This window comes from Aulonocara sp. 'chitande type north' Nkhata Bay, linkage group LG16, assembly GCF_057382095.1.
Source record: "Aulonocara sp. 'chitande type north' Nkhata Bay isolate Kocher_YH1m ecotype deep benthic linkage group LG16, A_spYH_male_GT1.1, whole genome shotgun sequence".
NCBI lineage: Eukaryota > Metazoa > Chordata > Actinopteri > Cichliformes > Cichlidae > Aulonocara > Aulonocara sp. 'chitande type north' Nkhata Bay.
This window is the reverse complement of record NC_141359.1, coordinates 39,456,013-39,600,191: the sequence shown is the minus strand read 5'-3', so window position 1 is coordinate 39,600,191 and position 144,179 is coordinate 39,456,013. Positions and strand designations below refer to the sequence as shown.

Sequence of the window (144,179 nt, the reverse complement as noted above, 5' to 3'; positions counted from 1 at the left end):
TAAAAAAAACGTGAAGTCCTTACTTCAGCTGGGGTTTATCTTTGTCCTGCACACGTCTCCAACTCAGCCGTCCTACACGTAACCAGAAGAAGAGAGGAGAGTGATAACACAACCGTTAGTAAAATGATGCCAAAGGCTGCTGCTGTAGCATGAACACGCAACGTGGTCTAGACAAAGTCTGTTGCAGTGCAGCTGTAGAGATCGGTCTTATTAATCTATCTTAGAGTTGTGCTGAATGATCCGTGTACAGGAATGAACAGAGACAAGCAGGCAGAACGTGATTTATTACACGTTATTGAAAATGCTTTACTGTCACATTTCGAGGTATGGAGAACTGACTTTTGGAGAATTTCATAAATAAAAATCATGCAGGAATCTGTTAAACAGGCAATCATATAATAAACGAACGAGGACTGAATCTTTAAATGTTTGTTGTTGATTCTAATCTGTCACACAAATGATTTCTCTGCTCCACCTGCTACACAGTCCTGCAAATAATCAAGAAAGCAGAAGAGCCCTGCCTGAAAGGCTTCGTGTTCTCCTGCTCAAGGATGGCATGAATTTTTCCGTAATCGTGAATATGCAGTTGGGTACATGGCCAACCATCTCCCACCTGAGGAAGCACAAGATCCAAGCCTGCGATCTGAAAGGTCAGTAAGACGTCGAGCCTGACAGGAGGACTCCACACACTGCATCAGCTCCACTTAGCTACTTAAGAGAGGTGGACTTAAACGAATGAGCGTTATTGTTTACCGAACCCTTTATTTTTTCCCAAACTCAGACCGTCGTTGACATGCCCAGTCGCCCAATTTTTTAAAAAAAGCATGAAAGCGTTTGTTTGCCTCTCTTTGCACAAATCCACGAGAAGCTATAGAACCCAAAGCTAACAATAACTATATTTCATATAATATTAGTCGTTCTTTATTCTTTGTTTCCGCTTCCTTTTGCATCTGTTCCAGACTAGCAAACATCTTTGGCCACCCAAAAACAAAAAGCACCTGAAATTATATTTTCCAGTGTTACAGTGCTGCTCTCCATGCTGACCACTGTTTCCAGCTACTTTCTGTCTTTACCTGCAGTCATGCAGCGTTCACCACATTAAAGGGAATCTCTGAGGCGCTCCACAAAATTAATTAGCACATAAGAAATTAGAACTGAGTTTATTACTATCATCATATTCACACTGATAATAACTTTTTACTGTAAGGAAGTGGTTTCTCTTTCCTTTGATCGTTATATTGCTGGATGTTTATTTGGCAACAGGGAATTCTTTTAGAAGTGCAAAACCCATCATCAAACTATTGATTCTCACCTAGGATTGTTTTCTATGTGTAGAAGCAGGTTTCTGCCTAATTAGGGCAGACTAATTACCTCCAAACTTATTTAAGTGTTGCTGCTGAACGTATCGTCTTCTGCACAGGCTTCATTAAAAGCTGTTTGTGTATGAAGAGACATGACAGCAGACTGTACTCCACATGAAATCTGTCAACAGTTTAACTTTCTAAAACTTTTGTCACGTTTGAGTTCAGAAAAGGTGAAACATTTTCTTTTTTCTGGTATATAAATCATCTGAGCTACATCTCAGCTGTTACTCTGCAGTTGTGCTCAGACGTTCATGTATATCCACTTAAATCAGGCAGCAATAATCAAGAGAACCTCCCACCAGCACTATTTGTATAATAGCAAATAATATAATAAGATATAAAATTATACTGTTCTTCTTATTATAATAAAGTAATAAGAGGGCATCACTATGTGTTAACAGACCTCTCTGCATTGAATCATACTTGTTATTAACCTCTGTCTCTCTTCCACAGCATATCTTTATCCTGTCTTCCTTCTCTCACCCCAACCAATCACAGCAGATGGCCCCGCCCCTCCCTGAGCCTGGTCCTGCTGGAGGTTTCTTCCTGTTAAAAGGGAGTTTTTCCTTCCCACTGTCGCCAAAGTGCTTGCTACTTTCCAAGATGGCGGCGCGTGAACAACGCGAGGCTCAGTGTCTCTCCAGAATCTGCTATTTAGCGATTTTTTATCTACTTTTAACCGGATTATTCGTCCAGAATTGCTGTGCGTTGCTGACCTACAGCAGACAAGAGCTTCTGGACATCTGGACTCACAATTCCAACAGTTTTATCGCCGATCTCCGACTCATCCCAGAGATCTCCAGAACACCGGAGGCTGCCCACTCTCCCCGGCCGGGCGGAAGTGCACGCAGACGGCGCCGAGATCGTAAACAAAGGCGAGGTAGGCGCGGAGGGCTACGGGCTAAGCTAAAGCTAACACCACACCGGCTGCCTTTACCCAGTATTTTCCTCGCCAATGTCCGTTCTCTGGCAAACAAAATGGATGAGATACGGCTCTCCATCACTAACAACAGACGGATTATGGACTCAAATGTCATGTTTTTCACCGAAACATGGTTGAACAACAGCTGCCCGGACAATGCTATCGAGTTAGCAGGACGCCACACACACCGAGCCGACAGGCTAGCAGATGACTCCGGCAAGACCAGAGGTGGAGGTTTGTGCATTTATATTAACAATGCTTGGTGCATGAACTCCACTACTACTGAGAGTCACTGCTCACCTAATGCGGAGTTTTTAATGGTCAAATGCAGACCTTATTATCTCCCCAGAGAACTCACTTCGATCATACTCACTGCTGTGTATATCCCCCCCCGACGCTAATGCTAGGTTGGCCATGAAAGAACTTTCTGCAGCCATTAACAAACACCAGAATAAACACCCCGAGGCTGCTTTTATTGTTGCTGGCGACTTCAACCACACCAACTTAAAGACAGTCCTCCCCAGATTCCACCAACATGTCTCCTGCCACACCAGAGGAGACAAGACTTTAGACCATGTGTATTCCAACCTGGCTGGAGCCTACAAAGCCACACCCCTCCCCCACATTGGACAATCGGACCATCTCTCCCTGTTCCTCACACCACGGTATTCACCACTCATCCAACGTGTGAAACCTGCTGTGAGGACAATTAAAGTGTGGCCAGAGGGGACAGACGCAGTGCTCCAGGACAGATTTAAAAACACAGACTGGAATATGTTCACCCACACAGACGTGGACCAGTACGCCTCATCTGTACTGGATTACATCTCCGAAACCACAGACAGTGTCACCACCCAGAAACGGATCACCATGTACCCCAACCAGAAGCCTTGGATGAACCGGGATGGTCGTCTCCTCCTGAAGGCCCGCAACACCGCCTTTAGGTCAGGAGATGCACACGCCTACAGCACAGCCAGGGCTAATCTAAAGAAGGGCATCAAAAAAGCCAAACACCATTACAAAAAGAAGGTAGAAGAACACTTCTCCAACTCCAACCCCCGACGCATGTGGCAAGGACTCCAGACCATTACAGACTACAGGACCACCAAACCCTCCCCCGCATCCTCTGATGTCTCCTTCCTCAACGAGCTCAACAACTTTTATGCTCGTTTTGAGCGAGGGAACCCCACAACCACAACCAAAGCAGACATGACGCCAGACCACCAACCTCTGACTCTCTCCCCCACCGATGTAGGAGCGGTGCTGAGCAGGATCAATGTCCACAAGGCTGCAGGCCCTGATGGCATCCCCGGGCGTGTTCTCAGAGCGTGTTCTGGGGAGCTTGCAGGAGTGCTCACAGACATATTCAATCTGTCCTTGGCCCACGCTGTGGTACCGGCCTGCTTCAAATCCACCTCCATCGTCCCGATACCCAAAAACTCCAACCCATCTTGCCTCAATGACTACCGCCCAGTAGCACTCACCCCCATCATCACTAAGTGCTTAGAGCAGCTGGTCCTAGCACACTTCAAATCCTGTCTCCCCCCCACCCTGGACCCCCACCAATTCGCATACCGCCAGAACAGGAGCACAGAGGATGCAGTCTCCATCGCAATGCACTCTGTCCTCTCACACCTGGACAACAACAACACCTACGCCAGAATGCTGTTTATAGACTTCAGTTCAGCATTCAACACAATCCACCCCTCACAACTCATCAGGAAACTGACAGACCTGGGCATCAGCTCCCTCATCTGCAAATGGTTACTGGACTTCCTGACCAACCGCCCCCAACATGTCCGGCTGGATAACCGCTGCTCATCTACCATCACAATGAACACCGGTGTACCACAAGGCTGTGTGATGAGCCCTTTCCTCTACTCCCTCTTCACCCACGACTGCAGACCTGCTGATGGTTCCAACACCATCATTAAGTTTGCAGATGACACCACGGTGATTGGCCTCATCAGTGACAACGATGAGGCCGCCTACAGGGAGGAGGTGGATCGTCTGGCTGAGTGGTGCGACACAAACAACCTGCTGCTTAACACCGAGAAGACCAAGGAGCTCATCGTGGACTACAGGAGGAATGCTGACCCACATCCACCCATCCACATTAAGGGGACGGCTGTGGAGCGTGTGAGCAGCTTCAAGTTCCTGGGAGTCCACATCTCCGAGGATCTCACCTGGACGACCAACTGCTCCAAGCTGGTCAAGAAGGCTCACCAGCGCCTCTTCTTCTTGAGGACCCTGAGGAAGAACCACCTGTCCTCAGACATCCTGGTGAACTTCTATCGTTGCACCATTGAGAGCATCCTGACCAACTGTATAACAGTCTGGTACGGGAACTGCTCTGCCTCGGACCGGAAGGCGTTGCAGAGGGTCGTGAAAACTGCCCAGCGCATCGCCGGAGCACCACTTCCTGCCATAAAAGACATCTACAGTGTTGGGGGAAAACTCTGTAAAAGACCCAGGAGAAATAAAGACACAATGAGACAAAGTTACTTTCTTTATCAAACGTGTACACGGGTGAGCTGCTAAGAACAACTCACCCCATGCACAGTGGCTTGGTAATTTTTATAGGCACAGAGCACAGAGACAGTGAGAACAGGATAACAAATAATAAACAGATAAAATAAAACAACTCCATATATGGTGCTAGTCTCGTCAGCAGAGAGCTAGGGAAGATAAAACAATCTAAAACAATATGTCCCAGAAACAAGATGTGTTTGCTGGGAAAGTCTAAAAAGATAATTCTAAACTAATCTAACCATAGGCAGAGGGCAGACAAAAGGCATCTTTGTACATTTAAAAGAAGGTAAAGAAACATAGAATCATTTTTCCTGTAACATTCCCTCCTGTTTTAACTTATTTTAAATGTATACAACAATTGTCTGTGAAGGTTATTTATTAAGTATCTTAAGCAATTTTTTAATTTTCAAAATGTCAGCATAGCAGAAATGGAAATCATCTGGTCTAAAGAATAAAACAAAAGAAAATAATAAAAAGAAAAACATAGTAAATGAAAATCATAGTAATTGAAATAACAAGTGGAATAAACAAGAAAAAATAATAAAACTAAAACTACAAAAAATAAAAGATAAAAACCTTATATTTTAAAACGAAAACTACAAAAAATAAAAGGATGAAAACTAAAATGAAAACTTTGTATTTAAAAATGATGAAAACTTCATATGTAAAATGAAAACTTGCTGTTCTTCTTTAGGCACGGCAACATAAGCAGTCATTGTAGTTGTTATCATCTTTGAAATCATTACTCTTAGACATGGCGGTGTAGCTGCTCCAGATGTGTGGTCAGTGACATATTTTTGCAGAATGGACAAATTCTGCAAAGTTTCATAAATGTCTCCTCCAGTTTCGTATCCATCAGGGATAAAAGTGCAACATGTTTCCCCGATCAGCTTGCAAACTCCTCCTTGTGATGCTGTTAGCAGGTCTAGTGTCAGTGTGTTCTTCAACACCATCGTTCTGATGGCCTGCTGTTCTCCTGCTAAGGCGGTTCCCAGGGTCTTAGTCAAGTTGATGTGTCGTAGCAGAGCATATCGGTTGATTTCCACATGATCCCGCACCTCGGCAACTCCAATGCCGGGGATCAAGCTCTGTAAGAATTTCACTCCTCCTCAGATGCGAAACTCTGGTTCCTTTACTGCTTGGTGCCGTCCGTGCACATCCTGTCTGGTAATGAGTCTTTGTTTGTAGTATCATCCGGTAGCTGTAGTTGGAGCGACAGTTGAGGCTCATCAGTGTCGCGTTACTGGCACAGGTTTCGTTGAGTGAACAGTCCATACACTTCCTCTCGTTCCTTGGTGGGCAGAAAGTGTATATGTATTTGCATAGCAGTCAGTTTTATTATTCAAGTAAGCTGTAGTGTTCATAAACTGCCACCAGAAGTTAGTGGCGTAGCCATGGGGAAACTTGGTGTACTGTCCTTTGTCATACAGTGTCTGCCTTTTCTCCATATAACGTGACTTGTTGTCCCTCACGGAAGCAAAGGTGAGGAGCCCGGCCATGGTCAGGGCCGCTGCAGTTGTTAAGAGCCACCACCTCATGACGACGGAACACACCCTCCTGTCGCGAGTAGACCCCCCGGCCAGGAAAGCTGACCCCTCCACCGGGCGAGATCACAACAAGTGGGCAAGCCTGCCGTCAGCTGTGTTTAGATGGCTTCACTTACTGGCTCTGATGGATCCAGGATGGTCGTTCCGCTATTTTGCAAGCTCCAGTTTTTCCTTTGGAGCACTTTGATCAGAACCCAGTCACCGGGCTGTGATCTGCAAGACACTTGATAGACATCATTACATTCTTCGTCATTTACAATCATCTCTTTATTTTCCTACAACTTAGACATACATTTTGCTACTGAAATTGTATCTGCCTTTTTCACTGGGTAGATTTCTGGCCACTTTGAGAATACATCTATAACCACTAGGGTGTATTTTTACCCTTGGCATTCATTTAGCTCAATAAAGTCCATATGGATTGTGTGGTCTCAGGTTTCCCTGAGCATTACATTTTTGACACGTCATGCATGTTCTGACAAATTGTTTTGCTGAGGTTTCAAAATTTACAGTGTAGAATTCACAGTGTAGAAATGAGAGTTGACAATACTGGTCAGTCCCCCCGTTGACAAATGCGTACAGCCATGAGTCACTAATGCCGCCATTTTGTGGAGGAATTTTTTGGCAACACTGGCTTGCCATAACACATCATTAAGTCGTTTGTCAGAACTGCACCGTGTTTTAGCCATTTTGCCTGCTCTGCTGTGCTTGCTGCTTTTTGTTCATTTTTCAACACATCCAGTGGAATCTGATGTGTGTTTACTGCCATCAATGTGATGTTTGCCTGTTGTGCCGCCTATTTTGCTGCTCTGTCAGCAAAATTGTTGCCTGTAGTAATGAAAGAGTCAGTAGGCGTTGTAAGAGGTTGGCATGGTGAACCGGTTTTCCAGTTGGTGTAATCATTCCTCTGGTTTTCCAGATTTTTTGCAAAATGATGCACAGCAGAGAAAACATACTGGCTGTCTATATAAATGGTTATTTGTTTATCTTTGTGTATTTCACATGCGCAACAATCTCGTGTGAAGTGACCTTCCTCTCCACGGTTCTAGCAGGCGTTGTCTCTATGTTATCTGCTGTTTCTGCGTGGCTGTCTGCGGCCTTGGTGTTTGTGACTTTGCTCGCCTCTCTGTTCCTGATAGCCACCTGCGAATTAGTGTTTTAGTCTGTTGTCAACAGTCAGCCTTATTTTTAAGTTACAGAATGCTTCTCCCTTTTTTTGTTTTTTGTTTTTTTGTTTGGGAGAATAGATGCAACTCTACATTTTCACTTAAGGCATTTTTAGGTAATTTCTAGTTCTTCAAACAATTCATGGATCTCACACATTTCAAACTTTCAAGTTAGGGTTGTTTCCCATTTATACAAATATATATATTTAACTTTGCATAGCTCACAGCTCTAAACCTAGGCATTTTTCAATCATATGCCTAATCACTATGTGTCACTGTGATTCTCAAGTATGGTCACAAGTTTGTTTAAATTCGTTTCCAAAACCAACAAAATAATCAAACAAAACCAAAAAACATAAACGTGTCAGGACACAAAAGAAAAAAGAAAAATGCTGCCACCCGAACAAGGCAGAAGTCTGCATATGTTGGCTTGTAATAGCATGCAGCTTGTAACATGGTAGACTAATGTGCCTGTGTTAATTCAGCTCCATATTATTGTGTGAAGTTGCACTGGGTTGGGAGTGGTTTTGTGTGTGTCACATTTTTGGTGAGCCAATGGCTGGAATGGGGTTGGACTAATTAGAGGCAGGTGTACTTGATTGCACTGATACACTGGTCTTCTTATAGCCCACACTACAACCACTGCTGTGTTGTTTTGTCTCTCTGTGCAGTCCAGGGCCTATTATATGCCACAGCCTAAAGGCAGCAGAGTTGCAGAGGCTTGAGTGACCACTGACTATATGCTTGCAGGGTGGTGGGTCTCCAAGGACAACTTCTAACCCTGTTAAACTTGGCCGTGTGGCATAGCTGGCTCTGGCCTTGGGACTGTGTGTTTTTATACAATTCATAAGTGGGACACTGGACTGTTTTATCTTTTATCTCTTGATATATTTTTTGTCAACAAATTATCTTTTAGAATTTTATTGACTGACATCTTTTTGCCCACGACTGAGACGGTTGGTCAGACCTAGAGTCTTTCTTTGGGTGTGTTACAGCAGCTTCTGCTCTAAAAGAAACAAATAAATAAAAAGAAAAGAAAATGTGTAACATGCTCATCAGCTTAGCAGTGTCTACATATTTAATTCAGCTTCTCAATCCTGTAGTTGTAGCTGTTGTCTACAGGGTTTTGCTTATTGGTTGTTATTATAGGTGTGCTCTATATCTCAGCAATGTGTCATTCTAGGATGATAGGTTTCAAGCTGGTCAAGTGCCTCTATGCACTTCATTAGTTTAGTTATTCTCTGTATTGTCTTCATCTCACATGTCATTACACTGAGTTTCAGCAAACCTTAAGCTTGATGCAGACTACTGCTTAACAATTATCCACCTCACATCATAACCGATTAAGGTGCCTCTTCATATTAATATTATGTCATTGTTAATATTATCCTTTGTCTTATATAACAGCAATAGCATATTATAATATTTTATCAGTGTGTACCACTATACTACTCCTGAGCCAATTTGTTAGTTAGGATCATCTTATTCAGCAAACAGATAATTTAGAATTCATCCAATCTGCGGTCACATTTGTTCTCTCTGTTGCATGGCGGACCAGGCAGTTCTATTATAATATATTATTTATATTTTATTTTGTATCCATCAAGGGCTTCAGATGACCTGCAGAATCATCCTTTTCCCAGGGTGGAGACAGTTACCTTTTCACACACTGTCCTTGGCTGAACAGTGACACAGCCTTAATATACCTTATTTATTTTATTAAAATATTTTCGTGTGAATTATTTGCTTTATATTCATTTTATACATGCTGGGCATGATCATCATGCCAACTGTGTTTCAATGTTAATATCACTTTACAGGTTGTTATCCTTGCTATTATTAATTTCAAATACTCTAAAGATCATTTCTACTGTAATTTTCCCTTTGTTTATCTTTATTTCGTACTTTTTATATTTATATCTACTCAGTGGGGTCTGTTTTCAACCCTTTTAAACTACTTCAAACTACTGTGATCTCTAGTTTTCACTTAATAAGGGATTATTAAGTTCTTCCTGATATGGGTGGTGCTGCAGATGCGGCTGCAGGAGTGAGTGATGGTTTACTAAAAGGATTGTGGGAACTGCACAGTGTCTCGTCTTCTGGTTTTACTAAACTGGCAGTTGAGTTCTGTTCTTCTGACTGTTTATATTTTGTTTTCTTAAATCTCTCAGTTTACAGACACTGTTTTTGTCCGGCGTCTGGACTTTTCTTTTCTCACCACTGCTCGTCAGCAGGAGTGAGTTTTAATTTCACTTGCTTGATTACCCATCTTATTTATGTATTTACTTATTTTTGTTTATTAAGTAATATATACACGATACAGCTGCTATCACCTTCGCTGGTATTAGAGACGAGAGTGGTTGCTCACACGCCCTTCTACTTTCGGACTATTTCCAAAAGCGGTGTGAACTTTACGAGACGGAACTCGACCGTTCTCTCAACTCACCAGCACGTCAGTGAATAGCAGTAAAAGAAAAACACAGTAGGAGCAGCTCAGTCTCTTATCGGACCGTGAAAATTCAGCTTGCTCCGTTAGTTACAACAATACACACGCATACATTCACATTCACACTTATTCGCGCGATCGGAACCCTTATAATAAAGGGGAGCTGCCAGTCTTTCTGTAGACGAGCTACTTATTCCCTTGACCCAGCTGGGGGAGCTACCCAGAGCTCCAAACCTAACCCACAAGAGTGGGGAGCTTCCAGTCGACGAGCTCCAAGCTACCAGCCGACGAGCTACTTTAAACCCACAGAAGTGGGGAGCTTCCAGTCGCGACGAGCTACTTTCGCTATTTTAAATTCCCTGAATTTAAAATACGTTTTTACGCAAGATTGTGTCAGTGTGTCTGTATCTACCTGGTCGGTGTCGCCGGGTCTGGTCCACCTCGATCGGGCCCCACCACCGTGGGTCGCTTTCTAAGAACGTTGGCCAAGACTCGAATTTAACGCCCTTGGTCTTTGACCACACACCTAGTGTGTGGGCTGTCGACAGACGAACAACGTGGACTGGTCACGGAGATGGGACACGATGGAGGCGCTCCGGCTCCGAAGGACCAAGAAATGTTGGGGGAAAACTCTGTAAAAGACCCAGGAGAAATAAAGACACAATGAGACAAAGTTACTTTCTTTATCAAACGTGTACACGGGTGAGCTGCTAAGAACAACTCACACCATGCACAGTGGCTTGGTAATTTTTATAGGCACAGAGCACAGAGACAGTGAGAACAGGATAACAAATAATAAACAGATAAAATAAAACAACTCCATATATGGTGCTAGTCTCGTCAGCAGAGAGCTAGGGAAGATAAAACAATCTAAAACAATATGTCCCAGAAACAAGATGTGTTTGCTGGGAAAGTCTAAAAAGATAATTCTAAACTAATCTAACCATAGGGAGAGGGCAGACAAAAGGCATCTTTGTACATTTAAAAGAAGGTAAAGAAACATAGAATCATTTTTCCTGTAACATACAGGAAGCGGTGTCTGAAAAGGGCTGGGAAAATCATCAAAGACCCCAGTCACCCATCACATGGACTCTTCACCCTCCTGCCCTCTGGGAGGCGCTACAGGAGCCTCCGGACTAAGACCACCAGGTACCGGAACAGCTTCTTCCCCACAGCTGTCAGACTCCTGAACTCTGCCTCCTGACATCTGACCCACGTTAAACTCATGGACTGAACATACACACACCCACAATGGACAACTGTACCCTCAAACACACAATAATAACATGGACTGAACCACCACTCACAACCACTAGCACTTTATATAGCCTCTGTAGAAACTATCTACACCCTCACTTATCTTAACTGCACTACTGTATAGCTCTGTGTAAATAATCATTCTGTACATTCAATAATCTTTAATCCTACAACTGTTTACAACTTGCATAGTTCCCATTTCTGTATAGCTGTATATCCCAGATTTCTGTAAAGTTATTTATTTCATATTCTGTATAGTTTTTCATATTTATATCCTGTTCATAGCCTGTACATAGCTTGTACTCACTACAGCCTTTACATACTTAGTTATAGAATATTCACAACATACTTCATACCGTGTACATTATAACATACCATAATAGACCCATTTCTGTAATATACTTACATATCTATATTATTGCTAATATATATTGTAATATATCTATATCACTAAAGCACTTCTGGATGGATGCAAACTGCATTTCGTTGCCCTGTACCTGTGCATGTGCAATGACAATAAAGTTGAATTCTATTCTATTCTAATAGGGGGTCATATGATTGTTGGGTTTTCTCTGTATGTGTTATTGTAGGGTCTACCTTACAATATAAAGCGTCTTGAGGTGACTGTTGTTGTGATTTGATGCTGTATAAATAACATTGAATTGAGTTCAATTGAATTTTGGTAAACCACCAATCATCTGCCTGGTTCTTAGCTAGGATGCCGTCACTGTTCATCGCCTGCCGACGACAGACGAATGTTTGGCAATAGACGGTGAACTTATGAACACAGGCTGCAAGTTTTGGGTTTTTTGTGTTTATATTTTTTTTTTGAGAATGAGACTTTTTTTCTGCTAAAGTGCTTTCTGTCTAACATTCACACACGTTCATACGTTCATACAGCGTTGAACACTTCTGTGAACCAATGAAATGTCTTTTTGGGGGGTTTTCAGGTGAGATCAAAAGTTATATTTAACATCACTGCAAAGATAGTTGCAGATGTTTTAAAGAATGCAGTCATTAATAATTATTTAAGAAGCAGATTCATCTTTCCAGATATTCAGCAGTAGATCATGCAATTTGGGCTGTACTGACATAAATTTTGGGATGCCTGATGAAATACCTGTTTCTCCCTGTTTTCCAAATTTTTAGTATTTTATTTATTCCCAGCCTTCAGCGCTCACAGCTGCGCAGCTTTGTTGACTCTGTGAATAACCGTGTAGGGCTTTCTTAGCATGGCTGCAGTTTTTTCTGTGTTTACCTTCTCACTTATTTATTATCTCATTTTAGCAGCGGTAATTATTCAGCAACACTGTTAATTTATTAAAGGTTTACCAGGTAAGTGCTTAATAATTAGGGGAGTGAACAATAAAGCTTTGTCTGTTATCATTCCATGAATAACAATTTGGCAAATATAATGAATATCTTGCAGGGAAGATGGGTCCTTCATGCACACGCTGGGTATTTGTCATTGGCAAAAAGTATTTAAAAAATAAACTTGATATTGTTCAAAGAAGAAGAAGAGCAACCTTGAGGGGAGAGTCAGTCTTGTTAAGCCCCAAGGCTTGTGTGTTTTCTACTTTATTTTCAGTTTGTAATATTTTTACTGACATTTTCAGTCTCCTGTTTTTTGGTGCCTCTGAAGGACACGCTGTTCATGATGTACAGCCAGAGATGGAAAAGCCAGGCGCATTAACAACGCCAATACCCCTGAAGGTTTGAACCTGAAGATTTTATTTTTATTTATTTGTCAAATCAACACAGACTTCATCTGTTGCCATGTTCACAAACATTTCTTCTTATAGTGCTTGTTTTTATTTTGTAGGAGGAAACGGTTTTGGGAAGAATCACTCATTCATTTATTTACATTCCCAGTATGTGGAACATCTGTAGTAACTATTACGGGAGTAAAGCTTTAAAACACAGCACGTAGCCACTTCCTGTGTGAGCCAAAGAGACAGACGCAGCACAGGACATAAACACAGCAATTCCAGGTTACACTGGATAAGGATAAGACAGATCAGTTATGCAGATAATATGAAATACACAGTGAATACTAGTATTTGTCAACACTCTGTAGTTGGTGAAACAGCCGGACAACAAGGAAAAGTAGACCCACAGGCTCTATTTTGCTCCGTCTAATGATGATGAGATGGAAGAGTGCTTCAAAGCGCCCACATGCAAATTGATGGATGAGCTCCAAACCCCAGAGAGATGATCCAGTCTTCCACAATAATTCCCCAGTGAAACAATTAATTGATTGTTTTGTTTTGTTTTTTTGCTTGTTTTTAATTAATGGTTGTCACCAAGTGTGTTTTTTTCTAACCATGCAACACAACAAGAACAACAAAATGTAGCTCTGTCAAAATCACATCTATAAAACCGCTGTGATGAGATAAACTGTCCTAATGGCAGATGGTGTTTTTCTTTACTCATGTGGTTCTATCATAGAAATACATTTTTCATTTATTTTTTATTATTCCAGTTTCTGATTAGTGAAGCTGTTTGGTTAGAATAAAAAAGCAACTAAAGGTTTGACTTAAAACACACACAGATCAGAAATGTTGAACTTTTGACATGACACGTGGAGTTATAAGAATATGGCCTTTAGATGGGTAAGATGCCTGTGTAAACATCATTTAACCCCGCCCCTCAAGCTCAGAGTGTGACACACGGCACAGTAGGATTTGACAGGGGCTCATAAAGGATCCTGCATTTCCAGGCAGGAGAATGACTAATCCTACACAGAGCACAAAGCAGTAATTATGATGGCAGATTGTACTTTTCGACCAGTCACAATTTTACTGTTCAAACAATAGTAACATTCAAAATGCAAAAAAAGAAGCATGACAACTTTGACACATCATCCATTATGCAGTTGACTCAGCCCATTGTCACAGAGGAAGCTCACTGTATGCATTACCTGGTGCAGTGTGCATGAACACAATCATATTGATGGCTGCAAACGCTGGCTGTGAATAGAGATCGTGCACTCTCTTCTGTATCCAGAGACTCTACCCTCAACCCATTATTTTTTCCTGCTTTTTCCAAAAAATATCTTTGTTTGGGTTTTTGTGTTTGTTTCATTTTTTCTGAGTGTCATCTGCTGGCAGCTCTTAACTGGCTGAAATCCTTTTACATAAAATAATGGACAGGAGAGGACAGTAATATACTAAATCAAAATGAGCAGCTTTATTTGTGACACAAACGCTCACCTGTGTGATGCAAAATGATTTCTGTAAAGCTACTTTAATTAAGTCTGGAAGGAACTGGAAGGATGGATAATCCTGTGTTACTGTAATTCAAGTTCATCCAAGGATTAAAACAACAACATGATCACATACATTAGAAACAAAAACAACAAAACAAAACTCTGGTGAAAATTACTCTTTACTGTACCCTATTATCCAGTCTTTAAGCGATGACATATGAGCCCTGCTTCTGAGTCCAAACTACTCTGTGTTTTTAACATGTTTTGTATTTTGTTCTATTTGATCTTAACAAGCCCCTAAAAACAGTCAGTGATCCCTGTCGGCCTCTCTCGGTTTTTACCACCACTGTTCATTTTAAAGCTCAGTGTTTAAACCCTTACAATGTAGCTACAGCCCAGCCCATGCAGCAGTATATGAATGACTAACCTCGTATTGTGGATGGATTATCTCAGTTGTTCTCCTGTCTGAAGTTTGGTCCGTTTACAGCATCCTGCCATGCGATTGTATTTGTCCCTAACCATCGGGAACCCTCATGTTAACTTTTATAGAGTGGAAAAACGTTAGCGTTCATCCTCCAGCTTCAGTGTTTATGCTATGCTAACATAGCTGTGTCGCTAGTGATCACGTAGCACATCATTATATACCAGCTAGCCTAGGGTGACCATATTTTGATTTCCAAAAAAGAGGACATTTGGCCCAGTCATGAAGAACTTTAATGATACTGTTTGCTTAACCCTTTAAAACCGGTCAGAGAGTGGGCACGCTCTGTTTTGCGCAACTACTTTTAAATCCTTGTAGCTCTGCAACCACGTAAGCTAGCGCAATAATATTTTTTGCATATGAAACTGGAGGAGTTGTACTTACATCTTATGCCATCAGCTTGTCCTCGGTCACGGTTTCCTTCCACATAAAGCTTTGCAAAAACTGCATAAAAAGCGCTTGCAGCAACAAAAACATAATATTCCAGAAACAGCTTTGCCAATCCGATCAGCTGTTCATAACACTTCCTACGTTGGAATAGACGTCAGCGTGAGCTATCGCATGTCCGCCATTACCTGCCCGAAACCGGAAGTGACGTCATTTTCGCAGAAATGTAGTTTTTTGCCATCAGGGCCTCATGAGCCTATACTGGTGTTTTTAAAAGTTATGTTTGACTTTATGACTTCCTGTGTCGTTTCTGGGATGCTGAGGACTCATATTGCACTGCTGGAAATAGTTTATTTTGATGCACATGCTGCTTTTTTATAATATTTATTTTCGTTTTTCCTGCAGTATATAAAAATTGGTGTATTTCAAAAATAAAACTATGAAGTCACTCAAAATAAATTTCCTGTGGTAGGAAACTATTTTGTGAAACTTTTTTGTATTTACAGTTTTGAGGGATAAGCCTCTTAAATTTCTCTAACTAGAAATATATGTTTAAAAAACAAAAACTATTTTCAATTTTTTTGTAGTTTATTGCACTTTCTTGCAATTTATATAATTTCTAGGCACTTAATGCAGACATATTATTAAAATCTGGGCTATAATGGTTGTATTGATGTATAGCAACTTGAAATGCTCCCAAAAATGGCACTACAGCATGTAAAAATATAATATAAGCTCTGGCGGACTTGGTTCTATGGTAGGTCTTAAAGGGTTAAAGAAGATTTTAACATATTTAATTCTTCTCTGTGCGGTTAATGAATGGTGAAACAAAAATATCATATAGGCTTTTACAAGTCAACAAGGGCAAAAAAAATAACTTAAAAACCTCTGGAGGAGGTTCCGGTGAATATGGTAGGCTAGAAGACGTGCTTTCACTGTGCTCCCGCTCCCACCTGTACTTATCACAGTGTAATGCGCACTACTGTCTATATTTTTACCTAAACTAGTGACTGAGAGCTTTGGGAATACTCAGCAGTCCTAAATACGCTTTTTGGAAGTTAAATAATGTCGAAGCAGACGAAGATACAATCTCGAAAGACCACGGCCGTCGTGATGAACAATGCTAGCCAAACTGACATGCTAGTAGCAATGGGCGACCAGCCCTCGCCCCCGGTGGACACCGCAACTCTCGTCCGTGAGGTGACCGATAGCATCAGTGAGGTAATTGACCAAAAACTGTCTGCACTGTCGGGGACACTGGAGAAAATTTCGTCCTCGCTGGAAAACGTCTCCAAACGCGTCACGGAGGCAGAGCAGAGAATCTCAGATATGGAAGATGGGGTGACTGACCTCGCGGGGAGGCTGGCTGAAGCGGAGGGGAGGATTAAGGTTATGGCAAAAGGTTTGGACGACTTAGAGAACCGCAGCAGGCGCGACAATATTCGCATCATTAACCTGAAAGAAGGTGCGGAGGGTGAGAGCCCTACTCAGTTTTTCGAGGCTTGGCTGCCTGCCACACTCGGGCTGAGACACAGCTCTGCGGGTAAAGCCCGCATTAAAGTTGACCGCGCACACCGGGGCCTCGGCCCGCGGGGTGCTCACCCCAGGCCGGTGATCATCAAGCTCCACAACTCCGGAGATAAACAGCGGATTATGGCTGCAGTGAAAGCGGCCCCCGAACTCCACCACGACGGGCAGCGGATCTTCATACATCAGGATTTCTCCTACGCGATCCGTGAGAAACGACGGGGATTTAATGCTTCTTGCCGTGCCTTAATCGACAAGGGCATCCGCTTTAGGATGCGCTATCCAGCGACGCTTGTGCTGACTTACAATGGCAATGAGCACAAGTTTGAATCGCCTAAAGATGCACAAAGTTTCATCAATGCGCTGGATTAATAGATGCTTGCCCCGTACAAACTGTGGCACTGCCGGACTTAACTGGGACCGTGTCATTGGACGCCTGAGTCCGCAGCGTTTAACGCAGTTTGAGGAGGCAGAGACGGTTTAACGGGGAAAATAGCCTAATTGTTTACTCAGTCTCTAATTTTGATTCACAACTGACAGTAACCCGATTCCATTCAGTTTTGGGGAGCGGGGGCGGGGTTTTGCTTTGTTTTGTTTTTTTCTCTTTTTCTTGTCTTCTCTCTCCTTCTCTCCCGTGGAGTGAAACTTCTTTTGGCTGCACTGGGCTTGTGACACCACCCGGTGGGTGGCATTTTCATTTTTGTTTGTTTCTTGTTTGTCTGTTTTTAGTCCGTGATACCTTGACGTTTATCTTAATTCTGTTATTGTATGCAATTTGTTGTGTGGGTGAAGGTTCCTTTGCCATCTTTTTGTGATGGTTTTGTTCATGTCAGCACGGCCGGTTCAGGCCATGGGTTAAGTCTTTCACATGTCTTTTATTATGATGGCTCTTTCTGTTTGCCTTGGGTTGACGATTCTTGTCCAATGACAGATTACTTTTGCAATGAGTAACACTAAAATTATTACTCTTAATGTCAAGGGAATTAACCACGTCATTAAGAGGCGCAAGATAATTTCCTTACTCAAAAAAGATAGAGTGCAGATTGCATTACTGCAAGAGACTCACCTCACAGATTCCGAACACCTAAAACTCAAACGTGATTGGGTGGGACAAATTTATTATTCCTCCTTTAACTCTAAAAGTAGAGGCGTCGCAATATTGGTCCATAAAAATCTACCATTCACGCTACATACTATTGTAAGGGATACGGACGGACGATTTATTTTGATTACTGGGCTTCTATATGGGGAATTAATTCTATTGGGAAGTGTTTATGCACCAAATACTTTTGATAGATCGTTCTATTCAAATTTTCTGGCAAAAACCTCCCCTGTGTGTCCGAACCACGTAATAATTGGTGGGGATTTTAACTGTGGCTTGAATCCTGAAACTGATTATAATCCACCAAAATCTCAACCATCTTCAAAAATGGCAAAGGCTACAACGGACCTCTGTTCAGATCTTGGTCTCTTTGATGCTTGGAGAGTTTGTAATCCACATGTGAAGGACTTCACATTTTTCTCACGCCCCCATTTTTCCTTTTCCAGAATTGACTACATGTTTGTTTCTGGATCTGTCCTTGACAGAACTCGGGGCTGTTTGATCCGCACATGTGCGCTTTCGGACCACTCATCAGTTTCAATGGAGCTATCACCACCTTATTATGACCCTTCGTCTAGACATTGGCGGCTAAACCCAGCTCTCCTTAGTGACCCTAAATTTGTAAAGTATTTAGAAGATCAGTGGGAACTCTATCTTTCTACAAATGACTTACCGGGGGTTAGTGCTTCTACTCTATGGGAGGCGGGTAAGGCATTTCTCAGGGGCTCCGTTATCTCTTTTACCTCGGCAAAAAAGAGGAGCAACTTAGCCAAACAATTAGTGCTTGAACGCGATATCACTGACTTGGAGAGGGAGTTTAAGAAATCCTCGTCTATTTCTGTGCTTCGGAAGTTGGATGCAGCTAGATCGGCCCTGGACCAACTGTTAACTCAGAAAGCGGAAACTGCAATATTCTATGCGAAGCATAGATTATTTGAATCAGGCAACAAACCTGGACGCTTGCTCGCCCGACTTGCCCAAGGGAAACGGGGCTCTTATGCAATACCCTCTCTAAAAGATAAGGCAGGTGTCTTACAGTTTGAGGCTAAACTTATCAGCAAAATAATGAAAGAGTTCTATCAAGACTTATATTCCCCTGAGTGTCAAAATACTGTAGACGCCAGGAAACTGTTTCTTGACACTGTTAACCTCCCTATACTGTCAGAGGAAAGTCGATTGGATCTTTGCAGCCCTATCAGGGTGCAGGAGGTCTTGGATGCAATTAAATCCTTACAGAGCGGGAAGGCTCCGGGACCTGATGGGTTTGGGCCAGAGTTTTATAAAAAAAATGGCCAAACATGTGGCGGGTCCTTTGTTGGGAATGTATACAGAATCTCTTGAGAGGGGCGTGCTTCCACCCACCCTAAACCTTGCCCATATATCCCTGATCTTAAAGAAGGATAAACCCGCGGATCTGTGTACATCCTACAGACCTATAAGTCTACTTAGTGTGGATTGTAAGATTCTGTCCAAAATTTTATCCAGACGTTTAGAGGAGGTTCTGCCGGTTCTGATAAAGCCTGACCAGACGGGATTCGTCAAGAATAGATACTCCCGCTCCAATGTCCACCGACTCATAAATGTTGCGCAGTTCTCTCAGAACACCAATTATAGGGCTCTTGCGATCTCTTTGGATGCTGAGAAAGCATTTGATCGGGTGGAGTGGGAATATCTATTTGATGTTTTGGACAGGTTTGGTTTGGGATCTGAATTTGTCAAGTGGGTCAAACTGCTGTATGGGGCCCCAGCTGCAAGGGTCTTGGTTAATGGCTCGGTCTCGGATGTCTTCCCACTGGGTAGGGGAACGCGGCAAGGATGCCCCCTCTCTCCCCTGTTGTTTGCACTTGCTTTGGAGCCACTGGCAGAGGCTATAAGAACTGATCCTGAGATCTGTGGGGTGACCTTGTCGAATACTGAATACAGGATTTCCCTTTATGCAGATGACGTGTTGCTCTTTCTCACTAAGCCAGAAACTTCTATTCCTGCACTGACACATATCATCAACCAATTTGGCCTCTTCTCAGGGTATAAGATAAATTATGATAAATCTGAAGCTTTGCCACTGGGTGACGGGGGGAGGTGGGACGCTCCTCCTAATTTCCCTTTCAGGTGGTCGACCACGGGTTTCACATATTTAGGTATCAGGGTGTCCGCAGACACAGCGGAGTTGTACAAGTTGAACTTCAAGCCGATTGTGGCCTCAATCAAGAATGACCTCAATAGGTGGTTTGACCTCCCCCTGTCTTGGACGGGTAGAATAAGTTTAATCAAGATGAATGTGCTACCCAGAATATTATACCCCATTCAAATGTTGCCTCTCAGGATCAACAGAAAAACATTCATAGAGATTGAGGGATGTCTTTCTAAATTCATATGGCGTGGGAAGAAATCTAGACTAAAGATACAGATTTTACAACTGCCCACGGATGAGGGGGGTCAGGCACTGCCTAACTTTTTATATTACTACTGGGCTTGCCATGCACAAATAATCTCAGGGTGGTTACATTCCTTCCTTCACCGGGGCGAACCATCGGTAGATGCCTGGTGCTGTGACCCTCTCTCACCTCTTAGTCTCTTATCCACTGACCTGGCGGACCTCCCTCTTGGTGTCAGAACTAACTCCGTCTTGATGCCCACTTTAAAGGTTTGGCGTGATATTACTGCCCACGTCGGAAGAAGAGGTTTCTCTAGTGCACTGCAGCCTCTAACTAGGAATAAAGCTTTCCCCCCGGGTATTGGCATTAATATATTTGATGATTGGTATTCCAAAGGTATAAGATTTATTTGTGATCTGTTCGAAAGGGGTAGTTTTATGGCCTTTAATCAAGTTCAAGTTAAGTATAATTTACCACAGAAACACTTCTTTGGATTCCTGCAAGTAAGGCATTATGTGAACTCCCTTAAATTTCCAGCCAATCAACCAGTTTTGAACCCTGTTGAAAGCTTTCTTCTCAAAGTTAACGAGGAAATGACTACAAAAAAGAAATTTATTTCTCTTTGTTATGGGAAATTGTTGTCTTTGAACTTTATAACCACTGATAAGGCCAGGGTTCGGTGGGAAACCGACCTCGAAGCTCAGGTTGGTGCGGAAGCATGGTCCAAAACTTTCAGATCTGCCATGAAATTGTTTCCCTGTAACAGACTAAAGGAAAGCCAGTACAGAATCTTACATAGACTACAGCGTACGCCGGAGTTCCTAAATAAAATTCACCCTCAGATTTCTGCTCTTTGTGTGAAGTGCAATACGGCTGTAGGGACCTATTACCACTGCATATGGCAATGTCCTTTAATTACTAGATTTTGGAAGAATATTGCTATAGAGCTTTGCTCTATTTTCCACCGAACGATCCCACTGAACCCTATGCTGTTCGTTCTGGGTCTATCTATAGAAGGGCTCTCTCTGTCTTCTGTACAGATGCTTTTGTTAAGTAAACTTTTACATTTGGCGAGGCGATGTGTACTGTTTCAATGGATTCAGAGACGGCCTCCTACTGTTACACAGTGGTACAGAGAACTGCTCAGGGTGCTGCCGATGGAGCGCCTCAGTGCCATCATAAAGGGCAATTGTAATGCATTCTGTAGCATATGGCAGCCTCTGCTTGATCACCTACCTCATGACCTTACTGTGCTATTACATAAAGGGGACTCGCAGTTTGTTTTTAAACACACTGATTAATGTCTGTGTTTCCCCCCCCTTTTTTTTTTTTTTTTTTTTTTTTTATTTATTGTTTCCCTTGACTTCGAATGTGAAACGCTTTACATATTTTGTCCCAGGCGTGTGTACTGGTAACTCATATACCTGCATTTGCTTTGTTATCTTTTTTTTTTTTTTTTTTTTGTGCTTGGCTGTGCTGACTTGTTGCTGTTCGTGTTGTTCTGACAAAATCAATAAATCATCGTTTCAAAAAAAAAAAAAAACCTCTGGAATTAAATAATGGCACAGAAATAAGGCCTCATCTGTATAAGAAAAATTACCAGCACGGGGATGGTACGAGGGAAATTTCTTTTGCAGTTCGTCTGAAAAGCTGCAGTTGCGCTTTAGCATCTTTAAACATCACCAGGCGTGCTGCTGTGCGCTGTCTGTCCCGTCTATGAGTGCAGAACAACCACTCACAAAGCCACAGCTCGGGGATGACGTCACACATATGGGTCCTGTTTAGGAAAACCCGGACATTTTTATCGATCTCGAAAATCCCCCCCGGACAGAATGTGAAAAGTGTACATGTCCGGGGAAAAGAGGACGGTTGGTCACCCTAAGCTAACCCAACTTCAGTTACCCTACAAACATCACTGCTGTTTAGGTTTCTGTTTTTGTTTATGTTGGAAGTGACAGCAGAGCTGTACGTTTGAATTTTTCAATCTCTCAGTCAGAACATGCTATATCATGTTTAGGTGGAAACTAGCAAGCTAACTTCCTGCTAACTTCTAACTCTGTTAAACATAATAAATCCTGTTTTCATGGATGTTAAACTTAATTGTTACACCTGGTAAAGCAGCAACGCTGATCATTTTATTAAAGGCGAAAGAATTTAGACAGTTTGTAACTCTCAGTGATGCTTCAGTGTTCGTTTGACTTTGGGACCTGAAGCGGAGTTTGGACCTGGAAACGGCTAATGACATCAGACTTAAAGACCAGATACCATAAATGACTGTGTTCTTATGTCTTGATGCTTGCTCAGTCATCCAGGTAAGTAAACCCCAGAATCAGCCTTTCGAGCTGTGTTCTTCATTCATTTTCAGACAGGAAGTTGTTAAAAAAAACTGTCATTCTTTACATACCACATACATATTATATGCAGTTCTCTTTCATAGCATTCGTTTCGTGTCTCACTATGGGAACGCGTCCTGCGTGACCTCATCAGAAGCTCAAATACCATTACGCCAGCCCTTACAGGCTGGCTAAGTGACGCCCATGTCAGGAGGGGCTAGTGCCTCCCTATATAATAGGCTGACAGAGCGTCAGATGTCATTCAAAAACCTCTTCTCGCTTCTCACAGAAGCCTGTAGCCTGTAGTTTTATATGTAAATATTAATCAGTCTTTTTAAAAGAAGATCCTTTTGACAATAAGGTCAGTGTTGTAATGAGGTTCCAAACCATTATAGCTTCAACAAAGCTTTGCTAAGAATTTGAAAACCATCTGAACTGCCTGTGCGTTCTCTTTCTCTAAGCAGCCCTAGACTGAATTAATTGCCGTATTTAGTCTTGCTTCCGTTTTGCGTCATTTCACTTACATTCCTCACTCTGGCAACTGCATTGTCTTTATGAAGCCTAAAGGAATTCTACATGTAAAGTCAGACGGTTGTCTTGTTTTAACCAGGAATTAAAGTGTGTTCTTGTCTCCACTGAGGAGTACTTTATACGTCTGTAAGTGAGCAGTTCTTTGCTTCACCACAGTCTGAAAAAGCATCCAGGTATGACAGTGTCTCACTCTAATGTGCATGACCTCTGAAGCACAGTCCTTCCCTTTTCCTTTTGTCTTTTGCATAATAAAAGTGTCCACAAAAGAGTATCATTTATTTCAGTAGCTGCTCAGGTGTGTTATTATCTAACAATTTATAAAGCTGAGGAATGATTCCAAAAATAGAGTCAATTAAATGTAAAGTACTTGGAAAAGCAGCCCATGCTTTCACCTTCTCTTGATTGGACAGCTACAATTGATTTCACTGAATTAGTCAAGAAGAACTATATTCATGTTATCCAAAGCCCGCTGCTCTGAGCACACGAGGGCATTGCTATTCTTCACAGCACTAGTCTTAGAATTAACTGCAATTTCGTAACTTTTCAGTCTGTTCATGCCTGATTTCCCTGCTGATCGCTTTGTTTTTGACACATATATGATGACTGATGACAAATGCAAGAGTAGTCAACATTATTTACATCAATGTTTTATATATTTCCCGATATAATACAAATTAAGCAGACTGATACCACAATGAGTCCACTTTCTTTTCTTCTTTTGTCCCTAGCTGGCGGTCAGCAGGGGAGGTCGTTCAAAAAGCCAGTACGTCGCTGTGGCTGCCGTAGGGTTTCCATCTTGGTCAACGATACACTTCCAGGCTTTGCGACCTCTGGCCTTAACCTTTGCTTGCTCGAGGGTTAGACATCGTTGTTTCAGATGGTCTTCAATTTGCTTGATCCAAGTCTTGGGTGCGTCACGCTACAGTAGAAGGCGATATGGCAGGCGATGGTTGCTCATGCGGCAGACTTGGCCAAACCACTGCAGTCGTCGCTTCTGGATCAGCTCTTCCATCGAGGGCTGCCGGTGTCATTGACTACGTATGCTGAGACAGGGGACACTCGGAGAATCTGACGCAAACAGCACATTTGGAAGAGCTGGAGCTTGTTGAGGTCGTGCTCGAGGATGACCCGGGTCTCTGATCTATAGAGAAGAATGGGCAACAGCAGTGTGCAATACAGGCAGATTTTGGTGATGAGGGTGACGTTTGTCTTCTTCCAGACGCACAATCAGAGGGAGGTGAAAGCCGCAGCCGCTTGACCGATTCTTGAGTGTATTTCTGCTGTTGATGCCACTTTCTTTTCTTGCACCAGAGGTATTTGAATTCCTGCACTTGTTTGATTTGCACGCCTTCGAGATGCACGGTCGGTGGTGCTCATCAGTACTGAGGACTTTGGTCTTCTTGGCACTGATCTTGAGTCCACAGATTCAGGATCACTTGAAGAAAAAGCAACAGAGATACAGTCGTTTAGAGCATCATGTAATTATTCCTCATGTTATTTTTGTCACTTTGTCATTTAAATGTCCTGGCAGTCAGTCGCTTCTCTGCTGCATGTGTAAGATGTGAAAGTGCCTCTGCTAACTTCAGCAGCACACGCAAAGAGTAATAAGAAATAGAAATGACATGAGAGATTCATGTAGCAGTGGCACAAAAAAAGTGAGATGAATTCAGGTCTTTATTGTCTAACAAAGACAGATATGGTTTAAAATATATTATTATTAAGAATTATCTTTCCAGTGAAGAGCTGATATTGTAATACTACAGCACCAAACTGAAGTGAACCTGCTTTCCACCGATGATCATTAACACACTGGGATCTTCTTTTGTTTCCACATCCATGTGTAGACGTATCGTCCTGCAGTCAGCATCACATATCAGACACTGTAAATGTGACGAAATATGTAAATATGAAGGTAGAACTAAGATAATTTCTAATAAGCTTTTACTTTCTCACCACTGCCGTTACTTTCTGCTTCCCATGTTGACACAGTGAGTCATAAATGCATTCAAATTTAAATTGGCCAGTAGCAGTTGTGCGCTACATTGCATTCCTGATGACCATTTAAAACTGTGAGGAATTGTGTGATGTTTATTCTAATCACATTCTTTTAAAAGACAACAGGATGTCTCAGTGTGCCCGTGGCTGTAAAATTAAGGTAGTGAGCAAGCACAGTAAGACTGCAGCATACATTGTGAGTGTTATTCTGATGAATAAGCTAAAACTGGGAGTAGTTCTGTGAGGGCAGTGCTATCTCCCCCCGGGCTGGTTGGCCCCACATTTGGTACACAAGTTGTTTGGTGCACCGTGCTCCCTCCTGCTCGGGAAAGTGACACATCGTGGCAGTATTGAGTTCACACCGCAGATTCCCTGAGCTACAAGCAAAGAACACATCAGACTAAACCTTTTTCAAGAAGGTCATTGTCTTTGTCGTTTCCGTTTTAATGACAAAGGTCTGTCTTCTTCTTTGTCTCTGGGTTTCGCTCTTTAGAGCCTCCATCTCACCCCGTTCCTCTCTTCATGAAGCTTCTGCACGTCCTCCTTCACTACAGCCACGAATCTTCCCCCTGCCGAGCAGCTTCATATTCAACATCCTTTTTGCAATATTTTCTCCACCCGTCCTCCGCACATGTCCAAACCAGCTCAGCCTCACCTCTCTAACTTTGTCTCCAAGCTGCTCGACCTGAGCCGTCTCTCTGATGTGCTCATTTCTAATCTTGTCCATTCTGGTCCATCCTCCACGCAGACACAGTTCATTACCTTCTGACCTTCTCTATACTCTTCCATCAACAATCTGAAAATCTTTAGAGCTCTTTCTCAGCATGAAGCCACACCGCTGCTCACCGATCATCATCTCTCTTCTTAACGTAGCTTCAATAACTCTTTCTCGTATCGTCGGGGTGAGGCTCATCAGCTTTATCCCTCTGTATTTACTGCAGCTCTGCACATCAGCCCTATTCTTGAAAATCAGTACGAGTACACTTCTCCTCAGGCATCCTGACTGTCCAAGAGTGTGTTAAGCAGTCTGGCCTAAAAGTCCACTCCTCTCTCTCCTACAAATCTCCATAACTTATGTGGACCTGCTGCCTTTCCACTCGTCATCCTTCTCCTAGCTGCCCTCATTTCCTCTTCACTATATTCCTCTAATTGTTCTCCTCTCTCATTTTCTTAATAACAAAGACTTGTTTTAATATATATTTCAGACTTTGAGTGTTTCTTCTAGTCACCTTCACTCATCATGTGTTTATCCACCTCTCTGCATTAGTTATTATTAATCTCTGGCTCTCTCGAGTCTTCATCCTCTCTTCCTGTTTAATCCCAATAAGTCGCAGCAGATGGCCCCGCCCCTCCCTGAGCCTGGTTGTGAGGTTTCTTCCAGGGAGGTTTCTTCCTGTTAAAAGGGAGTTTTTCCTTCCACTGTCACCAAAGTGCTGCTCATAGGGGGTCATATGACTGTTGGGTTTGTCTCTGTATGTGTTATTGTAGCGTCTACCTTACAATATAAATCACCTTGAGGTGACTGTTGTTGTGATTTGGAACTGTATAAATAAATTGAATTGACTTTCAAGCAATTCAATTCAAGCTTCTCTATACAAGTAAAACTAGAACGAACCGTATACCTGTCGTGGTTTTTAGTTTTGTGGCTTCACGGTTTGTGTTCGGGCTTCATAGTCTGCTGTTAGTGGTTGGATCTTGTTTCCTTCAGTCTTGTCTCTGTGTTTGTCTTTTGTCTCTATGTCAAGTTTGCGTGTGTGAGTCTGTCAGCAGTTACTTCCTGTTTTACTTTTATGGTCTTTTCTCTTTTGTGCTTTGTGTCTAATTTCACTTCCCTTGTCTCGTTTTTCCTGATTTGTTCCTGCTGTTTTCCCGCCTGTTTCCTGTCCCCTCGTTACCTGGTGTGTGTTTACCTGAGCCTCCTCTTGTCCGTGTTGTGTCTTCCCTCAGTGCTTTGTGCTCCCTTGTCCTGTGTGTTTCTCTAGATAGATAGCTTTCCTGGCTCCAGCCCTACTTGTATTTTGAAAGGAGTTTATTAGAACATATCAACATGGAAATAGTGTACAACAGTCAAAAACTGTTTATTTTTTAATTCTGAAAAGCTTGAAAGTCACTGATGGCTATGACTTCCTTTATCTCCAACCCAGCCTGAACTCTCTCAGGAAACTTTCTTTTACTTTCTTCATGAATCGTTCTGCGAGCTTCTTGAAGGACATTCAAAACTCTTTGTTGGATCTTTCTTCCTTTTGTTCTGTTCTTCATCAAGATGATTTAACACTGCTTCAGTAATGTTGAGGTCCAGGCTCAATCCATGACTGATAGTCTTTCATTGTGTGTTTCTGCCCAGGTGTGCTTTCACTGCACTGGCAGTGTGTTTAGATCACTGTCATGCTGAAAAATTAAGCCATTGCCAATCAGAAGTTTTCTGGATGGATCAAAACCTGACAGCACTTTTCTACATTCATAATTTCATCACTTTTGACAAGATTCCCAGCACCGCTGGCTGAAATATAGCCCCAAACCACGACAGAGCCCCCATTGTGTTTCACAGATGGCTATAGACACCCACTGTTTTACCTTTCTCCTGACCTCCTCCACACTTACTGACTTGTTAGTGCAGAAATATGATTTTCTGCCTGTCAAACTGCATTGTCCTCGGCATTTCTCGCAGATTCAAGTAAAAAATGTATCACACATATTACACATATTATGTGTTTTGCAGCAGGCTGACAGTAAAAAAGCCTAAAAATACAAGACAAAATTGGTTCTCTTTGCTAAGTTTTCTGTAAACACAACACTGACTCAGGTGCCTTTTTATCAGACTTGATTTACAGGTCAGTGTTAAGTAGCTCAACAAGCAAACAAAAGAAATCTTCAGAAAATGGCCATGTACAAGGACTAGCGTGAAAATGAGAGGAAAAAATAACAGCCAGCATCCAAAGAAAAACTTTAAAGACCTTCAAAATGTTGAAGAATTATCTCTTATGACCATTTAAAAAACTTTAACTCCTTGGAAGCAAAATATAAAGAAATCATGGTTGGCTGTAGACTTTTGCACAATGTGTTTGTATATTTTATAACAACTTTTGAAATGAATGAATGCCTGAAATATAATGGCTCTCAACTTTAGCTCTCACATGCACCCAAGCCTGCACAGCCTGCTATAAAAATAGCACATCACCAACGGCTTGCTCCAAACAGCATTTTGCCACCTTTCAAATCCCAATGCACAACCACAGCAGTTATGCATATAAGTGAAAAGAAAATAGAGCATTAAAAACCTGTTTTGGCTTAAGACTTTTTATTCTGTTTCAGCAAGTTGCTAGTTTGAAAGAACAGAAGATGAACAACAGAGGTTTTAAAGTTTTACAAACTGCCATAAGGTTTGAAATGAGATGCATACGCTTCACACAGACACATCCCACACACCATAAAGATCCCTCTCCATGTTGCCTTGTAGGTAGAGACTTTTAAACAAGTATCCATCCATCCATCCATTTTCTTCCGCTTATCCGGGGCCGGGTCACGGGGGCAGCAGCCCAAGCAGAGAAGAAGAGGCGCCCAGGGGGGGCATCCTTGTCAGATGCCCACACCACCCCAACTGGCTCCTTTCAATGTGGAGGAGCAGCGGCTCTCCGCTGAGCCCCTCCAAAATGGCCGAACCCCTCACCCTAAGGAAGAGGCCAGCCACCCTTCGGAGGAAGCCCATTTTAAACATCTAGTAGTAGAAAAAACAAATATCTTTACGTTGATATTGGGTCAGGTTTAAAAACTTTCGATTTCGGCAAACACTGGCTTTGAAGAATCCTAGTAAGAGTTCAGGATCTGAGCTCTCACAGGAGTGAGACTTGAGCGATGCAGACCTCACATCAGCACTGAGGCATGCAATGTGGCAGTTGACAAATGGTTTACATGCACTGAGTGGTAGCCCCCCTCTGGCCACATAGTGCTGAGGACACCAGAGAGTCTGCACTGGTGTCCTCAGAGCGCAGATTAAAATCTTTTGAATAGAAGGTTTACATCATTAAGTCCCCCACTGACCGACTCCTCTACCAAAACTTGCTCACATCCTTTCATAGCCCGAGATCCTTTTATCAGAGAACAGTAGTCATATTAGAGCGCAGCTCGAGAGTGAGCTGCATGCTAAATTAGAGAGCACAGTGACTCAGTGTTCCAGGTAGCTCCTTCTGTGTTGTGCTCATCCTTTTCATTTGCATTCACAGTGGAGCACATTCTTTGCCAAGCAGCTCACACCACGAGGCCAAGGTCAGGTATTGTCTTCCTCATACACAACAGACTTCCCAGGTCTATCCCCTCACGCCTGACTGCCACCGCAGCTAAATGCCTTTGAACGCAGCTGGTGCATCGGCCGTGACCGATCAACAAGTCTCGGCCGGGGCACAAAGACATTATCAGCGCGAGCGAACTCATTATGCACATGTGGGAACGTATGAATTTCGATAAATTGTCCACAGTCTGATTAAAGCACAATCAATCTGCAATTCCAACAAATACCTGCAAAGTGGAAAAGAAGTAGCCTGCATAAACAACAATAGAACCAGCCTGTTTAGCGTCCTGGCAGCAGGAGATAAGCACTTTGAAAAAACAAATAAAGCCATCATTTGGAAGTGTATTGCAATTCATCTTCCTCATTTTTTGGTCTTTTGTTCGAGTGCCTGATCAAATAGCATGATTCCTGACAAATAAATGAAACAAACGTCTTTTTCTAATGTCGAGCCTCATCACTGTAACCAAGTAATACTTCTAAAAGTTTCTAAAATTGTCAGAGAAACTTCCGATTGACCTTTGCACAAAGCTTTACAAGGCACATATTGTCAGGTAAGCTTCCCGTGGCATATAAATCGCACATTTAGAATGAATTAACGTCCTGAGCTGTTTTTAATGTCACATTTGCTTCGCTGTGACCTTGCATGAAACATTTCCTTCTCATCTCACTTCGATGATAGACTGCTGCATTTTGGTTTATGAGGATTTCATGCCCATCTCTTCCCTCATATGTTATAGCAGGTAGCAATCTGACAACTCAATGATTTTATCCCCATTTTTCAGTCCGCGATCGATTCGGCTTTCAGTTAATACTTGCCAACATCTTTTCCCGTCCTCCATAAAACTGTGATTGTTTTACCTTCCATTTTTCAGACCTTGAAAAATAACTGACCGATATGTACAGTCCTCAGGCTCATGATGTAGGAGACTGCACGGATGTGTCACTGTATAAATATGCTGCAGTGGTACTTTGCATATTTTAAGGGTTTTTTTTGGTTCTTGCATATGGCACATACTTTAGATGAAGAGAGAAAGTGATACAAACAAATTACAAAGTAAAACTGGAACATAGGCACTGTCGGAGAATGGGATGCATATATTTCTGGATGCAAAATGCCTCTTAGTTCCTTCGTACGCCATCTGGAATTGTTTTGGACAATGTGGCAAATCTCATTTTCTCAGCAGTAGGTGAAAATGAGAGGTTTTTTTGTACTTGTGTTGTGAGGAGCTCGTTTAAATGAATACTGCACAGCAACCAGAGCACTTCTGCATTCATGATCATTTACTGTTTTGGCAAACGGGTGCTGCTTCTTGATTATGTACATTTTTGTCATCCTAATTACATATACAAGTACAATCTGCACTTTTCTTGTTTGCACTGCCTATTATCAAAAATAGCAAATGGGTACGTGTATACTGGAAACTGAATACCAGAAGGCCGGTCATTCAATTCCAGCTTTTGTTCAACATTATATGAAAAGGCAGTATAAATGAATGACATATGCAACGTTGTGTAAGGAGGTTAGACGTGGCTTGTGAATATACCGGCCCTCTACACAACGCTGCACTAGGCACACACGCTGGACAGTTACACACAGACAAGCAAGCAATTAATTCATTAAAAGCGCTCACAAATGCTTTGTGATCAGAGACCTTATCAGATATTTTTTCAATCAACCATCGTGTCAGGGTTTGACCCACTGTTTTCAATTTGTTCATGTTTGCTGTTTTATTATGTTAGCCTTGGTGTGTGTGCATTTTGTCCTTTTCCAATTCCTGTGTGTGCATAATTAGGTTAAGTTCACCTGTGTACTCACCGGGCTCCTATCATCATCATTAGCCTGGTATTTGAGCCCACACTTAACGCGCACGTTTTGAGTGCTTCCTTTACATGTGTGTGTTCCTTCTTTTTTCCTTCAGGCTTAGAGGGATCATGTTCTGCCCGGTGGTGTAGGCAGAACATGTTCCCACTTAACGCCCACTCACATCCTGGGCCATCTGACCTCAGGAATTCGCATGATAAGGTGGGGCCAGGTTTCACAATGAACACACCCGAAACTCTGGCTGATTGGGACCCACGCCCAGTTTCACACCTTGGCTCAGGCGATTAGAGGATCATCAGGGGGTCCTTTTGTCCCTCTGTGGGGGGAAACTCCCACTAGGTTTATATCTGGGACTCTCCACCATTTGACCTTAGAACTGAAGAAGCTTCTCGGATGAGAGGTGAAACGTCTTCAAGTAACTTAAAGAAGTCCAGACGCTTTTCTTTGCAAGCTCCTTTGACAATGCATATTTATACATAAACATACATGTCTGATATACACACACGAAAAACTGAAAGGTTTGTGGTTTCTACAGAGAAGAGCAGGTGAGTCACATCGTCATTTTGCATTAGCAAAATTTTTAAGTGGGCCAAGTTGTTACTCAGTATTATTACATCAAATCAAATCAAATCACTTTTTATTGTCACATCACATGTGCAGGCACACTGGCACAGCACATGCGAGTGAAATTCTTGTGTGCGAGCCCCACAAGCAACAGAGATGTGCAAACACAACAACACAAACGAGCAAAATACAAGAATGGCCAACCTGAAACTAATAAATATATGTACAATATATAATAGTGTATGCATTTCTGGATGTGTATACTAAATATTTTCCTACGTGTGTGTGTGTGTGTGTGTGTGTGTGTGTGTGTGTGTGTGTGTGTGTGTATACACATTTTTACAAATTAAATAGTAAAAAAATAAAATAAAATAATAATAATAATAATAAAATATATAAAATATACAGAGTTGAATATGTGCAAAACAGTGGCATTTATATACAGTGTGGAGTGCATAATGTTGAAGTTCCAGTAGTGAAGCTGAGGTGTCTATGACGTGTTCAGCAGTCTGATGGCCTGGTGGAAGAAGCTGTCTCTCAGTCTGCTGGTACGGGACCGGATGCTGCAGAACCTCCTTCCTGATGGAAGCAGTCTGAACAGTTTATGGCTGGGGTGACTGGAGTCCTTGATGATCCTCCCCGCTTTCCTCAGGCAGCGCTTCCTGTAGATGTCTTGGAGGGAGGGAAGCTCACCTCCAATTATCCGTTCAGAGCACCGCACTACTCGCTGGAGAGCTTTGCAGTTGTAGGCGGTGCTGTTGCCATACCAGGTGGTGATGCATCCAGTGAGGATGCTCTCAATGGCACAGTGATAGAAGGTCCTGAGGATGCGGGGGCTCATGCCGAATCTTTTCAGTCTCCTGAGAAAGAAGAGGCGCTGCTCCGCCTTCTTCACTGTTTTGTTTGTGTGTACTGACCACGTAAGATCCTCAGCCAGGTGTACGCCAAGGAACCGGAAGCTGCTCACTCTCTCCACAGCAGCTCCGTTGATGGTGATGGGGGTGTGTACTTCTCTGCACCTCCGGAAGTCCACTATCAACTCCTTTGTCTTTGCGACGTTGAGGGTGAGATGGTTGTCTTGACACCAGTGGGTCAGGGCGCTGACCTCCTCCCTGTAAGCCGTCTCATCACCGTTGGTGATAAGACCGACCACTGTAGTGTCGTCCGCAAACTTCACAATGATGTTGGAGCTGTTAGTGGCTGTGCAGTCGTAGGTGTAGAGTGAGTACAGGAGAGGGCTCAGTACACACCCCTGTGGAGCACCAGTGTTCAGTGTGACGGGGGATGAGGTGATGCTGCCCAGTCTGACCACCTGGCGTCTGTCAGACAGGAAGCTAAGGATCCAGCTGCAGAGGGAGCTGCTCAGTCCTAGATCCTGCAGTTTCCTGTCCAGCTTCGAGGGAACGATGGTATTGAATGCTGAGCTGTAATCTACAAACAGCATCCTCACATACGTGTCTCTCTTCTCCAGGTGTGACAGGGCAGTGTGTAGTGTCAGGGCTATGGCATCATCAGTGGACCTGTTGTGGCGGTATGCAAACTGTAGAGGGTCCAGTGAGTCGGGTAGTGCAGAGCAGATGAAGTCCCTGACCAGCTTCTCGAAGCATTTGCTTACGATGGGGGTCAGGGCTACAGGTCGCCAGTCGTTCAATGAGGAGATGGTGGAGGATTTGGGTACAGGGACGATGGTGGCCATTTTGAAGCAGGCTGGGACTACAGACAGAGAGAGGGAAAGGTTGAAGATGTGCGTGAACATCTTAACATATTAACATGCCGTTCAATATATAATGAATAAACCTGTAATAAAGAATTAAAGAACAACTGTCATTTATTAATGAACAAACTCCAAACACCAAGCTTTCGCCCACTATCAAGTCTGGAAACTTCGCTGTACTGAATTTCAGTTGTTTTCTGTCGATGATTTTTGTTTTGCATTTGCATTTTCTAATTTTTCTCCCAAACTATCACACAGTTGAATTTGTTCACGCTTGGAGTTTGTTTAGAACTCGTTGACAGCTTAAACGTTTTCACGTGAAGTGACGTGACCTCCCCCCGGCTCCATACACGCTGTTCTCAGTCATTTTCCAAACATTATAAGCATATTTATTTTGTAATAATTATGTTTTCATTTCTAAATTGGGTTGTCATGAACAACATTGTCAAATTAAGAAAAAACCAACCTACAAATATCACGAGTGAAATTTTCCGATACCTGTGGTCTTTGTGTCAAAGTGTCCTTGATCAGGATACTGAAGCAGAAAAACTGCATCGCTGCTGTGTGATGGAGAAAGTGCAGCATGTATAAGATAATAGTCCTGTGTGGATGGGTGAATGCTGCTTGTGGTCTAAAGTGCTTTGAGTGGTTGAAAAGACCAGAAAAGTGCTATATAAAAATGCAGTCCATTTAATACAACAATATAAACACTGACAGGCAATTCCATCTAAATCGTATCTTTTTGTATATCAACCTGGAGCTGTTTTTATTGTCGGGCTGTAGTTTTGATTGAGGAAAATGTCAGTCCTGTACAGGTGTAGACAGATAATATTCCTGCCTGCAGTCTAAATCTTCTTCAAGTTATCCTAATGAAACACTAATCTGACACTAGTCTGGACTATAACCTGGAGTAAATCAGTCAGTGCATCATGGACTGCTGTTACTAGGCAAAGTTGGGTCTCCTGATTGGGATGATTTTAGAGGCCTGGTGGACAGAAGACAACAAACTAAGGTTTTAATATCCTGTAGGTTACAAGTTGAAGCTGCCAGAGAAATATCTGCAAACTACTGTCATTAAATACACATCACTCAAAGTATACTGTATCATTCCAGGAGTTTTACAAAGCACTTCATAATCTGTTTCTAGGCCCATTAGCTCACCAATAGCTGCAGTCTTGCCCAAGGACACATGGAGAGGCCAGAGATCAAACCACCGATTAGTTAAAAAACACTTGTCCACTATCTGATTGGTTCCTGGCTTGTCCCACGGCCGACAGATGTTGAATGATAACCAGCACAGAGAGTAATCTACAAGCTTTGCTGTGTCAGATATCTTTGGAGTCCTTCGCATGGCCATTACAATTTGGTTCATTTTTAAATTGTTTCTCTAAAATCCAGCAATTTGAGAGCCAACCAGCATCCTGCATGTGATAGCCCGACCCTGTGCAGCAAGGCTTTGTCAAATAATCAACCTTTCCTCTGTGAACGACCGTAATAATTTGAGTTATTGTTGCTGAAATGCTCAATTTCATCTTTGCCGTCCACAACTGGAGGCAAGCCTATCCAATTTTGCCAGTTTCACAATGAAAATGTCAAAAGTTCAGCTAATGATTTGGATTGTTACCAGCCCGAGCAGAGGTCGAGTACTTTTCTCACCCTTGCATCTAATAAGTATTTATACTGTAGGAATACTGTATACTGTATAAGATTAATCAGATGTACCTGTAGCTTTGACCTTGTTAAAAAACTGCAAAACAACAAACAGATAAATAAAACTGCCACCTTTACACAAGTTTGATTTCTATGACAAAGACGTGTTTTCATGATTAAAAGATAAAGAGACGAAGCATGTTTGACTGGTTCTAGATGGCTGTTTAAGATAATCTGGTTAATAGTGTAAACTACAGTAAGTATCAGTAATTATGAATCACTGCCTGGAAAAATTTGATTTTAAAAGAGTTACATTTGCTCGGTTGCCATGACCACCATTGTGCATACGGAGAATCAGTGGTCATGTTTTCTTTGTCTTATTCAGATTGTTTGCACTGCACTCCTGCTGACTTACCTTTATACCTTTGTGCAACTGATGTGGTACTTTATGCAGTCTGTGGACAGCTGGTGTTTTCATTATAGCCACTGTGTGAAATTCTTCAACCTCCGGTTAAATTTACACATAACAGAGTTGGAATCCTACATGCCTGCACAGTTTGAAGTAACTCTAGTTTCATAATGGCACGGCTTGCAGTATTTTTCACTGCATGTATAATGCATTCACAATTACATTTGTACCTGAGTAATCTGCTTGCCCTATTATTCAGTTATCTGCAGATTCTTTGTAGTTGCACCAACAGGAGGAATGATGTTAGTCACTGTAACCATTAGACGGCAGAGCTACTGTAGAGAGACGCAAACAAATCTCATCATATGCTTGGCAGCTCTAACTAGTGGATTGTGTCCAAGTTAACAACTTAATTACACAGCAGAGCTCCTTACAACTTCAGACCACATTATGTGGCATTACGTTAAATGGTTTAAATGCTTGAACGTGAAAAGATTTGCACTTATAGGCCAGCGAGCGGATCCATCAGAAAGTAATTTTTTCCCTCGAGTCCCAAAGCTGAAAGCATAACGGTGACACAGGAAGTCGTACACAGCAGAGAAGAGTAATCAATGGTTATTATCGGTTATTTCTTTAACAGTGTCACGTCAAAGATATTGCTTGGTGGTTCTTTTTCCAGTGTGACCCTGTTTTGAATCAAAGCATCTTCGTTTGAGATTATCAACAAGAGCTTCAACGGTACCTGCAAATAATTAATTTTACCGCCACGGGCACCGGACAGTGTAATGTGTGGCCGGCTTTAATTAAGAACTAATTCCCATCGTTCTCAAGGGCTTTCACATTCTTCCCTTTAAGAGCACAAGAAAAAAAATGGCTGCACAATGAAAGGTCAGCACGTCTGGCGGTTTTAAATTTTGTTCATGTGTAGCTCAGAGCCTTTATTAAAATGAGCGTCATGCAGCCTTCTGTGGGGCTCACTGCAATCAGCGCTTTGAAATTCAGCAGAATTCTCAATCATTTATTTCTTCGCATCCTCCGAAAAAGGCAAAAAACCACTAATTATCAGACAGGATGAGGTGCCTGAACAGGATAGAATAGACATTTATTGTCATTGTCCATGTGCAACAAAACTGTAGGTGCTCCACACCAACTGTGCTGGAATAAAACATAAATAGTAGACAGCAGAATAAATAACAGGACGAATACATTGAAACCAGAGGAAGGCAGACAACAAGCTCACCCGTACGATTAAACACAGAGAGCGCAGCGACGCGTTCAGTCGTCAGGCTGAGAAACAGTGCGCCTGCTTTTTAATAACTGCTGAATTATGTGTTTGGGGGAAATGGCCTCAGCATTGCTACAATTTATTTTAAGTAAACCTAAAAAAAAAAATCAAACGATTCACTCTAACAATCATCAATCTGAAATCACATTGCATTTAATGGTTCTTGCTACAAACATCACCGCGTATTCAAACATCGCATCAAACTGGAGAAGATTTAACTTGAGCATGAAGTCAAAGTTTCCCAGCAGAACTGAGCCTCCTTAAGATGCTGTCAGCAGTGCAGGTGTCAGCATACACCACTTTCATCTCCATTTACTGCCACCAAATGAAACCGAACAATAGATAACAGCCATCCCGGCAGATCAAACGCCAAGCTGAGCTCTTGGAAGTTTCCTGTATATTTCCCTCAAGTATCTCACCTTTGCTGTGCTGTCTCACACTGCAGCCAGAAGGGAAAGTCGTTACTAATTAACATGTGAGAGCAAGCTGCTGCCAAAGTGGCTCCGAGACACTGATTGACTCGTGGCTTCGGGCTCCTGGCATGAACAATTCAAATTGAATTCCAACATGTCTTCAGGCAGAGGCAACAACGCCACACAAAGGCTCATCTGCTAATTATACTTCTTAAGCTATCTGTGTGCGTGTTATTGGCCACAATAGCTGAATGAATGAGAGAGGCTGGGGTGCTGATTCCACTGGAAATGTGGCAAATCCTCCACCTGCAGACGTGTTTGCAGGGCTAATCTTCAGGTGATTCTGGAAAACATGCATAATCTCCACACAATCTCTTGCTATGTAAGGACACTTTGGTAACAAGCAGGTGGCACACGGCTTTAGGACGATGCTTAGAGACAGTACATATTGAATTTCTTAGCCAAGTATAAAATAACAAAAGTCCATTTTCTAATGCATTTTCTAATTTATAAGGTATGTGTTAGTGTCTCAGTACCTTCTGCAACATAAAGCTAAAGCATATTACTGAGAAAATGATCTCATCTGTTATATTTAAGTAATTAGTGATCAATACTGTACATAAATTCAGCATTATTGTGGAGTAACCCGGCAACAGTGGACGTTACAGCAGGCAGAAATCAATAAAATGGAAATCAATTCATGCCTATATTAAACTGGACACTTTCTACGTGCAACAGCAAAAAAAGCTAAAACTGATGAAGTGACCATCTCTGCAAGCACCACACTGTGTGCACTGTTCACTGTCAGTATTTATACCAATATGCATTCAGTATTTTTGTGCAGGCTTATTTAGGCTACATATGCTCCAACTATGCAGATGTGTTATATGTCATTTGATTTGCATACATAATGGATTTTGCTCTGTGACACAGTTTGTCACGATCTCCAGGTTAGAAATGTAGATCCTAGAAACTGTAACGCACTGCAGCATATTAATGAGAGAGCTTTAAATGTTGATTCAAGTATGTGTAACTTCAATCATTTGCCTCTAGTCATATATAATTGAAAACATTGTTCATTTAGCTTGACTTGTTTTTCCATCACCTAATTCTATGTTTTGACCCGTCTGTAACTGACTCGCTTGGCTAACAAACTCAGCAAGAGGCATGTAAAAGAAAAAGAAAAGCTGAGGCATCCAATACTATGATTTAACTCAGTGATGTACTGTCAAGTATTGATTTTTTTCTTTTTTTCTGCAAGGAAAGTTTTGCGATTTTATGTCAGGACCTCTTCAGATGCAGCAGGACTAATTGCATGTGTTCTGGCAAAGATTCTTTTCTCCTTCTTCTTTTTCATCTTCTCGTTTTCAACACATCTTATTCAATCTGCTGTAAATCCAACAGAGCCAGCAGGGATGGTGAAGGTCATTGGGAGCAGCTGCGCCCATGTTAATGAGCCACAGTCATCGCTAATGGAGCTACAGTAATAAATATTGACACTATTGAATCATTGCGATGAATCCCGAGTCTCACGGCAGCCCTGCACTTGGTCAAGTTCATTTTTCCTCATCTGTTACTTTTCATCTTCTGTGCTTTCACAGTCCATTACAGCATGTCTGCGTCGAGCACACCGTGTCCTCGCTATTGTTCCTCATCCTTCACACACTGTAATCAATCAACCTTAATAGCATTAATAGCTGCTTACCATCAGAAGCAGGATATCAGTAAAATATAGAAGATATCTCAAAAAGCATCGTTCGAATTCAAAAGGCAACATTTGTTACACTGCTGGCCCTGGAAGTTTGGTCTGTGTACATGTCCAACGTTTCCTGCTCCAGTTGCATGACACATGTAGACACTGCTGTTATTGTGCTACTTAGCAGCAACAACGAGAAACTCCTGAATCTGTGCAGCCGTACGTGTTTCCATTGTTACCGGAGAACAGCTGCAGAGTTAAAGCACTTTGAGATCAGATGATTCGTTTTGATACGCCCAACAAAATGTTGTACTGTGATACTAAGAACACATGCTGTTTTCAACCTGTTGTCTTTATGCTTAACCTCGGAGCATGCATAAGAGCTGTAAACATAGTAATAATTAATACCATGTTGGCAATTAATTGACAAATGCTGTATTTCACGACTAGTCTCTGTGTGGCTGACCCATATACTCTGGTAACATTTACAGCTCATAACATCAGTGAGGGGATTTCTTTGATTAAGACGGGGTAATGGACAAGACAGAAATGCATTGTAAAGCACTATCGTGCTGGCTCCTAATTGCCTGATGACTTTAATTAAACTTCAGGCTTTTATTCGTGACTAATCACACAGCATCGCCGTTCCCAGCCCTCCTTTAAATGGTACTTGCGTGACTTTTTGCAGATGTCAGCGTTCCATTAATAGCGAGTTGCTTCAAAACGTGGCTTTTAGCAGGACTGGTGCGCTGTACACAGACGAGTAGTCAAGTGAGACAGTTTGTCATTTCTACCATTGCAATTTGTCACCAAGCTGTTACCATGAAGTATAAATCAATAAGCTCTTAAACAGCCACCAAATTACATATCATCTCTCATATCAATTATCAATTTATTGCACATTACCGTCACTCCATTATATCTCCCATAATATGTGCAGAAGCAGTAAAAGCCCTCTGTGCTGCTCAACCTATGTTCTAGCACATCTACTAGTAAGACTATGAATGCACGCTCCATATTTTACTTTTATGATTCAAATAAATAGTTCTCCCTGCAGTAGGAGAGAAGGCACTCTGAGAAGAAGCTTTTATTTCAAGGGGTTCAGAAGTTAATGCCTTACTTATATATTTTCTAACCTTTAAAATGATGCCAGCTTTGTCACAATTCTGCACAGAAATGCCTCTGCTCCGCCCGTAACCTTTAGAAAATTGCAGACTATGGGCTGAAATAATAAAATTACTCATCAAGAACAGAGCGAATGTTATAATAAGTTAGTACTAAAATACACAAGGTTCAGCAGGCCGAAGGATTATATAGTGTAACAGCATGTGGACATTGTGCTGTATGGTCATTTGTACTATCATTTCTAGTTTCTGTGGTGTTGGTGCACATGCTGTACCCTTAGCAAACAAGAAGTGGGAGAAAATAAACCGCACTTTTGTCATCTTGTACAGTTTCATAATAATGAAAATGAATTTACCGGACAAATATAATAACTGTAGTACATTATAATCTGTCTGCACCCAACACCTCCATCACATGGTCTGAGCATCTAAACAGGATCTGTAAAATGTGGTTTTAAAGAAGGAGAAACAATGAAGTTTGCAGGTCAGTGCGTTTTGTTAGGAGGGAGGTAAATATGCTTTTTATCTGTAATTTTATAAGTAATTGGAGTTCATAAAGCTCGACTGTGCATTTCTGTAAATCTGAGTAAAATAGCATCATTGTGCAGAGGTGAGCTCCGACACCAGTTACCATATTTAATTGCTCAAATCTATGTGATGTGCTCATTTGCTGTGCATTCAGCTGCAGAGAGGGTATTCTGGCTCTCGCAGCTCAGCTCAAAATCTTACCAAGTATATTTGTCTTATTTCTAGTCAAAATTATCTCATTACACTTAAAATAAGACACAATCAGCTACAGGGCAACATTTCAGTAAGCTAAAGGAACTTGTTTCAAGACAGTGAATCTTGAAACTAGAGAAAAACTAGAGATTTTTCACTTGTTCCACTGGCAGATTTTTTCACTTAATACAAGATATTTTAGCTTAAAATAAGTGAAAAAATCTGCCAGTGGAACAAGTGAAAAATCTCTAGTTTTTCTCTAGTTTCAAGATTCACTGTCTTGAAACAAGTTCCTTTAGCTTACTGAAATGTTGCCCTGTAGCTGATTGTGTCTTATTTTAAGTGTAATGAGATAATTTTGACTAGAAATAAGACAAATATACTTGGTAAGATTTTGAGTTTTTGCAGTGAGGTGAAGGAAAATTCGTAAGACTCGCTCTTTCAGCTGGGAGTTCGGTGAAGATCTGCATGGCGATAGGAGAAGTGCAGGTTTATGCAAGACAGCTATGACATTTAAAGATCAATATCCACCAGCTGATTGGTTCATTGAACTCGGGAGGTTAACCGAGCGTCTGGAGCGTTGACAGCGTGGGAAAGCAGAAATGTCAGAGATGCCACATTTTTGAACTAAAAACTCGAAAGAGCAGAAAGTCAAATACAGAAGCTTATTTATTGAATTTTTACAAAAGCAACATGATAAGTCAAATTATTCTGATTTTCACAGAAACAGCAGAAGCTGTCTGTGACGCAGACGTCTCTGGCAGATGTGAGAACATAAATGTCTGACTTCACTTCAGCCTGACATTAAATGGTCTGTACCCTTTCTACCATGGTAACCGAGACATCTGATATCACGAGCACGGGGCATCGTGATGCCTTATCTCTTCAGTAAGAGGTGGACTCTTGCTGGAGAGAGGAACGAATTGGATGATTTATTTTAGGGCACGACTGACTGCTTTGTCTCTGTGGCAGAGCTTCAGGTCTAACAAAAGCGTGCACCTCTGCAGAAGCCATGGCTGATATCTTACTTAAAGTGCATGAATCGTTTGTGCCGCAGCAACCCAGTACAGTGTTATATTACTGCTGTGTTCAAAGGAAAAAGGGGAACGCAGGGAAATCAGGCTTTAAAATGCAAACTTGAACAACAACACTGAAGAGCATCTGTGGTTGTCTCACTGCTGCCTAACCCTTGATTTCATGATCAACTGACTCAGACTGTTTCCAATCAAAACTGACTTAATTTTACAAAATGCATTTTAATTTGCAGAATCCAAAATGCAGTATTTTCAAAAATACTGACACGGTGTGAGAAAAACCAAGACAAAAAAAGAAAATATAAAAATATAAAATATAATGCAAGCTCAAATCCAAAGCAGAGCAACGACCTCCTGTATTCCCTTCAAACTGGGTCGTTCCTTCAACTCTTCTGTGGACGTTTCTTTAACCTCCTAGGACCTGCCGTCCACATACGTGGACGTCACATTTTGGGTTATTTAGACCAAAATACTCAATTCTGCTCTACAAGGGCCTGATATCCACTTACGAGGACGTTATACTGCTACTGTTCTATCAACATTTTAAATGAATATCCTCATGTGGCTGTTTTTAATATTCATTGGGCCCCAATACGACCAAAAATAAAAACGAAATTAAAAATGCTGCCGTGGAAGAGTTCGGATTTTAGGAGGTTAATCTGGCATCAGGTGAGATGTGTTTCACAGGTATAAAAACCTCCTGTATTCTCTTCCTGTGCTAATGTCTCACTGATGCAGAAGGGTTTGGTTCACATCAGAAGCTTCTAGAGTGCTCTTTGGGGGCTGCAACCGAGAAATATTATTAATGAACTACAGGAGAAGTTAGAGAGTCGTGTTCAAATTGATGCAAAGAGAAAACCTTTCAACCTGCCTCAGCAGAAGGCTCTGTGATTTCATCGAGCCGGTGGGCCCCTGGAGGCTCACAGCGGCAGAAGAATGTGGAAGGAGGGGAAAAAAGGCATTTTCCAAACCTGAGTGATTATTCTCAGCGATTCAGTCATTACTCGGAAGGCTAAAGAAGAACGATGCATATTTATTATTTATGAAACGGCACACCTTTCAGCGTCTAGGAGCGACATATCACATGCAGAATATATACCCTGCAGCACTGGGCACACATTCAGTGAGTGAAGTCATCTGTCATGTTGAATCTGACACAAGGTTCAGGTTATTGATTTTCAGAGGCTAGGCTTGGTGGGAGGTATCTACAGGTGCCATCAGAGAAGCTCCCACTGCTCAACATTTATAGCTTCACTAACTTACTGAAACTTTTTTTGGACAGTTTGAAAAATCAATGAGGAGACTTCAGTTATTACCGAATGGCTTCGAAGCCACAAACCTAACGAGCTGTTTGCTAAATTCTAATTGGTGCTTCTCACTGTGCAACAAGGAGTTTAATATGAAAAAAATCCAATATTGCTGTAAATCCTCTGCAGCAGCAGGCAAAGGTTATAATACAGGGATAAAACATAATCATTCAAGTAATGAGGAGAGCTTAACAATAACACAAGCAACACAGTTTATTCACTCAGACTGAAGAAAAAACTTTGTTATGTTCTGATTAACGTCTTTGCTGTTATCTGACTGCCACACATCAAATATGATATTCATTACATTTAATGTTTGGATTTTCCTCTCCTGCCTCCGGCTGCTTCAGTCCATCCAAATCAGAACTATAAATAAGTGTGAGATCATGACTCTGCTGTCACGCTCCATAAGCTTGATGCCTGGTCTATTTTCCTGTCGAACTCAGGGGGGACTTTGCAGGTGGGAACGTCAGAGTGCCTTTAAGCTGTGTGCGCGTACGCAGTAGACACAGTGTATCAGCCCTTCTTTATATTTTCCTTTCCCCGACCCTCGAGTCACAAACCTGTTAATAATACAATATCACCCGTTGCATTTTTTAAAAGCCCTCTTTAAAAAAAAAAAACGTACTTTGATATTAAAATCAGTAGGGAATAATTTCCCGCTCCCCACGGTAAACAGCTACAACATAAATCAGTTAAGCTTTCTTTTTACGGGAACGCCACAGGATTCGCTGGACAAATTAGAGCACCATTAAAATGATGAAAATAGAACCTGACAAGCGAAGGGCTACCTCAAAATGTTTAATGAGCCTGCACACTGTCAATAATGGGTGTTGTTGACATTGTGTGTAACACACACACACACACACACACACACACACACACACACACACACACACACACACACACACACACACACACACACACACACACACGTCTCAAGACTGTTGCTGGTAATTATTTGACAAGGCAGCCATTCTCATCTGTTGTTGTATAAACAGTGAGCTTTAGCATAATAAGTCCTCAAGCCTGCTATCAATGAAGGCAGAGGGATTACAGTGGACTTAGTTTAAGCTTTGATTTCCATATACGGGACTTGAATGTACAGAAGCTCCCGTCTGCGGCGCTCTTTCTTTACCACATGTGAAAGAGGGATGAGCTCCCAGAGGACATTAGGATTTAGGTAAAGCAGTGCTTTCAGTTTGTTAACTTTAACAGTGATTCTGCAGCTAAAATGCTTATTAAAAGATTATTATTATTATTAGTAGTAGCAGCAACGTCTTAAGTCTTGCAGAACTCCTTTTGTCGAGGTATTTAAAGATGTCGTGCAGATATAACTTAGGAGCTGCAGTCATCAGTGATAGTTTAAGATACATTTAGCTTTTTCATGGCATTCATGCTTTTTGCAGCCACTCTAGAAGTTGATGTTGACGATGGTCAGCGTTTGTTATGTCTGCCTGCTGCTACAAACAATGACATGTTCGGCTGCACGGCGCGCTGTGGCGTCTTGGCTCGAGTGCCTGAATGTGTTCTGAAAGCACTGACAGAGTGATAGTTGGAAAACATGAATAGGACTTTAGAAGGCAGAGCATTTATCTGCATGGTGCCGGGAGATGCCCTGCCACTTACACTATTGGTAGTCACGCACTAAGAGGTTTAAAAATATAATTGAACTGAACCATTAGGCTGTCGGCTGAAGTGGACGAAATAAAACAAACATCTGGTGAAAAAAGGCTTTTTGCTTCACTCGTGCTTGTTAGTTTCAGCATGTGACCCCTGCTGCGTCCACTGTCACGCTGTCAGAGCCATTTAATAAACAGAAGGTGTTGGCAAACGTCCACAAGCTGTCTCAGTGTATATTAAATAAATACGTATTTTCTGCACTATAAGGCGCATTATAGTAATTTGGACAGAACCAGGTTAGGAAAGAAATGTTCTCTACTGGTAAAATACTTCATTTAGTACTTTTTAGACTAAACTGGAGGTCGATCAATAACCACTGAAACAGACGAGGAAATCATCAGGTATCCAAATTGGTCACTTAAATGGAAGATTCTCGTTCTCTTAGCTCAAGTGCTAGATCAGGTTGAGGATGCACTCAAAGCCAGCCCCCTTTCTTTGCATCACAGCATCACTCCAGACTGTCTTTCAGCTTCATGAATTCATTGTTTCATCACAGAGAAAGAAAGTTTCACCTCTCCTCTCTAATGGAAAAGTACAAAGAAATCTGAATCATACAAAGGGTAGTATAGATATATATATTTATTTAAACTGGCTGCCAAATCTCATGTATGCATTGCTGCTGGTCCACGTACACACTTTGGAAAGAGAATATATTGAAAGCAATGGGAGTTTCACCTCTGTAGTCGTAGAAGCTCGCTGATGAGGCCAAACACTACATGTTTTATGTTTTCATCATCTTTCATTCGATATTTCCTTTTCTATTCATACCACCCAGGTACTAGGCTCTAGGGAAAAACGCTGCTTTTCTTCGGAGCCACTGTCGACATTACCAGATATTGTGTATTGTATGTTTTTATAGCAGCCACAAAATTTGCTTGCTCTACTTTCCCAGGAAACAGTCTCAGTGTTGGAAAACAGAATTCGCTTTGGAGTTCATTATACGGTCAATGAGAGTAGATGTTTGAAGAGGCATTTCCGTCCAGCATATGAAAAAGCATAGAAACTAAGATGCACTGCCTCTGTTTTGTTTTAAAGCAAAATAAGCACTTAAATTTTAGCATCCAAACAAGACAGAAATATTATTAAGCAGAGGAGTTTTCAAAGTGTGGCTGCACACTTTGGGTATAATTCATTCAAAGTGTAGATTTAACATTTTTCCAAGATAAACAGTCCACTGTTGTGCCGATTCTGAAAATAAATGTCTTTGCTGTACTACGTTTGATTGTGTGTGCGCGCATGCGTTACACACAGTTCAGCAATTTTATGCAGTGGCTGCTTTAATACACACAATCTGCATGACTTGGACCCACTCGCTCCTATCAGCAAGAGAAGATAAAGCTGAAGTTGTTGGTGCTCGCTGAGGCGCCAACTCTGCCACTTACTCTGATTCTCAGTACATTCACCCAGCTCACAACCTGCACCAATTATTCTAACTCAACACGCTTCATTCTGTGGATGAGCAGAAGTGGGAAATATTTAGATTTCTGTGTTTTGTCTTTGTGGTGAAATATACAGGGTGGGTCATTTATATGGATACAGCGTAATAACATGGGAATGGTTGGTGATACTAAAGTCCTGTTTGTGGCACATTAGTATATGTGAGGGGGCAAACTCCTCAAGATGGGCGGTGACCATGGTGGCCAATTAAAGTCGGCCATCTTGGATAGAACTTTTGTTTTTTCCAATAGGAAGAGGGTCATGTGACACATCAAACTTATTGGTAATGTCACAAGAAAAATAATGGTGTGCTTGGTTTCAATTTTTAGTTGCTTTTTCCTCTCCTACGTCTCCCTGCCTTATGGCTGTGACTCTTTTGCATCACTGTGGAGGATTTTTGGACACTTTTCTTTGCAAAATTGGTTTAATTCAGCCACACTGGTTTTGGTTTTCAGTCCAAACACCCTTTTTAAGGTCGTGCCAAGGCAGTTTATCTGATTTGAGTCCAGACTTCAACTAGGTCACTCCAAAGCCTTTGAGGTCTTCGAGGTGGCCCTGCTGGTCTGTTTTCAACCATTGTCAAGCAGCAACGCAGCCCCAGACTGTTACACTACCACCACCATGCATGACTGTTGGAGAGGAATTTTCACTTACATCAGATATGCTCCAGTGCAGTCTCCCAAGATCCTGAATGGTGATTGGTTGACAAGTGGGAAACGATTAAACAGAATGCAGCATGAAAGCAGAGACAGTGGCTGCAGTGACACTTGCTTGGTTTTCTGAAGTGCTGTTAGTTTCACACCAAATGTAATGACTGTAATGTTTCAGACAGAGCTGGTGGACTCATGATGATCAGTTTTAAAAGTATTTTACAGGAACTGCAACAGTACGGGATGACTCTGAGGAGGCTCTGGGAAACCTGTCCGATCATGGAAGGAGATACTGTAGAACAGCGGTCCCCAACCCCCGGGCCTCGGACCGGTCCGTGAGTCGTTTGGTACCGGGCCGCGAGAGTTGAGGCTCAGGTGTGAAATGTATGGTTTTCAGGGTTTTCAGCGTTATTTTGTTATCGTTTTTATCGTTTACTCCGTTTTCCTGGGTCTTTTCACGTGTGTTATGAATAAATCTTCTTTTTTTCGGTACCGGTACTAGTTTTATTTTGTTGTATTTATCCGCGACACCTTAAAGGCCGGTCCGTGAAAATATTGTCGGGCATAAACCGGACCGTGGCAGAAAAAAAGGTTGGGGACCGCTGCTGTAGAAGACAGGAGACGGGGATTATTCCAAACACAGACACTCCGTGAGGAAAGTCCAGCTGGTGAGTGTGAATGTGAATATCGTTGCTCACTTGGAGCGCAGAGAGTTGCTTTCTGAGTGAGAGGTTTGTTTTTCCACAGGAGAGGAGATCGGAGGGCGAGCAGGCTGGTGAGTAAGCGAGGTGAGTGTACCAGGGAGAGCCTCCAGGCGAGGTGGACCAGCTTGACAGAGACAGGAGAGTGATTTGAGTGGGTATTCCACACCTCGGTCACAGGAGTTCACACACACTGTGGAGACAGACCGTCTGGCAGAGACTGGCAGCTGGAGCTGGTCCTTAAATTCAGGTTGGTCATGAGGCTGATGAAAACAAGGCGTGGGAAGTCTGTGCTCCACAAGAGCCTCTGCTCAGCTCCTCCTGGACTCAGGGACTGTTACAGACTCCAAAACAAACTGAGCAGAAGTGGGTTTGTTTCAAAGAAAGAAGAAATATACAATATAAATCATACCAAATTTTATTGTAAAAGTGAGATGTAAATGGGACTAGATATAAAGATATAAAGATTTCCACAGTCAAATTTCCATCTATTCCATTTTCCAAAGAAGAAAGAATTTGTGTGTTTAAACCATGAACATTTGCAGGTCCAGCCTGCGACCCTGGTGACCTCTGGGATTTCAAGCTTGAATTAGAGGCTTGAATAGGTCCGCTCAGCCTTTCAGTCTGTCTCCAGCCAACACTGTCAATTTAGGCCACGTCCACACTGTTGCATTTTCGACTAATGCGTCATCGTTTTCTCTCCGGTTTGGCCTCCCGTCCACGCTGAGACGGTGTTTTCAAAACGCTCTCGAAAACGCACACATTTGGAAATGGTGCGTTTGTGTCGCAGTGTGGACAGCAAAAACAGAGACTTTCTAAAACGATGACACATGTTAGTCATGTGATGCAGTCATGTGACTAATTAAACAAAGACAGCGGAGGGCGTTACACAGCAGCTGTTTTGTTTGACAGCTCTATTAAAGATTAATATCAGTCTGCACGCGCTCCTGAGAGCTTTTCTTCAAATTCTTTAATTCTCACTCGCTTTTGCAACTTTGTACTTTTGTGTTACTCGCAGCAACAACTCCACCTCATTGTGAGTCCATTTAAAAAACTCGCTGCTTTTCCTCCACATTTTGCTGCAACGTTTCAAAGAGCCGGAAAGTAAATAAGCGGCAGACGGAAATGAGGCAGGTCGAATCTTCTTGCCCTTCACGCATGCGCAGGACTGGAACGTAATGTTTTCAGCCGTTTCAAAGTGGACGCACAACTGTGTGAAAAAGACCGAAAACACTAGTGTGGACGCGGCGCGCTTTCGGAAGGAAACGCCGTTTTCAAATCTGTCCGGGCCGGTGTGGACGTAGCCTTAGCATGCGACTTTTTTCATTTTTCTTATGAAAATACAGTATTTCAAATTTCCTTTTGTTTTCTAAGCACACAATAATGTTAATGATGTAGCGTGACTACATTTACCGTTAGCCCTATGATGCCCTGTCCTGTCCGGGGTGTAACCCCTCCCCCTGTTTCCTCCTTTTGAGTGACGATTCCAAACTGTCCATTTATCCCAAACTGAGTCATTCATTGAAAACGTCGGCTAATAAATTGGTGTGTTTCAGTGATACTTTGAGCTACAATAAATGTACAAAGTGTCCACTTAAAGTGGCTCTCAGGTGTTATGGTGGACAGAGAGTCAGCTCAAGCTGAGATGCTCTTGCGAGCTCTGAGGTAACGTTATGACAGAGCAGTGAGGAGAGACACTCTTTAGAAAACACTTTACAATTCTAGGGGTGTCTGTGGGTGCTATCTATGCAACAACTGTCTTTTCTTGGATTCAGTGCAGCAACAGATGATGTGTGAACAGAGGCTGATCATTCCTCTGCAGCATCATCATGCTAAGTTTACCATTAACACAATACACGTCATCCAACAGTGCACACATTGTTAAAGCTTAGGCTGTGTTTATATTAGAGATGGCACGATACCACTTTTTTATGTCCGATACCGATATCATAAATTTGGATATCTGCCGATACCGATATGAATCCGATATAGTGTTTTTTAATCAACAAAACTGTTTTTTAAATATCTTGCTGCATTTTGTATAAGTTCATACTCAAGTTTAAAACAACAACTACACTAAAGCTATTCTGTTATACCTGTATGCAAAAAAAATATTTCATAGTTCAGCAATACTGATCAATCTAATAAACTTAAACCTACACCATCCTCCCTATTCTGGTATTTTAAAGAGTACTTAGCAGAAATATTAAGCAACCTAACTAATAGGGTTCCAACTCCCAGCAACAACAAAAATAAATAAATAAAAAATAGGGAACCACCCCTCACGCTCCACCTCATGATGCTTAATCGACGTAATCAACCTTAATTTGATGCAGTGTGAAAAAAATGCACAGAAATCAATTATTTTTCAAGAATAATTAAATAGATTCAACATCTTTCTTCAACAAAATTGCAGACTGCACAGATGGTACCTTCCCAAAGGAAAAAGTACTATAGCTTACTAGGGTATATATATTAGACTTAATAGTTACTATATACAGTAATTGACTTCTATTCATTTTACATCAAATTAAAACTTTGGGTGTCAGATAATTATTTATTAAAAGCTCGACATTTTAAATGAGAATAAGAAAGAAAAGTATGTCTTTGTGCCCCCTTTTCCCTGTTAATGCCCTATCGGCCCCCCTGGCTAAACTTTGCTAGATCCGCCCCTGCACAGTTACCAGCGTCAGCTACGTAGAAAAAGATCCTCGAGTAGAAAGTAATATTAAATACATTCTAACAACAGCTGATCAAGCTTAAACGTGCTGCTGTTGTTCAGCCGCTGGTTTCCTCTTTCTGGTGCAAAGTGGGCCAAAAGCAAACAAGAGACACGGACTCGCGACAGAAAAGCCGATCAGCTGATCGTTAAGCAGTTTCATGATTGAAGTAGCAGCAAGAAGAGGCAGTCGCTCCATATATCGTTTGTTAAGCTTAACGCAGGAATGCTTTACAAACATTCAGAGATGGACTTACACACTTGCTTTACTTCTCTCGGGGATAACTTTGTCGGAGATGAAATGCCGGGTTGCTAGCGAAGCTCCACATGCTATCCAGACCACCGACAGGTCCCGCATGCCACAGCCGCTCTATCACGTGATGCATACTGCTCCGACGTGCTAACGTTCTGAGGTGAGTTACGGCGTGTTGCAAGTTTTGTGAGGTGCTTTCGTGATATTTGATGGATCGGATTACATTTTTTATTTTTCTCCGATATCCGATCCAGTCATTTAGGTCAGTATCGGACCGATACCGATACGTAATATCGGATCGGTCCATCTCTAGTTTATATCACATTCATAACCTCGTACTCTCTGTATAACTGCAGAAACCACAGCAGTAACCAACAAGGTGTCACGGCTGCGTGGCCGACATGTGAGGAGTTTGAGACAGGATCCTGAAGCAGGCTCTGGCTTGGAAGTGAGCGAGCGTTTATTTACACAGGTGGTACAAACAGAAACACGGCGAGCAAAGCAAAACCTGAAGGTGACCTAAACTGGGGATGACTAACCAAACGAACCTGAAGGGAAGACTCCGGGAGAGAACGCAGGGAAGAAACACAGACGGACAAGCAACTAACACGAGTGAACACGCACTATAAATACACAGAAGGGAACGAGGAAACTACACACAGGAGGGAGGCAGGGGAAACGCAACCTGAACACACTGGCATAACCACAGACTTTCACAATAAAGCAGGAAACTCCAAACACACGCGAAGACACAGACTCGGAGACGCGTGCTTTACACAGAGACCTGATTACACTAGTCGGGATGATACAGAACAGAGGGAGCACAGAATTAACTCTGGGAGGTCAAATAACAAAACCTAAAAATCAGAACTCAGGATGTACCACGAAACTAGGGAGCTAGAAACACTAGGACAGAAAACCCAAACAGTCACAAACCATTATGAAATCAAAGGTAAAAGCACAAAAACCAAAACCACTGGGTCACTGCCCCAGGACCGTAACACAGGGGTTTTTAGGGTAAGTTAATGTTGTGGTGGTAATATATGACTCCATGGCCTGTTTTGTCTAACACACAGTCAGATCTCACTTTCAGTTTAAATGAGGTTGAAATAAGTCATAGCTGGACCCTCGACTACTGACATGACTCGTCTTTCCCATGTTGAACCTGTTAGAGGTGCACATCTCTGTGAGAGAGTGCGATAGCCAACGAGAGCCCTCGTTCCATATTGTAATATAGTTTCACTAAAATATGTCGGGAATCCTTCTACTCTAAACAGTTTGCAAAAATCAAGGAGATGACTTAGAATCCAGATTTTAAAATTCTGAACTTGAACTTAATACATGTCTTGTTTTTGAGTCATAATAATAATGTAATTGTTCACATCAGGAAGGCTGACGTATCTGTGGTGCGCTAGGCTGAAGAGCAGCTTTCAGTGAGGAAGCCTTGAAAAATTAAAAACACTCTTTTCACCTCATCAGGTTTCTTTTGTCTAACCGAATAATGTTTCTAAGTACTGCTCTGATATTTGAGGGCTTATTTGAACATACACTGTGCCAGCACAGCACAGCCCTACACTAGCAGGGGTTAAGGAGCAATCAGAGCGCGAATCCTGCACACATCAACTTTGACTCGGATGACGCTGGGATGAGAACAAAGCTAAAATGCATCACAATGTCAAGACCTGCAATTTGAAGCTGTCTTTTCTTCAGCGGCTCTGTGGAATTGGAAGCAGCAATAAAAGATAACTGACATTGTTCTCATTTCACTGCTGTATTCCCCCTGATTAATTATCATCAAAGCATGTCTAATCAGACATAACAAACATGCTTAATTGGAACAGTTCTGACCTGTTTGCCCAGTGGTGTGCAGAGTATACTGTGGGAAACGGCCTGTGCAAACGTGCTACAGTACCATTATTTTTAATTGAGTTGTGGCGCAAACGCCTCACACGAGCTTGCAGACATCAAACAGCAGCACAGCATATGCAAACACGATCTCTATAGACAGACTCTACACATGAATATGGATCATTTGTAAGCAAGGGGTAATATTTCTATACCCTCTGCTTTCTGATCTCTGTTTGTAGTCCCAAGTGCTATTGACCAATCACATACGAGCAGATTAAATGTAGCCAAACAGTCAGTAAAACAGACCAACAAAGAGTAAAAGAGCCGAAAAGCTGAAACGCGTCTGTCAGCTATTGCCTGACAATTATGTCACTTTTCGTCAGACTTTTTTAAAAGTGCATCTGAATTTGTAATCAGTGACTGGCAGATGGAAATCCTGGCCTGCTGGCTGACAAACTGGACGTGTCACTGAGAGGCTAATTTATGGACTGACTGAGTGACTGAATTACCAGACTGGTGCAGTCATGACACTATTGTGAAATCAAAACTGGGACATGTTCATATTTGTATTCAGAAAATAAAACTATTGGCCTCAAATAGTGTGCACGGTGCTAATTTGATAAAATACAATATTGTAGACACACACACACACACACACACACACACACACACACACACACACACACACACACACACACACACCTTTATTGTGGTGGACCTTTGTTGTGTGGGGAATTTTGTCCCTGGTAGATTCTCCCAAGGCAAACTGGTAGATTCTCCCAAGGCAAACTGGTAGCCCACACTGGGGGAGAGACTCATTTGAGACCGCCTATCGGCCGAGCCTTAACCCATGAGGTTCAACCAGGTTCAGGTTGAACAACGACGTGGGTCTTTCCTCCTGTGGGGACAGCCCCTGCATAAGGAAACATAACGGCCTGGTGCTTAATGTATTGGACAGCACTTGAAGGTGGAGACCTTGGTGCCCAATTTCTGGCTTTGGACATGGAGTGCCACCTCTTTAATGGGAAAGGAGCCCAAACCTGTGCAGGAGGCTAAGACGATACAGTTGAGCTAACCTCACCACACATATTTATATCCTGTATGTTAGAGGTTACAGTGGGGCAAAAAAGTATTTAGTCAGCCACCGATTGTGCAAGTTCCCCCACTTAAAATGATGACAGAGGTCAGTAATTTGCACCAGAGGTACACTTCAACTGTGAGAGACAGAATGTGAAAAAAAATTCCATGAATTCACATGGTAGGATTTGTAAAGAATTTATTCGTAAATCAGGGTGGAAAATAAGTATTTGGTCACCTCAAACAAGGAAAATCTCTGGCTCTCACAGACCTGTAACGTCTTCTGTAAGAAGCTTTTCTGTCCCCCACTCGTTACCTGTATGAATGGCACCTGTTTGAACTCATCATCTGTATAAAAGACACCTGTCCACAGCCTCAAACAGTCAGACTCCAAACTCCGCCATGGCCAAGACCAAAGAGCTTTGGAAGGACACCAGGAAAAGTATTGTAGACCTGCACCAGACTGGGAAGAGTGAATCTACAATAGGCAAGCAGCTTGGTGTGAAAAAATCAACTGTGGGAGCAATCATCAGAAAATGGAAGACATACAAGACCACTGATAATCTCCCTCCATCTGGGGCTCCACGCAAGATCTCATCCCGTGGGGTCAAAATGATCATGAGAACGGTGAGCAAAGATCCCAGAACCACACGGGGGGACCTGGTGAATGACCTGCAGAGAGCTGGGACCAAAGTAACAAAGGTCACCATCAGTAACACACTACAACGGCAGGGAATCAAATCCCGCAGTGCCAGACGTGTTCCGCTGCTGAAGCCAGTGCATGTCCAGGCCCGTCTGAAGTTTGCCAGAGAGCACATGGATGATACAGCAGAGGATTGGGAGAATGTCATGTGGTCAGATGAAACCAAAGTAGAACTTTTTGGTATAAACTCAACTCGTCGTGTTTGGAGGAAGAAGAATACTGAGTTGCATCCCAAGAACACCATACCTACTGTGAAGCATGGGGGTGGAAACATCATGCTATGGGGCTGTTTTTCTGCCAAGGGGACAGGACGACTGATCCGTGTTAAGGACAGAATGAATGGGGCCATGTATCGTGAGATTTTGAGCCAAAACCTCCTTCCATCAGTGAGAACTTTGAAGATGAAACGAGGCTGGGTCTTCCAACATGATCCAAAACACACCGCCCGGGCAACAAAGGAGTGGCTCCGTAAGAAGCATTTGAAAGTCCTGGAGTGGCCTAGCCAGTCTCCAGACCTCAACCCCATAGAAAATCTGTGGCGGGAGTTGAAAGTCCGTGTTGCTCGGCGACAGCCCCAAAACATCACTGCTCTCGAGAAGATCTGCATGGAGGAATGGGCCAAAATACCAGCTACTGTGTGTGCAAACCTGGTAAAGACCTATAGTAAACGTTTGACCTCTGTTATTGCCAACAAAGGTTATGTTACAAAGTATTGAGTTGTATTTTTGTTATTGACCAAATACTTATTTTCCACCCTGATTTACGAATAAATTCTTTACAAATCCTACCATGTGGATTCATGGATTTTTTTTCACATTCTGTCTCTCACAGTTGAAGTGTACCTCTGGTGCAAATTACTGACCTCTGTCATCATTTTAAGTGGGGGAACTTGCACAATCGGTGGCTGACTAAATACTTTTTTGCCCCACTGTATGTGAATCAGGACACAGGTGCTGAGTAATGTTAGGACTTGGTGGACCTTTGGTCTGCATTCCAACCATCGAATTCAGGCTCAAGCTGTGGGTAGTGGACAAGTTATAAGCTCAGTAAGCTTGGTTATGTGCTAGAACCTTACTCACCAAACCCAAACGTCTTGGACATGTACCAAAGCCAAATGTCCACTCCAGTCACTTAAATTAGCAAAGGGAAGTTAAGGCCAACCAGACAGTGATTTGCTATTCCTCGTCCTGTTGACACAGCCGTCACACCACTGACTTTAAGTCTGGCTAGGACTCAAAGGTATGTCAGAACGAAGTTGGTCAACCTCAAGTGTCCATTAGAGCAGGGGTGGGCAACTCCAGGCCCCGAGGGCCGGTGTCCTGCAGGTTTTAGATCTCACCTTGGGTCAACACACCTGAATCACATGATTAGTTCGTTACCAGGCCTCTGGAGAACTGCAGGAGCTAATTTAGCCATTTAAATCAGCTGTGATGGATCAAGGACACATCTAAAACCTGCAGGGACACCGGCCCTCGAGGCCTGGAGTTGCCCACCCCTGCATTAGAGGAAAGTTGCCGTTTGTCTAAGGCAGGGGTCCCCAATCCCAGTCCACGAGGGCCGGTGTCCCTGCAGGTTTCAGATGTGTCCTTGATCCATCACAGCTGATTTAAATGGATAAATTACCTTCTCAACATGTCTTGAAGTTCTCCAGAGGCCTGAACTAATCATGTGATTCAGGTGTGTTGACCCAAGGTGAGATCTAAAACCTGCAGGGACACTGGCGCTCGTGGACTGGGATTGCCCACCCCTGGTCTATCCCCTCATTTATCTCATCAGCGACACACAAAATGTTCCGTGCAGCATAACACTGAGGAAAGTGGTAATGCCTTGTTTTTAGCAGAGGGATAAAAAAGATATATTTAGTGTTCAGGATGTTTGTGACTTGGTTCATAAATCCATTTTGTGCAGCACTCTGCCTCCAAGCAGTTTTGCTGCTGTGGCTTGGACATGTGTTTTGGTCCAATGCCTTTATTTAAACAGGGTTACTACTGAAATTACTATATCAGTATTATCAGAGTATGTTTTATTTAATTATTATGAATGAATACAAACAAAATTATGGCACCAAATCTGTTTTTGACACTGAGTAGAAATGGAGGCTGAGAATTTGTGCAGAATAATCTTTTTTTTATAGAAGCGAGATGTTCTTCCAGTTTCATTATAATCGCCTTTCTCTCTGCTGCTCAGCTTCCTGTTGTTTCTGATTGTCACCACAGCTTGAAAGAGCAAGGCAGACAACCGATTCACTTCCTTCCATCTTCCAATCCTCAGTGATTTCTCCAAAACACTGAAATACTGCTAAACAGTTCATCATCACTGTGTTTCATTTGGATGCGCCTGCTATTTATGCTGTTTATGGTCTGGAGGTAATAAAAGCTCTGCTCGGTTCAAAATAAACTAAATCCACCTACCAGCACCCAGAGATGGTCAGTAATCTGATTACTTTTTTCAGGTAACGAGTAAAGTAAGGGATTACTATTGCAAAAACGGTAATTAGATTACCGTTACTTTCCCGTAGGAACGCTGCGTTACTGAAACCGTGATTTTTTTTGCAAGAATGTCTCACGACAGTGACGTAAGCGAGTGCGACGTTAGTGACAACAGCTGTGTGCAGATCAACAATGGATCATATATCGAGTGCAGAGAGAGTATGAGCGTGCAGCGTTTAAAGCGTGGAAGTACTGACCTTACTTTGAGTTTGATTCCATAAAAAGTGACAAAAACATTAGTGTCCGCTGTGCGTGGGAAGAAAACTTCTTTTTACAGCGAAAAAACCCCTAAACTTCCAACAAGCACCGAGTAGCTACGACGTAATGGGAAACTCACAGAGAAACTCGCAGATTCTTCCACTGACCGCGGCACACCTGCACCAGGGTAAACCTCCGCCTACCCCACTCCTGCTTTACAGGTGAAAATAGAGCAACAGGACCGCTGAGTCTTTGATTTTATTTATTTTCTGCTGTGTTTTACTTGCATCTATTTGAAAGACTGAGTGTAAACACAAAAAATATTTTATTTTATGTGCTGGAATGTGCAGAAAATAGGTTTACATGTTAAACTAATTTATTCCAGTCAGAGAATGTTGCAGATAATTTAATGTTTGCTTGATGCATAAAGTTAAAAGGTTAAAACTAATAAAACGAGTTTTAAAAAGAGACTTTTCCATTTGATCACATTTTGTATGATGGATTATGCAGAAAAAGTAGAATTGGGCTGAAAGATCTATCGCTTTATCACCTCTTCAGGTTGTAAATCGTGTTTTTAAAAAGTAACTAAGTAATTAATTACTTTTGAAAATAAGTAATCAGTAAAGTAACAGGATTACTTTTTTGGGGAGGTAATTGGTAATTAGTTACTGATTACTTTTTTCAAGTAACTTGACCAACACTGCCAGCACTACATGCTTTTAAAATATTGTTAAAAAATAGACTAATTAAAAAAACAGAAATAAAAAGTACTTCCTGCCTTACTGGTTTCTTAGTTGTTCTTTTTGTCACTCTTACACGTTTCAGATGATCAAATAAATTTTAGTATTTGAGAAAGTTAACCTGAGTAATAAATATAAAATGAGTCAGTACTGACTATTTACCTGCTTCCTGTCTCTGTCCAATTTTAATATTTGGCAAAGATAACCGGGGGAATTTAAAATGAAGTCTATAAATGAAGATTTCATTTATTAAGGGGAAAAACAAGCTTACCTGACCCTGTGTGGAAAAGTAATTGCCCCTTCTTGTTAAATTGCTCACTAACTGTGATTAACTGGACTTTTTAGAATAAATGACGCTGAGCTGAATAAAGAAATGACTTAAATAGAAGCTGTCTGACAAAATGAAGCAGGCTGAAAGATGTCAGAAAGCAGCACATCCAGCCACAGTGCTGAACTGTTGCCAAACACAGACTCGTCCACTTCTCTGGAGTCCGCTGGCAGCGTGCTGTACGCCACTGCATCCAAAGCTTTGCATTGTCCTGGTGAGGAAAGGCTTAGATGATAAAGATGTTCTTCAGCTAATCTGAAGGCCACGTGAAGGTTGGAGGTCTGTAGCGACCGCCTCTGCTCTATGAGCCTGACCCTGCTCTCAATGGTCAATGGTCAATGGTAACTTTGACTCTGTGATTTTACCGGCCACCACGTCACGGCTCGGGTGCTGTCATTGCCCATCGCTTCCACGTTGGTAGAAAACCTCTAACAGCTAAATGTGCAATATTTAGTAGTGAGGAAATTTCAGGACTGGACTTGCACAGGTTTCATCCTATCACGGTACCACGCCGACACTCCTCGTTCTTTCGTTTGTAGAAGCAGTCTGCAGCAGGTGCTTGATTTTCACACCTGAATTCAGTGACTTGGAGAGGTGACTGAATACTTTTTGGCTGCTATCTGGGAACGTTAGCCAGCTAATGATAGGATCTATAGTTTGTAGTAATCGACGTCTTAGCTGGGAAGCACAGAAAAAGGACAGGCACCCTAAAAGTATCAAAACACCAAGTTTATGTTAGGATACGTTAGCTAACCGAATGTATCCTTGATGACTGATCTTGCATCAAGACAGAAGCAATGTAGCATCATTTACTAAACTTAGCTTTTCTTCTGCATCCACAGGAAAAACTGTAACGTGAGAGCTGAGCTATTTTATTTGGAATCACTTAAAACAATGAGGATCGCAGCAGTGCAGAAGCAGCCTGAAACCAGAACACTGTTCACTCCTGTCCCAAGCTTAAAGATATATTTACATATTCATATGCAGATACCTGTTTTAGGATCATGTTTAATATTTTGGACAGTCGGTGTTTAGGTCAGCTTTGGTCTTCTTTGATTTCCTGCATTGACGACACCATTTGGAGGCAGAATTCGTTACAGTTAGCACCGTGTTTAGCCATTTTAAGAAAACTAGAGCTGGAAAAAGATTTTCTGTTGCTTTAGTCATCACAGATAATCAGCTACCTCTCTCTGTCGTACGTTATCCAATGTTAGGGTGCGATTTAATCATTTAGTTGAAGCATTTCTTTGTTTCGAGCGCTCTGCCTTTCATAACTCTGTACAATCTTTTGCTTTTCACAAGTCACTTAATCACTTAATCAAGTCACTTAAATCATTGACTTTGTTACTTTTGCATTTTTTCTGTTTCAAATTGTTTAAGGACATAAACTATAGTGAAAGTATAAAGTAAGGAAAATATGCAAAATGTGCCTCGAAACATAAGCTTACTTCACACTTCAAGGACAAAAGACACAGACCCTTAAAAATGCTCTTGATTAAAATCTGTTTTTGTATCTCATCAGTTAGAAAATGTCAGCATTCTTTATGTTTGTGTGAGTTTATCGATTTATATTTTCTATGTAACTTTTTACGAGTGATTTAACATTAAGTGGATTCCTCCTCCCGGCTCTGCCGTTCCTCACAAACAGTTTTGTAGTTTTTTATGCCTTTCTGCAGACAGTCTGAGTCCCTTGAGCTACTGGTGCATAAACGGGCAAAAGAAAGCAAAAAGCTGCATGCAGACCGAACACATGCACTCTCTCTGCTTTCTGGAGTCACAGTCATTACGCGACACTCCAGGGAGACTCGTTAAAAACATTCTGGAGACGCAAACTTTCATTCCATTTGCAAGTTATCTGTGTGGTTTGTCAGAGCCAAAGTGTTGTGATGTAGCTTTGGTGTTCCCACGGGAATTCTGTCAAAGCACCGGCCCCTTCCCTCTTAAGTTTGTGCAAAGCTCCAACCAAAATCAGTTACTGCAGCTGCAGAAGTGTCCTGATTAACCGTGACAATGGTTATATGTTGGACTATTTGGTGCAAACGCCTGTGTGAGCCACATCAGCTCTACAAGATGCCACAAGCTTTATTCTGTGGATACAGAGCCACAGACCAGCACTTACCCAGTAAATGGCAATCCTCGAGTCGATCATTCTTTATCAAACCAGGCCATCCCTCCCTTTGCTTCTAGTCGTTTGTACACAGCTATCAGACCGGGGCCAGCGAAGAGGGAAAAGGACAAGCCAGGAGAAAGTAATGATGTTTGTGATGAGCCTCAGAGTTGACTTAAGTCTAGCTGCTAAATCCCCGGACTCTCACAGCCAGGCCATTACGCACACTCCATGTTTCCCTCACAAGCTGTGTGAGGGGCTTTTGGGGAATGAAGATGCTCTCATTTGAGGCTGTGGTGAACACTACATCACTCAACCCTGCGTGCACCACGGGCACGTTTCACCGTTGCCATTATGACTCCTTTCTCTCGGCGATGTAGCTCCGTCCAGATCGCACGCTGCATTTAGCCGTCTCATTTTTGATTTTATAGAAGGACCACCTAAGCCTTTTTTTTTTACTGCGTACTCTTTATACTAAATGCTTCTTGGTTGATTGTGAGCTGTCTGAGTGTTCATTGTTTGTGCACAAAAGACCTCCCACTCAGAGATCATGACTGAGGATTGAATGTTGCCATAGAGTCTGAGGTGCATTTTATACCGTGGAGTGAAGAGGTGACCGTATAATATGGTAATATAATAAATCTGTGAAAAAAGGAAATGGCAAAGCATAAAAAGGTACTGAAAGAAGGTGAGCACAAAAAATATCCAAAGGCAGATTAATGATTAAAGGATCCAGATTTATCTGGTATGAGAAGAATCAAATATGCAAAGTGAAGAAAAAATCTCTGACTGTGATTCTATGAAATTCTAAGCTGTAGCTGTATCACTGCTTTTTCCCTTTTGCCAGCAGGAAACGGACACATTTCATTGCTCTGATATGACTTTGGTTGTTAATACAGAAAAGTGAAATGCGAACGGAAAACGAGAGCTACAGTCAGGCGTTAATAAAAAGTCTTTATAGTTTATGATGGCACACCTCCCCGCTTCCTTTACCCACAGCGCATCAGCTGTGAATGAGTTATGTTCATCCTCTGTGACATAAAGAACTATCTAATCTAATCTAATAACTTTAATCTCAGCCAAACCGATTTACTCACGAACAAACAAAACACTGAAAAAAGCCCAACAATAACATTTTTAGGTTGTCTAAGTGACTTATATATTACGTTTAACCCGAGTAGCGAAAGTCCGCGGTGATCTGAAAATGATGTGCCGGGAGTTGTGCCGTTCTCGGCCGCATCAGTGACCCTCGAGCTCCCGGCTAGCTGTCGAGCTGGTGGGTAGCAGACGTCTCCGAAAACGTGGAAGCACTTTTGCAAATATGCGATATCTTGATAAACCGAGCAGATATTTGATGTTTACACAGCTACTTTCTCGCCTGAAAATATGTTAAAAGTTTCTTTTGTGACCCAGAAAGATTAATAAGAGTAATTTTAAAACTTAGTAGCGGCCCACATTGTTGGAAACTGGAGTCTGGCTCGGCCGCGCTATGCATTCTGGGATATGGTGGGCCATGAAGGACACACCCGACCCATCCTTCAAATTCGGGGAAAAGGAGGACGCGTTTGTCGGCTGCATTCGGAGGAGTCTACGAATTTGGACAGCCTTCGGCGCGTCGCTGTGACGTAATCGGTCTACAAATGCGGCCTCAGGAGGATGCAGCCCAAACAAAAAAAAATGAAAAAGGATGCAGCCCATGAATTTGGACACGACCATTGACTGTGCAGCGTTCTCAGTTAAACAGCAACGGTGGCCTGAAAGGTTCAAACCGACGTCGCTGTCTTCTGTAATTAGCTGCCTCTACAATGGGATCGTTATACATGATGAATAACCTTGAGAATAAAAGTGTCAGGCCCAGACATTAAAAAGCAGCTATGTGTGCCTCAGTGAGACAAAGCACCGTTACATGCGGGTAACGGGACCAACAGCGCCACGATGACAAAAGCACGCCTGTAACCCAAAAACTCTTCAGCTGTCTTGGTTTCCCGACACAGACGCTCGCTCGTCTATGAATAAGAGCAGGCAGGATGGCCGCGTGCTTTAAAAGAGCAGAAAGCTGATGGGAGGACAAACAGTCAACATGTTGATCCTGGTTTCCATATTTCACCTGGTGACTTCCATAAAACGCAAAAAGCAACCAAACACAGGGTCATGTGACACAGCGCGGCCTCTTCAGGAGAGCGAGATGTAGTTTGTGACGAAAACTGAGTAATTATCTCAAGTCTGTCTCTTCTCATTCAAAATAACGGTTACTCTGTCTCCCCGTCTCTGTTGATTCAGATGAGTTCTGCACCGCGGTCCGAGTCATGTTTACCGACCAAAGCCACAGTGTGAAATCCGGAATAACTGCTCTCCAGAACTCCCCTGGCCTTCCCTGGCACATTGTTGCTCTGTTCACTTCAAGCAGGAAGTCCAACTGAGGCCGGTCTATTTTTCTCTCACTTATTTTTTTATGTGGCAGCAGAATCTTTTCTGTGTGTAACTGCTTCATGTACAAAGTCATGGAGGGAACGCAAACACGCCCAGCCTCGCTGTCACTGAGAGCCAGGATTTAAGCCCGTCTCAGCCAGTACGTTTAGCACCAGTCTTTGCACCCTGACATGCTGTGAGACACACCTGTGAAAAAAGAGCACGTGAGTACCTACTGTATATCCAGCAGCATACGTAATTGCTGAAAATGGCAGAGAAGCAAAACAAACAGATGTGTCAGGGTGTGCACAGCTCATTATGCTGCAGCATCCCTCAGTGTGCAGCAGTGCACATACTCAACGACACGCGGGGAGGAGCCCAGTGTGTGAGGCGTGAATAAATAAGATGATTACTATATGTATATGTATGTGTATATATATATATATATATATATATAACAGTACTGCACAGTTAGAGGTGGAGTTGGGAGGCATCATTGCCATTCAGTGCTGCACACGTGCAGATGTGCAAATCTGAAAAGCAGTCGCGTCTCCCCCCTGCAGCACGTCACTCTCCCAAACCGTCTCATGTTCTTTACAGTGACTAAATAAAACTAAAAGGCAAACAAATCCTCCTGGGACACGCAGGCAGAGAAAATACTTTGGAGTGGAGCTGTGTCTAATACTTTCTAGTCTGGTTTCTTCAAAATGGCATTTCTATTTGAGCTTCACTCCAAAACTCTGGGAGGCTTAAACAGGGGCGATAATGTCTCTTAAGGATTTACTGCCATCTGTTGGCACAGAGGGAAACTGATTATTGGTCGATTGTACACAGGCTGCTCTGCTGTACTTACAGTATGTACTGTAATTCTCTGTACTACACGCATTTGAATAAAACAGCGAACATTACTAGTTCATCCTATGCAGCTTTTTTGTAACTCAGCTGTGAGAGCCAGAGTGCTTGTTTGTGATGTGATGACACGATCACTCTGCTTCCAACAAATCCACATGTATAGAGCTAAAATAACTAACGATCGAACACAAAGAGCTGGACACAAACGCATCCTGACCTCTCCTCGTCTTGTGCTAACATTACAATAAGCGGTCTGCTTTCTAGACTTTGTGAGATGACTCTTATAATGAATGTGGACCATTTTCATAACATCTTGAATCACCATCTCACTTTCATTCCTACATGCTTGACTGAACCATAATTACCATTTAAAGTGGGACAGGAGTGAAGAGAGATCTTTGTTTGCAGCTCGGGTCACGCATGGCAGCCAGCCGTTCTTGATTGCATGATTAGATAAGGCCAGCCGAGATCAGTGAAAACTTTAGTGCGATCTCAAACACAAGAGCTCAGTTTCTACTTTTCCATGTTTATCTGTGTACGTACACATCTTCTAATTGCTCCTTTAATTCACCTTCAACTCCACATGAACGGATACGGCAGTAATGAAAACCATTTATTTGAAAATGTGCGATAAAGGGGAAAAACCCTACAAAGCTAGCGTGGTTGTTACACATGATGTATGGAAAAATCAAAGTTCTGTTTATGATGACGCGGCTCCATTAACAATAATGGATAAAGAATCTTAAAAACTGGCAACAAATTCAAAGTTGTCACATATCTGAGACGCAAATCAACAGTTTTCACTTCAGAGGACCGAATAAGAGCGATCAAACACAAAGACTGAAACACGCCTTCACATAGTCGAATTTTAAAGGGTCTCATGTTTAAAAAAACCAAAACGCTCTGCTTTGTCACATGACAGAGGTTTCAGTCTATCAGCTAAATGTGGCACTCTGATTGGCTCCTGAAGGAGTTTGAAGATGAATACGAGCATCAAAAAAAAAAACAAAAAACAACCCCATTAAAGCCCTTACATTGCAGTCGAACTAGATATGAAGAGGTAGAGAATAGAGAAAGAAAAGAACTAGAGAACAGGCGTCTGTTATAAATTCTTGTACTGCATCTGATTAAAAATACAAATTTCGATGGTTTTATAGGCAGAGGTCTTCAGTCTGCATCCTCCTCCTCCGACTCGGACTCTGAAGGAAAGGAAACATCCGTCACCAGACGCGTAAACTCGACGTGCATTTAGTTACTAACATTTGGAGACCATAAACACAAGGCGCGTTTTGGGGCGTCTCCCATCAGTGGCAGACAGAAACGAGGTGCTTACCTTCCTCTGCGTTCTTGAGCCATTCAACAAACTTTTTCATCTGCTCAAGGAAAACGCTTTTTCCTTTAGCTTGGTGGGCTTCATTGTACCACTTCAGAATCGCCTCCTCGCTCAAGACATCGGCTGGGAGAAAAACACACAAAGATAAAAACGAGAACATAAAACAGAAAAAGAAATCATTTCAACTCGACGCCAACAGCACAGATGCGTCCGCAGGTGCCGGGAAAACAAATGTCACCAGGCAGGTTGATGACATCAATCAAGGCAAAGTTTTGGCTATAATCTCTGGCCATCTGGCATCAGTCGCACAAGCCTGCGTCGCTTCCTGCCGCAAAGTAAACGTCTTTACTGGTGGGAACAGGAGCCTTATGGGCATAATTAACTCACCTTTGTAGAGCAGTACAACGATCTTCTGAAAGGCCTTCATGAAGTGGATGTTGTCATAGCAGTACTCCTGGATCTTCAGCAGCAGCGTGAGCTCTGAGAGGCCCTGGGAGGTGAAAGCCTTCAACAGCGGGCTGTATTGCTGAGGATGGAAACCAGGGAAAAGCTGGAGTAAGAGTTTTACCACTGTGAAAGTTTCACACACAGAGTGGGAGGGGGAGATGCTTCTGATTTCTCCCATTACTTCCACTTTGCCTTACTAAATCAATTATCTTCTCTGCAGAGTTCAAAGCCTACAGCAGCGCGGATTTTCTAACATCTCCGAGGCACGATTTAAGAGCGACACCCGTACGTTTCTTTAGATCTCTCGGATTGTGTCATAACTGCCGTGGGAGAGAAGAAGAACAGGAAGAGCAGAGCGACGCAGGTGTCACCTTTAAGTGTTTGATGGCTTGTTCCGTCACGAGCTCCTCCTTCTTGTTCCACTCCACCGAGCTCATCACGCTGGACCAAATTAGTCCGATCATCGTCTGCTCAGAGATGTTGTTCTTCTTGATTTCCTCTCGGACGTAAGCAATGATCTATAAGATCCAAGCCGAGAGACGGAACAAACGTTACTATCAACGCAGACCAACCACGGCAGACATTACCTACAAGCATCCTGGCAGGGTACAGAGGTTGGCAGGAGCAGATAATATGTTCAGGCTGAGTGGATTTCAGGAATTTGCCATTGATCCACTGCATCCGTTTCCTCACCATTCCTCAAGACAAAAGGGTGACAGGTCAAGCAGAAAGCAATCTTAAGTGCTACTACACAGCGGTGTGCTGCGAGGAGCGAGTCTGTGTAAAAGAAGATGGAAAACCACGAACACTTACGTCTTTGAGGGGCTCTCCACATGACATCAGATCCTCAAGCTCTTTCTGCAGCTCTTTGCGAGCACCTATGGACTGCTGGTTCCTGGCAAAGTCGGAAATCTCCTTGAGCCCGGCGTCTGTGAAGTACTTTGAGAAGTGCTCGCAACTCCGCTTGTTGGCCGGGAAAAGTTCCTGCAAATTTACATAATCAAACATTGAAGCAGACCGAACAAGCCTTCATCAGCAATTAGGAGGCCTTTGGTGCAGTAGCTGCTGTGACTGCCACAATAGTTTGAAACTATTCAATTTATGCAGAGCCGTAATTAAGCAGTCATATTTAGAATACGCAGACAGGCCGCTGAGCGGCATGGGGAAACGCCGCTTCGCCTAAGCCTCGTAGAGATGTTGTAGCGAAGATGTCGTTCTCACCATAAGCCTGTTGTCCATGCCAACCTTTCGAAGACTGGCAGCAACCGAGTTGATGTCCTTTTCAGAAAGCCAGGATTTGAAGAGTTTTACAGCAAAGCAAGGCGAAACACCTGAACAAATGCACAAAAATGTGAGTCAGCTGTTACTGACAGACCTGCCAGGATAAAGAAAGTCAAAGTAATCCGCCGGTAAACACAACACCGAGGCTCTTAACTGGAAAAATGCCACAAACAAGAAAACATTCAAGTGTGGACCAACGGGTAAATCAAATAAACATCTGCATCTACAAGCTAAATAAAAGTGTATGATGATCAAAAAGGTAAAACCATCAGCATCCGTCGGGTCCTTTCAAAGAGCGCAGCAGTGGATGCTGATGGATTAACTCATCACATCTATTAGCTGTTGTGTTTGTGGTTAATCTCTTCTTCTGGTACAACACAGACAACCGGCTGACAACGCCCACTCAAAGCAAAACTTCACAGCACCATCTGCACCTTTTACTGCATTACACATTAATAATACTAGCATGTAACAAGAGCACTTATTTGCACAGAAATTAGCATTACTCCATTACTCTGAAGCTTTTTTTAAAATTGCCTTTTCATTAGGGGGGCTGCGAATGGAAAATATTAAGCATTCCCTTCATGCACGTGTAAAATGTAGTAACGTAACGCAGGCGCATCTTTCTAGACTTTCACAGACTCGTGCAGTACTGTAAGACCTCAGGTTCTCTGTAGCCTGGCCATGCAGCTGCTATCAGCATGCACAAATATGCAAACTCTGTGTCAGAGGGACAGACGTTAGGCATCTCTGTGTGTAGCAGAGCAAGTCCACTGTGTGACCAATTACATTGACTTTGGTTACTCAGGGGTGGACAGCTTTTTTAGAATATATTTTATAATTTAACTATATTTGTAAACAAAGAGTGGAGCAGACAGTCCTGAAGCAGACGTTTGACACCAGCTGCTTTAATGGAGATTCCCCAAATGTTTTCTTTGTGCGTTCAGTTATTTTAAAGACTCGTCTTTGGAATCATAAAGGATACGACTTCCCATCGCTGACTTTCTTTCAGGGAAAAAAAGGGAGAAAATGGATTCAAATGTGACTGATGACAAGTAAATGACGAGAGAAAGAACAACTTCCACAACTCAAATGGGAGGATAACATTGCAGTGACAATGTTTAATATTGAAAGTTTAATAATTTAGTTCCACTCATTGAGTTTCGGCCCTGCTGAATGAGCAAAACGTGAGATTTCTGCAGCATTTTTTCCCCTGATTAATCCCAGCAGCTGAAAACAGACACGTCTGCAGGCATCAAAGGCTTTTCCATAGTCTCTGACTAAAATGAAAGCCTACATACTGTCAACACTCGTTTGCATGACTGCCCGTCCCTCTGCTACTTCTACATTAATACCTGCAAAGCATTCAGGCTGTCCAGATAAAGCAAACAGTGCGCTGTGTGTGTACAGGTCCTTAAAATGTCTGATAAATGGTGGCTCGGGAAGAGAAACCGTGAACATAATTCTGCACACAGACCGAGTATTAAAGCAGAGTACCTTCTTTGACCAAATTCTCATTGAAGAGGCTGCTGAGAATGGATGCAGAGATGTTCCCGTTGGCCAGCAGAATCCCTGTTAGCATGGCCAGCTTGTTGCGCTCAGACTCTGTGAAACCCTTGAGAAACAGCAGCAGCTGTAAAACAGTAAACATACAGGCTGAACCACAGCAGAGGCAAAGCTGTACTCTTTATATTTTAAACTGAAACAAACTGCTCAAGACCATGACCCGGTCAGGCAGGTCAGGCTACCTACGTGACCCGGCTATGCAGAGAAACAAACCTTTTTGATCTCCTCTTCAAATCCCTTCTCCAAGTATTTGTAGCGCCTAATGAGCTTGTTAAAGACCTAAAGGGGAAAAATTGCTTTACTATCCATAAAAACAAATGGATATTAAAACGTGAACTGAACACAGTGGTATTCACCTGTGCATATGCCTGCATGGTCTCCATGTCCTCTTGTGCTTTGAAGAGACAGAACTCTGTACAGGTCATGTCATCTGACAGCGTACCCCCGGGGGCTGAAATTAAACACATATTCATGTCTTAGGCGCATCACATGTTTCACCTCTGCTGATCACTGTATCGACATCAATTCAAAAACAGGGGGGACACTTGTGCACGCCAGTATTAACCTGAAGACCCAGAGAGCGCTCGACTGGGGGACACATTTTATTACCATGGTATAATGCAAAGAAAGAAATGCCTGCAACTCACCCAGCATTCCACCAGCCACCAGGATGTCGAACAAAGTCTCGGCATAGCGTCGGTAGTCAAGCTTTGCACCAGAGGCATCAAGGAACTTTGCGACAGCTTCCAAATCAGTGCCAGTTTGGTTCAGACCCTGCACAATGCTCTCCTGAAACTGGGAAGGGTCAAACCTCTCCTTTTCATCTGTGCAAAAAGAACAAAAAGACAAATTAGTTCAGTTCATTTTTTATTTCAAATGTATACATTCAGCATCATTTCGTGATATCATTCCATTATTTTGTTTGAAAGGGAGTAGGCAGAAGTATACACTTGTTTGGCTCTACCCCCACAAATTTTACATCTCATTCATTTAGTTTTCTTTTAGTCTTAAACAAACAAACAATGAAACAAAAGCAAAACAAAACAAAAATCATCACAATATAGTTACTTTCATATAATAAAAGACAGAATATGTAAATTAGCAGATTCACAAATACTGAAACAAATAAACCAAAACATCCCAATTACCGTCCTGGGTTGACCCCATTTTCTTCATTCTTAAATTTGTTTTTTATATTTTATTTTAAACTGGTATATTTTGTTGCTTTCTTTTATTTCTTATGTTAGACCAGGGGTGTCCAACTCAAATACACAGTGGGCCAAAATTCAAAACTGGAACAAGGTCGCGGGCTAACGTTAATATTTATTGAAAAAAAAAAAAAATCCCTCCAGATTTAAGAATGAATCTTTTCTTATTCTTATTTACAAAAAGTATTGCACAAGGTATTGCACAGTGAGGTGCAGAGGCACTACAGCTTAGTTGTTCCCCCCTCCTTTGTCCTCCTGTTTCCCCTCCCTCTCCCCACCAGAGAGGAGTTAAACAGTCTGATGGCGTGTGGGACAAAGGAGTTTTTAAGTCTGTTAGTTGTTGTCTTGGGGAGAAGCAACCTGTCACTGAACAGACTCTTCTGGTTGTTTATGGCCGTGTGCAGAGGATGCCCAGCATTGTTCATAATGTCCATCAGTTTCTTTAATGTCCTTTTCTCTGCCACTGTCACCAGAGTGTCCAGCTTCATGCCGACCACAGAGCTAGCCTTCCTGATCAGTTTCTCCAGCCTGGATGAGTCCTTCTTTGCTGTGCTGCTCCCCCAGCACACCACAGCATAGAAAAGTACTCCAGCAACCACTGACTGGTTAAACATCCTCAGGAGCTTCCTGCAGATGTTAAAAGACCTCAGCCTCCTGAGGAAGCACAGTCGGCTTTGGAGTTAACTTACTTTAAAAAGTAAGTTAACTTTAATCCACCAGAAATTTGGAGTCAATAAATAACAGACAGACATTTAAAAAAAATATTTCTCTCTCTAGCTGGAGGCTGTAAAAAAAACTTTTTTCGAGTCATTTGGACTTGTTGGTGCGTTTTCAATCATTGTCCTGGTGTATAACACAAATGTGCTTGAGGGCATGAAGTAGTGGCTGAATGTAATCGTTCAGGACTTTCTGGTAGAGAGCAGAAGTCGTGGTTCCATCAGTTGAGCAGGTCCTGAAGTAGCAAAGCAGCCCCATGCCATCACACTCCCACCACCATGCCTGACTGTTGGCATGACGTTGTTTTCATGAAATGCTGTGTTAGGCCGGTTTTATGTCTCCACCCGCGTACATGATTCTGAGAGGACAGAGGGGGAGAGGGGTTTTCACCCACCCCAGATGTGCGTCTGTGCGGTCACCCAAGATCCTGGAGGACTGGATGACGTAAGCAACTAAGTGACGTAAGTGTGATGGAACAGAGCAAGGAGCAAAACCAGAGTTCACCCAAAACGGGAGGGCCATGAAAAAACTTCAAAGGCCAAAAAATAAAGCATGAAAAGCAGAGATGGTGGCTGCAGTGACCTTTTCATTGTTTTTAACGCTGTTTCACTTCAACTCTTTGTTTGTTAGAACTTCGCTCTTATCTGCAGCTGCCTGATGGATCAACAACAGCACACAGACTGGTTTTACCACGTACTTTGTAAACTACCTCAGTCTCACAAGAGAGCTCTCTGCAGGCATCTGGGCAGTCCTCAGATCAGAGCAGACAGCGAACGCACCGTCTGCTCAGCCATAAAAACAGCTTCAGTTTTACATCAGATGTAACTGAGCCAAGTGAGGCCTGCAGTTCTTTAGATGTTGCTCTGGGTTTGTCTGTGACCTCCTGGATAAATCGCTCATGTGCTCTTGGAGCCGTTTTGGTAGGCCGGTTGCTCCTGTGAAGGTTCACCACGGTTCCAGGTTTTCTTCACGTCGCTGACGGCTCTCACTGTGATTCACTTGAGTCCCAGAGCCTTACAAACGTCTCTGTAACCTTTTCCAGCCTGATAGATGTTTTGTTTTTCAGCTGTTTCTTTAGCTCATGGCATGATGTGCTGTTCTTTTATTTAAACCTGCTTCACTTACCAGACAGCTTCTATTTAAATGAGTGGTGGGCGATCGTGGCTCAAGAGTTGGGAGTTTGTCTTGTAATCGGAAGGTTGCCGGTTCGAGCCCCGGCTCGGACAGTCTCGGTCCTTGGGCAAGACACTTCACCTACCGCCTACTGGTGACGGCCAGAGGGACTGATTGCCCAGGGCAGCTGTGGCTACAACTGTAGCTGCCTCCACCAGTGTGTGAATGTGAGAGTGAATGAATAGTGGCATTGTAAAGCGCTTTGAGGGTCTCGAAATGAAAAGTTATTTAAAACTATATAAATGCAATCCATGAAATGATTTCTTGGTTCAGCAGAACTCATTTCATGGATTGAAATGATGTGTGGGTGTGGCTAGTGAAGCTGAACTTAGATTTCGTTTAAAAAAAAGAAAAAAGGGGGACTCAGATAGTTCAGATTTTTGGCATGATGAAGAGCCAAAAGTCTTTTAAATACTACATATATTTTTTTCATATTAAGTATTTGTTCCCAGTTACAAAACGTTGGCAGAGAATGTAAAAGATTAAAAACAGGCAAATTTTGGTACTGCCGGCCTGCATTATTGTAGGGTCTTTGACAATAGTTGTAAGTCAAAGACTAAGTGGTTGAGATTTGGTGCTATATAAATAAAATAGAATAGAATTGAATCAGAACTGAAAATTGGCATTGGTTATCTGCAAGATTTTTTTGTTTTAATTATGGCATCAAGGTTGGAGTCAATCCAGGATTTCACAATCTGTGCTTTTCCATTGCTGGTAGCATGAAAAGCTACAGGGAGGACAGGCGGGCGTGATCTGTATATCCTGATGAAACCACCTGTGTTTAATGTGACCAAAACAAAGTGATGCTCGGCGGTTTCTCACCTCTTTTCCGAGTTTTGAAACGCTGGCCTGTTAGCGTAGGCTTCTGCTGCCTTTGATTACTCATAAAAACACTCTGCAAGAAAAACATAAATGAGCTCAGGGTGAGGAAACAACAATGGGATCCGTCCGCACAGTTCCACCCATGCATAATCAAATCTGCATGAATCATACAAATGTTGTGTGCATGTGGGAGCGCAACGTGAAACAAGCCAGATGTTAGCCACCCCCATTATTTGTTTGGGAGGGAAGGGCAGAAGCTGGTATGAGCCTTCACCCCTGGGGATGTATACACACACATATACTCATACAGGTATAAACAACAATGCTATTTACCATAAATGTTAGCGGTAACCACAGTTATTAGCATCGTCCACGTCACCACGCGTGCTAAATGTACGAGCAGCAGTGCATGCACAGCACCATACGAGGACATTTGTCTACCTTCGTTCATTGTCATGATACGAATCTATAAAAACAGCACTTTACTCTGTACATATTATAAATATCACACCAAAAAAGGCCAGCTGTGACAGTCTATATTTATCAAAGCCGAGCGAGCCAACTCTGGATATCTGACTTCAGATAACACAATAACACTGGGGCAGTGCTAGCTTGCTGCTAACTATAATCCATTTTCCTGGAATTTCCATCCGCAGTGTCGCAGTAAACTGAACTAGTGCGAGCAGCGCTCGGCTCCACAAAGAGAAAAAATTAGTCAGAAACTCACCGAAATCCTCTTTAAGAACAAAAACAGTCCGTGACAAAGAAACTAGTATAACTGGACTCCAGTACAACCAGTTCTAGGGAAGAGGAAGCTGTAGACGTAACCGCGCGTGCGCACTAACGCAGTCTATTTGGGTCGCCACACTTGACTGAAGAGCGAAATTTAAGCGGTTAAAACCAAATAAATAACATGCAGTGATACTGCAGGTCTTCTCTGGATGCAACGCAGGAGTGAGTGATATTTAAAAGAAAATCTGGTTTAAACCCCAAATACCGTAAAGTCCGAATCTGTAAATCAGTACAAGAAGAGACAAACACCCCCCAACAAAATCACAAATATGAGTTTCCTGTGCACAGAGAGCGACTTTAACTATTAAACTTGGCCCAGAGTTTCATTAAAAGCTCGTCAAATCGTCGTTGCTATGTAGTATTAAGACACAGGAGGGGGGTATTGTGCTGTCGGGTGGATGGAGTGTCTGTCTATATATAACGATGAAGGAAAACTTTAATGTTGCTTCACACTCACCTCGTAAATCTTGGTTTTATTCCCTAAAGTCGTGTGGGAACTTCTTCAAACAAGTTTGGCCAACTATAACCTAACCAGTTCGCCTTTTTACAGTTACTTATGTGAGAATAATTTAACAGATCATAATACCGCATAATGAAAGTTCACTTTTAAACAATCAAAGTCCAGTTTACGTTTTCAGGTGCTGCTGTCACCAAACGCTCAGCTCTGTGTGTGAAATGGCAGATTTAATGACCCATGCAGAGGACGATGAAACTCTGGAATCATTTAAAGTTTTTTTCCATTAAAATATCCTTGCATTGCCCCACTCTATGATTCTTCCAAGGCTCAATGTCTCTGCAGCAAACCGCCTCTTTCCTCCGCACAGGAGCCATGGAGCAGTTAAAACAGCTCACGTTGCCTGAATGTTTAGTTAGTAAATATGAGGAGGAAGCAGCTCGCTGTTTGCTTTCTGACTTGGATGTTTCGTTAAACTATTATGTGTGGGGACAAAAGATGAAGTGGCATTGTTTCCGACGACACCTGAAGGCACCACCTCCCCAGCGCTGGAGGTGATTAGGGGACTCACTGGACGAGCTGACTAGCCCAGAGCCGCCTCTCCAGCCACTCCCTACGCCCGGCAGTTTCTGCGCTCTCAAGTCCATCAGAGCTCCATTCAAAGTGCTGAGATTCGGATGAGAGCCTCTTCCAGCCTCATCCAACACAGGCAGACACTAGTTAACCCAAAGACAGCAGGAAGGGCTTCAGGAGCCTCTCCTGACTTGGAGAATCATCCCGGGATCTTTTTTTTTCTTGTCCGTGGAGTGGATTTAGGACAAGAGGGAGCAACTTCCACAGAGCTAAAGCGGTAAGTTGTTCTGGAAGTGTAAAGCTTTTTTCTTCTCCGTTGGCTCTGGTTTATCGCTGTTACATTTTCGGAAACTCTTCAAAAGTTAACTTTCCATTTCTTTAGATCGCCTGCTTCCCAACTCATTCATTCCTCCCCTCTCCGTACAGGAGGGGGTTGGGGGATAAATATATACGTTTTTATTTTTTGTGTCTGTTTCTCTCTTTCTCTCTGTGTGTTTCTTACTTTTCTATGACTTGGGGAGAAAGCGCAGGAGGGATTTCGTTTAATGTCTCTTTCTTGCTGCAAACCGCGGCTCATTCAGCAGTATTCCTGAAAACCGTTGTCGCTAATTGCATACATCTGCGGGCAAGAACCGTCTTTGTGGCTGAGCGGAGCCAGAAACCCACTGCAGACCCTGAACCAGAGGACAGCAAGCGCCAAACGAGCGTTTTCAGGTGCTGCTGTCACCAAACGCTCAGCTCTGTGTGTGAAATGGCAGATTTAATGACCCATGCAGAGGACGATGAAACTCTGGAATCATTTAAAGTTTTTTTCCATTAAAATATCCTTGCATTGCCCCACTCTATGATCTGTGGAAATACCTGGATTAAAGGTATACAGAGACGGATCAATGCGAGATTAAATCCTGGATAAAGTGGGTGAAGGTGGGCTTAGCCCTCAGTGCGCCCCCGGTTTCAAGAGATCATAATGTTGCTGACTGGAAAACATTTCTGCTCAGCATGGATAAAAGTCGTCTCTGAGGAACATCCCAAAGTTCCTCCTGGACAAAGTGTTTGTTTTGTGCTGGAGTCTGCTGTGGGTTGGGAACCAGCCTGGAACTCGTAGAAGAAGCGAAATACCTCATAGGAAGGAAAAAACAGTTGCTTTAGGGGGAAAGCTGCTTGGGGTGCTGCTTCCCTTAGCACATCTGTAAATATAGTGTTCAGTGCCGCAGAAGCTGGAAATGAGTGTTAATGGAACAGTCAAGTCCAAACAATGAGCAACTGTTGCTTCACTGCCTTTGATGCAAAGTTGTTTTTAATTCCCGTCTTTTCTTTTTTTCCCCAACTCCTAATTCCACTGGTGAACTTGGTGTCCCAAGAGGATCAGATAAGACCTTTTAAAAGAAGAAGAAGGAAAAAAAAGTTGGTATCTTTCCCTTTGTGGGTTGCCACAAATATGTCCCACCTCTTTTGGCCAGATTCTCAGTTGGGAAACCAGATGGGAACTTTATTACCCGCACTGATCAAACAAACAGTGATGTAAGCTGAGTGTGAGAGGTAGTGTGTGGTAAGCCTTCAGAGCTGCAAGAAAGACTCCTGGAAAGAAAAGTAACAACCGTTTAGCTCAGCTGGAAGAGGGCTGCGTGTCGGCCATTGGAGTAGCTCTGCTCAGCGTGAGCTTGTTGGGCAGCTTGCATCAAGTTGCCACAGTTTTGTAACATGTGCCAAAAGCCTCTTCATGAACACTGTGGGGCGGGATGCTGTGGCCTAATGCAGAATGGATGGCAGTTCAAAGTCCCCCAGCCAGCGCCATGGTAATGAATGGTGTTTACACTTCCCTGCCTGTGTAACCCGGTGTAGTGTGGCGTGTGCTTGTGTTAACCATGCATCAGCTGTGATAGAGGGAGGCCTGCATGCTCCGCTGCCTTCAGCAGCCTCTCGTGCAGGGTGGGGATCTGAACGCTTGAAGCATTAAAAGTTCCACATCCACGTCACAGCCTCATCAGCATGGTGACAAATTGGAAGCCCATTATTGTGATTTTTCTCCCAGTTTTGCTTTAGGTGGGGAGGTTTTTTCTTTCACACTTCATCTTGAGTTTACTGTCCTAACAAAGAACTATTCTCAGTGCCGTGCAACTCTGAGAACTTTCCACCCATTTGACTTCGCAGCTCAAACTTCACTTCCTCAGTTTCCCAGAGGAGCCAGAGTAATAATGCCATACGTTTTTATTTCTCACCGCTTCATCAAGTCCGCTGCAGCTGCTTTCCCCATTCTCTTATTATAAAGGGAGGCAGACAACACTAAAGCAGCTAACTCAGAGCAGCCTGCAGGACGGTATATGAAAGTGCTGCCGTTCTCCTGTGCGCTTTTATTTAATGCCCAGAAGCGCTTATTTCAATACTGATTGAGTGCTCGCGCTGCGGTTTAACCCTGATGACAAAGTAACAGTAGTTGATCACAATAAATGCAAAAAGTAGAAAATCTTAAATCTGCTCCATCATAAGATAACTTTTTATTGTCCTTGCACAGTCACGTTGGCACTAAGCACAACTAAACACAGTAAACATTAGAGTGGATAAAGTTAGATAAGAGATAAGATAAGACTTTATTGATCCCACAACGGGGAAATTTTTGCGTCACCTCAGCTCAGGTACAGATATCAGAAGGAAATACAAAAATACAATAAGTACAATCAATGAAAGAAAGTAAGATAATAGGATGCCAGTGCTCTGTGTTGTTTAGTTCGGTTGTAACTGCCATTTTTCTTGTGATGAAATTTGAAATGGTCTGTAAAGGCTGGTCCGCTTCACCTGGTCAGTGCACTGTGTGTGAGTCACACCGAGCTCTTGCAGCGCTGACCTTTTTGAAGGAGCAGAAACTACTGAATAAAGTCCTCTATCGGAGCTTATTATCTGCACCGTTTACTTTTATCTTAGCTTCTCTGTTGGAATAAAAATGAATAATGATTTCCAGACACTCCGACCTCTCGGAGAATGTTGCAGATACTTCTGTTTAAGCTGTGTGAGCGTATTGTCTCATTAATAAACGAGCTGAGCTTCCAAGCTTACAGATGGTTCGTTGGGAAGTTTGGAAGCTGTGCAAGCTGCACAGACTTATTTAAATAACTTTAAGTACAACAGAAAGAAAATTTCAGTGGGGCTGAGATCACAGCAAATGAACAAATGGAGTAAACATTGTGTAATACTTTGTCATCTTGATTTCCAGATACTGCCTGCTTCTTGCCTGACTGAACGTCCTCATGTCTGCCTGCACTTTGGGCTGTATTGTAAATAAAGAACAGCATTTGTGTGTGTGCTGCAGGTTCATGTTGGACCTGGATTGTGCGTTCGGAGCTAATGGGGTCACATTTGTGTGAGATCTCCTGTTTATCATCTAGTGTAAGGTTCAGTTTCAGCGTCTGTGCTGTCACAGCGGCTCTGGGCCGTCGGCGTGCCGAGCTTTCCTCACACAGATCTGCACCTGGAGTGTTGGGGACCCAGGAATTCCAGTTCAGTTTCCAGGCAGCTGCTTGTGTTGAGCTCCTGTAACCCTCGCTGCGTTGTCCTGCCCTGCTCTCTGGCACGGCCCCATGCCACGCTGCTGCTCCATTAGGGAGGGCTTTAATCTGCATCAGCGGCAGCAGCGTGCCATGTTGTGACTTTTCTGTGACAAAGCTGGACTGATCTGCGGGAAATTTTACAGAGTATTATGCTGCATAATGGATGTTTATTATCATCTGTTCAATGCCACTATATTCCCAAACAACTGCTCCAAAGGCAGCGTCACGAGACCCGTGTCTGCGATTATATCAGAGGCCACAATGCAGAGCCTAATTGGTCGACTGTCCTGGAAATACTGACATTTTCAAAACCGTTACAGGTTTCTCAGCAGCGAGTTCACTGGCTCCGCTGTGTCTCCAGCGTTGTCACTATTTGTGTTGTGCATGCCTGTGAGTGCCTGCACGGCTGTTGACCTTTGTTTGGACTCGTTTTTCTCTCTGAAGGGCAGAAAGAACATCAGGACCTGTAAATATTAAATGTACTTCTAATGGTGATTTTTGTATTCGTGTTTCCCCCATAGCGTGATCTGACTGAGAAATCTAGGTCAATGTCAGAGGCACAAAGTAGAGCACATCTCATATTATTGCTGCGACATGCATCCATTACTATCAGATCTCAGATGATAAAATCTCTCACGTGTTTTATTTTTCTGTACAGACACTTTGCTCCTTCTTAATGCAGCACTTTAATCTGATGGACTCGTAGATGAAATTCTGATTTAGAAATTAATTCTGAGAGTTGTGTCAGAGGCGGCCCGGAGTCGTGGGTGTGCTCTATCTGCTCCGCACATCAAACTTCATGCTGCGTTAACAAGCAGGGGTTAAGGCAGTGCCGCTGGATGGCTTTGAGTCTGCAGCACGTCACCGACAGCTGATGATGAGTCATGAAACATCGCCGCCCCGAGAAGTTTTAGTAAAAAGTGGTTATTAGGCTTCAATTAGCAAATCACTCAAAGTCCTCGTGTTACATCTGCAGTAACGTCCTCGCTGAGCTCCAGCCGTGGGAGACTTTAAGTTTTGATGTTTTTGGTGTAATACGCCAAATTTGAAATGATGTGTAATCACAGCCACGTGCTGCACACAGGCGCTGTGCCAGTGTGAGCGCGCTCAGTAAAGGTGACTGTGAGATGCAGCCTTGCATCGCTGATCTAGATTTGAGATGAATGACAGCTAAACCATACCGGGGCATTTGATGCTTAAACATGCAAAATTCAAAAAGCACCAGAGAGAGAGTGACAAAGCCGGGCACTACTAATCTGGTTACTCCGAGGAAATTGGCAGAGGTTAATACGAGGTCATTCAGGTTTAGGCTGATTAAATCAGTGTGTTTATATCAACCACAATTTTAAAAAACTTCTTTTCTTTTTTGCCCTTTATCTGTGACAAACCACAAAAGTCAGTGTTTTTCGTGTTTATCAGTATAGATGATATAAGTTTTATCCCCCATTTCTCTCCCACACAGCAGTAAGGATAATCCCAGGAGTTTAATCAAAGCCGTCAGGTTTTCTCTCATTCTCCCTCTCTTGGATGTAGTACAACATTTAGCAGCAGGCAGCAATTCCCATTAATGGGATTTTTGTCACAGGCTGCCTGGAAGCTACTTCTAAATGTGGGGTAGTGGGTTATCAGCCGAGGATGTCCAAGATGCAGACAGATGCCACATTTTTGGCACTCGGGCAGCTTTATCTCCCAGGTCAACACGAGGCGTCAGAATCTGCTTTTGCTCAGAACGAATAAGCTCCCTGCTTTAAACACTCGTGTTTAGTAGCAGACTTTCAGTGTGGCGTGGCTTTGCACTCGCTGCCATGACCGACCGGGCAATCAGTTTGCAGTAGATGAGTATTTAACTGGTTTGGTGTAATTGGTTTGACTAATATTGATTGTTGCAGGCTAGTACAAAATCCCCGATGCTCTGGATGCTCAGTAATTACAGAGGAGCTATTAGGTGTTTTGTAAACTTTGGTTTATTTACACGTGCAGGCTTTAGGAAGTCTGCTCCTCTCTGAAATGTGGAAATGATCCAAAATGATATTTATTGATTTGCAGCAGAGCGGCTGCATTATAAAGTCCTACACATAAGCAGCATATGGGCTGAGATCACAGAACAACTGACTGCTGTTTTTCATGCCTCCAAAGAATTTTGCAACTGTTTCAAATGTAAGTAATTATATTTTTAAAGTGCGCTGCAAACCACTCGAGCAGCTGGTCGACTCGAGCCATCACTGGGGCTGCTTTGGCACGAGGCCATCAGGCCAAGAGGAAGTAACCTACTTATGAAATATATATACTTAAGTAATCACATATTTCTCCCCTTACTGGAGCCTGCTAAACCGAGATGGGGTTGATGACATCATTAGAGGCATTTCAAATGTCTTGGTTTCCTAAATAATTTTTCATCCATCATCGTTTTTTTTCTTTTCAGTCTTTAAAAGTTGTCTCCGTGCTGAGTGTGAGAGCGAGTGCTGCTGGAAACAGACTCCTGCCTGCTGCTAAGAACTGGGCAGCTTCTTTATGGGCCAATAATAGTGTGCCCTGCGGGGGAACACAAGCCAGGGAAAAAGTGAAATAGAAGTCTCCAGTTTTTTCCAGAAAGTCGTGCTGTTCTTGCGCTGCAGCTAAAAGTCGGTTTGACAGCTGAAAAATCTTTTTTTCCTTTTTTGGTGAAATATCCGCCCCTTCCTTTTCCGCACCTCCAACAGTTTCCAGTCACGTATCGGATCCACGGTTGAAGATGCGTCTGTGTCCGTGAGGCACGACGATATTGTTTCTGTGTTTTGAGTGTCAGACATCGCCTCGTTTTCGGGCTGCTTCTGATTGCCACCCACGACGGTTCATTCATTCCCAATGCTGTCTAAAACATCACAGTGCATTATGCCCCTGTCATATTTTCATTTGCTTCAGAGCACGATCCGTTCTGACTATTCAGAAAGAGACGTCTGTCCTACCGCCGAACAATAGACGACTGCATGGCCTCATCTATTGGTCTTGTGTGGGCAGTCTGTCACAACAGCAGACATTAGGTTTTTGGTGCAGCAAAGCCCTGAATGCATCCCAGGCCCCTCTTTTATCTCCAGCCCTATGGCGTTGGGATTACTCTCCCAAAGGAGACTGGACTGAAAACTGCCAGCCGCAGCACAGTCTTTGTCACAGCCGGGACTCTTTTCCAGCCGAATATTATATCACAGCAAGCAAAGCAGCACAGGAGAAAAGTACAATTCTCCAGTGGAGTTCATGGGACTCGTACGAAACCCCGAAACAGGAGGAGACTCCAGCTGAGCAGACACCCACAAGTCAGGGGCAAAGTTGCTTAGTTATGTAAGTTTCTATGGGACATTCTCGCATGCCACAGGGGAGAAGGAGACCTATTAGCCAATCAAAAGGCCCCGCTCCGCCTCTGGAGGCAAACTCTTGCCTTCCACACATGTGTACCCCTGCACTGAGTTTATTTACATTGGCTAAGTTTAGGACTGTTTGTTTTCTAACGAGAGGACGCCTCTGACGAGTTTGCTGGAACGTGATGCACACAAAGACAAAAAAAGGATCTGATAGGAGACACAAGGCTGATGCATTCTGTGCTTTTTCTTCCATATAAAACATGCAGTTCTGTGCTTCATGCACACTTTGGCCCACCAGGATTCCTCCAGAGCCTTCCCCTTTTTCTAAATGAGTCTCTAATGTATGTTTCCTTCTTATATCCTTGCAGGGGGGGACGACTACAGCCAAGATGGAGGTGAAGACGTCACTTCTAGACAATATGATTGGGGTCGGCGACATGGTCCTCCTGGAGCCCCTCTCTGAGGACTCCTTCCTTGGCAACCTGAAGAAGCGCTTTGACCACAGTGAGATCTATGTAAGTCTGCTGCTTCCTACATTAACAAGGCTTAATAACACTGACTTCAGATAACGTGGAGAAAAAGACGGGCTCGGTAGCAGAGCAACAACACTGCTTCACTCTCTCGCTCTGAACGCTACAGAAGGCTTCTCCTAGGAAATGCACAGATACTTTTCATAACTCTATTGTTCCTCCCATGCTTCACTTATTTCAGTGTTGGCTATACAATCAATAAATCAAATCACGGAGGAATGTAGTCGGTGCCCTCAAATGAGGCATGAAATCCAGAGCTTAGGAGGAAGGAAGGCCCGGCAGTCTAGCTGACGACTTATCTGTAGAAGAAGGGGATTGTTGAAGTGTATCCACCGTATCAGACAATTGGTTCTGGGCTTTATGTTGTGGCAGCGATTCTTCTGCTTTGTAGGATGGCGGCCATGTTCAGTGTGAAGAATATGTCTGGTTATTCTCAATGCTCTTCTTCAGCTCTGTCAGTGGTGAAGAAGTTGGAAGTTCCCTGTTTTGTTTGTTTGTTTGTTTGTTTTCTTCATATTCGTTCCCCTGCATACAAACACCAGAGTGTTACTGTGAACACGGAGCTGTGAGGACGTCCTGGGTAAATGCACGGTACTGCCTCACGCTGATAAGCTGAGGATCTGTTGCTGTTTCTTTGTTTTCTTCCCTCTGCTATTCATCATTAACATTGTATTCCCAGGAGACGTCGCTTAGTTCGACTTTGATTAGATGTTGTGCACTTTTTGAAAGTAAATGGGATTTTACTACCTGTGTGTAACACTGAGCTGTGACACCATGAGTGCAGTTAGCTCAGGGCTGGGCAACAAGGCCTCGAGGGCCGGTGTGCTGCAACTTTTAGATCTCACCCTGGGTCAGCACACCTGAATCACACGATTAGTTCGTTACCAGGCCTCTGGAGAACTTCAGGACATGTTGAGGAGGTCATTTAGCCATTTAAATCAGCTGTGTTGGATCAAGGACACATCTAAAACCTGCAGGACACCGGCCCTCGAGGCCTGGAGTTGGACATCCCTGAGTTGGCTGGCTGTAAAACTAAAGAGCCATGAAGAGAAACTCAAACCTGAGATGAATGAAGAAAGGAATGACCGGCTGTCATTAAGTTACTTAATGTGAAAAGTAGTGAGTTACATCTCGAGTTATGTATTCCTCTCACACTCCAAGGAAGAAAAAATAGAATTCAGCTAAAAGTGAAGATTGGAAACCGTTAAAGTTCAGTAGATATCGCTGCCACCCTAACCTTTAAATGCTTTGTCCGCTAATCGTCCTTCTTCTGCAAAATAATTAGATTCAAAAAGTTACTGTGATTTTTGTGATCTGAAGATGAAACCTTTGTGGTGACATTTTGAAACCATAAACTCAGGTTTTCCCTGTGTGGTGCTCAGAGATGGGCAGTAACGCGTTACTGTAATCTGATTACTTTTTAAAGTAACGAGTAAAGTAAGGGATTACTATTGCAAAAACGGTAATTAGATTACCGTTACTTTCCCGTAGGAACGCTGCGTTACTGCGTTACTAAAACCGTGATTTTTTTTTTTGACAGAATGTCTCACGACAGTGACGTAAGCGAGTGCGACGTTCGTGACAACAGCTGTGTGCAGATCAACAATGGATCATATATCGAGTGCAGAGAGAGTATGAGCGTGCAGCGTTTAAAGCGTGGAAGTACTGACCTTACTTTGAGTTTGATTCCATAAAAAGTGACAAAAACATTAGTGTCCGCTGTGCGTGGGAAGAAAACTTCTTTTTACAGCGAAAAAACCCCTAAACTTCCAACAAGCACCGAGTAGCTACGACGTAATGGGAAACTCACAGAGAAACTCGCGGATTCTTCCACTGACCGCGGCACACCTGCACCAGGGTAAACCTCCGCCTGCCCCACTCCTGCTTTACAGGTGAAAATAGAGCAACAGGACCGCTGAGTCTTTGACTTTATTTATTTTCTGCTGTGTTTTACTTGCATCTATTTGAAAGACTGAGTGTAAACACAAAAAATATTTTATTTTATGTGCTGGAATGTGCAGAAAATAGGTTTAAATGTTAAACTAATTTCTTCCAGTCAGAGAATGTTGCAGATAATTAAATGTTTGCTTGATGCATAAAGTTAAAAGATTAAAACTAATAAAACAAGTTTTAAAAAGAGACTTTTCCATTTGATTACATTTTGTATGATGATGATGCAGAAAAAGTAGAATTGGGCTGAAAGATCTATCGCTTTATCACCTACTCAGGGTGTAAATCGTGTTTTTAAAAAGTAACTAAGTAATTAATTACTTTTGAAAATAAGTAATCAGTAAAGTAATGGGATTACTTTTTTGGGGAAGTAATCAGTAATTAGTTACTGATTACTTTTTTCAAGTAACTTGACCAACACTGGTGGTGCTTACCTAAATGATGTGGCTACAGTAGTTAAACCCACTTCATATATGCAATATTAGATGCAAATAAAAATAGACTGTTTATGGAAAGGTAAATCACATAGCCCTAAATCTGCTAAAGCTGCACCTCAAGAGCGATGACCAGGAGAAGCACTAAAACCTGTACTTACCCAATAAATCTGCGGTGTGCAGTCCTTGCTTGCAAATGTATTTTCCCTCATGTGGCATCATTCCTTACAAACGGGCCCATCCCCCACACCAAACTATCATATGACAGCTCATAGCAGAAGAAACATGGCTTTGTCTTTCAGAGGGACAGCACATCATGCGTCTGTAACTGGAAAAATGTCCCTGTTATTGTGTGGCTCAGAGGAACCATGAAGACTTTCATACACAATAACTTGATTAGATGTGATGGCGTCTTTTCCTTGCGTGTGGATTTATTGATAAAGAAATTCATACAGTGTCTTGACTGTGCACACATCCTACTTTCTTCATCTCATGAACAACACCAAAGTATATAAATGTAAAAAATATGCAGGCATGCAGATTGGAGCAGGGATCGAACCACCAACCCTCCGATCGCCTCCTGAGCTACAGCCACGCCTAGAAAGTAGAAACCCCGTGATCGTTAAGACGAATCTGAAAAAGCCTGCGAGTTCCAGTTTACGTAATGGATCGATGTGGTTATAAACCTGACCTGCGAACGCCGGGCCTGCGTCGTTCTGCATTTCTGCATCGCAGCTCTGCTTTGAAAAGGATCGTCAGAGACATCAAAAGATGCAGGAAGATGTGCTACCAACTGAAAATCACCACGGGCTCAGGTACGACGGTAATCAGGAGGTACAGAGCAAACTGCTGTCCCACTAATCAGAGCTGCATTTTTCATCCTTCTGAAAAGACGCTACAGATGGTGAGCTACCCACACAATCGAGCTCTGAAAATCAGCCTCGGCACAGGCGTCGTTAGAGGAAATCACGGTTTCTGTGACAGCTCATGCAGTGTGAAGGACATTGCATAACATAAAAGAATCACATCTTGCTTGATCTTTGGCACAAACATACAAGATAAAACTTTTCCAAAAGCCCACAAAAAGAAACCGGATGTGCAGCATGCCGTGTTCAGTCAGATGTGAAAGAGATGGAGGTCCAGTATGTTGGCCAGTACTCCCACTTGTAGAAATGGAGGAGGGAGTGTTATGCTAAGGGGATATAGTTGGGGACATGACGACTCCCAGTCTCCAGAAGGCTGACTGAGGATTTCAGCGTGACGACGTTAAAGAAACAAACTGTTGCCTGAAAGTAAAAAAGCATCTCCAGCAAAGTGCAGCTGCAAAAAAAAGGTTTTCAGGTTTTCCAAAATAATGAAACAAAGCTTCATGTTGAGGAGCGTGAATGTCTTTGGCTTCATCGAGGTCTTAGTATTTATAAAAAGGAAACTACGTAGGAGCAGATGCCCTGCTGTTCATCCCGGGACAAACACAGCAGACACTGTGGGGTGATGGGAACTTTTAGTCCCATCAGTTCAAAGCTCTTCGTACATCTTCTGATGTGTGAGCTGAACCACGAGGAAGCATGAAGCTCCTCTCAAGTTGTGATTTATTTAATGACTTGAAAAGGCCGAGTGGGGGAAAAAGTTTCAGGTTTTTAATGCTTCTCTTTTTTGTGTGCGCGCGTGTTCTGCTTTTGCTCAGAACACGTGACTTTTTGTTTACATTTGCAGCTCTCGTTGCCTCTGTGCACATCCTCTGCACTCGTGCCGCCTCTGGTGTGTTATTGAACGAGAGGCAGTGGGAGGCTGCGGTGCTGCCACAGGGAAGGCCGTGCTCCGCTCTCGTCAGAGTGGCTTATGCAACAGCCATTACCATAGAGAGCAGAGAAAATGTTTCAGGTTGATGCTTGAAAGGTTCTGTTTGCCGTGTAGGAGGATGATGATGGAGATGATAGCCGGTTGCGTTCGCTTTGAGACATTTCTGATGAGTGTGATTTGTTGGACTTGTTTGGATGTTACATGAATTTGTTCCATTTGATATAAAACACTGATTTTCTTTGATTTAATAAAAATGACTGAGGTTGGATGTTCTTGCATTTTCCTTTGATATCAGCTGACTGATGTTTTTGTAATATCAGAGCAGGAAGTTTGTCTCATCTGGACTTTGTCCCGGCAGCTGTTCCAGGCTTGTCTTGTATGGCAGCGTTGGGCACTAAAGCTAAATGACTCTGCTCAGCCCACAAACGTGTTTTTCTCCTTGTTTTCACACGTCTTCAGCTTTACTTCACACATCACGAGCTTTCATTAAGAATACCTGTCTGAGAAACGCTGACATTAGCAGAATTCCCGTCCCTTTGATTCAGAGACTGCCCGTCTGCACGGCGGCGTTAAGCTGTGCAGACTGAGAAAGTAACCTGTGGATTGGTGCTAATGCTTTCTGTCTCTCCTTCTCCCTTCAGACATACATTGGCAGCGTGGTGATCTCCATGAACCCTTACAGGTCCCTGCCCATCTACACACCAGAGAAAGTAGAAGAGTATCGCAACAGGAACTTCTACGAATTAAGCCCACACATGTGAGTCCAGCTCTAAGGTCCTCTTCACACCCGGCGAGCGTATAAATGTAAATTAAAGAGAGTGAGGTTAGATTTGGTTTGGAAAAAGGACTTTTTTGAGGCTTTGTTAGCCTTGATGTGGTGAGAAGAAACTGTCATCTGTCTCTTGAAGATGGGGTATTGAGAAGCTCTTTGCAGATTATCGGTTTGGACCCAGTGACTAATGCATTGGGATGGATGGAGGAGGTGGGGGTGCTGAGATCAGAGGGACCCTAACTAGTGTATGGGGAGTGTTGGCCATTCAGTGCCGTGGCATGCCATCTGTCCGCTGGCAACATTAAGTCAGCACTGCTGCGACTGTGCCAAGACAAAACAAAGCTCGGCACTCGTCAATTAGCCCGCTGTGTCTCTGGGCTGCGGCAGAAGCCCTCAGAGACTCCGACTGGAGGAGCGAGAGTGCTCTCGTCCCAGAGCAGACATACTCCCTGCAGACAAAAGCAAACTCTTTGGCTTTACTTTACAGCCGGAGCCGACACGACACAGTTTCAAGCTGCTTTCCCCCCTCCTGTTCGCTGGTCAGTGCCTGTCACGTCTCTCTCCTCTCACCGCACACAAAGAGGCTCAAGAAATCCTGCTGTCGACTTTTGTCTTTAACATTTTCATCATTGAATTCCACTTTGACTGCCGTTCAACCCCTTTATGATAAACGTTCCCCTGTATCCTTCTGTCATTATTTTGAAGGATGTTAAAGATGGAAATCATCAGAGCTGCGAGTCTCACGGTCAAACTGTGAAAGTAGCCAGAAATGTAAATGGCCAGCATGATTATCAGAGCATTACAAACAACAACACTGATTTTTGGCAGCGTGCAAGATTTTCAAAATAATCTCTTAACTGCATTTCCACTGGATCATTTAGGTCGTCGCACAGGGCTGAACAGCAGACCGTTTGCACTGCTAATATGAACTGAAAGGGTTTATTGCTGTAAAAAGACAGCCGTGCATGTTTGAGAAAAATGCATGGTTTCAACTCATCTTCCTGAAACTTTGAAAACTGGAACAATGAATAGAAGCCTGCGACTCTGTACAGGTCAAAAGGTTCATGGTAAATTAAAAAATGTGCGATATGCAGCAGGCAGAAGCCCCAGAAACAGGCTCTGCTACAAGCTTTTCTTTTCATGCTCTGCAAAAAGCATCAAAGCGTGCATCCCTGCAGAGGGAGCAAGAATAATACAACGTATGGATAATTGCTCACTAAAGATCATGGCCTCTTTAATGGGACAGACTCTTTAAGAAGAGCTCAAAGGCAGGTTATGTCAACATGCTTCATAAATTGATGTTAATCCTCGAGTCGGACCATCTGGACTCGGCTTTGCAGCACAGCATCGATCTCCTGTAATATTAAACCCTCAGTGTGGTCACATGCGTCCGCCCGGGCGACCAGCACTTGACAGAAATTTTACAAAATGTATGTAAATGTACTAAAACCTCAGGAGGTCAGTTTGAGTCATGCGATGCGTGTGGCTTCGTTCACTTCTTTCCATCTTGCAGCTGAATGTTTCCCATACTGACATTAGTTTTTTCCCCTTTTACACACAGAAAAGATGAAAAACGTGCTCGCTGCAGCTGGATAGCTGTGGTTTACAAATTCATTTGAATGTTGTTATTTGAATAGATTTGACTTGACTGGTATTCAAAGCAGAGCAGTGTTTCACAAACACAAAGGAAATCATCCAAAGGAAGTCACAGGAGTCGCCTTTTTGTTTTTAAAGAGCTGACGACACACTCGGCACGCCGCGTCCACTCAGTCTGCTCCTGGGTTGTTTTTGTATTTATTGTTTTTAAGCGTCGATCGGGACTCTGCTGTGATGTAGCCGTGCAGGCGAGGCCAGAGCGGAGCAGGAGAAATCAGCCAGTATGAGCATGCATCATGATTTGCTTTGTTTCGTTTTTCCTTCTCGAATGCACAATATTTATGGACTCTAGAGAACCGAGTGTCCGGCTAATATTTTTAGATTAAAGATGACTCTCGGTTCTCTGCAGCGTTTCCAATTTTAAAACACAAGTTCCTGTTTTTGGTAACTCATTTAGCCTCTGCAGGAATATTAGCACACTGACTGGGCGGGTCTGACGTCCTTCAGTGTTGAGCTTTAATTAAGCTAACTACAGGGGGCTGTATAATCGTCCTCTTCTCATCTCTGATCCTCATTAGACACTTGATACGGTATAAAGTCAGAAGCTCAGAACAGGCTGCAGCAGACAAGGTCGCAGTTCTTTGGAGGCCCCAAAGATCCAGAAGCACGAAGCTGCATTAAACACAAATGGATGGCATCATGCCGTGGTCACTTCTGGCTCCTCGATGGCTGATGCTGAAGTAGTTGTTGCAGTTACACAATGATGCGTATAAATGGCAGTTCCCTCGATGCTGGTGCGTTTGGGCGATGGTGGAAGATGTGCGACTTCAGGTGATTTAGGACAATTACGGATTTTGTAAAACTCGATACTATTGGTTAGTGCTGTTGTGTTGTTGTTGCCTCACTGTGTGTATACCGGGTGTGTGTTTGCTGTAAGAGTAAGTTACATCGATGGCGTGCAGGTGGAAACGTATTTCGCACCTGCTCCTTTGGTCCCCAGACAAATTGTGATGTGTGTACATCAGCTGGAGGCAGACCTGCAGCTGGTCCCCTATCTGTAATGCTGTAAGTAGGCTAATTGACTGTTGAGCTCCCATCTTAATTATAATTATTACGAATAAACAGTGGCTGATGCCAGGCCAGAGAGCCGTGCAGTACATATTGATCAGTTTAGGAGAACCCGCGCAGCAGTTATCGAGCAGCCTGCAGTCTGATTCACGACCTGCACATTGCTCTGGAAGATTTTACAATATCCAGAGATGCTTTTGAATATGTATGCCTGTAAATTCTGCCCATGATGGCTCGTAACACCTTTTAATACTGAAGTTTAGGGGACTGTAAGTCTTTTTTGCTTTTTCCATTTTTCCTCTCTCTGTTCATAAAAATGGCTGAACGCAAGCCCGGATGGAGAGTTCGTTCGTAGTTCTGCGGAGCTGCATGGCCACACCCGTCTGCATGAATCTGTCCGCTCTTCTGTCTGCTGTCCAATTAAGTAAAATGCTCCCTGCCCAGATGAGGCACCTAATGATTAACTGGCAGGTGTTTTCCTCCTTTCAAAACACAGGCAGCCCATTAGAGATGAACTAATCAGTGGGCTTTCTTCACGCGCAGCAGCATGCAGATGGCCTGCAGTCCTGTATTGTCTGCCCCTTGCCACTTAGCCAGTCACAGATTGAGGCGTTTGCATGTGTGCATACGTTTCTGTGTATATGCACACACCTCTTTGGAAACTCTGAACAAACTCTGTCCTTGTCGTGTCCGGAAGTCCACATGTGGGCGCCGAGGTCGGGCGTAATGAGGTGAAACCTCGTGGATCAGCGTAGTCGGGTTACAGTTGTGTTTAAGCTTGGAGTTAACATTAAAGTCAGTGTCCTCTCTGAAGCCACCATTACTGTGTGCTGACAGTCAAGACAAGGATCACATTTTCCTAATGTTTAATAAAGTTTTGACTGAAGCGCTGACCACAGAGCTTCATCACCATGGTGTGCATCAGCACTTCCAGCTGTCACGTCTGTGTCTTGACGTCAGTATTAAGATCTGTCTCAGCATGAGGCGCTCAAAAGTTAATCAAAACAATAAAGGAATACAATTACACTTCAAGTAGAGTTGTTTGATTTGAGCTTTGCTCTTCATTATTATTATTTTCCCACTGGTCCAGGTCCAGTCATATTAAGCATAATGTGAAGGACCTGCAGCATCTGTTAGAAGCACTGGTGACATAAATCATTGTTATTACACTTTTAATAGAAAGACTTGTGCTCTCGAGGTCAAAGGTTGGGTATCACGTGTAAACTAACTGTACTGCCTGTCTGATAACAGTCATATATCAGATCTCTCAATGCGACCCTATGTAATGTTTAATTACACTACGTATAACGCGTTAACCCTTCTCCACGAGTTTACAACTGTTTCATCCTTCTCACAGATTTCAGCTTTCACTTCCTTTTTTCACTCTGATCCAGAAATTTTCAGCTTCTGCTAGTATTTTATTTATTTTGAACAAGATATGGTTGGAAAAAATAAAGTTTACTCACTGGATGTGGACTTCAGAGTCATTTACTGCAGGATGATATCACACCTGTGCTATCTAACACTAACCAAAAGGCAATATGTGGATTTATGCATGTTATAAATAATATGAAATAAGGACACAGTACATATTATTGGATATTTGCACAGCTCGAGCTGTTGGGTAACAAACGAGTCACATGGACTGTTCTGGTGTTATAATACTGTGTTCAAGGACGCCTTGGTAAGTTGCACCTCAGAACCTGCATGTAGGTGGATTTAAGTGGGCACTTGTTGAAATGGCACTTTGACTCAGGTGGGCAGCGTGAGTCCTCTCCAGCATGTGTGTTGGCGTAATGGTGAGACGATAGAAAACGTGTGTGTGTTCCTTTTTCCACCCACCTCATCAACCCAAGAATAAAATGCAAATGTGTTCAACTGGATAATGCAAGAATTTCTAATCAGTTGCTGCATTCGTGCATGCAGGCAGTACTCTGGCTGCTTATATCATTAGAAAAATGCAGTACAGTGTACACGCACTGATTAGGAGCCTGTAGAGCTTAAGCAGCCCATCAGGTTGAAACTGAAAAAATGGCTAATAAATGCAGAATAAACGAATTATTTTTCGGACGTCATGACGGTAATAACCTCCCGTTGCCCCTGAGGAGAGCAGTCCCTTACATCCTGCTTCTTGCTCACGTTGGGCCCCTGTTGCTTGTTACTGAACGTACAAACCGTGAGATGAAAAACGTGTCTGTGTTAAGTATGATCGTGCTGGTTTTGACTCTTGATTTGTGCTGTAATTCTACATGAGCAGTTTTCATCTTTTTGATGCCATGAGACTAAAAACCCTGCTGTCAGTGTTTAATTTAGAAAGCTTTAGATTTTCCCCGTCTTCAAAGACGATACGTTTACCTGCCAATAGTTTAACACGATACAGATTAAACACTGCTGCGGCTGATAGTTATTGCTTCGGCGAGCATATATTTTTTAAATGGATTTGCTCTGTGTGTCAGCGTCCAAATCCATTGTAAACTCTGCCTATTCATAGTCAGAACAATGGGTGCAGCTTTTATCTGTGTACACAGCTTGCATAACAAAATATGTGAGGCATACCGAAACGCAGGCAAATAGATAAGACTCGTATTAGCTGCGTGCAATATTGTTCCAGCGTCCAACCTTATATCTCCGACAATAATAAGATTTATTTATATTATTGTGTGCTGAAGAGCCTCAATAGAAGCGAGCACACACCGCATGCTTTAATTAATTTTTTGCAGGTGCTCAGTAAGTATTATCTGCCCCGAACAACACACAGACACACAAAGTAAACTCCCACAAACTGATGTCTTATTAACTGTCACACATAATAATCTCACTAAGACTGAGAGTAATAACAAACTGGTTTATGTGTTATTATGAGGCAGATCATTTATTTACATTTTGATATAACAACGACGTACATCATTATATAAACTCGTATTTCTAAGGCTACGTCCACACCGGCCCGGACAGATTTGAAAACGGCGTTTCCTTCCGAAAGCGCGCCGCGTCCACACTAGTGTTTTCGGTCTTTTTCACACAGTTGTGCGTCCACTTTGAAACGGCTGAAAACATTACGTTCCAGTCCTGCGCATGCGTGAAGCGCAAGAAGATTCGGCCTGCCTCATTTCCGTCTGCCGCTTATTTACTTTCCGGCTCTTTGAAACGTTGCAGCAAAATGTGGAGGAAAAGCAGCGAGTTTTTTAAATGGACTCACAATGAGGTGGAGTTGTTGCTGCGAGTAACACAAAAGTACAAAGTTGCAAAAGCGAGTGAGAATTAAAGAATTTGAAGAAAAGCTCTCAGGAGCGCGTGCAGGCTGATATTCATCTTTAATAGAGCTGTCAAACAAAACAGCTGCTGTGTAACGCCCTCCGCTGTCTTTGTTTAATTAGTCACATGACTGCATCACATGACTAACATGTGTCATCGTTTTAGAAAGTCTCCATTTTTGCTGTCCACACTGCGATGTATGTATGTATGTATGCGCTTTTGAGAGTGTTTTGAAAACGCCGTCTCAGCGTGGACGGGAGAAAAAGTTTTCAATCGAAAACGCATTAGTGTGGACGTGGCCCAAATCTGTCTGTGAGCTGTGAGTTATTACTGCCAGTCACACTTGACAGACCCAAAGAGCCTGACCCCAGGCCCCAAAGGTCGAGCTGATGGCGTTACATGGAGAGATGTAGGGATGATTATCAGGGCCAAGCTTGATTTTTGCATGGATTGTAGACCTTGGACATTGGAATTAATTTATTGAGAACAAAGGTTGCATATTAAGCAAATGACTATGAATAGGAACATTTTATTATTGAGATTGACACCAGTGTATTATGTAAGGTTTAATGAGGCGTCATAGCAAGTAACAAAGTAGACGTGTTATTAGAGCACACAGACTCAAGAGAAGCAATTTTGTCGTGTTGTGTCCAACAAATCGAGATTTGAAATGACTTTGGGAAACCATCAACAATGCAGCTTTTGGGTGAAGAAGAGAGGGAACATCTGGCCTGCTGTCAGCTCCCGGTTCAAAAGCCCGCGTCCATGATGGCACGACATTAGCGACTTGCACATATGGTGTATGATAAACAAGTTTTGCAGCATATGCTGCCGTCCAGATAATGTTGCTTTCAAAGCAGCCTTGCTTATCTTAGTATTCTACCTTTATTACAACAGCATGGCCAGGTAGCAAGAGTCTCTGTGATAAACCGGCCGACCTGCAGTCCTAGTCTGTCGCCCACTGAAACAAAATAAATGAACACGTTTATCTCAGTACCAGCAGCCACGTACTTAAATACTGAGATTTGTTTTGCATTTAAAGGCCTCTGAGCCTGTAGTGACCAGGAGCCCTGAAGAGAGGAAGTCCTCAAACCTGACTGGACGGCGCTTTCGAAGCTATAAAAAGCTGTTTCCATCATGCTGTCTGCAGCTCGGCACATGTGGCCATCTTTTACACAATTGTTACTTTCAAGGTTCTTTTGCTTTCCTTAAAATTTTCCTTTGCATAAATTCTCATGACACCATTCAAACCTTTTATTATAGATTTGAATATGTGTGTGTGCATGAAAAATATGTATTAAAGCATATTCACAAAAGCCTGATGCCAGAGATTGATAAAATTCTTTGCTTGAATGCGTCTTTGAGGATGTTTGCTACCTTGCTCAACCTGCTGATTTCCTGCTTTCTCACTGATCGCATACACAGCTCGGACTGGTGTTTTCCTCGGCTCTGGAACACTAAATTGCTGTGTGGTAAAATAAATTAAAGCTGTAGATCCTTTCAAAGTTTGATGTATGGGTGGATGGTATCAATGAGCAATTTAGCCAAGGTCTTAGACGACCTAGTGTTGAATAAATTATAGAGCTGTGGCAGCTGTACTTAACTATGAACTTTCAATTTAGTAAGTTATAGGTGTTCCTTATTGCACGCTGCACATTTCGAATCCTCCTTTGATTATGAGACAGTAGTCATATTCTTCTTCTTTGTTAGATGCTCGTCCTGTGAGCTGATCTTTTCCTTACCACCTGTTTTACAGAACAGCATTGTTTTACTTGGTGTGCAGATGGTGCACATCTGTTAGGATCAAGATCTTTTGTGTGCATGTGCGTATCCGCTCTCTTGCCCACCCACACCACAAGGTTAAACTCTCCAAGCATGTGCCACTGAATTTGCGCGTCCCTGTGTTTCTTGCAGCACTCACCCACTCTTCCACCTGGCCGTACAGCGTCAGGAAAGAGTTGTTTCCTTGGCTTCTTCTTTGGAGCGCGGCGGATTTCCTGTAGAGGAGCCAGGTCACGCTGAGATCACAGGCTACTGTGCTGCCCCCTCCTATGCATGGAAACGAGTAACAATAACTACCACTGCAGGGCAAGATATGAAACGATTTTTTGGAAAATGACTTCGCAAATGTGCAAAAGGCGGCACGATGACACGGCTAAGAGCCCCTGAGTAAGATGATCATTAATTGGGGACAGCCTTTTATCTTCCAGTAGCTGGGTGGGTTCCAGGCCATACATTACAGCTTCATCACCATCTATCCTGACATTAAAGTATGTTCAGTCTCTCCTCAAAGTACTCCACCCTTGAAATTCAGGTCACCAACCTCCTGTGCTACCAGAGGCTGGTGGTAAAAGAACTGAAGGCACTATTTTCTGCTGCTTACCTCATGCCAGTGTGGCTTTGTGTTCACCGCTGCCACGTGCACGTCCAAATTACAGCCTGCAGGCAGATGTCTAGGGGAGGTGCCAAGCAGCGCTTACAGCCCAAGGCCTGATCCCAGCCTAACCCCCATCTCCACACACTGATCAGGGAGGCCTCTGGGGGGTTTTTAGTCCTCACTCTCTGTTTTCTCTCTCAAGGTCTTGATGCTTCATCACTTCACAACTCTAATTGCTGTTTAGACTCATTTCCCAGCTTTATGTTGCTCTCTTATTTGTAAATATGCACATTTTTATTTATTTTTTGTCCATTTAATAAAAATACAGAATAATTATTATCACAAACTGTAAGTTGAGACAAATTACTGGTGATTAAATGTTTTATTTCTTCAATTTTAAGATGCAAATCTTGTGAAGGTTTGGGTGTGGCTTGTTTCTGCTGACCTCTATTCATATTATAATTACGAATATGAATAGCAAGTGTGTGTGTGTGTGTGTGTGTGTGTGTGTCTCTCACTGGGACAAGTCCGTGGCAAAAGACCCCCACTCTCCTATTTTACGCCCCCTGCCCTCTCCTGGTACACTCGCCCCTTCCCCCGGGCCCACAGGCTTCCTCTGGGGGGGATAATTGTGTGATGGTTTGCTCATTGTCAGGATCAGGTCAGGCAACAGGAGTGTTTTCACAAAGCAGACATCTGCTGTGCTCTGCTGCCGTTTTCAGCAGTGACGTAATGTCCTGTGGCAGGTCTCGTCCATGCAACCCCGTTGGATTGGTTGTACAGGAGAGGGCAGGGGGGTGGGCTGTGATCAGAGCTTGTGGGGGTGGGGATTGAATTAGAGGCTTATACTTGGGGACAGAAAAAAATAATGCTGCTAGCTGGAAGTTGGTTTCAGTTCCCTGCAAAAACGTAACATTCACGGTTAATTTCACACTCAGTGTTTCTGACCTGGAGGATGCGTGGAAATAAATCCACGGGACGACGAAGTGTAACCTTCAGATATGACTATATCTATAAACCTGTTTTGGCTTCCTGTTAAATCCAGAATTCAAAATCCTGCTCCTCACATACAAGGTCTTAAATAATCAGGCCCCATCTTATCTTAATGACCTTGTAGTACCATATCACCCTATTAGAGCACTTCGCTCTCGCTCTGCAGGCCTACTTGTTGTTCCTAGAGTATTTAAAGTAGAATGGGAGGCAGAGCCTTCAGTTTTCAGGCCCCTCTTCTGTGGAACCAGCTTCCAGTTTGGATTCAGGAGACAGACACTATCTCTACTTTCAAGATTAGGCTTCAAACTTTCCTTTTTGCTAAAGCATATAGTTAGGGCTGGACCAGGTGACCCTGAATCCTCCCTTAGTTATGCTGCAATAGGTGTAGGCTGCTGGGGGACTCCCATGATGCACTGGGTGTTTTTGTTATTAATCTCTGTCTCTCTTCCACAGCATGTCTTTATCCTGTCTTCCTTCTCTCTCCCCAACCAATCGCAGCAGATGGCCCCGCCCCTCCCTGAGCCTGGTTCTGCTGGAGGTTTCTTCCTGTTAAAAGGGAGTTTTTCCTTCCCACTGTCGCCAAAGTGCTGGGTATTTCTCTGTATGTGTTATTGTAGGGTCTACAGTAAAGCACTGTGAGGCGACTGTTGTTGTGATTTTACGCTGTATAAATGAAATTGAATTGGCAAACTGTTGTCCTGGATGCCTACAGCACATCTGGGTTATTATTTATTAGCCATATTTACAGGACTCCAGGGTAAATAAATGGACTGAATGGGAGTTTAACTGGAATCCTGTTCTTTGGTGTGGTATGGTTTCTCTGGGTTCCTTCATATTAGTTCACAATTATATTTACTACTCACACCAGCCTGTCAGTCGGAGAAATGCTGCCCTAGTATAGCCCATTACCTTATGGATTGTTTGCGGGCCTGCACTGGGGGCTGTTAAAGGAGAGGCCTGGCAGCAGGGCCGAATGAGGTCTGATCCAAATCAATGTGTGATGGTGCAGAACCTTGAGCTCCATTAGCCCGCCTGAGCTTTAACTTCATATTGTGGTCTGGAATACATTCACTAGGCTGTCTATCTCTGGCACTCTCTCTGTCATGGCTTCCTACTAGCAATCAACTTCTTTACAAATCAGGGGTCAGTGTTAGTTCAGTGTGTGATTGCACGCTTTAAAGTTCGGCTCCGTGCAGCCCCGGCCTCACTAATGCATTCGCTGCTTCACCCAAAATTAGATTTAGGCAGGAGTTTCATTTTCCACGTCTTGGTGGATTTCTGAAAGCTGGAGCAGGAATTACAGAATGATGCCGGACAGCCTTTGCACAAACTCGAATGATGACACTTCCTTTAGAAATCGCTTTGAACCTAATTTAACTGGTTTTAAAGCCAGATGGTTGGAGCTCATTTTGATGTGCAGAGTACTTGAATCTGACAACAGCATTGCCTCTACAAATAAATGTAACCTCAGCAAGCGTTCAGAGTTCAGACCCAGTGCCCAATGGTAGTGCTGCGTGTCAGCATCCGTGAATGTCACATTCCTCCCTGCGTTCACGTCGGGTGCACTTTGTGCATATAAATTCTTGATTTGGGATATTACCGAGACCTGGGACTTTTCGAGTGTTCCCACCCTCCAGGCAGGAATAAGAGCAAATTAGACGCTGGGGAGAGGCTGTTTCTGAAGCATTCCTCCAAAATGACCTAGAGCTATGTTTACCCTTTACTCAATGTGAAATGTAAAACTTAAAGATGTTGATCTTTGCTTGATACTCGAAAAGCTGGGAGATTAAGACCTTGATGCTTTCAATGTTATCAGAACTAAGAGAGTCTTGTTGTATCTGTAGAGATCTTGGGGACTCTCGGGGTCACGTGAGCAGCGAGGTCGTCTGTTTGAAATGAGCTTAAGACAAAATTTGTGTTATCCCAGTTTCTTTCCAGTGACACCCCCACAATACATCAGCCTTTACTTAATCCTGCCGGAGCTCATAATGGAGGTCTTAGATGATCCGATATTGCAAATCCACTCTATCTTTTCCTGCACACACACACACAGACACACACACACACACACACACACACACACAGACACACACTGCTTTGGACCAAATTCCTGAATCAAGCCAAAGTACGGGCCGGAACAGCTGATTTGCCGTCTCGTGTCCTGTTGGAGGAGAAAGTTGGACGCAGCTCTTGCCGCGCTGTGAACGACTGTTTGCCAAATGGAAGCTGTAAAAAGTTGTTGTCGCAGGCGTCTCCTTAGCGCTCTGTCTTTGTGGGAATATCGTGTCAGAATTATAGACCATTTTGCCACAAGAGATAAAAAGCTGTCACTGCGATATGGCCCTCGTACATCCACACCCTGATCTCAGACCATCACAGGGGATTTCCTGCATTAAGAGAACAAATAATGTATTGTTGTGGAACTGAGTGGGGGCGAAACTGTAGTTTCACTTTTCCTTTGTGTTGTTGTCCCAGAATGTAAGACGTAGGTTTTTTTTAACCTTTGTATCATTAATTATCCACCCAGGTCGGTTTCACGTAGACTGCTTTCATTATTCGGGGACCTCTCGAGGTTTTATTAAAGCAGGCAGATTCCTAAAAATGCATTTTATATGTAAAGGTTTCAATATGTGTATAAATATACAACAAATCAGAGTCGCTGTGACATCATTTTAATAATTAAGTTTTGTCAGAGCCAAATCCCGAGGACAGGCCAGCCAAATAAAGCTGCAGCTCACTGCACGTCTGTGCATGTCCAAGATGTCCCGATCCAAGCCAGTGATCCCACGTGCTGGTGATTAGTGTAGACGCCATGCAGCCTGGCACATAAGCGTGCAGCGTGTGTGAACGACCTCTAACTGCCCTCACCCACAAAATGTCAGAGAATATACGTGAACAGCAGTTAGCTGTGTGCAAATGTAACGTGGAGGCTTTCGGGTTTGTGCTTTTGCAGCTACACTTTGGCAGACGAGGCCTACCGCTCGCTGAGGGACCAGGACAAGGACCAGTGCATTCTCATCACAGGGGAGAGCGGAGCTGGGAAAACTGGTAAATGCTCAGTTTTTTTTGTTGTGTCATAACTTCAGAGCAGGTAACAGGATCACCTCACCACACTGAACAATCAGGCTCTAACAGAGTGTCTAACACTTCATGTGCTCAGCGGTTCTTTGTTTTAAATGTAGTCATAACTTGTAAAGAAGCCGATAAGGGCTGTGGGATGTAATCCTCCATAAAAGGAGCTGATGTCAGTTTTGTTTTGAGAACATCGTGTTGGGACATGAAACTAGATAATGACTCTGCTCACATAAAGTCATGGCGGTAGACATATTACAGCAGCAAACACACGGCTGTGGTTTCCTCATATTTGTGAAATTATGTATATTCAGAGCCAGTCAGTCACATTCACACTGTTATGAACACTTAAAGGCTGGACTTTCCATCAGACTGAAGCCTTTTTCCATATTGTGTGGTTTTTATGATGGTGTATCCATGTTCTGGAGCAGTTTCACATACTGTACAGAAACACACGAGGATGGTATTTCCTGTGCTGTGTCACAGGTAACAGCAGTATGCATCTGACTGTGGCTTCTATAAAGGGGATGTGACCAAAATTATTATCAGATTCCATCTCAGTGTGCAGGAGACACAACAGTTTTTATTGTCTGCAGACGGAGTACGTTTACTTTCCTAACCTGAGAGATAACAACGTGAGGATTAAAGTCCTCAGCTTGTAACTCAGAAAAGTTTTTTCCTACGTTTAGATAAAAGTACGTGTCCCGAGCTGTTTGCCAGACTAATCAGGAATCTGTACCGACGACTGCTCTGAAGGTCTTTCCTGTCCTTGCCTGGCACGCCGCACGCATCGCCGGTTCTGGGTCACCGTCCGCTCTCTGGTCAGGAGAGACGATCCTGATGCCAGCCGTCGTCCGACGAGGCTTGTCGCTTGTTCAGACAGGACATGTAGCTTTTTGAGCCAAGCAGAGAATTATTTTTGGGGAAACGTGTCTTAGTTGCAGCACGCTGTGCTGGAGCATTTTTAAATCACTTTCAGCTCCACAGAAAGTTTTATTCCCGTGCTTTCCCCTGGCTTTCAGTGTAATCATAGTATGAATGATGATAATGTGATGCAATTCTGGTCACCGTGTAATTTAACAAAGCAAGTCTTTATAACGGGACCTCCTCCTCTGCTCTGCACCCTAACGAACGGTCCACACCCTGCTCTGATGGCTGTCGGGGGGGATGATGTAAGGGGGATTTTTATAGGGGATGGTGAAACAGGTCGACATCTCTGCACTTGTCCCTCAGTCATGTGAATCACATTATATTTATCTGTGTGTGTGTTTCAGAGGCCAGTAAGCTGGTAATGTCGTATGTGGCAGCGGTGTGTGGGAAGGGCCACGAGGTGAATAAGGTCAAGGAACAGCTGCTGCAGTCCAATCCCGTGCTGGAGGGTGAGTGAAGATGCCCAAGCTGCGTCCCAATTCAGGAGCTGGGTTGTCTGAAGTTCACGTTTGGAGGGTGGATGTGTGTTGAGGGGTTGCCAGAGCTGCTCTAATTCAAGAGATCTTCAAAGTGCAGCTGAGAAAAGCAGCTTTCTTTACTCGGCGTTTAGGAAACGAGAAGACTGTGCAGGATATTTGCAGCCCGACTGTAAATGCACTGCAAACCGCTGCATGAGAGCGTTTAATGATGGTCTTTGATATTTTGGCTTGATTTCCAAATGCACAATACACCAAAACAAAAATGCAAATGCTCCTGGCAGTTAGTCACACAACCTACAAAACATTTCTTTTAGCTAGCTTAGCTAATCTGTAAACACAGATGATTATATAACCATGGAAATGTAATCACAGGCAAGTTAACTCATCCGCAAAATAACTTTAGGGATCTTATAAATACTGTATAATACACTTTTTTATTTTCTTAGCTAAACGGGACGCTACACACACACACACACTCATTCCCACAGCTCAGTTCTGGCACACAAACAGCTGTATTTTAATTGGGGGCAGTGGACAGGAAATGCCCATGAATGATGAAGCTGTATGCCCGGGTTGCTGCAGAAAACCCCGCACATCTGCAAGAGTTTAGCTCACGTCAGTCTAATTGCCCTAACACTGAGAAGGGGGAAAGGGAACAGAGTCACGCTTAACACGACGGATCCGTCACGCTCGCGCTCTGCGACACGATACGCGTTGGTTTCGTTCTTTGTCGCCCTCGGTTTCTTTTCATTTACGTCTCTTTATCTTCCTCCAGCCCTCTCCTTCCCCGTCCTCCTCTCCCTCTGGCTGCCATTGTGCCAGACTAGCAGCCCACACATTCACAGCAACCGCCGACTTAAATGCACATTAATCAGCTGTTATCAGCAATTAAGCAGTTATGCTAATAGCGCTGTGATGCGTGACACGTTAATGGCATCTTTAGCAGGGAGATGTTCTGAAAGGCCTGATTGTGCACGAAACACAAAGTTGTTTGTGTCAAAAATGAATATTTAATGAACCCTTTAGTTACGTTTATTTACAAGCAGGAGCCCGCATTGAAGCACTTTTTGAATGTTGCGTGACATCAAGGTTCAGCCCGCCCTAAGCCTGCAAAGCCCTGGTGCTTTGCTTAATCCACCCAGAATTATGGGGCCTCATCAGTACAAATGGCTTTGACATCCAGGCCATGTATGATTGACAGCTAGCTGGACTCGGGCACGAGGTTAGGGATCATTATGAAGGTTTTGAATATTCTTAATGGCCTCTCTGCAATGCATCGGCGGTAACTTTACTCTGAGGTTATTTGCACAAGCTTTGCATTATTTGTAAAGCTTTCTGAATCCATTAGTTTAATTATTTGTGTCTGATTTTTCTTTTTTTCCTCTCTTCAGCTTTTGGAAATGCCAAAACTGTAAGAAATGACAACTCTTCCAGATTTGTAAGTATGCAGGACGAGCTTCTGTGGTTTGGAAAAATGATCTCGTGACACACATTCTTTTTCAGAAAGCTTTTGTTTCTTGAATACTTGGTGTGCATGTCCTGTGTGCTTATACTGTTTGTGTTTATGGCAACATTACTCCAGAACGTGTTTTCATGCATGTGAGGTAGTTTGACTATCATGCATGTGAATATGTTTTTTCAAATACAGGTGATATTTCTTGGTGTCCTCCCTGTGTTCCCATGTAATCTGAGACCCTGGATCTTCCCAGTAGACGGGTCCACACGCCCCCTCAGTCTGAGCAGGCTTTGCACATTTGATATAGTACATGTGCACATGCCTCAGGAAATGCTCTTTACATAAAGCGAGCAGGACGAGGCCTTTCACCTACACTGCGCCGCCCGTTCCTCTGCGTCTCGTATCTCTCTGAATCTGATTGTTGGAAAAGCAGGAGAAATTTAATGCCTATCTCTAACATAGGTCTGGCGTCATAAGGGTGATTAAGTAGCTGCTTTGGTCACACACACACACACACACACACACACACTGCAATTTCAATGTTACAATGTTACAATGTAACAATGTAACTGCAGTTGTAACATTGCCTTTGTTTTCCTCAAACTGCCCAGTTCAGTATTTTGGGGACGTCTGATCTCCTGTGATTTCCATCGCTGTTCATTTCTAAATGTTTCTAACGTGAATGTTTAGTTAGCTGCAGTTTCTTCAAAGAGAAAAAGTCACTTCATCTTAGCAGCTGGCAGTCCATCCCAAAAAAGTCTATTTCAGTAACACCCCAGCCCCCCAGGACTGAACTTTGTTCTCCTTCTTGTGCCTGACGCTCGATTATTGTAAAAGAAAACGATTCTCCCAGCGTGTGCCAGCTCGCAGGCGAACTGCCAACCTACCTGTCGTGTCCCAGTTTTTGTGTCACCGTGCACACGGTTTTTAATCATCCGCCTACTTTTAGATGGCAGCACATGCCGGTGCACGGACATGCAGTTGTAGCGGTGAGCGTTATAACGGATTATGACCCTGATCTGTTTATATTTAGCTAACCTTCGCAGCAACCTCAGGCCCGCTCACCAGATATCAGCTCATCAGAGCACCATCGGTTGATCAGAAAACTATAAGTCAAGCTGGCTCTTCATTTTGCTGAGTGCAGCAGGCTTATTGAGTTTGGCTAAAACCCATTTACCAGCAGAGCTTGGCCTGTTCAGAGGAGCTGTCTGCTATTAATACATCAGAGGAGGGAAAAAGCCCAAACACAGGACTCTCTGTCTCAACTTCCAGGTTTCAGAGAGAGTCAGAAAAAAGGCCTGAATGTCATTTTTTAAAAAGAGGTCACGCCTCCCTGTTATCTTTAGGTGCTCGGAGTCCTTACACTTCTCCGACCGACTGAATCTATACGACGTTTTTAAAAATAGACAATGGCAATAAAATCTAACTGCTGCTCTTTGACCCTCAGGGAAAGTACATGGACATTGAGTTTGACTTCAAAGGAGATCCCCTGGGCGGAGTCATCAGTAACTGTGAGTAATAAAATGGAAAGAAAGCTTCTTTTTTTTCCCTGATTGATATTTTAAATATTTGTAAATCACATTCCTCCGAAAACGCCGTCATTCCAGCCTCGTCTTTCCCCCCTCGGCTCCTTGGCAGTGTTTTGGTTTGATCTCGCCTCTGTTCACATTGTTTTGTCTGAGCTGGTTTCCCCGGCAGAGGTCACAGAAACAAAGACGGAAGCTGACAGCCGAGGCACAAATGAACCTCTGTCTGCTCGCCTGAGTCAGTCAGACACAAAGATGGTCTGTGAGAAGCAGCTGCTGACATGTGACTTGGTCAGACCGAGCTGGCTAGCTACACGGCTGCTCTTCCAGGCCTGGATGGATTCCTGTCTGCTCATTATGTTTTAGACGAACCTCCTCTGAGCCTTCGCTGCTTCCTACGGCCGAGAATAGCTGGTTATGATTTATGAGAAGTTCTCAGTAGCGTTGGTAATGATAGTGGGGAGACATTTTTGGCATGCCTTTAGTCACAACATAACACAATATTGTTCCCGCACGGATGCTTGAATGTGTGTTTGCTTATCTGAGGCTGAGGGAACATTAAATAAACGCTGTTCAGGAGGCTTTGCAGCAGAAAGTGGAATCCTTCCTTCTCTTCAAAGTAAAGCTGAGTACTGAGTGTGGCTGGACATGGCTGTGCTCAGGTCACTTCGCTGCCCTGCCCCTGTGTCTGTCTGTGATGGAGGAACTGGTTTTCAGTGGCTTGTCTTGTCCTCTCTGTATCTTTAATCACAGCTCTGTATTGCTGCTGACAGCCACTCAGTTGTGGATGTTGTATTATTGATGTGCAAGCTCTCACGGAGCCACTAACGTGATTCGTGGCCGGTGGGTGTCACAATCCGCTGCTAACCCCGACAGCCCCGGGGCTGCAGCGACCTCTAGTTTGGTGCTTGCAGTGGAGCCACGACCACAGATCTGTGAGTCGGTGTTTAAACAGCCTTAAGTGCTGAAAATTGCCAAAAGCCGTTTTTATTTCCTTCTGATTTTTGGTCCCGGTCACTGTGGTCAGTTTGTTCCCCAGACTCTTCACTTGAGTACAACACCAACTCTTCAAGTTTCCTAAAATAAGCTGTTTTTTAAAAATAGACAAATTGAATGCTTATTCAGCCGGTGATGTTGCTGAGCAGCACAGTCGGGCTTTAATTAAATCGTACTCCTCCTGATGTGGTGAGAGGATGATGGTCCCTCTTTAATCAGGTGCACTCGGTTCCAGCCCCGGAGAAAGGGCTGACGTCTGATATCGTTCGTGGGGTTTCTTCCTGTGGTGTTTGCACACAGAGATAATTACCAATATTGGTTTGGTCACCTTGGAGACTGAAAAAACCATCGCTGGACGAGGATCCCAGTCGAGCTCTATAAATACAGACCGGGCAGCTTTAATTCCTGAGGCTCGGCTCGATATTTACTGCTGGGGGCACCTGAGAGTGGCAGCAGAAGGATTTCCTGTGCAGGCTTCTGGTTCGTCTTTGTGTGTCATTGTTTCCTTTTGTTTTTTCTTTCTTTCTTTTTTTAGATCTGCTCGAGAAGTCACGTGTGGTGAAGCAGCCGAGAGGCGAGAGGAACTTCCACGTCTTTTATCAGCTTCTGTCTGGAGCCTCAGACGACACGCTCAGTGAGTAAAACTGCTGGAAAAGCTGGTCGAATGGTGACCTGGACAGGAACGTAGAGCTGCCGGGATCAATGCCACTTTGAGAATCAGGAGAAAGACCTCAGAATGTGCACGTCTCTGGATGCTCGCAGTATGAATTAAAAAAATAGGCCTGATGTTCTGCTTACTGTTACGTTTACCGTGTGTATACTAAATGTGCCAATCCCCCCATGCAGCTGCATGAACACATGGCTAACGCATTAATAAGTCGCCCTTCCTGCCTAATAAACACCACGAGAACAAAGAGAGTGAAACCCACTCGCTCTGTTTGCGTTTCTGCTGCGAGGGGCCATTGTTTAATGTTCTTCACAAAGGAGAACAATATAATGGTCATTGACCCCAGAGCGCACACATCACTGAGGCTCTAGCTGTTGTTAATACTGCTATGAATGAAATCTGACACATGCACCCAGAAGAGGATTTCTCTACTAAATGACAGGGAGGCCTTTAAAGAGGGCAATCTGATCTTCCAGCATGATGTTCACAGCAGCAGCTCAGTGTTTGAATACACCGTGTCAGAACTGAAGGAGGGCAATACCCCAGGGCTTAGACACATTTTTCTAAAATTTCTAAGGCAACACCATCAGTTGTGTTTCTTTAAACGGGAATTGAATTCAGCATCTTCTATCGGCTCACAGAGCTGTGCTGGATTTTATGGGGCAGCTGGCAGGAGTGTAGTTACGCTGCATGAGTCTAAATGACAACCACATGGTTTGTGTGTCACAGGGAAGCTAAAGCTGGACCGGGACTTTAGCAAGTACAACTACCTGAGCCTGGACTCTGCTGCGGTCAGCGGACTGGACGATGCGGCTAACTTCAGGACAGTCAGAGTGAGTAGAGCGCATACGTGTGTCCGTATGACTGGTGGAGCCCGACGCTGCGCCTCACCCTCGTGACGTTTGGCACAGACTTTCCTCTCTGCGGGATTTCTGTTAACTCGGTGTGGCGCGGCAGAGCGAGGAGGCGGTCTGATTGCCCTGTTACAGCAGAACAAACGAACAAACGTGCTTTGGCGTCAGTATTGCTGGCTGTGTAAACACTTCACGCCAGCGGCCCTCCCACCTGTTGCAAAACCAGGTGAACTTTGATCTTGACGGTGGATTAAAGACTGGTTTGTATTGATTAAACACAGGAAAAACTCCAAAAACAGAGAAAGCCACGGGAGAAAAGAGTTTCCTCTTATTGAAGCTCTGCACAAATATGTGCTATTTTGTCTTTGTGCGTCTTCTCAGCCTTATTGATGGTAACACAGAGGATGTTGTGTCTGGGAGAAGCGCTCTGCTATCTCCTGTGCTGTGTCATTAGGCCTGTTTCAGCATGCTTTGCTCAGCTACTGTAGAAGCCCCTACAGCCTGCTCTGTCACTCTCTACTGTACTCATTCCCCCTCCTCACATCCTGCTTCTCATCGACTCCCACAGAGTTTTTAACGCTGTTCCTGCTGCAGCTGCGTTTCTCCACAGGAAGCACGAGACGACATTCCCTCCACACAATGACGCCGCCACACGGAGCTTTCTTTTCTTAAATGTTTATTTGTTGATGTTTGATTAAATGTTTGCGATTCATGAATTCTCCATCATCGGTCGTCACCGTTCACCGCTCTGTGTCTGTGATCCAGGAAGAGGACGTTTGACTGTAATATGATGGACCGGGATTCCGTTAAAGAGATTTAAATATTCAAATTCATGATTTCAGGTGTTATGATAGCTTGTGCTGTTATGTTTGATAGGATTTTGCTTTATATATATATACAGTGTGTACAAGTTTGAGTGGATTCCACAAACCAGTGAGAAGACTAGATGTGTCTTTTTAATAAACTCATTGTGAGAGCACTGATCACAGAGCAGTGATATACACAACATTATCAGCACCTATTGTGTTGGTCCTCCTGACTCATCGAGGTATGGACTCCGCCCCTGAAGGTGTGTTGTATCTGGACCCAGATGTAGGTCCTGTAAGTCCTGTATGCTGTGAGGTGGGGCCTCCACGTGTGGGTCCAGCACATGGCTCGACTGGATTGAGATCTGGGGAATTTGGAGGTCAAGTCAACTCCTCAAACTGGCTGTTGTGCTCAAACCATTCCTGAACCATTTCTGACTTGTGGCACATTATCCTGCTGAAGAGGCCACAGCCATCAGGGAGCACTGTTCCCACGAAAGGGTGTAGATGATGTGCAACAATGCTTAGGTAGATGGTACGTGTCAAAGTAACATCCACATGGACGCAGGACACAAGGTTTCCCAGCAGAACATTGCTCAAAGCGTTACACTGCCCCTGCTGGCTGGCCTTCTTCCCATAATGCATCCTGATGTACCAGATGTTCATCACTTACCTGGGGAACAACCACCCAGCCATCCACGTGCTTCATCAGACCAGCCCACCTTCTTCCATCGCTCTGTGGTCCAGATCTGATGGCCACATGTCCAGTGTTGGTGCTTTCAGCAGCAGACAGCATGGAGACCCTGTCAGGTCTGCAGCTCCACACACAGCAACCTGTGATGCTCTGTGTTTTCTCACCTTTCTATCAGAACCAGCATGAACGTTTTCTGCAATTTGAGCTCATCTGTTGGACTGAAGAGCTGCTGTGGGAGTAAAGGCTGACCATAAGGGAGTCTTGGCCACCCATGAGCCCATCACTGGTTCAGCTACCTTGGATCACTGACCCCTGCAGATCAGGAACACCCCACAGGAGCTGACCCAGTTCTATCAAACGCTCCCAAATCCTTACGCTTGAAAACGATTCCTGCTTCTAACATCAACTTTAAGGACAAAATGTTCCCCCTCTCTGACACCTCCCGCCTGCTAACAGAGGCCATGATGAAGATATAATCAGTGCGATTCACTTTACCTGTCAGCTGTCAGGATGTTCTGTGTGATGTTTGTAGGTGTTCCCCTCTGCACCAAGTTGCAGGAACGTCGGTGCCTTAGTGACGTTGTTTCTGTCTTTTCCCTCTTCTCGCCCTCTTCCAGAACGCCATGCAGATCGTGGGCTTCATGGAGGACGAGGTGCAGTCGGTGCTGGAGCTGGTGGCAGCTGTGCTGAAGCTTGGCAACATAGAGTTCAAGCCAGAGTCGCGCTGCAACGGCACCGACGAGAGCCGCGTCAAAGACAAAAATGGTGGGCTTGGTGCTGCTGCGCCTTCATCGGACATATTTTACACGGTTTTGTTTTTTTATTCACAGGAGTTATTGTGAATATTTTCTCCTTTCATTTAACCCTTTTGACCCACTGCTCACTGGGCCTGGTCCAGAGCCACCGTCCCCTGTTGGCAGCTTGTTGTCCTCAAACAATATTTGTGTTATGATTTGCGTGACAAGAGTTTCACCCTCACAGCTGCTGTTTTTAGGGAAATCATTCATTTGCATTTTTCCCTCAGTGAGTCTTGGACAACCGTGCTTTCCTCTTTTTTTCCCACATTTGAATCAAAGACTGCATTGTTAATAATCAGCTGCAACGTGTTATTCAGATGAGTCCTCTGTTTTTGCTTTTCCCTCGACTCTGCCGGTGGGAACACCTCATTGTCGGGAATAAAACCCAAACGCTGAGGAGGTTACGAGGGTTGATTCTTCCTCCTTACAGCTTCCTTATGACGTTACCCTCTGATTCGAATCAAATGTAGAATAAGAACCATCACAAGATGAGACCTGATGTCTGCAAAAGCATTTTCTGCGTGTCTTAATCCGTTTTCTGTGGCTACTTTGCAGATTTGAAGGAGATGTGTGAGCTGCTGGGGATCGAGCAGTCGGTGCTGGAGAGGGCGTTCAGCTACCGCACAGTGGAGGCTAAAATGGAGAAAGTCTCCACGACGCTGAATGTGGCCCAGGTCAGAGGCAGACTGGCATCTTTCACCTGCTTATTACACACACACACACACACACACACACACACACACACACACACACACACACACACACACACACACACACACACCCACACACACCAAAGGGCCATTTCTTCCCGTTGACTTGCTTTACTGGCTGCCGACTCTGTGCCACTTCTACATGACAACGTCTGCATTATACATGTGCAGTATTCCTCCTGGAAATTCAAATGTAGGTCATATTTTCGAGGTTAGTGGGTTCATTCAGACTCTTCATATAACATTAATGCTGCAAACATGGGCCCTGTGTGCCCAGAACAGACGAGGAAAGGGTTTATTAGCCTGACTTTATAATCCTCATATTTCTGCTCATGTATGGCCGCTGCTCTGTTTCCTTTGAATCAGTGTAGCCACGATAGCTTTTTTTTAAGGAACAAGTTTAGTTAAATTCTGCAGATATGTAATAAAATGAATCGTTGCCGATTCTGCTGGTTCGCTTTATTGTCGCTTCATCATTAACAGTGTCTTCATTCACAGGCCTACTATGCCCGAGATGCCCTTGCCAAAAATCTCTACAGTCGCTTGTTTAGCTGGCTGGTTACCAGAATCAATGAAAGCATACAAGTAAGCGATGTCAGGCATCTTTTTAATTTATTTATTTAGACTGACAAAACTCCACTGCTGTACTTTATTCCTAATGGTACCAATATTGTGTCCCTGCAGGCACAAACTAAAGCTCGGCACAAGGTCATGGGCGTCCTGGACATCTACGGCTTTGAGATATTTGAGGTGAGACAAATAGCAGCTCAGACCAGCCTTTTTTTATCCTGACAGGCCACAAGGACACAGTCGGACCATCCAAACATTTTTATTACAAGGAAAAGAATTTTGCCCTCGGCTGTTTGCGTGCATGTTTTGGTACCTGTGTGCAGCCTGTCGGCAGAAACGTAGAGCTGATAAAACCACACTGAGATCAGATTAGTTCAGTTTTTGTTGTTGCTCCTGGAGTTGAAATTATTTTTGTGGAAAAGTGGTTTCAATTCTCAAAGTCTGCATTTCACAGCAGGAAAATAGCCTTTGCACACTCTGCACGTCGTATTCATGCTGTTGTTACACAATCAAAGGTGATTCTGATTCTCAGCATTAACATCACATATTACAGCGAGACGTAGAACAGACGGCTCCATTTATGCTAACTGTATACAAAGTAATGCACCAAACGCCACATAGACAGCAGTGCATGTAAACATGTGACAGAGTTTGAACAGAATGACGGCTTTAAAAGTTTCTTTGTTGTGATGCACGATGCCCCCCGATCATGTCTTGCTCCTATCCCTGCTCGTTCACCCCACTCACTCTCGAGTCCTTCCTCTCCTCTCGTTGTTGTTGTGTCTGGGTCACCAGAATGGAGTAAGTAACACCTGCACCTGTTTGCTGTGGCCGCGAGCATGCTGTGATCTAAACTCCTTAATTCACCTCCCCGTTAAGGACGATTCAGGGCTCCTCGTGTGCAGCAGAGCCACGCGGCTGACAGGAGGCTGGACAAGCCAAAGTCACAGTCTGCTTAAGTCAGTTCAGTCAGTACACTTAACAGCAATGCACTCTAATGCAACAGGCCTGCAGTGAAGCCTACATGTATAACAGTTATGTGAAGAATGTGAAGCTCTCGGCCTTATTGCTTGTTGCACTAACAGGTGTTTCTATTATTAATATTAATGAGTGTAGAATTAAATGCTTTCTTAGAACGATCAGGTGTTTCAATAAGACTGAAAGCTGATTGCTGAGTCTTTATTTGGCTCCAGTTTTTAAACAGGATAACAGAAAGTGATTAGTTTAAAAATGGATCGTTATTTTGGAGAGATGAAAATGTATTTACTTTATTTATATCATGCTGATATTTGACACAGACCGTACCAACTTTAGCTCGCAGCATATTAAAAGCATCATAAAACGATCGTGTGTTAAATTTTAGTTTAAACAAAATAACATGGTCAACATGTCAGTTACTGAGCTTCAGAGGAACATTGTTCATCTTGGCTAAATGTTTATTATTCAAACGTGGAACCATTGATGAAAGTCTGTGAACATGAAGGCATTTTTATTATGTCCTTGAATGAATATTAACCACTTGTCATAAAAACATTGACTGTAGATAAAATAGTTTTGGTTTCTTTTACATGTTTCAGCCACGCATCTGCTGCCACTTTGGAGCCGACGTGTGTGTGTGTGTGTGTGTGTGTGTGTGTGTGTGTGTGTGTGTGTGTGTGTGTGTGGACAACCTTTTCGTTTCTCAGTAAAAGGAAATTGTTTTAAAAACTGCTCCACTTGTACGTGTGGATCCTATTTCCTGGTCACTGAGAACCTCGGTTTGTCCTCTTCTCCGAGCTGTTGGACTAAACTGTCTTTGAACCTCTAACCGTAGCAATAAATGTTAACCTAACCCAGTGTGCCAAGAAGCATGACTCACCACTAAACACCGTCATGATTGACGACAATAATAAGTGAATGCTGTGGGGATTAAAAGTGGTCGAGGCTGTTATATAGTCAACGCTCCATCAATGTTTAATGAAATCTAATCCAAGACAGTTCACAGGAACGTGTTCTGATAAGAATTTGTCATTATCTGGTATTATTACAACCTTCCTGGTATCCATTTTTCAACGTCCAGATTGATTAGGTGTGTGCTCAGTCGGAGAATGAGTTAGCAAATCCTCAGAAGGAGCGAGCTGCTGTTCAAACTTATTATCACTGGTGTCATTTCAGAGGTACGGTAAGTGTCAGTGCGTGCAGCGACATCAAGTGATGCTGGGTTACAGTCATGCTTTACTCTTCGTTTTCTAAAAGCAGCTGTGCAGCTGTTGAGGATATGAATTCACTTTCAGGATGCGCAGGTGCAACCGTACTTTTTAATAAAACACAACAGGAAATTATCTTGGAAAAGTGAATTGAACAGACAAATCCAGTGGAAATGGATATGAAGGATGAGTCTCAGTTAGCCAAGAGAAGAAGAAGCTGAAGCAGATTTGACAGATAAGCTTTTAATACAATGAAAGATGAGATGATCCTTCAGACGTAGATTCCTGAAGTGTAGTACTTACAAACAGCTGGATGTTGGATATCCGGATATGTCGATGGTCCACCTGTCCTACCTTCTTCTAACCTGTTATTAAGCCACTCAGCAGACCGTTAGTGGCAGGAATTCTCTGAAATGCAGATGAACCAACACATTAACAGAAGTCTGACTGTTTTTCTCCTCCTGGTGCTACACCCACAGGACAACAGCTTTGAGCAGTTCATCATCAACTACTGCAACGAGAAACTGCAGCAGATCTTCATCGAGCTGACCCTGCGTGAGGAGCAGGAAGAGTATGTCAGAGAGGTGAGCGTGTGAATGGTGAACTCTGGGATTCAATTCAATTTTATTTATATAGCGCCAAATCACAACAAAAGTCACCTCAAGGCGCTTCATAGATACAGAGAAAAACCCAACAATCATATGACCCCCTATGAGCAGCACTTTGGCGACAGTGGGAAGGAAAAACTCCCTTTTAACAGGAAGAAACCTCCAGCAGCACCAGGCTCAGGGAGGGGCGGGGCCATCTGCTGCGACCGGTTGGGGTGAGAGAAGGAAGACAGGATAAAGACATGCTGTGGAAGAGAAGAGAGACAGCCAAAGATTATTAATAACAAATAATTAAATGCAGAGAGGTCTGTGAACACATAGTGAGTGAGAAAGGTGACTGGAAAGGAAAACCTCAGTGCATCATGGGAATCCCCAGCAGCCTACGTCTATTGCAGCATAACTAAGGGAGGATTCAGGGTCACCTGGTCCAGCCCTAACTATATGCTTTAGCAAAAAGGAAAGTTTGAAGCCTAATCTTGAAAGTAGAGATAGTGTCTGTCTCCTGAATCCAAACTGGAAGCTGGTTCCACAGAAGAGGGGCCTGAAAACTGAAGGCTCTGCCTCCCATTCTACTTTTAAATACTCTAGGAACAACAAGTAGGCCTGCAGAGCGAGCTGTGCTGTGCAGGCCTACAGCTGTGCAGAATCTGCATCACTCTACGTGTTGGCGCTCTGCACACCTTTGTTGCGCTGGCGGCTTGGCGCTCGGCGCTCATCTGTTTAAGCTCTACAAGCCTCGCCCTTTGACCAGACGCATTATTACTTCACGTGTGTCTCTGTCATGAAAACCCTCTTCATTTATTCCCTTCACGTCTTCCCTCTGTGGATTCTTGGGGACGGAAATGGTCTTCCGCTCCGGCGAGAGTAAACACTCCCCGCTGCGGGCCTTTAGGCTCTGTTTGTTTTCCGAGCTCTGTGTATGAGTGCAGCGGTAGTGACCCCCACGCCACTTCCCTACTAACACCACCACCAATGATATTCCACTCCTGGCCTCTCTCCAGTATACTGCATGGGAAAATACCGCAGTGCTGGAGCAAGAAGGGAGGAATACCAATCAGGAATGCGGCCGGCCACCCGTCAGTTTAAGCTATGCCTCCTGTGCATCCGCCCCTCCCCCCTCCAAAATATCTGTCCAGTTGCTTACCCCGACCTAGGTTACCAAGCCGTTAGTAGCTATGAAGTTGATGGCTGCTAAAAAATTTTTTCAAGGCCCAGTGAACCTTTCTGAGAGGGCAAGATTGAAAGTGTTCCTCCTTTGAGTCTCCAAAGGGACTCTGGCCTCGACGTGAGGCAGACGGAGCCTGTAGGACATAACATCAAAGCACCGAGGACAATTATGTCTTCAGAACTGATGGAAACGCATCGGTTTATCCTGATTAAATCATTTTCAATAAACGCACTCGAGTTCAAGATGAAAGAAACAAGATCTGTGACCAACCCAAGTCTCTTTGTTTTTTCCTTCCCGGAGCATTTGTTCTCATTACGCCCATGTAAATATTAAGTGCTGCAACATGTGTCTCTGTAATTGCAGCACATGAATACTTGGTAAAGGCGATAGATGAGGTGCACGCTGAAAATGCACGTGCTGTGCTGAGCTCTCCCACATGCAGCGTACATCAGTCTCTAAAATGTACACAAATGTCTGTATACCTCTGCTTATGCATTTGTTACAGGGCATCGAGTGGACCAACATTGAATATTTCAACAATGCCATCATCTGTGACCTGATTGAGAACGTAAGTCCTGTGTCTGTTCTTGGCTTTTCATGTTCTCCACACTTGTTTCTCTGGAATAACTGAGAAACGCTAATTTTGGTTAAATCTGGATGATTTCTCCCGCTCTGTGACTCCAGAGGTGGCGTAAACCTCCTGTGTAACCTCATGATCGGTGTTGTTATTGAAAAGCAGTTCATCATTAAAGCTGATTTTAAGTCTGACGTTGTCTTAGCAAAATGAGATGATTATCCGAGCTGTTGTGAACAGATTGTTCAGCACTGTGAAACACATGAGCCATGACAGAATAATACGTTTCTACATTGAACCCTTCAGAAGTTTGACCCTAAACCTCCTTTTGTTTGTGCCAGAATCAAAACGGCATCTTGGCCATGCTGGACGAGGAGTGTCTGAGGCCGGGGACGGTCACTGATGAGACCTTCCTGGACAAACTGAACACCATCTGTGCGGACCACCAGCACTTTGAGAGTCGGCTGAACAAGAACTCAAAGTTCCTCAACGACCACAGCCTGCCGCACAACTGCTTCCGCATCCAGCACTACGCTGGCAAGGTACCCGAGGCAGCAACAATAACAGCTGACGGATATGTTAAAAAAGACATGTTAACAAATTAATAATATAATATTATGAATTTTTGCATAGGATAAAATCAAAGTGTAAAAAGAAGTAACCACTTTGTTCAACTTGTGTATGAAAATACCTTTTTGTGAATGGCTCACTTCCCTCTGTGTATCCAGGTGCTGTATCGTGTGGAGGGCTTTGTGGATAAGAACAATGACCTTCTGTACCGGGACCTGTCACAGGCCATGTACAAAGCCAACCACAGCCTCATCAAACAGCTGTTTCCTGAAGGCAACCCAGCCAAAGTCAACCTGAAGAGACCACTAACTGCTGGATTCCAGTTCAGAGCTTCAGTGGGCACGCTGATGAGGAACCTGCAGACCAAGAACCCAAACTACATCCGGTAAATCTGATCATATCGATTACACAGAAAGAGCAGTTTGTGCTGTTTGTGATTCTCTCAAAGTTTGCTTTGAAATCATTTTCAAATAGTCCAGAGAGTACAGCCGGCCTGCTGTTACTCTCACCGTCTAGCACGGTCTATTAATCTATAAAAAGCGCACTTAAGAGCTGCTGCTGTTACTGCAGCCGGCTCTACGCACCAGCCTAATATCTGCAACTTAAATTTTGCTTTCCAGCTGCATCAAGCCCAATGATAAGAAGGCATCCCACATCTTCACCGACTCTCTGGTCCGCCATCAGGTGCGCTACCTGGGCCTGATGGAGAACGTCCGTGTGCGACGAGCAGGCTATGCCTTCCGCCAGCCCTACGAGCCCTGCTTGGAGCGCTACAAAATGCTCTGCAAAAGGACCTGGCCGCATTGGAAGGGGCCTGCAAGGTAATTGTTGTTTATACCCTGAAGTGGTGACATTAGGGAATAGTTGATTAGGGGGGAAAAGAGGTCTTGGCCCTGGAAGCTTGCCAGAGCAAATCCCTTCAAGTTTTCAGTGTGAAAATGTGAGTGTGGAAAATGAGAAATGCTCCCAGGTGTCTTTAGCTAAGGCACTAAACTTGACTCTGCTCCCAGTGGAGAGTGTGTGACCAGCACTAATAGACTGTGGCTAGAGCGGTCCACTCCCAGGTGTGGCTGTGTGAATGCGAAGCAGCCGTTGCTAGAAAGTACTCGGATGACACAGAAAGAGGCAAAAGGGAAAATAATTAGGGGAGCTTGACAGCAGTTTACCCAGCAGACCATATGATCTGTATATTTAAATATGTGGTCTAAAACTCTGAGCTATAAAGCAACACTTTTGGCTGAGTTTGGTATGTGTAGATCTAAGGATAAGGAAACTGGTTCCCTCCTTTTTTCCCAGCTGTTTTCATGCATTCCTGTCCCCACTGTGTGCATATGCATGGATTCACATGCAAGTTAACTAAAGACGTGAGTGATTCCAGGGTAAAAAGGTTTGGCTGGTTCGGTCATGTTATATAAAAGCAGTGTGTCAACAGAGATGTTTTAGGTGCGTGTCGTCACAGCGAGCTTTGTTTGAAGGAAATGAAACCTTATGTTTCGGAACCACAACATGCCCAGACGTTATCTGTCTCCTTATCTGTCTCCTCGACTCGGCCAGACTTGCAGGTTTCGTCCTCTCTGCTGGTGAAGTCACTGATTCCTATCTGCCGTCTCACACATCTGGCTCCTGATGTTTCAGCATCTTTGTATCAGCTTTGTGTGGTTTTAGTTTTCTTCTTAGTCTCCTGACATATTTCTCTGGCTGTTGCTTTCATCATGGTTTCCATCATTTCTCAAACTCCATCCTCGGCGCTCTCTTCTGTTATTCCATGAATCCGAATCCTTCTGCTGTTTCTGTCAGGTGAAAAACTAAGTACACCCCATGATTCAGCATCATGTGCAATTGTTTTCTGTGTGGTTTTCATCAGTCTCACATTGTTGTGGTGTAATTTTGGCCCGCTCACCTTTGTCTGTGCAGGTCACAGTAGTCTTAAGATCCTAAACACGAGACGACTACACCTTAACTTTTTAAGACATTTAACCTCTGATCTAAGAAGCGTGTTTACTTCTGAATGAAAACGTTGAGGAACAGATGTTTGCAGGTGTTTATTCACGCGCAGCTCCCATCACGTTGACGTCTGGACTTTAAACGGCTCCCCTGTTCAGACGGCACAGGTTGAACCTTTGCAAACATGAGCTGTGCTGCCCTGTTTTTTCTTTATTTAAAAAAAGAAGAGGCTGTCGTTCCAAACAAGCCATACTTGTTCAGTCTCTTTCTAATTGTACTGTGATGAACTTCCCAGGTTAGCATGCTGAGGCCTGCAAAGCCTTTTCTCTGAGCATTGCACAACCTGACCCCGGGGTGAACTTGCTGGAACGTCCACTCCTAGGAAGATTTTGTTGACACACACCTGAAAGCTCGAACTGACACAACCTGATTTTAAAGAGTTGTTATTTTAATCAAGTGCGTTTGATTAGCAGCGCACGCCTGCGACTTATCCTCTTAATTCCTATGGAAGCAGTAAGGTTGGGACTGCACTGCAATCCTGTGAAAACTGTATATATCTGCGCTCGTGTAGTGTAGGACCCTCTTGACTTTTCTGACTTCCCACAGGGAAGGAGTGGAGGTGCTGATGGCCGACCTCCAGATTCCAACAGAAGAGATCTCTTATGGCCGCTCCAAGATCTTCATCAGAAACCCAAGAACGGTAAAATCCACTCTCTAACCTGGCGAAGCATTTATTTTTTGGACAGCTGCTCGGTATTCCTGCAGATTGGGCTGTTTTGGAGTCGAATGGTTGAAGCCGGTGTGCTCAGCTGCCTTGCTTTCTCACAGCTACATGTTTGTAAAGCAGGGTGGGCTTTGCTTGGAGCCCCCACTTCAACAATTAGCTTGTAACCACCACTCTGAGAACACATGGTTTCATTTAGCTGTCCCATATAACATGGGAAACAGGCTTCTTTCCTCTGCGCTTGCAGACTCTTCAGCTGCTCGGGCCTGCAGCGTTTGGATGGACTTTCTCCCCCACCAGCAAAAGGCCAAACAGAGCCTGGAATAACATGATCTCACACTGGGAGAATTTTTCCATAATTGCTTTTTCTATCTGATCAGCTTATCTGCTTTACATATCTACAGCTTCAAAATCACTGAAACAGAGTTCGAGCATATTTATTCTGCTCCTTAATCACTGCAGTCACACCTTTAGCTTAACTGACACCATTTTTTTATCTATACAGAAAATAGAATAGTCGCGACGTAGGTATCAGTCAAGCTCTGTGGATATATGAACAAACCCAGAAACTTCCATATGTGGCGTTATATCGACAGGCCCAGTGTTCCTGAAGGTAAAGCAGTGACTTCCTCACTAGGGCTGCCACGATTAGTCGACTAGTCACGATTACGTCGACTATCAAAAACGTCGACGACTGATTTAATAGTCGACGCGTCGTTTGAAGCTTTGTAAGATCACAAAAGACGCAGGAATAAGTAGCAGGATTTAAGAGTGTAATAACGGACTGAAACAGAAGATGGCAGCACTGCATGTTCATGATGCCAGCTGCCGTTAAACCCCGAAGAAGAAGAAACTGTGTCCCAGAATTCATAGCGCGGCCCTGCTTAGTTTCCAACAATGGCGGCAGCTGCTTAGTTTTAATATTACTCTTATTAATCTTTCTGGGTCACAAAATAAACGTTTAACATATTTTCAGGCGAGAATGTAGCTGTGTAAACCTCAAATATCTGCTCAGTTTATCAGGACACCGCATATTTTCAAAAGCGCTCCGACGTTTTCGGAGACGTCTGTTACCCACTAGCTCGATAGCTAGCCGGGGGCTAGGTCACTAGCGCCGTGAGAACACTGGACTCCCGGCAAATCGTTTTCAAACCCACCGCCGTCTTTCACTACTCAGGTTAAACATGATATATCAGTCACTTAGATAACTTAAAAATGTTGTTTGGCTTTTTTCAGTGTTTTATTTGTTCCTGAGTAAATCGGTTTGGCTGAGATTAAAGTTATAGTTTTTACACAGCTGAATAAACGTCAAGCAGACAGCTGATTATCAGAAGTGTGAGATGCTGGAGAATTTACTCCGGTGTCCTGTTATATTTTAGATAGCAAGGAGTTTATTAAACTTCACCGAAACAATCTGCAAATGTCATTAAAATTTGATAAACTATCATCTTGTCTTTATTTTTAGTTAGCACAGACCTTAAACACTTAAAGCTGTAAGCTAATGATAGTTATATAAGAGCAGATGCTGCTGGTGCAATAAGCTGTACGTTTTATGTCCGATGGATGATGATCTAATTAGTCGACTAATCGCAAAAATAATCGCTGACTAGCCGACTATCAAAATAATCGTTTGTGGCAGCCCTATTCCTCACACCAGTGCAATAACTGATGCGGTCTCATCCTTGAGAATAAGTCGATTATCAAAAGGTCAGTTTTATTGTCTTCCTGGAGCAGTAAACTTTTTCTCCCACCTGCACTTTGTTCTTGTCATTGAGAAATTGGTGCTTCCTCAGTTTAGACCCCCCCCCCCCCCAAAAAAAAAAAAAAGTCCAACTCGTAACCTTTTCCCCTCAGAGTAAACCGACTTTCCCTGACATTTTACCTTCCTGCAGATAATTTGATGATGTTGATAACATCCAGCGTTCACACAGTTTCCCAGGTGCTCTTGTCTGGAGCTCTTAATTTTCTCCTCTTCCTGCAGCTCTTTTTCTTGGAGGAGAAGAGAAAGCAGTGTCTCCAGGACCTTGCCACACTCATTCAGAAGATCTACAGAGGCTGGAAGTGCCGCACGCACTTCCTGTTGATGAAGAAGAGCCAGATAGTGGTGGCAGCTTGGTACCGCCGCTACGCTGTGAGACCCTTTAATTACACCAAAATACAAAGCGGATTAAAAACCATACTCACCGATGCATAATGACACTTTTCCATCTCACAGCAACAAAAGAAGTACCGGAACATCAAGAGTGCTACCACCATGGTTCAGTCGTACACCAGAGGCTGGCAGGTGTGCATCTGTCTTTGAATTCACTCTGTTCATTGAAAAAAGTGTAGCAGCTGTCGTGTGGAAGAAAATGAAAGTGTCTGCATGTTTCCACCAGGCCCGCAAACTTCTGCGAGAGCTGAAACATCAGAAGAGATGCGAGGAGGCAGTGACCACCATCGCAGCGTTCTGGCACGGCACCCAGGTACGGATATCAAAGAGCGAGGTGTTTGCTGTACCTTGATGGCTTCTGCAGGAGAAGCCTGCTCCTGAACGCTTCAAACTCTTTGGTTTTTTATTGTTCGCTGTGTTCTTGCCTAAAGGCTCCACAGTATTGCAAGACGGCTGTTCTTTAACAAACCTGTCCTTTAATGTTATTGCTGCTGTTTTCCTTTAATCCTGCTTCTTGTGCTGATCACACAGCTCCCACTTATCTTTTCTCCCCTGCTCCTTTTTCAACTTTCCCGTCTCGATTTTTTTTTCACCTCCTCACATCTTTAACTTGTCTTACCGAACGCCCACCACATCCACCAGGCACGGCTGGAGCTGAGACGTCTGAAACAAGAAGTGCGGAATAAACATGCTGTGACAGTAATTTGGGCTTACTGGCAGGGAACCAAGGTATTTCCACCCAGCGATAGTGTGTTGCTGTCCCAGCTGCCATCCCTGTTCATCACGTCTTGTCCCATCCTATGCTATTCTCACCACGAAACTGCCTGATAGAGTAGCAGCCCTGCTGAATGAACCTCGGCCAGATTAACGAGCCCGACTGTTCATTTCTTCCCGTTTTCTGTTGTGTGGCTCTTAACCCTTGTATGGTGTTCGGGTCTGTGAGACCCGTTTTCAGTTTTTCTCAAAAGAAAAATTAAACAATTAATTATTTTTTCAACCTGAAATTCATTGGCTTTGGCTTATTTTCTGTGAAGAACATAAATCCGAACTAATTTTCAGTGACCTCATACTGTACCTCCCCCCACGCATTTACATTACATACAAGGTGTTCGGGTCCACTGGACCCAGGTCTAATAAAAGTGTTGAAAGTGAAGGTCCTGTGTTCCCACACTCTGTCTTCCTCCTTTCTGGTGCTGCTGATAGTGTTTTCTTCCCCTCCTGCTCCGCACAAAGTTGCAGCATTGTTGAAAATTCAACTACCAACACCGTCTGCTCTGACATCTCACACATTTTACCCTCTTTCTTGAGCGATCCAAATTTTATTTTCTCATACCCTGTCCCTCCTGCAAATTAGGGGCATAATACTATAAATAAGACTTTGCCAGTGTGGTTCTTTATCACAACTGATCAAGATGGCAAAAGATTATCTGCTGCGAGGGCCATCCAATTGATTTTGGAAGAGAGAGGGGCTTCGGATGATGATGTTGACAAAGAGGTTTCAGAATATTTCACATTTCTGAAAATTCAGAGTCTGACAGTGACTTTGAAGAAGAGGATGAGGTTGAGCACCATTTAGTAACAAAACGAAGACGAGCACCCCATCTGCTGCCAGCTCCAGGACCAGAACAAGCCCACCAGACAGCAAGTGAAGAAATATGGATGTCAATAACTGGTGAAATCGAATGGTCTTCTTGCCCAAGAAATGAGCCACCCTACAGAGCTGTTACTGTGATAAGCCAGGGCCAACACGACTGACAGTTACTCATGTGCAGGACATCAAGTCTTCATTTGAGCTTTTCATCCCAGATTCCATCCAGAAAATTATTCTGGATTGCAGTAATCTAGAAGGTGTGTTTTTGGAGAGAGGTGGAAGGAGATGGACCAAATTCATCTAAGAACCCCAAAGGCCTACTTTGGGGTTCTTATCCTTGCAGGAGTTTTCAGGTCCAAAGGGGAATCCACAGAATCCCTGTGGGATGCAGAAACCGGCAAGAACCTTTCCGTGCATCAGTGTCTCTGGAAAACTTCCACAAAATTTCCAGGATTATCCGATTTGATAACCGAGACGACAGACCAGCTCGACGGCAGTGAGACAAGCTAGCTGCCATAAGGACAGTGTGGGATAAGTGTGTGCACCACCTCCCCCTGTTTTACAACCCTGGGCCCAATGTCACCATTGATGAGCAGCTGATCCCATTTAGTTGTGAAACATATTGCTTCACGTGTAAATGTGTTGTCTTTCCACTCACTCCACTTGATTACAACTGATTTATTTTTTTTTATAACATTTTATAAAAAACAAACAAAGAAAAAACGAGAAGCACATTCATTCATAAATGTGATCTAACAAAGGTAAAGGGAAAAAATTAACCATGTTTACTGTTCATATGGTTTGTAATTGGGATGAAGTAAACATCTGTTGAGTAATTTAACATAAAATTGTTTGATAGTGTTAATTTGGAAAGCCAAAACTCTAGCGGGTCCAGCAGACCCATGAACACTGGCTGAGTAACAAAAATATGAACACCACACAAGGGTTAAATGTGGGATTATCTCGACTTCCCCAACTAACACGCTTAATCCGGCGTCGTAAACGGTGCCGATCGTGGCTGCGACGTGCGGCTCAGGTGTTTTACACTTTCTGTCCAGTGTGCCACACCTCTGCTGCGATCTAAAATTACTTCCAGCATATGCTGCAAACATATGCTGGAAGTAAGAAATGTACATGTTGCCACACATCTGATTATGATTGTGGTTTTTACTCTGGTTAAAGTCAAGAAGCTTCTTATTAATCGATGTGATGATGTGCAGCAGGAAGCTCTTAAAGCTCAGCCTGATTCTGCTGGCATGCAGGAAACCATTATCCTGTCAGAATGTAACAATCTCTGTTATATCGAATATTCTTGGAGGTTGTTATTAGACTAAATTACAGCCAGGCTCAAAGCATTAAGACTTTAGTGTCTTAAATCTAAACTGTGGTTCTGGCTCTTTGTTAGTTTGCACCTTTGACGCTGAAGATAATTGAACTTTCTTGCTGGACTTTATTTTGCATCATTTCATACGATATTCTTTTAAAGCTGACCACACACAGCCTCATTGTGGGGAGAGTCTCCTCGTTCGCACGTTTTCTTGTTGTTCGTCTTTGTTTATCCGCCTTTTTGCCCCTGCTGTGTCGCCTCTGCTGTCCCCTGTTTTCGGACAATTGTGTTTTGATTGCCACTGAAATTAACTTCACCCACAACTGCCACCGCTTCTCATTAGGCCCGGAGAGAGCTGCGTCAGCTGAAGGAGGAGGCGAGGAATAAACATGCCGTATCGGTCATTTGGGCTGGCTGGCAGGGCACCAAGGTATTTGGGAAGCCTGTTGACTTCATTTGCCGTGACTCTGACTTGCCGCCCTCCATCAATCCCACTCCCACCTCGTCCATAACGTGTCCATCTGCTCGACTCTTTCCAAACACTTAAGTTGTATGTAAGACATCTTATTATGGAGTCTCTCAGAGGTGGACTGCTGGCTGCTAAAGCACAGCAGTCTCACCCATGTGACCAGAATGGTTATTTTCATCTGAACCTGCCTTTGCAGTGCTGTCATTTTTCCACTGTGAGTACTAGTCAGTGAAACGTAGGCGTCCAGTCTCCATACATCACATCAGGGACTGATGTCCTATCCTGGCATTGTTTTCAGCTTCTTCCTCCGAGGTCCATGCTTCACACCGCATGCTGCCTGCTGCCTCTGCATGACTTCCTGTGTAGCTGGTGCATGTGTAGTTTTTGCATTGCTGTGCTGTTTTTTAGAAGGATGAGTTTGGATCCTCTGACCGCCTGAGATGTGACTTTTTGTTTTCTCCTTTTGCACTCAAAGTTGTCAAAGCACCAGCTCTGTTTGCCTTCCAGAAGTTCCCCAGATAAATGCTCCCATGACCCACACTTCCATATTGGTTTCTGGAGGCTGGAGAAGCAGAGCTGTAATTTTACAGTCTCTCAGTGATCACACTGTGCTTGTGTGCAGTGTGTGTGTGCGCATTTGATGTTTCTGACCTCAGGCAAAACGGTATCTACCTCCTCTCCCTCTCATCTTCTCCTGCTTCATTTGTTCCTACTCTCTGTCTCTTCCCTCCCACCCCCGAACAGGCTCGCAGGGAGCTCAGGAGACTGAAGGAAGAGGCCAGGCGTAAGCACGCTGTCGCTTTGATTTGGGCCTACTGGCAGGGACTCAAGGTACCTCCCAGCCCCACGGCGCAGCCATCAACAAGTCTGCCACCTACTCGACACCCCTGACTTTCCTCATCCTCCTCAGGGATCTTCTCTGTCATTATCCAGGCGCTGTCCTCGTGACACTTCTTGCATTTTGTAATTTTTTTTAAATGCAATGTATATAAGACAAGTAGTTAAGAAAAATCCATTTTAAATGGATGATTGAGGATTGGACCTTTCTTTCCTCCTTTGAGGCTTTTAATGTTGCAGATGTCACGCAGCGGCGTCTGACTCGTATCTTCTTTTCTCTGCATCTGTCACACTAACCCATGAACGAGCACTTTTTTTCTATCCAGCAGAGTTTCTCTCTTTCTCTCTAGGTGTGTGTCCTTGTCCCTGTTGCTGGTTGTTGAAGTAAACTTGTCCATACACCATTTATTGCAGTCCTAATATTGTTTTTTTATTTTTCATCACCTCGTGCATCACAGTGCACCCATTTCCACCTCAGTTTGTAGACTTATGGTCAGACTGCTTGTTGTAACCATCACATCCTTTCAAGTAAAGTAAATGTCAACGTCCAGCAGACTGCAGTTGTTTGTCACTAACCAAACGTCAGATGTTTTTTTTCAGTGTGCTGTTTGTGTTGCACTGTCATCCTGCTGTCGGTGTGCCTCCTTCTCTTTCCAAATACACACACAGATAAGATTTAAGAACCAACTGAGTTCATTGATTTCATCTGATCTTTTGGTGCCGTTATAGGTCCGCAGAGAGTACAGGAAGTTCTTCAGGGCAAATGCCGGCAAAAAGATCTACGACTTTACCATCCAGCGAATTGTAAGTTGGACTTTTCGTTTTTAATGTTCAAGTTTAACATGATATTAAGAAACCAAAGATGATTTTCTTGTCTGTGTGTCCAGATACAGAAATACTTCCTGGGCTTGAAGAGCAGCATGCCTTCCATGTCCCCCATAGACAGAAAGTGGCCGGCCAGGCCGTACGGCTTCCTGGATGGAGTTCACACCGAGCTCCGGAAAATCTTCCATCACTGGAGGGTCGGTCACAAAAACCGACCACATTCAGCCACATTAAAGAACCATGTTTATAATAACTGCATATACATCAGAATGTAACTGAATGAATTTGTCTCTTGTTTAGTGCAAGAAATACAGGGACCAGTTCACCGAGGAGAAGGCGGCCGTGTATGAGGAGAAGCTGGAAGCAAGTGAGATCTTCAAGGATAAAAAGGCTCTCTACCCAAACAGGTAGCTGAACATCACTGCCATCAAGTGCCCTTTATTTTATTTTATAGCAAGATAAAAGCAACGTGTAGTCACATGATCAAGGTAAAGCGGAGTCTTGTTTTCCTGTATTGTGTGTCAGTGTGAGTCAGCCTTTCAAAGGAGATTACCTGGAGATCAGCAAGAACCCCAAATATCAGAAACTCAACAGTGCTGTGGACGAGAAGGTCCTGCTGGCCGACGTGGTCAACAAGATTAACAGGGCGAATGGCAAGGTCAGAAAACACACACGCGCGCACACACCACAGTATTTACAGTCCATTTAGTTTGTATGCAAACTGGAAAACCTAAAACAGGAAGTGTGATTACACAGCGACCTTGTGTGTTTAGAGATTTTCTGCAATTTTCCACAGTGAAGCAGAGCCGCCGTTTGTTGTTTTGATGTATATTTCAACACTTTACACGGTGAGCTGATGTTTTTTGACATCATAACAACTGACAGCGTTTTTCTTCCAGCAGACATCAGACATTTCTGCACAGGTCTGCTATGTTGTAGCTCAGAGCTTGGAGCTCACAAGCATTTAAAAATGCATTGAAAGAAAACATGTAGAGGGGGAATGATAGAGGGCTAAAATGTTAGCTTGCACGTTTGCAGGGAACGCCACGGATCTTCCTGCTGACCAAGAAGAACTTTGTCCTGGCTGACCAGAAAACGGGCCAGGTGAAGGCCAGCATTCCTCTGCCAGACGTCACTAGCGTGTCGGTCAGCACGCAGAAAGACGGCTTCTTTGCTCTCAAACTCAAAGAGGTGAGAAGAGACACGATTGTGTAGTTGAGTAGAATTATGAAGCCGCTGTGCTCTGGCTCGTTGAAGCCAAAGTCATTCAGGGAGTGAGCTTCTCATTTAGCTCGGCGGGAAGCGAATAAAAATGTCTCCAAGTGACGGACGATTACTGTAAGGCCAGACGAGACACCAAAGTTTATTAAAAGATCTTAATATGTGACTTTCTTCTACTGCAGGGTTCGGCTTCAGCTGTCAAAGGAGATTTCTTGCTCAGCAGTGAGCACCTTATTGAAATCATCACCAAGCTCCATCGCATCGGGGCGACCGCCGCAGACCGGGAGAAACTTAAAGTTGACATCTCGGATGAGTAAGAGCAGTCGCACTGAGAAAGGTGATATTTCTTCGGCGCCGTCGATGTTTTGTGACGTTGCCCATGTTTTCTGTGTGGCAGGTTCCTGGTGCAGTTTAAGCAGGACAAAGTATGCGTGAAGTTCATCCAGAGCAGCCCGAAGAACGGCAACAGCATATCCTGCAAGCGCAAGAACAACCGCCTGCTGGAGGTGTCGGTACCCACATCGCCATAGTGAAGTCTCCACGGCTGTCGTTGAGCGCTCAGTCTGGCGGCGACTAAACATCAAACCATCACCCTCCCCCAAAACTCTGGACTCAAAAGCCGTCACACCAGTTTCCCCTCTGAGCCCAAAAATGTGCAGTTATTTGGCTTTTTGTTCTTATCAAAGTTTCTAAGGCACAGGTACAGATGTAACCACATTGTTTGTTTGGCATAGAAAGCCCTAATCTGGGTTGCATGCCACAGAAAATTATTAAAATGTTTCACTGGTGTTTTGTGAACCTGACGCGAAGAGTTGACGCTGGTGCAAATCTTGTTAGTGCACAACAGACTTCTGTATACCAATGGTGACGTTGACAATGATTGTTCTGCCTGTATGGTAAATTAGAGACGTTTGTGACGAGCTCCACAGATCTCGACTCGTCTGCGTTTGAGCAGCTTTAGCTTTAAAAAGATGGCTTTTGGGGTCAGCCTGTCGGATTTTGTTCTCTGATGAACGTGAATACTGCACTTGCTTTCACCTCCGCATAACAAAAAGAGGATGACCTGAAAATGTATTTGATTGTATGTTGTATTATTTTCTATATTTTCTTTCTCAGAAAAAAGGTGGACAGCTGCAAAGTCAAATGTAATGTGCTTGATTTATTGTAAAACCCCATTCGTATCCATTCTATGTGCCATTGAACAGGTCCTGTGACTTGTCACGTGTCGGCGTACAAACACAAACGTTGTTCCCGTTCATGTCGAGCTATTCAAAGGGTCAAAAACCTTTCCGAACGGGCAGTGTTGACCTGCAGTGCCACTGTATGTTTTGATGAGGCTGCACATGTGATAACTTGCCATTTCTCAACACACTGCAGTGTGCATTGATTCTCAGGCTTTGTTCTGTAGAGACTTCCTGCACTCATATCACAGATTTCCATATATAAATTAAAAGAAGCCCCCTGAGCATCATGTGGGACTGACCAAAACAGAAAGATGCCCGACCAAAGGACAAAGGATTCATTCCCCTCATCCAAAGCTTTCTGTGACGCAAACCCTTGAACTGAATATTTTTCGTGCAATAAGTAAAACGTTTTGTCTCAATTATTCCCTCTCTGGTAAAACAGCAGTGAGGACCCATAGCAGTTGCCCTTCCTGTGCCATAAGCTGTACATAAGCTTTGAAGGCCGTGGCCCCGACTCGGACAAAGGGCAGTTTAGTATCTTTATTTTAATTGCTGTATTTGTAAAATTGCTGTTTCTGCCACTGAAGTTTGAGTCGGTGTTGTGCTCCGCCCACTTGCTCCTAATATGTTTTTTTGTTGTTTTTTTTAGGAAAGGCCAAATATTAAGTGACTACAGATCCTTGATGAATCAAAGAATGGGCAAATTTGGGTTTTTTACAACTTTATAGAAGTCTTATTTAAAAAAAATCTGGTATTCAGTCATTTATACACGGGGAACATTTGCGTGTCAAGAAGCGAGAGCTCTATATTTTCAGGCACGTTGACTATTTGTCTGATTTTTCTGGTGGGGCGTTTTGTACTTTCGGTGAATGTGCGAGGGAATGACATAAATTAGCTCTTGATGGCTTTTGCAATCCCAGGGTATCGTGGTCTGTACATGAAAATTGATTTTGTGTTTTCTTTAATGTAACGCACGACACAGGCACCTGAGAAATCAGCCGTTGACCCTCACGTGGGAACAGATGGGCTGAATTCCAGTTTTGATGTATTTTCCTGGCTACGCTGCTTTCAGTGCAGTTTTAGGGTTCTTCCTCCCCACTCTCTCTCTCTCTGAATCGCTGTTTTGTATTTGAACAGTTGCTAGAAATGCAAAATGTCTGCATTATTGTGTGCCTAATGTTAACCTGTGCTAAGAGACAGATCATGGAAATGCTTCAGTAGAACTCAATGTAACATTTACAAGTAATCTTTTTTTAAATTAAATAAAAGTCAGTAATTAATAAATGTTATTCTGGGACACTCTTTGCATTATTTCTGTATCCAGTTATTTTCAAAGATACTTGCCTTTATTATCGAAACCAGTATATGGTTAATACTTCAAATCAAAAAAGGCTTTTTTATATATAACGTACCACGTGCAGGCAGCTTTCAGTCATCCGTACATCACACTATTAAGTCTCACATTCCTTTAAAGGGCCTTGGTTGCTGTTTATCATCAGTATCAACTGGGCTTTATCTTGGTATACGAGTGTTTAGGGGGGTTAGTAGCACTGAGGCTGGATGGCCAAGCCTTGTAGTCAAGCAGCTGGCCAGATGTTTTCCATCACATCTGGGGAGAGCTGTCCTAGGGTTAAATTCCGCGGCTTTGGGAGAACTGCCGGCAACAGGTCTCTAGAGAGCAGCCCTCAGATTGAACACAGTGGTAAAAATAGCATACCATTTTGGGCTGCCTAGTACCCGGTTCCCACCACTCTGCAGGCTGGGAAACGAAGGCGGAGTCCCAGCCTCCCACTGAATATTCAACCCTGAGTGAGATCTCGGAGGAATTGGCCAGTGCACGATCCCATCTCCTGCAGAACCTGAAGCTGTTGAACACTGAGCAGGTCTGACCGGTTTCTCCGGTGGATTCTGGACGTTCGCTGATTTTGTCAGAAACGGTGCACAGGTGGGGAAATGTGGGACCCTCCTTCGTTATTTTTATATAAAGGCAAAATTGTTCACTGGTGGGAACCATATTGGGGCAATCGGTGTGTACAAGCAAATTATGCCAGTTGAGAGATGATAGTCTCTAGCGACATCCTGTGGTTCTAAGGTGACATAACCATGAAAGCTGTGACGTGCAGGCAGAAAATGAATGGTGAGTTATAGATTTTCACTGATTCATGAATCCATAATAACATAAATTCGAATGTCTGATTTTATTTGTAAGTTTTTATGAAAAAATGCTGATGTCCTCACAGACTTCTCTGTAATCAACAGAGTAACGCTTCGGTTTTGCTCACTGAAAGGAGAGAAATACTTAAATAACTTTACTTTATCCACCTTTAATGACGCAAACTGTGCAGGACTCATTAGCAAACCTGATGTCTGATCGCGGTGGCAGGGATCCAGTGGCAGCTCTAATGCTGCTGGCAGTAAATAACACAATTAAGTCTACTGTATAAACCTGTGCAGACACAAAAACTGACGTCCTGTTTTTTGTTTCTTGGCAATATGCTAAAGGTCCATGAGTCATTAGACTCGCATCATTTGATTAAGGGTAGACGTACACCACATTCCCAGCACTGATTGGATTAACAGTTGGAAAAGGTTTTATTATGTTGCTTACATTCATCAAATACAAATCTCAGTTTTCATCCAGTTAACCCTTCATTGTCATATGCTGTGCACTGACTGGGAAGCAGGTAAATAAGATGCTGACATTGGGATCTACATGGCACATCATGCTTAAAAAGAGCTGCAGTGGCAGCTGCAATGCTGCTGGCATTAAATAAAAAATGCAAGTGTAATGTGTTATAAACCTGACTCACTCCTGCACAGGTTCTTGCTGCATCATCATTCTGCTTTTTGTGTGCAACACTACATGCTTGCTAAGTGTGCTAAGAGTGTAACCACCTCATGATCAGATGTGTTTAAAGGTACATACTCGTCTCACACACACATCTTGTCCTGTGGGAGAAGTCCTTCTTGTCTGGTACTGGTCTGAGATGTGTTGCTCTCTCATACAGAATAACCACTCATTGCACTGCATGAGGAGAAAGCGTCTAAAACATGGTCTGAGTCCTGATGCTAAGATAGAGCTCACCTGGCAGCAGTCGAGATAAACGGGAGCCTTGAACAATGTTGACGGCGCTGATGATGCCTTGTCCTCTTTTCTGTTGCATTTGTGGCACAGATTTCTTTCACGTGTAGAGAGCTGACTCTGAAATATATCAGCTTGGTTTGTTCACAGCTTCTTCTCAGTCTGGCACTGACAGCTGAAACATCTCTGCCTCCAACTGGAGCTGTGCAGCTGTTTGGTAAAGACACTAGGGGGCAGTCAAAGCCACCGACTGAAGCCAAAGCTAACCTCTCTTGTAGATCTCTCACTGGTTTCTACCGATTTAACATTTACAAGTTGAAAGCAAAGAAAGTTTTTGAATCTTCGAGACTTTTTGAAGTGACCATGTCATTTAAGGTGGACCTCATACATGAGGTAACTCGCAACACGACATAATGACCATAATTAATAAATAGAGAATTGATAATGAACCTTCAGTTAATAGTTACACAGCAGTAAAATCATAACTAATAATGCTTACTGATTAGTAAATGATTCATAGATGATGTGTGTAATGCTTGTTTTAAAGAACAAATAATTATCCTTTGATTGTTTTTGCTTTTATTTTCTATGTTTGATTAGGCTGAGGCACCAAACGTATTCAAAAAGGTTTAGCTTAAAATATAAGCTCTTATGACTGAGACTTGTCTCACTGTTTATTTATTTTATTATTATTATTATTATTACATGAATTAACGACACAAACACAGATTATTAGCTACAGGCAGATAAAACATGCAGGTCATAGTTTAATGAGCGCCATCAATTTTTCTTTGTGAAGGGTTTCCTGCATGGCCGGTTCTCCTTCCATACATGGAAAATGTCAAATTAAATGTATATTGTTATTTTATTATTCAACCCGTTTACTAAGGTCCCACTATAAAGGTAGTATTTCAAAGGTGGAAATAACCTCATCATGCAGCCATTTATCCATGCAGCCATCTCTTGTAGTTTCTTGAATATAAATATAAAATGTAAACACTGGAATTAGTTAAATGTCATGGGAAGTCAAAGACAGCGTAAGTAAAATAATTATATAAGGACTCGTAATATGTGATGTGATTTGTGACTGTACTTTATACTTACCTTTATTTAACATCCTACTTTATCCATCATTTAAACGCTTATAGTCATATTTCACATATAATATCGTCATAAAGCCAATTATGTATTCAGTTATTTTAGGATGTTTTAAAAGGTTCTACTGTGAGACATCACCAAACAATAACAACTACAAATTAAAATATGTCATTTTGCATTCCTTGAACAAGATTTTCATACTGGGATGCTTAACCAGCTTCCCCATGAGAAACACTGGACTACTCCTTCAGATCTACAAACAGTGACTGCAGATTTAGCCAAAGAACGACCAAGCAGACTCAAATCAACCAGGCAGCCATTTTTATGCTCCTGGAACAATTACCAGGTCTTAAATTTACTGCTGCAAAGTGCCAATAAGATCAAAGTTGATCCAAAGAATTTCTAAGTTCAATATGCAACACCCCTCCTCCATTCCTCCTCCTTCCAACCTTTTTGTTGATCCATTAATTTAATGTAGCATATCATCGGAGATGAAATCGTCATAAATAATCCTCGTTCTGTATCGCAGGACCACGAGCTGTCGTCATATTGTGACCTTCTGGCTGTAACTCAATTAGGATAGCATCAAAGACATAATATCAAACACGATTAGATTAGCACCTTGTATGATTACAATTTTCAGAAATGTCATCATTGAAATGTTTGTTTTTCCCATTAAACGATTGTTATGATTTTGTTTGGTTGTGGGGTTTTTGTTTTTTTCAAGGCAGTGGGCGTAAATTAGCCTGTGTGTGAAGTTGGTTCACCATATTGACACTATTGAGTTGTCAACGCGTCAAGGCTGATTTCATTATTGAGTTTAGGATGTAGATGTCAACATATTGGTCGCCAGCTTGGTGATTTATTTTGGCATAAATCGATACTGTGATTTAAATAAAAGCAGCCCTGAAGACCAGAAACAGACAGGGGAAAGTCATTTCTCTTTACCTTAAGTCCGATAGCTAGTTTTGGAGTTCATTTACTGATGTTCTTCTTTTTCTTTTTATAATGGGCGATCGTGGCTCAAGAGTTGGGCGTTCGCCTTGTAATCGGAAGGTTGCCGGTTCGAGCCCCGGCTTGGACAGTCTTGGTCGTTGTGTCCTTGGGCAAGACACTTCACCCGTTGCCTACTGGTGGTGGTCAGAGGGCCCGGTGGCGCCAGTGTCCGGCAGCCTCGCCTCTGTCAGTGCGCCCCAGGGTGGCTGTGGCTACAATGTAGCTGCCATCACCAGTGTGTGAATGTGTGTGTGAATGGGTGGATGACTGGATATGTAAAGCGCTTTGGGGTCCTTAGGGACTAGTAAAGCGCTATATAAATACAGGCCATTTACCATTTTACCAACCATCAATATAACGTCCATATAACCATCAATATAAAGAATAATTCAATGTATGATGAACTTACTTTGCAGGGGCTGATGGTGGCATGAACAGGAAGTAGAGACCCAGTAACAAGAAAATGAGGTTGTGCTAAAGGCAGACGAGGACGGACACCCACCGACAGGGACAGACACAAAGTATCACATTACTGCCTCTGGCAGCGTGTCAGGCAGTCTGAAGGGAGGGACTGGGGATGGACCAGATCTGATTAATGAGTGCTACTGGGTGGTGGAGACTCTGTCCCCACTCACCCTTGAGTCACCAGCACACTCAATGGCTTCATCAATTTGTAGCCATTATAGACAAGAATGGATCCGGGGGTGGAAACTAGCTTCTGCTCCACCATCTGTGGGTATCTGCGCGAGTAGTAATCATTTCTTTCAGATTATAAAATGACACATTTATGTGCTGAATGCAGCCACTAAGTTAAAGTGTCTGTTTGATAAAAGTTTGACTTTATTCAAATATTCATGGCTTTTTGTCACAGTCTGGCGAGGGCAGACTGTATGAATTGAAAAAGGACCCAAAATGCAGACTCCAAGGAACAGGGAACAAAACTTGAATGTTAACAAAAAGCGAGCCGTTTAATATGGCTGGTAAAAAAGGTACAAAGGGCAAGGCAAACTGAAGCAAAATTAACACAAACCTAAACTGGGAAATCTAAACAAACAATAAGAAAAACCTAGACAAGCAACTTGGAAGCATGGCATAGGAAACATGGCGTGGACAACAGACGACCTGACAATCACACACTGAAAACAGAGGACTTAAATACACAGGAGGTGATTAGGGGAAGTGGAGACACATGAGGAAACAGCTGGCACACATGAACATAATGACGTCACAGTGGGAGAGTAAAACTGAACATGATGAACACAGAACACCAGACCTCTTCACAATAAATGAGACATAGACATGACAACCCGAACTTGACAACGTAAGACACAGACATGAAACGCATGAAGAGCAGGGGAGCTTTAACATGGTTGGAAACACGAGGGGAAAATAATAACTAGAAACACTTAGGCATAATAATACAAACTTGATAACATAAGACACGCAGCATGAAACACGAAGGGTGAGGGGAAGCTTAAATACAGGGGAAGAAAACACAAGGAGTCTAATAACCAAATGAACTTAGATAACCAAATGAACAAAATAAACTCAAACTTAAAACGCTGGGTCAAAAGACCCAGGACCATGACACTTTTAACTAAAACTGTGTTGTATCTGCACCATGCTAAAATGCTAATGATAACTAGGCTAACCTGCCAATGTTTGTGAATTTTTTCCTCTGGGAACTACAGCCTATCAGTCATAATTGACTTAAACAATGGTGATACATGGGAAGTTAACATAAAATAATGTATTTATATTGTAGAGATACTTCATTTCATTGGAAAAGTAATGATTCTCACAGTCTGCTAGTGGCCCAAAATCAAAGGTAGAATTCTCCGGACACTATCCAGTTGTTAAATGATGATGTGATAAACCCTGCTTCCTGCTCCAAACTACAAGGCTGTTGTGTTTTTAACATGTTTTGTATCTTGTTCTATTTAATCTGAACAAGCCCCTAAAAACAGTCAGTGATCACTGTCGGCCTGTCTGGGTTTTTATTACCACTGTTCATTTTAAAGCTCAGTTTTTAAACCCTTACGATGTAGCTACAGCCCATGCAGCAGTATATGAATGACTAACCTCGTATTGTGGATGGATTATCTCAGTTGTTCTCCTGACTGAAGTTTACAGCATCCTGCCATGCGATTGCATTTGTGCCTAACCATCGGGAACCCTCTCATTAACTTTTATCGAGTGGAAAAAAGTTAGCGTTCATCCTCCAGCTTCACTGTTTATGCTATGCTAACATAGCTGTGTCGCTAGCGATCACGTAGCACATCATTATATACCAGCTAGCCCAACTTCAGTAACCCTACAAACGTCACTGCTGTTTAGTTTTCTGTCTTCATTTATGTTGGAAGTGATAGCAGAGCTGTACGTTTGAATTTTTCAGAAATCTCTCAGTCAGAACATGCTATATCATGTTTAGGTATCATGCTATATCAAGCTAGCGAGCTAACTTCCTGCTAACTTCTAACTCAGTTAAACTTCATAAAGTCTGTTTTCATGGATGTTAAACTTTATTGTTTACCTGGTAAAGCAGCAATGCTGATCATTATTACAGATGAAAGAATTTAGACCGTTTGTGACTCTCAATGATGCCACAGTGTTCGTTTGACTTTGGGACCTGAAGCGGCGTTTGGACCCTGAAATGACTGATGATGTCAGACTTACAGACCAGATGGATATGCAGTGAATGTGAATGTACCACAAATCCAGCTGCAATCCAGCTAATAATAGTTTCAAAATGTAAGTGCTAGACTGACCAACCAATCTTAATATCCTTATAACTTCTCCATTAGCTTAGCATGAGAAAGGGCTTGAGCTCACTTTCTGCCACACAGAGTCGCTTGCATTTAGGGTTGCCAACCGTCCCTTAAAAAACGGAATCGTCCCGTATTTAGAAACAAAAGTACACGTCCCATATTGAGCTAATAAGGAACGCACTTTGTCCCGTAATACAGTGAGAATCAAAAGTAGTCTATAACTTTTAATGGAATTAACACTTTGTTTGAAAACATAATTCCCAGCCCCTCTCCTGCTTTGTGACCAATGAGCTGACAGCACACTTATGACAATTCGAGTATGACAATTCAGATTACCGCTCATCTCATTGGTCGAGGAAAGGTCGCTTACGGAGAAAATACCGGAAGACAACAGATGACCACAACAAGAAGCATGGCCAACAGGGAAACAAACGCCAACACTGCGGTGCAAGTCTCGGACGACAGTACACCTAAAGCTGGGCAGACACTGTGCGATTTTTTCAGTCACGTTATTCAGCTCCTGCTCAAACTGCACGATTGACTCACAGGGGTTAGACGTTCATAGGTCACGATGCAGGGTCTCACACTATACGGCCCGATGCTCTGATGCGACCTGAGTGCTCACACTGTGCCTCCATAAAATGAAGGTTATAACAGAAAATCTGTCGCTCCCTCTCTCTGTCTTTCACTCACACAGACACACCACCACCATCAACTTTGCTAAATTGCTAATGAAAAACATTGATCAGGCAGCTGTGATTGAGCAGCAGTGTAAATCCAACTATTTTCACGGTTGTTGTGGTCGTGATAATTTTGTGATGCCACATCGAAAAGGCTCGGATGAGCTTTCCAAAGTTCTACAAGTTGTGCCTCCATCGCTTGTGTCCAGATCACACGCTGCACAGCCGTGCTGCTCCGTCTTTTTCACCGACGTTTACGTGTTTGCGCGTGAGCAGTGTGAGCGGCTGTGTCACCACAGCCGCTTCTCGTTACCCCACGTATACTAAACGATGCACGATGAAGGCCAAAATCGGGCCGATCACCAAATCGGTCGCACGACTCAAAAATCGTCTCAAAATGGGCCAAAAATTGCACAGTGTGAGCCCAGCATTAGAGCAGCAATGTTTGTTCCCTTCAGAGAAAGAAAAAAAGGCTGCAAAAGTACTGGGAGGAATGGGAAAAGGAAAACACCTGGCTGGGAAAATGCACGATAACACCTATAACGTGCACTGCACTGTGTGCCGGCGCACTTTTTCCATAGGCATGCTTCTAATGGTGGGCACATGAAGAACATGAGGGGCGTGAAAGCTCGGGGAACCCTTAACCAATTTTTTGTCCACCAGGCCACGGCAGAAGCAGATATGGTATGTAAACACTGGTTGTTTTTTTTTAAACCCTCTGGTTAAGGTTAATATGGCCTGTATTGGCCTGTATTTATATAGCGCTTTACTAGTCCTTAAGGACCCCAAAGCGCTTTACATATCCAGTCATCCACCCATTCACGCACACATTCACACACCGGTGTGGACATGTGCAGTGAATATCAGCGCTATGTGGCCAGAAGTGTGATAATATAAATTTATTTTGTGTAATAAACAACTGCAAGGATAGATGATTGCAACAAATAGATCACTAATACATAAAAGTAATACATATTTTAATAATGATGATGAGTTATGATGCGTAATCATGGGAACAAGCGGGTTTACAAACAGGAGCAGCTGATTAGCATTAGAAAAGCTGAAATAATACCTCAACTGAAGCCAGTTGTACTAAATGCACTAAATGTGCACTGTTACAAGAATATTTTTCTTTTCATTGTTTTCTATTATTTTAAGTTAAGCAGGACAGAGTTCTTTTAAAGAAAGATTTACTTATATTCTCAAAAGTTAAGCATGACAGGCTTCTGTTTAAGAAGGAGACCTGTTTTACTGTGTTAATGTTGTCATTTTGAGCTAAAAATAAATGGCTAAATGATCATTTGTTTCCTATATGGTCATATCACAAAGAATATGCATCTGCTTAAATCAAATTCAAGTCAAATGGTTAAAAAATAATTTCACACACAAAAAAAAAAAACTACAAAATTCACCACACTGGGAAGGGTGAACTGGGTTGCCCGGCCCTGGCCACGAGGTGTCCCTTATTTATTTTTCAGGGAGTTGGCAACCCTACTTGCATTGCATTACAAGTTCATGCAAGTGATAACACATCCTGTTCCCTGTGCAAGCAAAAGTTGGCGTGTTTGTGTGTGCATCTGTGTCTTTTAATGATCTTCACATAGATTGCGTGTGAACACAAGCAGCTGCGACAATGATATAGATAAGCAAATAGCTTCACACACATCGTTAGGTGCTCATTTACAGACATTAGGCAGGACGACAGGTAGCTCAGAAACTAGCAGGCATGTATGTGAGTGTATCTGCCTCAGTGAATATAAATTATTTGTAACATGCAAAGGCTGTGAATTTATACATTTTAGTGCAGTAGAGCACAGTTTTGGCAGCTATCCATCTTCCCAGCAGCTTACTGCGTCCGGTTACTACATCAGGTTGATTCTGTGACATTTTCCTTAAATTTCAAAAAGGCCCCAGGCTGCTTCAAGGACTACGATGAAATATTTGCTCTTCATGGTAAATGGTAAATGGCCTGTATTTATATAGCGCCTTACTAGTCCCTAAGGACCCCAAAGCGCTTTACATATCCAGTCATCCACCCATTCACGCACACATTCACACACTGCACCAGTATAATCATAGTATAAACTGTCTCGTGGAGGGTGAAAAGGCAGTTAAAACTGAGTTTCCTGATTGGTGCTTAGAAGCTGTTTAGAGCAAAATTGGAAGGATAATGACTCTTAATCAAGACATTATGGCCCCCAATGGTACTGATGATTTTAACGCTTGCTTTTTAAATTGCATATTACTGTAACTAACGCATTTGTTCAGACTGCCGTTAGATGAACAAAAATTGGCAAAAAGTGTGGAAAAAGAAGACAAAGTGAGGAGCAGAAGGTTGGGGGGAACAATAATGACAGAAGACATAACACATAAGCAAAAGGATCAGTGAGGAAAATGAGACCTCTTCCTCAGCGTGGCACGACATGCATCAAGCAGTGGCAGCCCCTCCTCTAAGCCCGTCAGTCCTAAATGACCAGTTAAACCAAAGGTTTTTCTCTTTTTAACGCTTGGAAACCTTCTGAAACACAACTTCATCCTTTAACCCGTCCCAGGCTGGAGATTCCTGCACGACAACCAGGCGTCATCTGCTATTAAACCAGAACTGGCTGCCATTTTTAATCGCACCTTTCAGTAAAGAGGTTGTATATTAAATTAATGTTTTTTGAGCAGATTCAGTCACATCATTGTTCATTGTCTCATTGCTATAAACTGAGTGTTTAGCTAAAGTACACGATAAAACTAAAATAACATCAATAAAATAAAGTGATGGGGACACAGATCTCATTATTTTCCTAAATACTCCCGAGTGTCTTTAGAGCCAGACGTTTGGCATTATGTATGTGGAGCTGTTACTGAATGAGTTTGGAAAAATATGCCGAGAGCATCATGGAATAATCATGAGCAAAGAAGACAATGATGAAGAGTTGCTTATAAAAATACTGTTTAATGCTGTTTAAACTCAGAGCACTCATGTATCTGGCATGTAGTGACAGAAATTAATTTGGAGGCATGTTGCTGACATGTATCAGTCTGGAAAGGCTAAGAATCCTTTTCTAAGGTTTTGGGACTTCAAGGTCAAGGTTCTTTATCATTTGTCACATGCATAGTTATACAAGTATAACACACAGTGAAATGTAGCCTGACACGCTCCTCGACATGTGCAAAAATTGGGGGGGTGTAGAGGAAGAACATTATATATATATATATACATATAGTATATACACTGGGTGAATGTGCAGTAGTAGCAGCAAGCAGGTGAATTCTGTACATTAATATGAATAGATATCTGACTATTTTACAGGATAGACAATATAAACATATTTAAAATTAAAGGAATTGAAATGTACATTGTGCCTTGGTTTAGTGTCTGGAAGAGTCTGGAAGTGGACTGCAGTGAACCACGGTGAGAGCCGTTATCCACACATGGAGGAAACTTTAAACGATGGTGACACTTCCCTGCGTGGCCAGACAATCCCAATTACTCCAAAAGTGCATCAGTGACTCATCCAGAAGAGCCCAAAACAACATCTAAAGAACTGCATGATTGAAAATACTCGGTAGAGTGATGGTCTGCGATTGCTGTGGAGTGGCTTAAATCAGATTGGCAGGATCTTAAATTAGTTAAGAGTAGTAGTAACAGTTTTTAGGTCTATGGGACAGTTACTTTTTCCACGCAGGGTCAGGTCGGTTTGGACAACTGTTTTTTCCCTCATTAATAAATGAAATAATCATTTTACACTGAAATTCATATTTCCCTATGGAGTTTATATTTAGACATTTAAAGCCCATGGTTTAAATTAAGAGGAGGATGTGTGCAGAATATTTGCAAAATAAAAGCGATAGAAAAACATGAAGGCTGCTCCGTGTCTTCAGTATGAAACAGGCTGAGATTCCAGCGTTTCTTCATTTATTCAGATTGTTTTCAGCCCATATATCATCATGTAGGTCACTTCAGGATGCGCTTTGATAAGAATGCAACACCCCCACAGCAGCCAGCGATGCAATATTCTAAATCTGCAACCTAAACTCATTCCCAGAGTTACAAGCTTCTCCCTCTGGCCTTTTTTATTTAATCTGCCTCACTCAACAATAAAGGCATGTTTCATCTCAGCGTGTCAGGTACTAAAGCAACCAGAGGAGAAGGGGAACAAAATAAAGCTGATGTGACAGTGTCACACAAGGTTACTACAAAGAATTATGTGTTTCCTTCTTAACCTACCACTCACCCTAACACACACACACGCATGCCACTGATTAAATGCCACAAACATGGATTGGTGGGAGTGTCTGTGGATCACAAGGCTAATTGAACTGTCTCAGCTGTGGAAAGAACGATTATTAGTTATAGAAAAATGCAGGTAAGAGCGGACAAGAAGAGCAGATGTCTGTTCATGTCATATTCAAGCGAACATATAAAAGAGGAGATTGCTACTTTGATTCGATAAAAGTTTACTTTTATGTCTGTGTTGATCTGTCACTATGTTTATGGCTAAAATATCTCAGGAACTGGAAGTTCATGTTCCCTAAAGCATGATTTATAATGATTCTGGTGTTCCCTTAATGCTTTATGTGAACAAATATTGACAGCACTGGTGCAAAAATAGCAGTTTTGTATAAGAGTGGTTAGCACAGGCTTCACATTGTCGTGCTGAGGAACATGTGTGCGATGAGCGCTTTGAGATCCTCGCTCTGAGGAGCAGACTGGGTGTCCCACAGAGCAACAGATGTTTAACTACTCTCTCCAGCCACTCCTTTGTGTGCTAACCAGCTCTACGTGTGTCTGTCTCCTCCTATCATTCACAGACCTCTGTTTAGGAGTAATTAGCTATGTGCCTCCTCTCTTCCTCCACTTCTACCCTGAAGCCTCATTGTCATTGTACTGTCATCTCACCCTTAACTGTGCTAAGTAATAATCATCCAATCTCAGCTCTCCGCCTCGCCTCCTTTCCCTCTCCTCCTCCTCCATCCCTCCCTCTTGTCCTCCTCATTATCTCCCGGTCTGAGTTTTGAAGGCTGTCATTAATCAACTCATTTTGAACAATGTTGAACCTTGCAACCCCGAACACCCACCGCTGCTCAACTAGGAAGTGTTCCATTCCCCTGCGGTCCATTAGGCCAATCGGAGCAAAACGAGGGTACGACAAAAGATACAATAGAATCCAAAAGCAGATTTTGGACTAGATTCCACAATAGGACGCAGACAGCTGGGGAACAACAGGCTTTATTATATTCTATCTGTTGGGAATTTGGGGGAATTTTCTTCTCAACCCAAAGTCTCCTGGGATACACTGTCATGTCTTACTTTACTAAAATGCGTGGCGTGTTAATCCCTGTCTGACGCCCGTATCTTTCCTTGGTTGCGTGGTGTTGATGATGGGAACATGCTGCTGAACTCTCAGGCGCTACCTTGCAGCAATCATTAGTGTCAACTATTGGAAAATACCCACAGAAGCCTGCACAGAGTCTGTCCTTTGCAAAGTCATGAGAGTCACGAGATGATGTGCATAATTTCCACCCACATTGTAGCCAAATGTGGGTGGAAATTATTATTTTTTTAAATTGCACAAATTCTATTAGAGGTTCACTGCTGCACTAGACCCCGTTTAACAAACAGGTTCTTGGCATAAAATAAGTGAAATAAAATCGGCTCTGCCTCTGCACTTCAAGAATGGGGTAACCTTTTTGCCATTTAACTATAGAGGTCTGACAGAATCGCCCACCTTCTTTACATTTGTGTATGAAAAGAGGCGACATAAACGCTTCTTTTACAGCTGAGGGTAGAGGGGAGCGATGGGCTGGCTTGTTTTTCTATTCTGTGGCTTGCTCTTATCCATTATAACTCTGTGATCTGCATTGTTGCTCTTGTCAGACCAGTGTGTGTGTGTGCATGATAGAAAGACAACAAGAAAGGGAGGTTAAATAAAATGCATTAAATTGTAAATCATTTAATTTAAATCAAGGATTTTAACATGAATGGAAGAGCAGCCATCCTTCTGAAAGAATAAACATCTGCTCTGCTTCTTTCCTTCAGTTTCTTTTGTGTTAAATTGGACCAAGAAGGACAACTTTTTTGCCAGGAGAGAACACATTCCTCCTTAAATGTAATGAAGACAACCCAAAAGCCTACATCACAGCCTTTCACCTTAAAAACTCTTCTCCCCCCTGAACCGACGTCCTGTGTTAACTCTTAAATTTCAGTCATGTCTTCTAACAACACGTATCTGAAAACTGAACAACGACAAAAAGTTTGCAGCCCACTTAAAACCCTCACTCCTGATTTGCGCTGTTATAGCTGAAGATGAGTGAATGTGGTTGATGAATAATGTCTCCGTTTAACAAAAACAGATGTAGAACGATATCTTATAACAGGCCATCTCTGCTGTGCAATGAACAGAAACCATCTATGCACAGATGTTATATGAAAACAAAGACTTTTTTAAGGATGATTAAAATGGCAGTCTAATGACCATAAATCACAATTCTAATATATTACCAAACACGCTGTTTCTATTTGGTGTTAAATTTTAAATATCAATGTCATCAGCCTACAGAACCTTATCTCAAAGGTTATGATATTTATGCTTGGCCATCAAGAAATGTTAGACAGACTGTATTTAATGGTGAGCTATATCCTCGCTCTGCCTTATCTAATGCCCGGAGAAGAGATCACAGGGTGGTAATTATTTTACAGTCGGTTTTTACAGCCTTGGATCTGTCCAACATCACAGTGATGTATCTGACCATCAAAGACACCGAGAACGAGTCGCCCATGCTATAACATAAAGCATTTACTTTATAACAAATACCCAAGAATTTGCAATCAAATTGCTTGCTCTTGTTAAAACAGGATACATAATAAATGTTATAGAATATATGATGAACATGTACGCTGCTTTGTGGACTCTTCCTGTTCATGCACAGTTTTGTGCAGCACGCTGATGGGTGCATTAGCCATGGATAAGACACCTTGCTGTGCCCATGCTTTAATATTTGATCAGTGATGTAAGTTATAATAATTACACAACATTAACTCCTACTATACGCACAGCTCTTCCAGTCAAAGGAGGCGGCTGATAATTTACTCAAATATATATATGTATATGTAACGTTCCAGCACACACATGCAACTTTTACTTTAAACACGTAGGCTGTTTCTCTTAAATGCTGTGTGCTCAGTTCAGCAGGTGTTGGTGTATTTGTCTTGGACATGAGAACAGTTTGTTTTCCCAGGTCAATGACTGTCTCTTATCAATCCTGTAAAGTCCAGCAGGAAATCACACCTGGTGACTGTGGAAAATAGTCTATATAGATGAAGGCTGAACCCTTTAAGCGACGCTTAATTGCTCAGTTTCAGCCTCTAATTAAGATATTGTCTGTCTGTTTGTCTGCGACACGTAGGAATCAGTTTAGGTTGAAGGGAAGATCTCCTGGAAAACTATAACTACTTACATGCCGTCCTCTTTTGTGCACATTAATATATAAAATATACTACTGCATGCAATAGACGAAGAAGAAAACTGTCTTCCCTTTCCAAATCTTGGTTGCATGCACCGTGTGTATAATTGAAGAATAAATGCCAACTACTACGTGTTTTTTGTCACCTGTGTCTACTTTGCCGGTGTGGTTCTAATCTACAGGAGGGGAAAACAAAGAAAAGTTTGCTTTCTCTCAGTTTACTGCCCTTTTATGTGCTCTGTAGTGTGGTGATGACGATAATCATGGAAGCGGCTGCTGATAAGAACAGTTGGGTTTCTGTCAACCTTAGCAGGCTATAAAGTTTAATCAAGAGTTAGCTGTAAAATGATTAATTTTTGTCATAACTCTAAGTAAGATTACAGCAATTAAGGCAATATAGTCGTCAAGAGTGTTTGCACCTCACACATGTTGGATGTGTAATATAATGAGTGTGTAAGAGGTTGTGTGAGAAAACTACACCTCGACTTCACCTGAAACAGGGTTAAAGATAGAGGACGCAGACATTTAAGGAAGAAGAAGTTCACATTATTAATCTTTCTTTCCTTTTTACAAAGTTCTCCTACACAGGTTAATCTTTTCTGCTTTGAGATTTATTGACGCGTAAATGGTTCTAACAGGGGCTTACAGGAAGCCATTTCTGTGACCTAGTTGTATGCATAAGAAGGACGAGATCAATTAACACCAGAAGAGTTTGTGAGTTCCTGCCCCTGTGCTTCTGCAGAGCTCTGGCCAATCACAACAAAGCAGACTTTGTCGTGCGCTTGGGTTCGAGTAATTTTTGCGCTCACTGTCGGAGCGGTGAAGTGTTTTTTACACGCAGAGTTCGTGCAGTGGGTCAGAAAAAAGGCATTTCTTCCGTGAGTGGGAATGACAAGCTTAACCCGTGTATCAAGACCTTAGGGAAACATCGAAAGTTCATCAGAAGAGTTTATTTCATTATTGAAGTTTAGGTTCGGGTTTTAAAAACAACAAAAACGCTTCACACGAAATAACATCAACTGTTCAGAGGACACATCTCGAGTCAGAATGACAGCCAACATGGAGAAATCCAAAAACTTTCGAATTGATGCGCTGCTGGCGCACGACGTGGACCAGAGGACGGACACGGACAGTGCGTCCCCCGGGCTGTATCACAGCAGGAGCCCCGGAGACAGCCCGCTGTCGACCGGCGGCTCAGAGACGCCCTCCTCCCCTCATCCAAACTCCTCAAACTCGTCTCCGGCGCAGTCTGAAGTCCTCTCCAAGTCTCATCTCTTCAACCTGTCCCAGTCGGCATTCCCTGCCCTGCATCAGGTGGGTCTCATCGGAATGCACCCGAGCTCTGTGTATCCCGTGGCGGCCCTCGGAGGCCAGCACACCGCCTTCATGTACCCCGGCTTCACGCAGCTGGTCCATCCGTATCCGGAGCAGCTGAAGGGGGTCACCGGGACGCTCCCACTGGAGCCTTGGATCAGAGCCGGGATAATGATGCCCAGACTCAGAGAGTATAACGGTGAGTTTGCGTGTTTGTTTCCACAGATTTGCATTTTTCTCGCCTATAAACTTTATCATTGTTATTTTCGTACATGGTAAGAATTTTTCAACATCTTAATTTTTGGATCAAAGTTTTTGAATATTTAATAAAACTTGTTATAACATTCTTCTGCTTGGTATTAACATTTAAATAATAATTTAATAGTTGCAGTGTTTCTTTGTTGATCACGTATTTGGCCAGTGTGTTAATTTATGTAGAAC

The 144,179-nt window shown here is 43.1% G+C and overlaps 3 protein-coding genes across 9 annotated transcripts in view; 2 read left to right on the top strand and 1 right to left on the bottom strand.

Annotated features, from left to right (window-relative positions):
* Positions 1-63,990: 63,990 nt before the first annotated feature.
* Positions 63,991-73,310, bottom strand: LOC147312105 (eIF5-mimic protein 2-A-like). 2 transcript variants are annotated; one of them, XM_086267172.1, is made up of 12 exons: positions 73,187-73,310; positions 71,938-72,010; positions 68,665-68,841; positions 68,374-68,468; positions 68,231-68,296; positions 67,949-68,084; positions 66,392-66,501; positions 65,984-66,154; positions 65,542-65,688; positions 65,111-65,249; positions 64,724-64,846; positions 63,991-64,589 (listed from the first exon to the last, which is right to left on the bottom strand). In XM_086267172.1, the coding sequence occupies exons 2-12, from the start codon at positions 71,999-72,001 to the stop codon at positions 64,558-64,560; spliced, it is 1,260 nt and encodes a 419-aa protein (XP_086123298.1). In that variant the 5' UTR covers positions 72,002-72,010; positions 73,187-73,310; the 3' UTR covers positions 63,991-64,557. The 2 variants fall into 2 exon arrangements, with proteins under 2 accessions (XP_086123298.1, XP_086123297.1); XM_086267171.1 differs by lacking the exon at positions 73,187-73,310 and adding an exon at positions 72,665-72,814.
* A 434-nt stretch (positions 73,311-73,744) lies between these two features.
* myo1b (myosin IB) lies at positions 73,745-127,651 on the top strand. Of its 6 annotated transcripts, XM_086267164.1 has the most exons (32): positions 73,745-74,033; positions 81,002-81,148; positions 85,989-86,104; positions 98,362-98,456; positions 99,755-99,859; positions 101,281-101,327; positions 102,793-102,856; positions 104,403-104,501; positions 105,264-105,367; positions 107,506-107,653; positions 108,241-108,359; positions 108,894-108,980; positions 109,080-109,145; positions 111,631-111,735; positions 113,433-113,495; positions 113,843-114,043; positions 114,230-114,456; positions 114,692-114,892; positions 116,622-116,715; positions 118,721-118,870; positions 118,955-119,023; positions 119,118-119,204; positions 119,534-119,620; positions 122,153-122,239; positions 123,023-123,109; positions 123,845-123,919; positions 124,003-124,137; positions 124,241-124,347; positions 124,466-124,598; positions 124,979-125,131; positions 125,344-125,474; positions 125,559-127,651. In XM_086267164.1, exons 2-32 carry the CDS (start codon positions 81,023-81,025, stop codon positions 125,689-125,691), a joined length of 3,501 nt encoding a protein of 1,166 aa, XP_086123290.1. In that variant the 5' UTR covers positions 73,745-74,033; positions 81,002-81,022; the 3' UTR covers positions 125,692-127,651. The 6 variants fall into 6 exon arrangements, with proteins under 6 accessions (XP_086123290.1, XP_086123292.1, XP_086123293.1 ...); XM_086267166.1 differs by lacking the exon at positions 122,153-122,239 and having other exon boundaries at positions 73,746-74,033; XM_086267167.1 differs by lacking the exon at positions 123,023-123,109 and having other exon boundaries at positions 73,746-74,033.
* A 15,719-nt stretch (positions 127,652-143,370) lies between these two features.
* Positions 143,371-144,179, top strand: part of LOC147312103 (uncharacterized) — a 2,130-nt gene continuing 1,321 nt past the window's right edge. The window contains exon 1 of the mRNA XM_086267691.1: positions 143,371-143,937. Coding sequence (XP_086123817.1) covers positions 143,472-143,937 — 466 coding nt within the window. The 5' untranslated portion in view covers positions 143,371-143,471. The remainder of the gene's footprint in view (positions 143,938-144,179) is intronic.

What these genes read in the sequence shown, in the direction of transcription:
- myo1b (XM_086267164.1), top strand. Translation starts at nt 81,023, where the DNA reads ATGGAGGTGAAGACGTCACTTCTAGACAATATGATTGGGGTCGGCGAC. An exon ending in CGACGCTGAATGTGGCCCAG is followed by an intron (nt 108,360 to 108,893) that starts GTCAGAGGCAGA and finishes CTTCATTCACAG; the next exon opens with GCCTACTATGCCCGAGATGC. An exon ending in TCTGTGACCTGATTGAGAAC is followed by an intron (nt 113,496 to 113,842) that starts GTAAGTCCTGTG and finishes TGTTTGTGCCAG; the next exon opens with AATCAAAACGGCATCTTGGC.
- LOC147312105 (XM_086267172.1), bottom strand. Translation starts at nt 72,001, where the DNA reads ATGAGTAATCAAAGGCAGCAGAAGCCTACGCTAACAGGCCAGCGTTTC. An exon ending in CCATGCAGGCATATGCACAG is followed by an intron (nt 68,297 to 68,373) that starts GTGAATACCACT and finishes TTTCCCCTTTAG; the next exon opens with GTCTTTAACAAGCTCATTAG. An exon ending in GTGGAGAGCCCCTCAAAGAC is followed by an intron (nt 65,689 to 65,983) that starts GTAAGTGTTCGT and finishes TGGATCTTATAG; the next exon opens with ATCATTGCTTACGTCCGAGA.